This window comes from Saccopteryx bilineata, chromosome 8 (assembly GCF_036850765.1).
Source record: "Saccopteryx bilineata isolate mSacBil1 chromosome 8, mSacBil1_pri_phased_curated, whole genome shotgun sequence".
Taxonomy (NCBI): Eukaryota; Metazoa; Chordata; class Mammalia; order Chiroptera; family Emballonuridae; genus Saccopteryx; species Saccopteryx bilineata.
Genome location: NC_089497.1, coordinates 760,464 through 901,703, shown reverse-complemented (window position 1 = coordinate 901,703; position 141,240 = coordinate 760,464). Strand labels below are relative to the sequence as shown.

General features: G+C 60.6%; 2 protein-coding genes across 4 annotated transcripts; one reads left to right on the top strand and one right to left on the bottom strand.

Annotated features, from left to right (window-relative positions):
- Nucleotides 1–26,690: 26,690 nt before the first annotated feature.
- On the bottom strand, nt 26,691–123,720 carry FBLN2 (fibulin 2). Of its 3 annotated transcripts, XM_066241084.1 has the most exons (19): nt 123,629–123,720; nt 69,567–70,287; nt 68,882–69,536; nt 52,360–52,471; nt 51,051–51,180; nt 47,850–48,030; nt 46,906–47,115; nt 46,157–46,270; nt 44,692–44,793; nt 41,943–42,083; nt 38,346–38,480; nt 36,331–36,468; nt 34,729–34,872; nt 34,457–34,585; nt 34,113–34,238; nt 31,861–31,977; nt 31,392–31,520; nt 30,192–30,315; nt 26,691–27,865 (listed from the first exon to the last, which is right to left on the bottom strand). In XM_066241084.1, exons 2-19 carry the CDS (start codon nt 70,230–70,232, stop codon nt 27,508–27,510), a joined length of 3,711 nt encoding a protein of 1,236 aa, XP_066097181.1. In that variant the 5' UTR covers nt 70,233–70,287; nt 123,629–123,720; the 3' UTR covers nt 26,691–27,507. The 3 variants fall into 3 exon arrangements, with proteins under 3 accessions (XP_066097181.1, XP_066097180.1, XP_066097182.1); XM_066241083.1 differs by having other exon boundaries at nt 68,882–70,287; XM_066241085.1 differs by lacking the exon at nt 41,943–42,083 and having other exon boundaries at nt 68,882–70,287.
- LOC136312193 (proline-rich protein 36-like) lies at nt 98,636–102,408 on the top strand. The gene is made up of 3 exons (XM_066241710.1): nt 98,636–98,843; nt 98,956–99,056; nt 99,718–102,408. The coding sequence occupies exons 1-3, from the start codon at nt 98,636–98,638 to the stop codon at nt 102,406–102,408; spliced, it is 3,000 nt and encodes a 999-aa protein (XP_066097807.1).
- Nucleotides 123,721–141,240: the final 17,520 nt, after the last annotated feature.

Here is a 141,240-nt window from a genome sequence, read left to right as displayed (position 1 = left end):
CTTTGATTAAAATGCGTAATGCAGCTCCAAAGTAGCTCAAAGTGAACTCTGATAGTGTCAGGGTCAGTCCGTCTCTCTGCATGCTTACCCTGTGGAGCTTTGTGTGTGTGTGCGTGCGTGTGTGTGCGTGCATGTGTGTGCGCACGCATGCGTGTGTGTGTTCCTGAAAGTCTCATACAGAGGACGAGTTTCAATCAAGGCCCGCAGGAAGGACCGTGCTGGCTGGGGAACTGCCCTCTGACTCATCCGTCCTTTCTGTAAGGACAGAAATGACTCCACGTCTCAGCGACGGTGTCCCGAGGATGGGAGAGCCCGGGCGGTGGCCGGGGACACAGAGCAGGAACCTGGAGAGCTTCCAGAAACCACCTCATCCCCCGGAGGCTCGGAGGCGGCACAGACTGGCCATCGTCCCCCCAGCAAGCCTGTGTACCGAGGCCGGGGGCGGGGGGCGTGTGTGTCAAGAACCAGAGTTCCAGGGCTGGTGCTTCCTTCCTGGCTGACTTCTCCCTCTGCTGAGAGCCTCGGGGTTCCTATCTGTAACATGGCCGCAGACATGAGTCGAGTGTATTTCAAACTAGTTTGAGTGGTTGAATTCCCATTTTTATTCTTCAAAGCAAAACCAGTCAAGGAGTCCCCCAGATAGAAACAGCTGGAGAAGCACAGTTGCTCTCCCCTTGGCCTGTCTGTCCACCATGGACACCAAGGCTCCCAGGAACTGTGGGGCCCACGGAAGATGGACTTCAGGCATGAGCTGAGCACGGAGACACTTCCAAGGTGGAATGCTGGGTTCCACAACCGTGAGGAGCTATGTCTGCACCCCGGATGAATTCTGGCTGCTGGCCCTGAGCAACAGCACCCCACTCCTGCCCTCACTGCAGCTCCGTGCACTGCCCACAGCGCCCTCCAGGGCCCACAGCGCCCTCCACGGCCCACAGCGCCCTCCAGGGCCCACAGCGCCCTCCAGTGCCCACAGTGCCCTCCACTGCCCGCAGCGCCCTCCAGTGCCTGCAGCGCCCTCCAGGGCCCACAGCGCCCTCCAGTGCCCGGACGGGCCCTGCGGCTTAGAGGGTCCCCTGCCCTGTGGACACTGGGCCCCGTGGGTCCCTCTTGGTTTACTTCTCCAACCAGGATGAGCAGACAGGGAACTGTGGGGACAGCGTGCCCGCCAGAGGGCCGGGGGCTTGAGGTCGGGTCCGGTGACTTCGGGCAGGTCCCTGTACCTCTCTGGGTCTCAGTTTCTGAGAGCTGGAGATGGCCTGGGTGTTCATCAGTGGGTGAATGGGAAAAAGATGTCACACACACACACACACACACACGCACACACGCGTCGTCTCCAGCCATAATGAAGAGGAGCGTCCTGCCATCTGGGACAAGGTGAAGGACCATGAGGATATTACACTCAGTGAGATAAGCCAGGCAGAGGTGACAAATATCACATGCTATCACCTATAGGTGGGAATTTTAAAAAAAAAGAGAAAAGAAAAATGTCGAGCTCACAGACAGTAGAAAAGTGGTCGCCGCCCACCCCTCACTGCCCCCAGTCACATGGGCCAGGCATGCGCCTCTCTGACTGGACAGGCGTGAGGCGTGTGCTCAGACCTGAAGCCTTGCATGACCGTATGACCATCCTCCCTCAACCCCCATTCTCTCCAGAGGTGATGAGTCTTCCCTCGGAAGGCAAAGCTGCCAGGAAGGCCACGTCCACAGCGGGTCACCAGAGAGAACTAGGGCTCCCGCTTGTGCGAGTGTGAACCCCACCCACAAACCACAGCTCCCACGGGCGCCCGGCTCCTGACACTTTGGTGGAGGGAGCAGAGCCGCCCAGGACCCTGGTTCACACACTGTCTTTTCTCTCCCTGCGGATCCCGACGGAGATATTTCAGGACCCCTCCAGCTCCCCGGGGGCAGTGATCTGACCGCCTCTGGGGGCCGGGGATTCAGGGCCTGGGCCGCCAACAGCAGCTGGACATCATGGACACTGTGCCGTCCAGCCCGGGCCTGCTGATGGGCCCTGAGCTCACCTGGCCCGGCCTCTCATCTCGTCCGACAGCTCTGTCCCTCCCTCGGCAAGCGGGCTCTGCGTCCTCCTTCAGGCCGCCATGAAGTGCCCGTTCTCTTACTGGGACATTTCAGCAGCAAGGGTGGTCCGGGGCATTTAATTACAGCAGAAAGCACCGAGGGGGCAGCCGAGTGCCCACAGAGGACGGTCACACCTGTGTGTGTGTGTGTGTGTGTGTGTGTGTACATCCCGTCCCAGTCGCGGGATGCGGCGTGGCCGCGTGAGGTGACTGCAGAGCAGCGTTGGCTAACACGGGAAGAGGACGCCGTGTACGGTCACAGGGCACAAAGGTCCCTTCTTCCCAGTACGAACCGGCCTGCACAGGCTGAGGGTCGTCTCCGCTGGGAGAAGTGCAGGCAAGTGTCTGTCTTCCTCTCATTTATCCACTGAAGTTACTTCAACCCCCCTGAATCAGGTTAAAATGGGGACTTCACAGAGACGCCAGGCTTTGTGGTTCTGCGGCCGCGATGGCCGGTGCAGGGCCAGGTCTCCGGGGGGTGTGACAGGCGGGGTGGTCACCTCCGGGAGTCAGCCCCACAGCTTTCTGACGATGTGCTGGCCGCAGCGGAGTTCTGTAACAGGACGCTCTCGGGGGCCAGGGGCTCTGTCGAGGGGACAGGGGTGTGGGGGCTGAGCTGGGCCTGCTGGCCAGCCTGGACATCAACGGTCAGCGTCCCTGCAGCAGTGACCCCAGGGCCGAGCCCTGTGCCCGAGCTGCAGCACACGGCCGCCCATCAGGTCTCCAGCAGCCCAGTCTGGAAGATACTGTTGTCCCCACCTTAAAGACAGGGAAACTGAGGCTCAGACAATGGCACCAAACCACCTGGGGTCTCACAGCTAAGCACCACCAGAGCCAGGACCCCAAGTCAGGCCAGGAGGACTGCAGAAGGCTTACGATTGAATGACAGTGCCAACTTACAGCCAGGATTCCACCTGCCCGCTCAACACCGCTTGTCTCCTATCACAGCCTCATGATGTAAAACTAGGCACAGAGAGGTTATGCACCTTACCCGAGGCCACACAGCCTGTGGGTGTCAGAGCCTGAGACTCCCCCTCCCCTCGGCACACTCCAGCTTCCACGATGGGGGGAGTCCAGAGGGAGCTGGGCAGAGAGCCACCTCCTCTCCCTCAGGGCTTGGTGGGGAAACTGAGGCAGTTGTGGGTGGATGCTGGGAGCTGCTGATGACCCCCTTTCTCAGGCACCCCAGCCTCTCTGCCTTGACCTTCCCCAGAGACGGAGGATCTTGGGCGTGGAGTGATCAAAGCATCCAGTGGAGGTGCTCCTGTGAGAGCCACCAAGTCTCACGAGGAAGCCCAGAGAGGGGCGGTGACTTGCCCAAGGTCACACAGCACAGCAGCAAGGCGAGGCCCATGGGCCTCCTCCCTGGCCACCATAGGCTGGAGTAAGGGGGTTGTCAAGGAGGAAAGAAGGAGAGAGCCTGCCCCTTCCAGGCAGAAAGAGATTCCTCACATCCAGCGATCACGTCATCAGGCCAGGACGCCATGGCCCCGAGTCTCCGTCTCTGTCCTTCATGACCTCATCTCTTGGCAGGGCCCCAGCCCAGCACGCGGTGCCTGGAATCAATACCTCCTGGCAGGGCCCAGGGCTCTCTCCCTGTCCCACCCCCACCCTCTCTCCCGCCCAGGCGGCCCTGCCCGGCACTCATCGACCCACGCGCCGCCTGCCGCCCACTCCTACACAGGAAGTCCAGCCGGGGCCCCGCCAGCCACCGCAGGCTGGACGGGAGCCCTGACCCCTTCCAGCGGCTCACCTGGGCGGAGCTCAGTGCAGGTGGGAGCAAGCAGCCTCCTTTCAAATCCAAAAAACTGCCTGACCAGGCAGTGGCGCAGTGGATAGTGTCGGACTGGGATGCGGGGGACCCAGGTTTAAAATCTCGAGGTTGCCAGCTTGAGCGCGGCCTCATCTGGTTTGACCAAGGCTCACTAGCTTGAGACCAAGGTCGCTGGCTTGAGCAAGGGGTCACTCAGTCTGCTGTACCCCCCCAGTCAAGACACATATGAGAAATCAATCAATGAACAACTAAGGAGCCGCAACAAAGAACTGATGCTTCTCATCTCTCTTCCTGTCTGTCTGTCCCTGTCTGTCCCTCTCTCTGACTCTCTCTGTCTCTGCCACAAAAAAATAAAAAATCCAAAAAGCTCCCCACACTCCCTGCCCTGTGGGGGGACAGATCCCGTGGCCCCCGGGCTGGTGTCTTGATGCTTCGGGGCCCGGGGTGGTGGTGGTGATGAGTCCAGCTTACAGAGTGACCGTGGGTCCCACTGTCGAACACAGAGCCTCAAGGACAGCAGGTGCTCCGGGAAGGCGAGGTCCCTCCTCCCTGTAGTCTGACGCTTAATGCAGCACACGCGGGCCCGTTGTCACACTGAACAGGCTCAGTGGGGACAGGTGCCTCCTTCTACAGAAGGGACGGGGGAGGTTCAGACACAGGTTCATAAGCCCGCACCCCACAACACCAGAGTGCAGCTCAGGGCTGCGTCCCAGCACCTGGGCCCTTTATTATTTTACTTTATTTATTTATTTATTTATTTTAGCAAGGCAGGGGGGTGGGGAGAAGGGGGGAGGAGCAGGAAGCATCAACTCCCACATGTGCCTTGACCAGGTAAACCCAGGGTTTTGAACCGGCGACCTCAGTGTTCCAGGTCAACGCTTTATCCACTGCACCACCCCAGGTCAGGCTGGGCCTTTTAGATGCTAGGTCACCCCGTTCGTTCCCCAACTCACAGGTGGGAAGGCCGGGGCTCAGAAAGGTCAAGGCAGTACTGAGGGTCACAGGCAGAGGTGGGTGGGAGCTTAGCGTCCACACTCCCAGGCCCATGGGGACGGAGCAGGGTCTTCAAGGCCCGAGGCTGGAGTGTGCTATGACCGGAGGGACCCTGCAGGGCAGTCACTCTGACTGTTGCGGGGTGCCTGGCCCTCACGGAGCCCCCGGGGGATCGAAGGCCGTGTCCTGCTTGACCAGGACACCGTGGCAGGTCCCTGCTGTCCAGGTGCCACCAGCTTCCGGGCACTGAGACAGGGGTCCCGGGAGGGGAGGGGCTGAGAGGTGTGGGCCTGACTCGGCTGGGGCGGAGCTCAGGGCCTGGGCACCAACCGACCAGCAAGAGAAAACAGACAGAGGGCCACTCCGCTGGCAGATCGTGGGGAGTGGCCGGACCGAGGTGAGCAGGGGACCAGCCACGTGTGCTGCCAGGCGGAGACACGGCTTGTGCTTGTTGATACTTTGTTTCTAAGAAAAGCAATACATGCAGATATTTATGTAAAATCTCAGGGAATCACTGAAAACACGTGCTCTCAGACAGAACCCGGGTGCACGCTGAGGGGGGCCCTTCCAGAGAGGCGGGGGGGCAGCCGCATGGTCTTCGGGGGCGACGCCCTCACAGGGCAGTGGTGCAAACGCCTCTCGGTCCGTCCAGAGCCGCATGGGGGGGGGGGCTCTCCCCAGCTTCCAAGTGAGGGGGGTCCTCGTGTCGCCCACCCCTGCTCTCTGCAGGACGGCGTTAGGGTCCAGAGACAGCCCTCAGCCTGGCCCCCTGAGACTGGCACCCTCAGCCTGGCCCCCTGAGACTGGCACCCTGGCACCCTCAGCCTGGCACACCAAGACTGGCACCCTGGCACCCTGAGCCTGGCACCCTGAGACTGCGCCCTGGCACCCTCAGCCTGGCACCCTGAGACTGGCGCCCTGGCCCCCTCAGCCTGGCACCCCGAGACTAACGAGATCCCCTGAGCAGCCCTGGGTTGGCAGCGGTGGCTGCGGTTGGGGGCAGTCCCTGGTGTCTTAGCCGAGGCTGCTCCTTCTCTGCAACCCCAAGGGCAGGTGGGGCACTGGGGCCGGAAGTGAGAGCGAGCGGCCTGGGTGGTGCTGGGCTGCGGAGGGACGGTGACACTCAGCCCTCCCACCTCGAGTCTCTGCGTCTCATTCAGGGCACACCCTGCCCCATGCGCCCCACTCACACCGGCCCAGATGCCCCCCGGGGGGCCACGCACAGCATTGGGCCGGAGCTGCCCTGTTGACCTAGAGAGGGTGTGGCCCCTGCCGTTGGCAAAAATGCCCCCCACCAAGATGTCCACGTCCTAATCCCTGCATCCTTTGAACGTGTCACCTGACGCGACCAGCGAGACTCTGCCGACGTGTCTGAATTAAGAACCTGGAGATGGAGGGTCAGCCAGATGACCCAAGTGGGCCCAGGGTGACCCTCAAGTCCTTACCAGGTAGACGAGGAGGGCAAGAGGTCAGAGTCACTGGAAACACTCGAAGCTGCAACATTGTTAACTTTGAAAGACAGAAGGGGCTGCAAGCCAAGGAGCGTGGGCAGCCTCCAGCAGATAGAAAAGGCAAGGAGCCCTGGCCAGTTGGCTCAGTGGATAGAGCATCAGCCCAGTGTGCAGACGTCGCAAGTTCGATCCCTGGTCAGAGCACACAGGAGAATCAACCATCTGCTACTCTCCCTCTCCCTTTCCCCCTTCTCTCTCTCTTCTCCTCCCACAGCCAGTGGCTTGACTGGTTCAAACACTGGCCCCAGGTGCTGAGGATAGCTCAGTTGAGTCGAGCATCGGCCCCAGACAAGGATTGGTGGGTAGATCCCAGTTGGGGTACATGCAAGAGTCTTTCTCTATCTCCCCTCCTCTCACTTAAAAAAAAGAAAGCAAGCTGATGCAAGGAAAGGATTGTCCCCTGGCCCTCTGGAGGGAACACAGCCCTGCCCACACCTGGATTTTACCCCTGTGAGATCCATTTTGGACTTCTGACCCCAGAACTGCTGAGAACGTAAAGGCGCTCAGCCACTGGGTTTGTGGTCCTCTGTAACAGAAACAAGAGCAAATAACACTGGGGTGTGCTGGCCAAAGGGGGGCTGGGACTGGGGACGTTGGGGCTAGTGAGGTGCCTGCAGCTCTCACACGGGGCGCCCGGTGGCCCTGAGCACACCTCCCGCAGGGCAGTGCCCAGGAAGGCAACACAGGGGTGGCCCAGCCTCACCCACGCTGGTCAGTGACCAGCCCTCTCATCTCAACCTCAACTGCATCCTCTTCCTGCTGCAGGGACAGGCGTAGAAACGGCCCGATTTGTGCCGAGGCCAGAGCCTGTGCCAGGTCTGCCCAAAACCGTGCCAGTGAGGCCTGGACTCGCCGCCACCACCCGGCCGTCCCGAGGGGCTGGACACCGGAGGCCAGAGTCGCAGTGCGGGAGGCGGAGGCTCGAGCCGCACGCTGCGAGGGAGCTCCGTGCTGTGCGGGGTGAGGAGGCCTGGGTGGGGGCACACCCCCGGAAACCAGAATCTCATCTGCATTGTCCCCACCGCAGCCAGGGGCACCCCCTGAAAATGGAGGCCAGACCATGACCTTCCTCTGCTCAGACCTTCAGGGGCCACTCCTCACCCCAAGCAGGAGCCAAAGTCCTTCCCACGGCTGACCTCCCTGCCCTCACCCCATCCCCTTCTCCTCTGCCCGGCCTGGCCTGCTCTGTAATTCAGACACACCGGCCGCACCTGCCCTGTGCCCCGTGCGTACTTCCTCACGAACCCGCCCGCCCTGCACCGCGGCCACCACCCCGGCCGCGTGGTCTTGTTCCCAGGAGGTTACTACGTACCGTGCACTCACTGGTCACTTCTGTTCATTGACCGCAGCTCCCCGGGGACAGGGACCATCTCTGTGTATCCCCAGGGCCTGGAGCCACTTCCACACAGAGTACCTGCAAGTACCCCCGGGCGGGACCCAGGTGGAAGCTTCTGCTCCCACACCCTCCCCGCCCTCTCCCCTGCGCCCTGGACCTTGCTCTCGGGTGTCCCCCAACCCCCATGCTGGCCTGTGGCCCCAGACCTCTGGAGTCGGCACTGACCATTTCACCTTAAAGAGAAGCAAGCATTCCTGGGTGCCCCCTCCCACCGCCCGGCACACACACACACACACACACACACACACCGCCTCTGGTGCACGCAGGCACGGCACGTGTGCCCACAGGCCAGCACCAGTGGATTCCAGGAGCCAAGGGAGCAGCCCGCCCGGCCTGGGGAGACTGTGAGGGGGGGCTCCCCCAGCCCCCACCCCACCTGCTGTGTCTCAAATCTGCCACCTGGGCCGGCCCTGCTCCTAGGCACGTGCAAACACACACACACACGCATGCACGCACACACACGCACATACACACACGCACGCACATACACACACGCACGCACACACATACACGCACGCACACGCACGCACATACACACACGCACATACACGCACGCACACGCGCGCACGCACACACACACGCACGCACACACACGCACGCATACACGCGCACATACACATACATACACACACATACATACATGCACATACACACACGCACGCATACACGCGCACGCACACGCGCACATACACACACACGCACACACACACGCACATACACACACGCACACACACACATACACGCACGCACACGCACGCACATACACACACACACGCACGCACACGCACGCATACACGCGCACATACACACACATACACACACGCATACATACACGTACATACACACACGCACGCATACACGCGCACGCACACGCGCACATACACACACGCACATACACACACGCACACGCACGCACGCACACACACGCACATACACACACGCACATACACACACGCACATACACACGCACGCACACGCGCACACATACACACACGCACGCACGCACACACACGCACATACACACACGCACATACACACACGCACGCACACACACGCACATACACGCACACATACGCACACATATGCACATGCACGCACGCACTCCCTTTGGAAGTTCCAGGATCTCAGAACCTCAGAACTTTTAAAACTTGGTCTTGCCATTCAGCCCACGTTCTGTTCTTGAACGCCCGAGCCGTGGCAGACTGTGTCCTTCCAGACCCTCGGGCCCCTCCAGAGCCCAGCAGAAGGGCCCGTGAGGTCCCCCGCGGCAGACTCTGCCGGAGCCCCCAGCACCACCCCCTCTGCTTTCTCGGGCTTTCAGCCGGGCTCCCGGAATAAAATCTCACCCCAGCCTCTCTTGCGTCTGGAAGTGGCCATGTGACTAAGCTCCCATCGGTGGGATGTGAGAAGCAGTGCCCAGTGTTAGCTTCCGGCAGGCTGTCTTCAAAGACATCTGATAACCCCTTGTGTCCTCCGTGCCTCTGCTTGGAACTAGGATGTGATGGCTGGCGCTCTGGCAGCCGCTTTGGACCAGAAAGACCAGATCACGTCTTTCGTTGGGTGAAGCCAGGAGCTAGAAGGAAGCTGGTCCCCACGTCAGCCCTGTTCCCCCCACCTTGCGGTCTAAATACAAAAGAGGTAAAACTTTCTCTCTCTCGGTTGAGTCATTGCTCTTTGAGGTTTTCATTTAGAGTCCAACCCTCTCATTGCAAACCCTGGGCCAGGAGGCTACGTCAGGCCTAGACCCGGATGAGGCTAGCCGATGAGTCACGCGTGGCCGGGCCGGTGGAGGACACTGAGGAGCCCCCGGGCTGGTCCTGCTGAGCGCTGTAATGGTCACAGGACCCTCTTCTCCCAGGTCGCCCAGGCTAGACCCCTGTCTCATCCCCACCCGTGGGGGGGCCCCGAGAGGCAGCCCCCGGTGGAGGCAGCGGGAGGCCAGCCTGCGCTCCACCAGGATCCCGGGCGAGCCCCGCCCCTCTGTGGCTGCGTGACTGCCTTGACTGTCCCGGGAACCGACACCCTGTCTCCTGTCCCTCCCCGCCCCCAGACCCAGGACTCCTGAGTTCTGATTGACCCTCATCTTAAAGCCAGAGGTCCTCAGGGGTCCCTGAGCTCACACCCTGGCTCCTTCCACAACACCCCGGGAACATGGCCCCCCAGGGGCTGCTTGGATACCCCCCTCAGGGGACAGGGGAGACACCCCTCCTTGGCAGCCCGGCCCAGACCCTCTGAACTCAGACTGAGACGCCTGGGCTGCTCATGGGACCGGAATCGGCCCCCGCTGCGTTCTGGCCCCGTCCTCTGGACCCACCCGGGGACCGGAATCAGCCCCCGCTGCGTTCTGGCTCCGTCCTCTGGACCCCCCTGGGGACCGGAATCAGCCCCCGCTGCGTTCCAGCCCGTCCTCTGGACCCACCTGGGGACCGGAATCAGACCCCACTGCGTTCCGGCCCCGTCCTCTGGACCCCCCTGGGGACCGGAATCGGTCCCCGCTGCGTTCCGGCCCCGTCCTCTGGACCCACCTGGGGACCGGAATCAGACCCCGCTGCGTTCCGGCCCCGTCCTCTGGACCCCCCTGGGGACCGGGACCAGGACTCCCCGAGGCCGCTACCCTCCACATTTATGCACACTGGCCGCACCTCCACTTTCTGAATTCTGCACCCCAAGCTGAAGTCTGGGTGGGAGCGGGGAGGGGAGAGAATGAAAGTCCGCCGGGGTTCCCGGTGGGCTTGGTGTTTATCTCCTGAGCAGGCCTCGCCGAGCCACGCGGGGAGCCCCGTCTGCACACCACGTGAGGCGCGTTCGTCTCCATGGCAACCCCCGAAGGCACACGCGGCTGTGAGCCCGCGCCGCAGACAAGGACGCTGAGGGGTGGAGAACGTGGTCCACAGCCGCTGCCCCGGGCGACCCAGGTCCAACCACGGGGTATCCTGCTCCAAGACCCTCACCCTTCCCGGGGCCCGAGCCTGTCCCGCCCCCGGAGAGGCCCACCACCTCCGCGGACCACCTCCGCGCGGGCCCCTCCCTCGGTCCACCCCCGGCCCGCGGCAGGACAGAACTCCAACCTGCAGGACGCGTCAGGAACAGGCGAGAAGAGGGCTGTCCTGGCCCCTCGTGCATGCCTTAAGTATCTAAATTCTTTTTCACAATTATCTCAAATAGTAATTACTGCCGGAGCAGATGCGCTTATCACGGACAAGAAACCACCTGCCTTCCCATTTCTGTCAGAAGTGGAAGCACTGACATTATTTCTGCGATTTGCTTCAATAGCTGTTTTCACTGTAAATACCACCTTAACCACAAGAAAAATACCCTGGGTGACGCTGGAGGCATTCGAGGTTTCGGAGGAGCTGTTCCGTGAGGGAGGGCGGGCGGGCGGGCGTGCGGGCGGCGTTTCTGGGGGGGGGGGCAGGAAGGTGCACGGGAGAACGCCGCCCCTCCGTGCCCGTGCAGTGCCCGTGCCCAGCTGAGGGAAGGTGGTCGTTCCGGTGGGAGTCACATGGTGCTCCCCAACACCCTTTCCTCCTCTCTGCCCCCAAATCCCACCCCCACTGCCAACTCCAGCTACCCACCCTGGGCTGCCCACCCCCGAGGCACACCTCGTTCACACCAGGGAACATGGATATCGAGGGGGTGCCCCCCAAGCGCCATCAGCCACAAGGGGCCTCAGCTCCGGAAGGAACCTCTAGGAAGCCGGAGATCGGAAGGGACTGGGTTTCCAAGATCTTTCGGTCTCTAGGCTCACACAGTCGGGTGCAGGGGATCCTGGGGAAGAAACGGGGACATCAGACCTACAGCCTGAACCCGGCCCACCCAGGGGAGCCCCTTCCTACGGAGCTGAAAGGGGGCACAGCACTCCCTCCCGCGGTCAGAGCCGACTTGTCAGGAGGGAGTGACCTCCTCGGAGCATTGCAAGCAGGCCTGCAGGGTCACTGTGGGAAGGAGTGTCCAGCTCTGGGTGAAGGGGCAGCGTCCTATGACAGGGCGGGATGGACCACGGCCAGGGAGCAGGCCTCCCGAAATCCCCTCCGGTGTCTTCCGCCCGGTGGCCTTGGCCACGCTGCCCGGCCTCTCTGAGCCTCAGCGTCCCGTCTGTCTGTCCACCGGACAGGTAGGCTCGGAGGAGCTCCTGGGCCCCCTTCCTGGGTAGCACATGTCAGCCGGCCCCTCCGGACACCATCTCCAGGGTTCTGCTCTGAACAGCCACTCTCCCTGGGCTCCGCGCACCCAAGGCATCGGCACCCTTGTCGCGGTCAGTTAGTATCCCGAGCGGTCACCGAGGGCCAAGCACCGTGCTGAGCACTGGCCGTCCTGTGAGATACGTCCATCTGGTCTCCGTGTCACGGTGCCACTGTCACCCCTGATCTCTCAGACGGGGAACGACACTCTGAAGGTGTGAGTGAGCCGCCCAAGGCCGCACAGCTAACGGGGGGGGGGGGGGGGGGGGGGGCGGGCAGGCTGGACGGCAGACACGCAGTGTCACTCACGTGGCTCCCTCGAGATGGAACCCCTTCCCACGTCCAGGGTGCGGGCCTGGGGCCCCAGGGAGACCCTCAGTACCAGAGGCTGCAGAGCTGGGGTTTTAGCTGGTGTCTCTGGTGGTGAGCAGGGAGGGGCAGCAAAGATGGGGGCAGAGAAGCAGAGCGGGAGGGGCCCCTCCAGAGCCCCCTCCCCAGGGCTCCGGTTCAGCCTTCCACCACCCCGTCCTCCTCAGTTGTTTCTCTGCTGCCCTCCTGTGGCCAATCCAGTAAGTGCAGCCTCAGGGCGGCGGGGTTTTGGGGGCGCTCAGGCATCGCAGAGTGAGGAGGGGTCACCCCGGACAGAAGCAAGGGGCCCTGCCCCCTATCTCACCCATCCCGCTCCCGCCTCTGACGCCCACACGCTTCTCCTTCCCGGCCTTCTCTGCCTGGACACTCCTCCCTGGGGTCCCAGCCTCTCTCCTCCATCTGAAGTCGGCCCTGCTCTGCCTGGACACTCCTCCCTGGGGTCCCAGCCTCTCTCCTCCATCTGAAGTCGGCCCTGCTCTGCCTGGACACTCCTCCCTGGGGTCCCAGCCTCTCTCGTCCAGCTGAAGTCGGCCCTGCTCTGCCTGGACACTCCTCCCTGGAGTCCCAGCCTCTCTCGTCCAGCTGAAGTCGGCCCTGCTCTGCCTGGACACTCCTCCCTGGAGTCCCAGCCTCTCTCCTCCATCTGAAGTCGGCCCTGCTCTGCCTGGACACTCCTCCCTGGGGTCCCAGCCTCTCTTCTCCATCTGAAGTCGGCCCTGCTCTGCCTGGACACTCCTCCCTGGGGTCCCAGCCTCTCTCCTCCATCTGAAGTCGGCCCTGCTCTGCCTGGACACTCCTCCCTGGGGTCCCAGCCTCTCTCCTCCATCTGAAGTCAGCCCTGCTCTGCCTGGACACTCCTCCCTGGGGTCCCAGCCTCTCTTCTCCATCTGAAGTCGGCCCTGCTCTGCCTGGACACTCCTCCCTGGAGTCCCAGCCTCTCTCGTCCAGCTGAAGTCGGCTCTGCTCTGCCTGGACACTCCTCCCTGGAGTCCCAGCCTCTCTCGTCCATCTGAAGTCGGCCCTGCTCTGCCTGGACACTCTTCCCTGGAGTCCCAGCCCCTCTCCTCCATCTGAAGTCGGCCCTGCTCTGCGTCCATCGTCACTCTGGTCACTGCCTGCGTCGCGTTTGAACCGTGTTTGTTGACTGCTTCTCCAGCAAAGCAATGCTGGTCCCCGTGCCCGGCACACAGGAGGTGTTCAGTAGTGACCTTCGAACAGACGGCTGCCGGACATTCCCACCAAATAGGCATCCCCATGCATTCACCCCCATTATGGGGCAGCTGTGACTAAAACGGGGTCCCGCCTTCCCAAGGGTCCCAGCCCTGCCCTTCCACCCCCCCTGCCACAGGGCACCCCACAGAGTGGGGGAGGGTCAGCAGTCAGAGCCCTGGGGGCTGCACTTCTGTTGGCCCAGCCTCTCCGGCCCCTCCCGGGATGGGGTCTCCAGGGATCGCAGCCCACCTCAGCGTCCCCTGACGGGCTAAGCTGAGCAGAGAAACCAGGGAGCTCAAAGAAGAGCAAAGTCAAACTGCACATCCCCTCCCTTGTGGCGAGCATAGACCTTCAGTAATGTGATTTGACGGACATAGTCATTCATTAGCTCAGGAGACATAGCATCCTGTGGCTTTATGCCTGTCCGGAGAGAGCTGGAGAAATGAACCCGGTGGGGTAGACTGCTCCTGGGTAAGTCACGCTGGCTCAGTCCCTTCACCTCACACACCTCTACCTGGCTGTGCAAGATCTCGGGCAACTGCCTCTCAGGTGCAGTGCGGCTCCTGTGAGAAGGCTCACAAAGGCCTGACCAGGCAGTGGCGCAGTGGATACAGCGTCGGACTGGGATGTGGAGGACCCAGGTTCAAGACCCGAGGTCGCCAGCTTGAGCGCGGGCTCATCTGGTTTGAGCAAGGCTCACCCGCTTGGGCCCAAGGTCGCTGGCTTGAGCAAGGGGTTACTCGGTCTACTGTAGCCCCCTGGTCAAGGCACATATGAGAAAGCAATCAATGAACAACTAAGGTGTTGCAATGAAAAACTGATGATTGATGCTTCTCATCTCTCTCTCTTCCTGTCTGTCTGTCTCTGTCTGTCCCTCTCTCTGACTCTCTCTGTCTCAGTAAAAAAAAAAGGAAGGCTCACGAAGGTCCCTGGGGCCCTGGGAGCCCCTGTTCTGAGCCTCCCAGTGCCCCAGCATGGCAGGCTCAGCAGGCAGAAGTGTGTCATTGGAAAAGGGGCCGTGTCCAGGCCCAGGGGGACAGCCAGTGGCCTAAAGGGCCATCGTCCACCTGCTCGGCCACCTCGTAAGAGCCTAGTGGCAGCATTATGCCGTTCTCTATGGGGGGGGACAGCCTGCCCCGGCCTCCACATACGGAACTCTCTTGCGCCCGTGTGCCCAGAGTTAGGGAGGCAGCCGCCTGCCCTGTGCCACACGCTGCCCTGGGGTGCCCCATCAGTGCTCAAGGAGAGCTGTCTGCACCCTGCTTTTCTGGTAGGGAGACCGGCTCAGAGCTTGCCCACACCGCCCAGCTGGTCAGGGTCCCCATGGCCATGGTCTCGGTCCGGCACAGACTTCACGGTCCACAGCTCAGCCTGCTGGGGCCCCTCACTGTCCCCTTCTCCCCGAGTGTCTCCTGGGTGCTCCCAGACCTCTGGGGCCACATGACTCCGTTTCTCGACCTCCTCATTCTTGGCACCCCTGCTGGAAGTCCCTGGGTCACTGAGCCTGATGAGTCCGATGTGCTGTCACCAGGGGTGACAGGTCGGTCCCCCCCACAGAGCCGCCACGTGCCGTCTCTCTCGGTTCTCGGCACAACCCTGTCATGCTGGTTCCGTATTCACCCCCCCCTCACGGGCGAGGTAACCAGGCAGAGAGGCAAGAGGGGCCAGGATCTGACCTCTGCAAGCCCGGCTCCAGGCTGCGAGCCTCCCACCGCCCTGCGCGGTACTGAAATCCGGAGAGCGCCGAGCTCAGAGTCCAGGCTCTGAGGTCCGTAACGGCCGAATCACAGACCCCCCCCCCCCCAGCATGCGGTCTCATGACTGCAATGTGCCGGTGACCTCCACCTCCGGGCAGCGGAAGATGTCTGGGCACCCGTGCCCTCCAGAGAAGTGGCCACGGGAGCTGCTGCCCTGTCCCCAGCGCCTGCCCGTCCTGCTCACAGGGCCCTGGTTGTCCGTGTCTGCCTGGTGGGCCCGTCCCTCCTTGGTGCTGCAGCCTCCTGAGCTGGGCAGCCACACGCTCCAGCTCCAGCGGGGGACCCTGGGGGCCCCGCCTGACCCACAGGGAGCACACCCGGGCGGGCGGGCGTCCCACGCGTCACAGCGCCCCCTGGTGGCCACGCGCGTGTCCTGCTCGGCCTTGGGCGTGGGCGGGCCTGGCACCAGGGCGGGGCGCGCCCCAGGGAGGGAGGAGCCTGTCCAAGGACCCCCGTGGGTAGCGAGTGGAAGGCTGCAGACGAGGATGACCAGCGACCCTCTGGAGGGAGAGGCTTCGTGGCCAGCTGACCCTCAGCCCCTCCTGCAGGGACCGGCCCCTCCGGGAACCTGGGCTTCCTGTTCCCTCTCCAGGAAGACGGCTCCGGGGTCACGGACCCTCCAGCCGCAGCTCTGCCCCGGGGGACAGGGCAGGGGCCAGACCTGCCCACCACCCTCTGTGCCCAGCGGGCAAAGCCCGCCTTCGCACAGAACCCACAGGGCCGCGGGGGCAGAGGCTGTGGCTTCAGTCTCCACCACCCAACAACGGTCCTTGCAGCCAGCGATGTCTGGTCCAGCAGAGCCACCTTCTGCCCCAGTGGGCAGGGCGCAGGGGGTGGACAGCTCTGTGCTGCCTTTCCTGGCAGGTGTTTGGGGGAAGGACAGAACCTGCCTGAAAACAGGGGGGCATGCCCCTGACGGAGATGCCGGGTCCTGAGTGACTGACCCTCCACCGCCCTCAGTGAACTGGGTCCCGAGTGACTGACCCTCCACCGCCCTCAGTGAACTGGGTCCCGAGTGACTGACCCTCCACTCTCCTCAGTGAACTGACCCTGACGGAGATGCTGGGTCCTGAGTGACTGACCCTCCACTGCCCTCAGTGAACTGACCGTGACGAAGATGCCGGGTCCCGAGTGACTGACCCTCCACCGCCCTCAGTGAACTGGGTCCTGAGTGACTGACCCTCCACCGCCCTCAGTGAACTGGGTCCTGAGTGACTGACCCTCCACTCTCCTCAGTGAACTGGGTCCTGAGTGACTGACCCTCCACCGCCCTCGGTGAACATGCCCTTGTGCCATCTCCCTCACAGACTGGAGACGGGGGTGGTGAGGAGGTGCCAGGCTTGGGCTGGCAAAGACACAGACCTGAGATGGCGTGCTCCCCCCAACTCGGGCAGCGACAGCCCCAGAGGGAGGTGGACGCCCCCTCCATGGGAGCCTAGCGTCTGCGCTTCCAAGCGAGCCGTCCCTCCACGACCCGGTGGAGGACGCAGAATCACAACGTCAGGTGGGCGGGCGGTGCCAGGGGAACAGTCCGGGCCTGAGGGCACAGATGGGGACGCAGAGGCCTGGATGGGCAGTGGCTTGCTCCCGTTCCCCGTCATAGCCCTCGTCACACCACAGAGCCTGTCACCAGGGGCCCCAGACAGCAAGCACACACGAAACATACAACAGAGTGTCCGTGCCCACGCTCTGAAGAAAAGTGCAAAGCATAAAAAGGCTTTGTGGGAAGGCATGTGGGTGGGGGCAGGGAAGACCATGAAGGGCAAGTGACACCTGAGAAAACACCTGAATAAAAGGAGGGAAGGAACCTTATGAACTCTTGGGAATCGAAAGCTCCAGGCAGTGGGCACAGCCTGTGCAAAGGTCCTGAGGCAGGACCGTACCAGGTGAGCGCAGGAGCAGGGAGGAGCACCACGGATGTGGGGAGGGAATGAAGAAGATGAGGTCAGGGAGGCGGGCAGGAGCCGGAACTGGAGGTCTTCTCGACAAGGGAAAGGGATTTAAAGTATCCCAGCTATAGCGGGAAACAGTGGGGGTGGGCAGTGATAACAGGTAAGTTATTTAAAATAATTTCTCAGGTAGCTGTGAGGGAAAAGGCTCACAGGACAGGAGGGATGTCGGAGGCCGGGAGGCAGAGGTGGTGGGGCTGGAGCCCCGCTGTTGGCCACCGAGGGGGTGTCACTGGCTCTCTGTGTTCTGAGGGCTGACTGCATAGGATGTGCCCATTGTTGGAGGTGGGGGGCTGTGGAGGAGTAGAAGCCAGGAAAAGGCTGGGTTCTGGAGTGTCCTGAGGGTCCAGTTGGCAGGACTCACTGGATGGTTTGGATGTGGAGGGGGGTGAGAGAGTGGGGTCTGGCCACCATGACACTGCCCCGTGCATTTCTTGACCAAAGGCAGCTCGGCCCTGTCCTTCCCCCACGGAGACGCCAGGAACCCAGCGTGTGGCCAGCAAGGGCCTGACACCTGCCCACTCCTCGCCCATCGAGGTGGCCTCACGCTCCGGGGGACCTTCTGGGAAGAGCCCCTCTTCCATCCCCGTGCCCAGAGAGAGGGGCCGGAAGCCGTGCAGGGGACAGTCCAGCTAAGATGAGGTGGACGGGGGAGGGGTGTACCCAGAAGAGACCAGGGTTGGGGTGCCCGGGACCACCAGGCAGACACCAACCGCCATGCCCCCTGCCGGTATGCACAACTGATGTCCAGTGGACACACACTGTCCGGGGGCCTGAGGAGGGGTCACGAAGACCACGCCTGTTCATGGTTAGGAAATGGGGGCCCAAGGAGGCCGATGCCCACCTAGCCGGTGTCTCTCAGCCGGGGCAGCTGGGCTCACGTCGGGCCTCAGCCGGCGGGGATGTCTGTCCCCCACAGGTGGTAGGTGGGCTTCCCAGGGGAGCCCCTGCCCACGGCAGCAACAGGGCATTCACTCTGCCCAAGCTGAGGACACTGGGGTCTCAGAATGCCTCTCTGCTGCCTGCCCACTGCCCAGCCGGCTCCCCTGGTCCCCCCACCCTGCTAGGCCCTCTGTGGGGGGGGTGCAGCATCGGCCCGAAGGCATCAGCCTGGTGACCAGTTCTCAGGGTAGAAGCGTAAATACTGACACAGCAGTCCCAGAGCCCACTGTCCCTTCCTGTCCCCACCCTTCCTGCTTGGTCCACAGGGTGGAGGTGACGAGCACATGAACCTTGGCCCCTCCAGGCCAGACCAGCCTCCAGCTTCCGACCCGACAGATGGACTGGGAGAGGGAGAGGGCTGGCCCGGCGCTGACAGTTCAGGGTCGAGCGTGAGAGGGTCCCAGAGTGTGGGGACCCTCGGGGGCCCCTCCCCCAAGGGGCATGCAGAGAGGACCCTGGAGCAGGTGCTTCAGGTATTGGCGGGGGGCAGTGTAGGTCACACACAGGTCCCAGCCTGGGACCTCACCCCCCAACTGCTGTTATCACAGCCTCCCAGCCCCTCCCTTCAACTCTGGTCCCAGCCTGGACAGCGGAACGGACTCTGACTGCCACCCGAATCTCCGGAAAAGACCCAGCCTTTCTCTCAAGCAGCTCAGAGTGCACAAACATACTTGTTATTCATTCAACAACCGTGTATCAGAGCCTACCTATGCTTTACCTGGTGCTGAGTGTGGGGGAGACAGAGATGACGTTTCTGTGTAAATTCTGAGAAGGGCCACCCCATGGGGATGTCTGAAGGCAGAGGGGGCACAGAGCAGGGACGTGCCAACTCTGCACGGGGCGATTGGAGTGGGGCATTGCGGGATGCACAGGAGTTCACTGGGCACTCCAAGCCCAGGGAACGGACTGGGCAGAGCACGGAGGGTGTGAAGGTGTTGGAGGGAGGGGGGAGGCTGGTGGCTGGGGTGGCTGGCATGCAGGAAGTGGACAGGGAGTGACATGGGTCTGTGAGACTGAGGCTCGGTGCTGTGGGAATGGGGAGTCAGGGCAGGTTCGCACAGGAGAAGAGCAGAGCCATGTCCTCCACTAGCTTGGCCCCAGGCAGCCTCCCCTCAGTTCCTGACACAGAATAGCTGAGCGTCCTGCCCCTCACCGTCCGTGGCTGGACTCCCCCCGAGTGGCCTGGGCAAAGCATTCCTTCTACCCGTCTGGGCCTCCAGGGGGTGATCTCAGAGGGGGAATGAGTTTGGGGAGGCAAGAAGACCAGACATGTAGCCCCCTGTCTCTCTCAGAGGACGCCCGGCCCAGACCCCCTGCCGTCGCTGTGGACACCATGGCAAGGTCTCCTCTGAGGGCCAGAATGACCAGGCTGAACAGGGGGCTCTGCAGGTCAGGCGGCTGCCAGAACCAGGCACCAGAGGACAGAACCCCCCACCCTGCCCAGAGCAGTGGCAGCCCGTCCTCAGGGGCACCCCACTCAGGTCCACTGGCCACAGACACGACCACCAGTGCCCGTTGGCCCAGACGTAGGGCGTCCTCTGCCCAGAGTGCCCCGGAGTCTGTGTGCACCCGCAGGCCCGGCCTAGGCTGTGCCCCTCTGCCCCCCACGTGGGCAGAGCCAGACGACCAAGTGTGCGACCGGGGGCACCTTCAGCTGGAGAGGGGTCCCCAACCACTGTGTGTGACTGCGTGTGTGCTGCACCTGTCTGTGTGTGTGCTGCGTGTGTGCTGCGTGTGTGCTGCACCTGTCTGTGTGTGCTGCGTGTGTGCTGCGTGTGTGCAGTTGTGTGTACTTCTGCACACACATGTGCTCTCTGGTGAGAGGCACCGTAAGGTCGCTGGCCCGTTTGTAAATCAGGATACGCCTCGTCTGACTGTTGCCTTTGAAGAGTCCTTTGTGGTTTTCGGGGAACCGTCCTCACCGGCCACGTCGCGCACAGCTGCCTCCTCCCCGCCTGCCCCTTGTCTTCTTGTTCCCTCGAGCGGTGGACGTGAGCCGTCGGGCACGCCTGCGTTCACACCTCCTTGCGGACTCCGGCAAGTCGCCCGCACCCTCTGAGCCTCAGTTTCCCCCTGCGCGGAGAAGAAAAGAACCCCTCTGTCCCCGGTTGCAGGGTGGACGCAGTGACACCTCACAGAGGCGGAGTCCCTGTCCCCGAGGCTGCGAAACAGAACCGCCCAGCCCTCTGGGTGGTGCCCGGGGCCCTCAGCACCTCCACAGGGCACTGGACGGTGGGGGTGCCCGGGGCCCTCAGCACCTCCACAGGGCACTGGACGGTGGGGGTGCCCGGGGCCCTCAGCACCTCCACAGGGCACTGGACGGTGGGGGTGCCCGTCCGTGGCGAGGGCAGCTGGTCCGCGGGGCAGGGAGGCTCTTCAGGACGGGGATTTCTGGTCCTGTTGGTGGGACAGAGGCGTGGCCCCAGGAAACAAGGGACACGCTTGTTCAGGGGAGGGGCGCACACCCTGCCAAAGTCAGGGTCCAGCCGAGGCCGCCCTCCCTGCAGGACCCCCTCACGCAGCACCCACGGCCCCCCCAGCTGGCCTCCCTCAGACCCCCACAGACCCCCTTCACCCCCACACACACACCAGACAGGCAGAAGCCCTCGTGAGCCCGGTGAGGTGTGGTGCCCACCTGTGCACAGCCGCACCGACAGGGAGCAGAGCTGCCACCAGGGGGCACCATTGCCCCACAGATGTGCCAGGACTCAACCAACGTGGCAAGGTGCCATGTCCACCCACAAGAGGGGGGAATGCCCCTCTCACAAAACCGGGGGGTCTGGACAAGACCTGACCTCCCAGGCACCATCCCAGGTCCGCGCATTCCAGGCCCGGCTCGCACACCTGCAGGGACGGGGAACTCTCCCCCCGCCCGGCCCCCAGCGGCGGCAGCTCTTCCCGCAGGAGAAGGGCCCCGCGGTGCTCTGGGCCCCCCCCCTTTCGCAGAAGCCCCGAGGTTCCGAGACGCCGCGGAGACGGCCAAACCCAAGTGTTGTCAGAGGATAACGTTGCGTCGGAAAACCACGAGAAGGAAGTCTGGCGTTTCCACAAAAGCTCGAAACTTAAAACGTTTATGTAAAATTTCTCAATGTTTACATGTTGGCTCAAACCATTTCTAAATATTGTAGCAGCCAGGCCGTGGAGCCCGCAGGCCCCAGGCTCGCCAACGGGGCCGGTGTGCAGTGTGGCTCGACGGCTCGCAGGAAGCCAGCCCGATGGGGCGCCCGTGTGCGGTCAGACACCCCCCTGGACGGGGGTCGGGTGCGCCGCGTGCTCCTCAGCCGGGCCTGTGTCGGGAAGCGGGGTCATCGGCGGAGACCCAGGTTGCAGGAGAGTGGCTGGTGCTGGGGACTAGCAGGTCACCTCCAGTTGTACATCCAGAGAAGTCCTAAAACAGGATGTCCACTGTGGCCCCGTCTCAGGGGCAGGAACCGGGGGCAGCCTGGGCGTCGTCACCGGGGTCCAATGTGGGGCCCCCTGCGGAGGGCTCTGCAGCAGCCGGAATCAAGGTGCTAAGTGAGCCACTGAGAAACCGCATGATGTGTAGACCATGAGACCATTCAAGGATTAAATACGAGGCCCTGGCGTTGGCTCAGCGGCAGAGCGGCAGCCCGGCCGGCCTGTGGAGGTCTCGGGCTATATGTGGGATCTAATGAACACAATAGACTGAGGAACAAACTAGAAACAGAGGCAGGAGGCCGCCACCGGCTCGGCAACGGGCGCGCAGGACTTAGGAAAAATCACACGGAAGACACAACATCGTGAAAAGACGGGTCCCGGGGACCCCCGGCCTCCAGGACCGAGAGCCCAGATCTCTGCAGCCTCATCGTGTTTAGTGGTCTCTTAGCTCATCAAGCAAATTAGCAGAGCCTGGGTCACATTAGTCTACAGTGGACTCAGGCACAGAGCTGATGTCTTTCAGGCATGCAGGAGCAGGCCCTAGGGCTCAGCTGTTTCCTCTAAAACAGTCTCACCAGTGCGTGCCGGGCGGCGTTCTGCCCCCGCAGGACTTGGCGTCCGGAGTCCGCACCAAAGACTTGTCTCAGGACCACAGTCTGATTCCCAGCCATGTTCCTACAGCAGGGTCACCAGGAACAGAGGGACAGCTGTCAGAGGGAAGGGGGGCGAGGGGGTGAGATCAGAGAAGGTGAAGGGATTAGTCAAAAACATGTACATGTAACACATGGACACAGACAGCAGGGTGGTGACAGCCAGAGAGAAGGGGTGGGGCAGGTGGCGGTGGGCAGCAGGGGGGGGGGACAGAGAGAGACTTTGCGTGGGGTGGGGGGACCTTCTCAGCATCTAGATTAGTTCTTAACAGAGATGAGGTCACAGAGTAAATTTCTCTTTGGCATTATTCGTGTGTGTGTGTGTGTGTGTGTGTGTGTGTGTGTGTGTGTTAATTCAGCTCTTTCAAAAAAAACAGATGCCAAGACAGGATTAAGCCCTGGCCAGAGAGTTAGGTTGGTTAGAGCAGTGGTCCCCAACCCCCGGGCCATGGACCAGTACCGGTCCGTGGGCCATTTGGTACCAGTCTGCAGAGAAAGAATAAATAACTTGCATTATTTCAGTTTTATTTATATTTAAGTCTGAATGATGTTTTATTTTTTAAAAGTGACCAGATTCCCTCTGTTACATCCGTCTAAGACTCACTCTTGACGCTTGTCTCGGTCACGTGGTACATTTATCCATCCCACCCTAAAGGCTGGTCCGTGAAAATATTTTCTGACATTAAACCGGTCCGTGGCCCAAAAGAGGTTGGGGACCCCTGGGTTAGAGCATCCGGCTGAGGTGCAGAGTTGCCGGTTCAATTCCCGGTTACGACCCACACAGGAGCAGATGGGTGCTTCCCATCTCTCTCTCTTTCCCTTCCCCCCTCTCTCTCTCAAATCAATACAATAAACTAACAAACAAACGAAGACGGGATGAACAGCTGGGGTTTGTTAGTGGGAATGACTGTGAGAGAGAATGGGGAGGGCCGGGGAAGGCTGGGAGGCGGTCTGACCCCAGGGAGGGAGTCCCCTGCGGCCACACCGTCCCCCACCACCGCCTGAGTCCACAGAGAGAGATTCAGCAGGGCTGCTGGCAGGCCACAGTCCAGGGGGCCATCAGAGCGGTCCTGTGTCCTCCACTGGGTGCCTGTCCAGCTCAGGCCCTGGCTCGGGCCCCCCACGGAGAGCCTGACCGCACGACACGGGTTTTCAAAGGGCCTGACATGGTGGGCATGGCCTCACCCCACAGAGCCAGCAGAACCCTGGGCTGACAGTGGACGTGGCCGCCCGCCTGCTGGTGCAGGTGCCCACTAGTTCTGTGTGGCCCCGCCCCCCGTGTGGCACGGGAGTGGACGGTGAGGCCAGGCTTGCTGGACCAGAATTGCTGCCTGTGATCTATCCCAGCACAGGGGCCAGGCTGAACGTCCCTCCCGGGGGCTGGGGAGGGATGGAGTGCTGGTGGACAGAGCCAAGGAAAAGGAGCAAACAGGCTGTGAACAAGGGACGCTAGAGGAACCCTGGCCAGCATTTCGTTATCTCAACAGGCTCCGATCTCCATCGAGCCAGGTGCCAGAGAGGGGCATCCCAGCCTGCACCCGCTCCACAACCCGACAAGCTCAAACGGGAGGGGCTCGCCCCGTGAGCCGCGTGGAGGGACCGGATGAGCTGCTGATAACTGGACAGGTCCCGGTCTCGCGGTCCAGGTCACACTTACCTGCTGTGACATGGTCAGGCGAGCACCCACATTGTGGGTGAGGTGATACTTACACCGATGGCCGAACACCCCGGGAGCAGCAGCGAGAGACGGCCTCCTCGGGGCTGTGACACCAATGGCAGGTGTCCAGCCCCAGGGGCCCTTAGCCAGGCCTGTGCTGAATGGCTGTCACAATGCGCAAGTTGACCATCAGGCACAAAGAGCAGATTGAAAGAGGTAACAAGTGACAATAAATATAGATCTCCAAACAGGGTCATTCTATAAGCAAACCTAGGCCAGAGGCCGGAGAGACCGGCCTTCTGTTTCCTGAAAAGTCTGACCTTTGCCCCTGGCCCCTGAGAGGTGAGCTCTGGGCCCCTGGGAGGCCATGACTGGAGGGACTTTGCTCACCCGGGGCACGCACTGGGCACTGGATAGTCTAAGGATGTGACTTATGACAGAGGCTTTGGGACATGGCCTATCAGTTTCATCTCCTGAACACTAACGGTCAGCCACGCTGTCCTGGCCGGTTGGCTCAGTGGTAGCGCATCAGCCCAGCGTGTGGATGTCTCAGGTTCAATTCCCAGTCAGAGCACACAGGAGAAGCATCCATCTGTTTCTCCACCCCTCCCCCCTCTCCTTTCTCTCTGTCTCTCTCTTCTCCTCCCACAGCCATGGCTTCACTGGAGCAGGTGGGCCCCGGGCACTGAGGATGCTTCCATGGCCTCTGCCTCAGGTGCTAAAATAGCTTGGTTGCTGAGCAATGGAGCAATGCCCTACATGGGCAGAGCATTGCCCCATAAGGGCCTTGCTGGGTAGATCCTGGTGGGGGCACACGTGGGAGTCCAGCTCTCTGTCTCCCCACTTCTCAGTTAGGAAAAATAAATAAAAAAGTAAAGGTCAGCCACGCTGACTGTATGTGACTGAGCTCCAGTAAAAACGCTGGACCCTGAAGGCTCCTGGGTTGGCGACACTCTGTGTGAACTATCACCTGTCATATGCCAGGAGAGCTACACACCGCAGGGACCCGGAAGCCTGACACTGTGGGGCAGGTGCTGTGGGGACCCTCCCGCTCCCTCCTGGTGTCTGCAGTGAGGACACACCACAGGGACATGGAAGCCTGACACTATGGGGCAGGTGCTGTGGGGACCCTCCCGCTCCCTCCTGGTGTCTGCAGTGAGGACACACCGCAGGGACATGGAAGCCTGACACTGTGGGGCAGGTGCTGTGGGGACCCTCCCGCTCCCGCCTGGTGCCTGCAGTGAGGACACACCGCAGGGACCCGGAAGCCTGACACTGTGGGGCAGGTGCTGTGGGGACCCTCGCACTCCTGCCTGGTGTCTGCAGTGAGGACACACTTGCAGAAACTGTCCTGATGGTTGGCAGCTTCCCAAACCCCTCACAGGCCCGGAACTCTCACCAAACCTCAGAAACTCTAGAACCGGAAAGGGAACAGTTTTCCGAGAGCCTCCGTGAGCCGGTGCCAGGCAGTAGGCTGTTCAAGTGCTGATTCCGCCGGCCCGGCAGCTGTGAGAAACGTGGGGACCCCCGCACTGCTCGGGAGACAAGACCTGGGGGGTCCCCTCAGGGAGTGCCTATGAGCTGGGGTGGTACCCAGGACAGTGTGGGGTCGGCTGCAGTCCCTTGAGGCCTCTGCTAGCCAGCCAGGTGCTGCCCATCCCTTGCTGGGGTCCCCAATCTGCCTCTCTAGTGGAAGTCTGCTCCCGACAGGTCCCTGCCTGGTAGGTGGCAGCGTCTGAGACTTGCTAGCTCTGGTTTTCAGAAGCAGAAGGAACACAGGCCGCCAGGCCAGGACAAAGGAAGTCCCCGAGGGCAGGGTGGGTACAGGGTGTGGGCCGGTGGGCCTCCCCTGGCAGGCTCACACCGTGGTTAAAGTTTTAATCAATCATCGCATCTTAAAACGGGGAGATTTTATATCAGCATGTACTGTGGAAACTTGCCTTGAAGAGTAAGAACATCTGGCCATCTGGACCCAGGTCCCCAGCAGGGGAGGCAGTCTCTGGAGCTGCAGTCGCCACCCCAACCACAAGGGGCACGCGTGCCCCGTCTGCCACAACCCCCGATGGCCCCGCGTGTCCCCACTTCTGACCCCCACGCACAGTAAGAAATGGATTTTACACCACGGCCAAAGCCAGCGGCCCACGGGTGTGCACACACACGGACCCCCCCCACACACCGGTTTTGTGACACGGCGCCTTCCCTCTGCCAGGTGTGAGGCACCTGGTGGTGGCTGCCCGGTCGCACAGCTATTCGCTGTGTCCACTGCAAGCAAGACCACGGAGTCCCGCTGCTTCCCGTCTCACATCCACGCTTCAGAGAAGGGGCCGCGGACAGTGAGTGGCTCAAGTGTGCTTGGAGGCGTCACACCCGAACCCGCCTCCTCCCCATGGACAGCGGAGTGGAAACACGGATTTTCTTCTCCTTCAGGCTCCTGCGCAAGTCTCCCGCGGGACCTGATGCGTTCGGGCCGCAGGGACAGGGCCCAGCGCTGGGGTTTCCTGGAGAGCACCCCGAGGGCCACTCTGGCTGAGGTCCACGTTCGGGGACAGGAAGAGGGGAAAGGAGGGAGGGGTAGTGGGGGGAGAAGAGAGGGTCACAAAGCCAGCCCATCTGCACCGTGACCTTCTCATCCTCACAGGGGCCCCGAGTTCAGGGCAAGTTCCTCGAGTGAGACCTCAAGGAAGGGCTTCATCGCCAGATCTGCTATAGACTGGGGCTGGGGGAGGCGGGTCGCGCAGACTCCCTCGTCCAATCAGACACTTCCTGGAAGCATAGGGTTTTGTTTTTGTTTTCTTTTCTCATTTTTTTCATTTATAACCCTGTTGAGCTATCAGACTTTTTATTTTTGCAATGTATTTGTATAATTTTTTCTTTTTTATTATTCAATAAGAGTAGGGGAGGCAGAGACATGCTCCTGCATGCACCCCGACTGGAATCCACCTGGAAATCCCACTAGGGGGCGATGCTTTGCCTATCTGGCCTGTTGCTCCGTTGCTCGGCAACCAAGCTCTTCTTAGCGCCTGAGGTGGAGGCTATGGAGCCAATCCTCAGCGCCCAAAGCCAACTCGTTCCAATTGGGCCATGGCTGCAGGAGGAGAAGGGGGCAGGGGAGAGAGGGAGAAGCTGATGGTTGCTTCTCCTGAGTGCCGTGACCAGGAATCAAACCCATGACTTCTACACGCCAGGCCAATGCTCTATCACTGAGCCAACCAGCCAGGTCTGTGCCACTTTTATAATTAACAAAAACACAATAATTTTTTTTAAGTAAAGTAATCACAGTGAAACATGAAATGGGAGTATCAACTTGGGGAATACAGGTCATCCAGTTGAGTCCAAAAGCCCCAACGTGGTCTCTGTTTCCAGTCTTTGGTCATCACCCAGCCTCGGCCCTCTCACTCCGCCTCCAGGGCACCGGAAGGGACCCCGGGACCCTGAACTGTTTCCCTACACCTCCCGCTACCAACACCCCCACCAGGAACCCGAGAGGGACCGAGTCAGCAGAATTAAGTTAATTTACAGTTACAGCAAGAACCGCCCACCAGCCCGGCCCCGCCCACTGGGCGCTGAGCATCCAGCGCAGAGACACACGGGCGGAGGGCAGCGGGCGGAGGGGCCCCGCGGAGCGCGCAGGCGGCCGCCTCACAAGGCGAACGTGGTGAAGAAGATGTGCATCTTGGCCAGGAAGGTGGTCACGGAGCCCTGCCGCCAGAGCTTCATCTCCACGTCCAGGGCAAAGTCCCGGGGCTGGCGCACCGCCCGCTGCAGGAAGACCACGCCCGTGTAGGCGTTGAGCCGCCGTGTGCCAAAGTAGCCCTCCTCGTTGCCCCGGGTGATGGTCAGGGCAATGGTGTCCCCCGCAAAGGCGGGCACGGGGCTGATGCGGAAGATGTGGGCCGGCACCAGGAGGCCCGTCTGGAAGTTGAGCTGGTAGTAGGTGATGCGCGCCGGCGAGTTCTGGCACTCCAAGAAGTTGAGGCATGTGGTGCGCTCACACTTCCTGCGGGACGGGACAGGATGCACAGGGCCTGGTCAGCGGAGGCCGCGCCCTTGGGCCCTCCCAACCCCTGCTGCCCACCACCCTGGACGTGGGGGAGGCAGACTCGAGGACCCTTAGCAGCCTGGTAGCATCTGCTGGGTCCCCCTACCCATGCAGGTCTCAGTTTCCTCATCTGTTAGATGGGCCAGTAGCCCTGAGGTTTCTCGGGGAGTGTGGGGGGTGGTGTATGAATGCGCAGCGCTCAGCCCAGGGCCGTGCCCAGCCTGTCCGCAACTCTAACAACCCCTGTGCTCCTTGATCCCATCCTTTCTCCATCTCTTCACCCGCCCACTGTCTGCACAGATTCCCAGGCCGGGTGTTTCTATTGTCTCAGCCACTTCTCAGATTCCTTTTCTCCTCCCAGCTGACAGTTCCTAGGCCCCTTCCTCCTCTGTCAGCCCCTTGGGACGCCCTGACCTTTCCCAGGAGGACGCCTGGAGGCTCAGCCCTGCCAGAGGAGGGGGAGGGGGAGGGGGAGGGGGAGGGGAGGGGGAGGGGAAGAGGGGGAGGGGGAGGAGGAGGAGGAGAAAGAGGAGGAGGAGGAAGGGGAGGAGGAGGAAGGGGAGGAGGAGGAGGGGGGAGGGGGAGGAGGAGGAAGGTGAGGAGAAGGAGGAAGGGGAGGGGGAGGAGGAAGGGGAGGGGGAGGAGGAGAAGGAGGAGGAGGAGAAGGAGGAGGAGGAGGAAGGGGAGGAGGAGGAGGGGGGAGGAGGAGGAGGGGGGGGAGGAGGAAGGGGGGGGAGGAGGAGGGGGGAGGAGGAGGAGGGGGGAGGAGGAGGAGGGGGGAGGAGGAGGAGGGGGGGGAAGGGGGGGAAGAGGAGGAAGGGGAGGAGGAGGAGGAAGGGGAGGAGGAGGAGGAAGGGGGTGAGGAGGAAGGGGAGGAGGAGGAGGGGGTGAGGAGGAAGGGGAGGAGGAGGAAGGGGAGGAGGAGGAAGGGGAGGAGGGAGAGGAGGAGGAGAAGGGGGAGGAGGAGGAAGGGGAGGACGAGGAAGGGGAGGAGGAGGAGAGGGTGAGGAGGAGGAGGAGAAGGAGGAGGAGAAGGAGAAGGACCTCCGCCACACTGCGGGGCCCGAGGCTCAATGTGAAGCACAGCAGCAAGCTACCCCTGCCTGCCCTCTGGGCCCTTGGCATCTCCATCCTACAGTCCGTGTACAAGCTTGCCGCTCCCAAGACGGGATCCTGGTGAGGCCCCAGGGCTTGGCCGCTCCAGAGAGCTTCTGAGCTGAGTCCTCCCACCGGCTCCGGCCACGCACATGGCCACGCAGCGCCAGGGCTGGGGTGGAACAACATCACCAACAGGGAGCCTGGACCCGCGTTTATACCCCGCCGGGCTGGCGCCGTGCTCACCACACCATCACTCATCCGATGCCCACAGCGCCCCCGGGGCCAGGGGACGCTACTCCCAGGCTTCAGATGAGGCAGCTGGGACTCAGAGAAGGGAGGGCCCCTGCCCAGGTCACGCAGACATGCTCCCTCCATGTCCCTACACACGTGCACATGGACAGTCCCCACGTGGAGCAGTGAACGCTGGCGTGCTGCCCGCAGGGCACACTCAGGCTCTGGGTGCCCAGTGCTCAGCGAGGCAGACGCAGGAGAGCTGCCAGGTGGAGGGAGCATGCTGGGGACAGCCAGGTGACGTGTGACAGCACAGCCCCGTGTGCTCTATGCTGAGATGAGAAGATGGACCCTGGACTGTCAGTGGCTGCGGGCTTTGCTGGAGTGGAGGGGCAAGGACTCTGGTTTGCGCACTGTTCTTGTTTGAGTATTTCCATAAGCCTGGGTCACTCTTGCAAAGGGCCATGGCTCGCTCTCTCCATTGCCCGGGAAGCTATCCAATGCAGCCACACAAGGAGGCTCACGTGGTGAGGAGCAGGGGAGGGCCCCCCCAGGGCCCCACCCCCACTCCAGAACCATGTGACAGAGGGCAGGATCCCTCCGCCCGGTGAGACCCTGAGCTGGAACCACCTGGCTCAGCCTGGGTTCTTGATCTCAGAACTGCGTGGGAGGGGAAGGTGCCAAGTGTGAGGGTAACGTGCCACACAGCAAGGCGACTAAAGTGTGCGTATGTGCGTGCATATGTGCACACGTGTGTGAGAAAGACAGGTTTTCTGTGCCTTCTCCCTGCACCCTGAGACTCTGGACTTCCTGCAAAGTGCTTCCACCTGAGCCATCTGTGCTCCATCTGTCCTCAGGCTGCAGTGGGGGCGGAAGGAGAGGGGGGGGGCAGGGACCACAAGTCACCAGGCCACGCCCCACCCCCCGGCAGCACGGGATCCGTGCAGACACTCACGTTTCGGAGACGCGGACATAGTTGGGGGGACACTCGAAACGCAGGCAGCGGAAGCCGCCCTGGATGTTGTGGCAGGTCTCGGTCTCAGAGCAGTTGTGGGTGCCCAGCACACACTCGTCCAGGTCTGCGGGGAGGAGAGGGGGTGACGGGAGGGTCCCCCATGGTGGGAGGTCCCAGTCCGGAGCAGCTCATCCCAACCACAAGGAGACAGCTCACTGTCCAGCCTGTGCCTCCAACCTCCACCCAGCAGCCTGAGGGCCTCACTTACACGTCACTCATCTTTTGTCCTGTTCTCTTGGGACTTCCTGTCTCCCAGAATAAACCCTGGTCCCTCCTACGGATGGACACCAAGCGCTCCAGTACAGGGACTCTCAGGCCCTCTGCTCAGCCCCTCCTTCCACTGGGGCCACAGTCCTGCTACACACCAGGGAGCTGCCCCCATGCCCTGACCCTTCTCCCACCACAGGGCCTTTGCACATGCTACTCCCACTGTTGCAGCCCTTTCTAAACATCTTCCCACGAGTGTGGCTCCCTCTCACCTTTCAGGTCTCAGCTCAGGACGTGACCCTGCCTGTCCTGCGGTGGGCCTCCTGCCCATCACCTCCATGCATCCCACTTCACTCTCCTCGCACAGCCTGTCCTGCTCTCAGACACGCCCATGCTATTCCCTGTGTCTGTCTGTCCCTCCTCAGCGTGAGCTCCAGAAAGGTGGAGAGGGGGGCGGTGTCTTCCTCAGTCCCAGCGCTGCCCATCTCTGACCGGGGGAGTGACTTCTTCATGCAGCTCTAATAAGCCTCTCTGTGGCCACTTTTCCTACACGTGGGGACCCACCTCCCCCTCGTGCCCAAAGACATGGGGGGTCCAGTCCTTGGATAGCACAGCAGACCCTTGTGGACAGAGACAGGGACCCCTGAGGCCTCTCTCCTGCTGGCATCTCACTGGACGGGTCTCTCATGCCTTGTAGAACTGCCCCACAGAGTCTCTGCCCTGCACCCCGGACACAGCCCAAGGTCGAGTCCAAGTCCAGAAAATTCTATGCTGGGTCGAGCAATAGAGGACTGTCAGCTGGTCACCCCTGACCCAGGGCAGCAAGCTGCTGGCCATGCTGTGGGTATGCGCCCGGCTTCAGAGCTCCAGGGCACAGCACGCCGGGCGTGCCTGGGTCTTGGCGGAGGCCCCGGGGCGGACACCCTGGCTCACCCTTGCAGGACCTCCCATTGGCCGTCACGGCGTAGCCCCGCTCTGGGCATGCGCACTGGTAGCTGCCCGGCACGTTCACGCAGCGGAAGGTGCAGAGGATGCCGGCGCCCTGGGCACACTCGTCGATGTCTGCCAGAGAGAGGTTCAGCGCTGACCCCGCCCAGCTGCCGGCTCAGACACGGGGAGAGCGATGTCCGAGGCCACACAGCCCAACCGGACTCTCCTTCTCGTGCTGGGGGTGCTCAGCTGGGGCACTCGGGTCCCAGACAGGCCAGGACGCAGCGCTCGCTGACCCACTGAGGCAGGAGGAGGAGCCTGAGGCCAAGCTCAGGGCCACAGTCAGGGGGTCGCAGGGGTGGGACGCCAACTTGGCTCTGAGGCTCAAGCCTCCGTGTGTCCTGCGTGCCCCGGCCCAGCAGGGGGAGGGGGAGGGGGCCTCTCAGGGGGGGCCTGGGCAGAGCAGTGGTACCTGTGCAGGTGTGCCCATCCTCGGCCAGCTGGTACCCTTGGCGACAGTAGCACTGGTAGGAGCCGTAGATGTTGGCACACTCCTGGCTGCAGCGCTGGGCTTCACATTCATTCACGTCTGCAGGGAGACCGGCTGTGGTCACGGGGGGCCCCTCACAACCCAGAGAGGAGGACCAGGCTCACCTGGGGCTGCCTCTGAGAGCACATTTAGCACCATCCAGCCTCCCCTCAGGGGAGCCGTAAGGACAACTGGCCCGCCTGAGGCAGGCAGCTGAGACGGGGGCAGGGCTGGGCTTGCTGGGGAGTCCCGGCCTCGCCTGCTGCCTGGAGGAGGCGGCACAGTTTGGACTCAGATCCCCTGGTTGGGAGTCACTTCCCAACTGAGGCTCCCCAGCTCCTGGCTCAGAGGGCTCTGGGAAGTGTCACCTCGGTGCTAACGAGGACCTCACTGTGTGTGACTCAGTGACAAGTCATCTCACAGCTCAGATGGAACATCAACTGGATGCTGAGCTCCCGCGGACAAGGACGAGTCTTTCATTCACCCAACCAAGAACTGCCGACCTCTTATGATGTGCCCGGCCTGCCCCAGGCACTGGGCATGTCCCCACGGACAAGAGGGACTGTCTCCACCAGCAAAGCAGACACCCCTGTGTGTGTGCGGGGGAGGGAGGGGGCGGGAGCGAGCTGAGGAAATATGTCCCACGTCCAGTGTGTGAGGAGGTGGCCAGTGCACTGGAGGAAGAGCAGAGCAGAGGGACGAATTGTGTGCCGTGGGGGTGCGAGGCCGGAGCCGTGGGGGGAGGGGTGCGATGCTGGAGCCGTGGGGGGGTGCGAGGCCGGAGCCGTGGGGGGAAGGGTGCGATGCTGGAGCCGTGGGGGGGTGCGATGCCGGAGCCGTGGGGGGAAGGGTGCGATGCTGGAGCCGTGGGGGGAGGGGTGCGAGGCCGGAGCCGTGGGGGGGTGCGATGCTAGAGCCGTGGGGGGGATGCGAAGCCGGAGCTGTGGAGGGGCGCCCAGGGAAGCACCCAGAGCAGCAGGAGGACCCTGAGCTGGACACGGGCCTAGTGCACTGGGGGCCATGTGGTCAGAGAACAGAGAGGGGGGTGAGGGGGAGGGAAGGCAGTCCCGCGGGGCCCCTGGAGGCCACCGTCCGTGTCCCGGTCCTCAGGACCTCACGGCAGACACAGCACGCACACAGAGTGGAGGGACCATCTCCTCCACCCAGCTCGGAGTTCCTGGTGAGGGGCCACACTCTGTCACCTGGGTCTCTAACATCCGGCCACAGGCGGAGGGGCTGAGCAGCGGCAGCGGGTGGGGATGGGGTGGACGCATGACCAACGCAATGCCTGGGGGCACAGGCCTCTCCCCACAGGTCCACACACCCAGCCAGGGGCAGAGGAGGAGCCCACAGGCGATCACCACGCAGGCACGTGAATGTGGGTGACAGTGAGGATGTCCCGTGTGGGAGCCCCCACCCCTACGCTGCCTGGTGTGGCGGGCCTGGGCACACCCCTGCCCACAGCAGGGCCAGGTCCCCCACCAGGCCAAGCGACTGATTGGGGAGAGGTGTACGGCCTCCCCAGAGTTCTCACAGACCCCCCTCCCCAGGAGGGGAGTCAGGAAAGCACCTCCAGGCTAGGGAGGGGCTGGAGACCCCCCGCCCCACCCTCCGCCCCTCCACTGAGCAGCCTCAGGACCCCCTCCACACCCGGTCCCACCACATGTATGACAGCCCGTCACACACTGCCCCTCCCTCAGCCCTGGGTGCCCCCCACAGGTGTGGTTTCACTCATGGCGTGTTTGTTCAACGTTTGAATGCAACAACAGCGTGTGAAGACCAGGAGATTTTATATGAATGTCTGTCCTTCTGGTACCGGGAAAACCACGAAGACTGGGTCACCCTGGGCTGGTGCTGGTGGGTGGCTTCCATCTGTAGCTGCCACCCCCCCCCCCCCCCCGTGCCAGCAGATCCTGGGCTGTTCAGGTGGCCACAGCCCCTAGCTCACATTCTACTTGCTTCTGTCCCCTGCCTGGTCCCCAAGGCTTTGCCGTATGACCAAGGGGCAGAGGCCAGGCCGCCGTCTGAGGGTGTCCATGACAGAGCCCTCGCCCCCGTCTGGGCGCCTGAGGGGGGCTCCCGGCGGGAGAAGCCACCCCCGTGCGTGGAGGCTGGGGAGGGCTCGCACTGCGCTGGGGCTGCAGGTGTGGGGGCACCCGCGAGGGGTCAGGGGTTAGAGGTCAGAGTGAGCGCACCTTCGCAGCGCTGGCCGTCGGCGGCCAGCTGGAAGCCGGAGGCGCAGGAGCAGCGGTAGGAGCCGGGCGTGTTCTCGCACGTGTGCTGGCACAGGCGGCCGGGCGAGGTCCAGCACTCGTTCACGTCTGCGGGCAGGCAGCAGGCGGTGAGTGGGTGGGTGGGGGCCGCTCGGAGAGCCAGCTCCCCGCCCCTGGGAGAAGAGGGTCCAGGAACACAGGGAGGCAGGGAGAGAGCCAGACAAGGAGAGAGGGAGGGGCAACAAGACCGGAACCTGGGAGGGAAACGGTGCGGGAGTGGGAGGGCCGGGGCAGGGGGGGAGGGGTCCCGCACCAGCCCCACCTACCGACACAGGCCCCACTGAAGGCGTCCAGCTGGAAGCCGGCTTTGCAGTCACAGCGGTAGGAGCCGGGAAGGTTGTGGCACACCTGGCCCTCCCTGCACTGGTGCACGCCTGTCTCACACTCGTTCACGTCTGCCAGCCGGGGGGGGGGGGGTAGGGGGGAACGTAAGAGAGGTGCCTGAGGCCCGAGTCCTCCCCGCAGAGGCCTCCCTCCCGCAGGCCCGGGACCCAGGAGGGCCGAGGCTGGCCAGGGGCAGGGTGGGGTCCGGCCTCACCCACACACTTGGTCCCGTCCTGGCTGGCGTGGTAGCCGCGCCCGCAGAGCAGCGGGTTCCGCTGGCACGTGTAGGAGCCCACCGTGTTGATGCAGCTGAAGCCGGGCCGGCAGGGCTCCGAGAGCGACGTGCACTCGTTGATATCTGCGGAGGTGGCGTGAGTGACCGAGTGACCGGGAGCCCGCACGCCCCTCCAGGCCTTCACGTCCCGGCCCAGGGCTGCTCCAGGCCAGCCCGGGTCAGGATACGGGGTCAGCCTGTCCCACCCACGTGTCGCGGCGGCACAAGGGGCTCCAACTCTAAGGAGCTGCTAGAGCCAGAGGGTCCGCAGGGCTGACCTCCAGGATGACCACGGCCAGTCATGCCCTGCCCCGGCTTCTCCACGCCTGCTGATCCGTCCAGCTCCTCCTCCACAGCCGTCTCTCACAATGCACCCAGCCCACTGGCACTTCACCACCCCACCACGCTTGGCCACAGCCCACTGGTTTTGTCATTGAGGAAAACTACCACTTTATACACGTATTTGTTTCTTTAATCTGTTCCCTCCAAGATGTCTCATTCAACAGCTGCACCCCCTACACAGAGCAGGTGCTCCACCAGTGTCAGCGAGTGAACCACTGAGGGGCTGTTTGTAGTTGGGCAGACCCCCCCACCTTGCCCTGACGCCGGCTGGGTGCCCCAGGGCCGACCACAAGGACCTTCTGCCCTCTCCTGTCGTTCCCCGAGGGGCTGCCCATCCCCCGCGACTACCTTGGGGCACACATATGAAGGGGGTGCCTTGGGTAGAGCTCCAGACCCAGGCTGGCTGGAGGGAACGAGCCTTCGGATAAAGTGAAGACCCCTCTGTCCCTCAGGGCCCTCCCTGTGAGACAGGGACGCCCATCTGACACACTGTTCGTTACCAGGAGACGGTACGAGACACAGCTGTGTCCTGACAAACCCCTCCCTTCCGTGGGCACTCAGCTGTGGGCAGCCCCACCTGTCTGCTGTCCTTCACCCCTTCCCCCCAGAGTTGAGTGTGGCACCAATCATGGCTCCGCTCCGGTGCCATCAGTCACCAGGGGTGCGGGCCTGGGGACGGTGGGCCTCTGGCTGCACAGGGCTCACACTGAAGAGCGTGAGATCTGCCCAGACCCACACCAGGACAAGGAGGCCAGGGTCTGGCAAAGGGCGGTCTCAGCCCGCGAGTGCAGCCGCCCGGGTCTCGCTAGCATTCTTTGCAGGCGGAAGTTTCGGGGTCAACGCGGGTGCGTTTTACGAAGCTTGCGTTCCAGTAGTGCGCATGCGCGCATGGGCGCGCGCCAGGACAAGACATAGACTACGTTCCTTCCTGTGGCCTGGGCTAAAAGAAATCTGGTGCACGTTCTCCTGGTCCAGCCCCACAGCGGGGTGAACTGAGGCCACAGGAGAAGTAACAAAGTCAAGGTCGGACCGCTCAGGGTAAGAGCGTCTGTTCTGCAAGGCCGGGTACGACACAGGCCGGGACCCTGGGGCTGGGACCGGATCAGAGGCGCAAGCCAGGCCTCCCTGATCTCTACACCTCAGAGCCTTCCCCCCGGGCCCCTTGCAAAGGCACCGTGGCAGGGCGCCTGCCCCACTCACCCACGCAGTTGCCCTCGGGGTCCTGCAGGAAGCCCTCCATGCAGCGCTGCCTTGCCTGGCAGTAGAAGGAGCCCTTGGTGTTCTGGCACGTGAAGCCCGCCTGGCAGTTATGAGTGCCCAGCTCACACTCGTCCACGTCTGGCACACAGAGGCAGGGAGGGAGTCAGGGGCCCGCAGGCTTGCCCGATGTGCCCACCGTGACCCTGATGGTTACAAAGGTCTGCACTGTGGGCCTCGGGCATGCCCAGTAATAACGAAACGCAGGGCCACGCCCACCGTGTCAAGCTGCAGGGAGCCCGGGAGCCCAGTGCAGGGCCTCCCAGAGACGGGCAGCCAGTGGGGCCAGGCGGGCACCACCTTTACTGAGCTCCCCTACGGCGGGCACTGTCCCAGCACTCCGAGATGTATTTATTTACACAATGCTCACAACGACTCCAAGAAGCAGGAGCTACGACAGACCCCAGGGAACACAGGGAGCACCAGAGCATAGACACGGTTCTCCAGTTAGGGGGCGCTGGGCAGGGACCAGAACCCTGTGCTCTCAGCCACTACCCCAGGCTTCCCTGAACAGGCAGAGATGGGGAGCCGGCTCTGATCCCCAAGGTCACATGTCCAGACTTCTCTGCTAGTGCCACTGGGCAGTAGCAGGGCATGGAGCTTCTGAGGACAGAGGTGCCCGCTCCACGGTGGCGCGGGGCGCTCCACAACTCACACAGCACCGCCCCACGCCTTCCCCGCGCACGTCCTGTGCAGCGGGCACATCCAGGACACAGAACAGAAAGGCGACACGCCGAATTAACGGCAGGGCGAAACCCCCTCGGCCCCACTGGCTGCCCGACAGGTGCTTGTATCTGTCTGTATGTCTTCTGTCCACTCATCCTTCCCTCTACCCGTCCCCTCTCTGGTTACCAAAGCGCCCACCACTTGGCCACAGCAGCGGTCTCTGGGAGGCCCTGCGCTGGGCTCCCGGGCTCCCCGCAGCTTGACACGGTGGACGTGGCCCTGCGTCTGAGGGGCAGCCCAGCCCCACCTCCACCCTGAGGAACCCAGCGCCTGATGAACAGGGTCAGGGGACGCTGGGACCTGTCCAGGGAGTGGCACGCATCCCTGGCTTCTTGGAGGGAGGCTGGCCCTGGGTCTGCACCCGCCCTTGTGGCGCACATGGGTGTGCACACACACACACACACACACACGTGTGTGCAAAGGGGGCTGGGCTCACTCTCCCTCCTTGCCCACCCTCCTCTGACTCCATCCCCCACCTCCCTGAGCTCACACCCAGACGCAGAGCTACTTCTCCAAGGCTGGTCACCCCTCTGCCCTCCTTGGTGACATTCTTCTGGCCGTTTTTAGTTAAAAAAATTAAGTGCTTCCTCCCACATGTAGGACGGACTCCAACCCCTTCCTGAACAGGACCTGCCAAGCCTGTCACCACCCCAATGCTGCTGGTGAGCCCCGAGACTCTCCTTCTGCTCCCCGAATGTGCCGAGACCTCTCTCCTCTCAAGAGGCCTCGCCTTGCTGTTTCCTCTGCCTGGACACCCTTCCCAGGAGCCTCTCATCATGCAGGTCTCTGCTCTGACTTCACCTCTGCAGGGCCCCCCTGAACCCCCAGAGGCTGCTCTGCCATCCTCTCGTTTCCCGGGTGGCCCCACGTCCCTCATCAGGAGATAAAGAACCAGGACACCACACTGGGGGCGGCGTGCCCCTGCCACCCAGAGCCCTGCGGACACAGGGAACAGCTCAGAAATCTCCCCTGAAATGGTTCAATGAACCCTCTCCCTCCTGCTCCCTCGGAGGCCAGACTTCTCCAGTGGAAGTGCCCCATGGGGCTCCTCCCCAACGTACCAACAGGGCAACTGAGGCACAGTGAGGGGGGACACGTGGCACCCGGACACTGGCAACTGGCAGCAAAGCCGGGGGCGTGCCCTGGCCTCCCCCCCAGCAGCCTGAGGGGTGGGTCAGCGGGGGAGGGGCGACGTGGGGGCAGAGCAGGGGTGTGACCGCCGGCGTGCTCACCTGTGCACTCCCCATCCTCGAGGGCATAGCCGGGCTGGCAGGTGAGCGCCTTGTGGCAGCGGAAGGAGCCCACGGTGTTCACGCAGTGCTCCCCCCGGCTGCAGGTGTGCAGGTCCGTCACACACTCGTTGATGTCTGCAGGGAGAGTGGGGCCCTCAGCGGCCACGGGGTGCTTCCCGGACGGCGGCGGACCGCGTCCAGCACGGCCCTCTGGGCGCCCATTCCTCCGAGCGGCTGCCCGCCGATGCCCACTGCCCGGGCATCCGTCACTCAACACAGATTTACGGAGGGCCTGCTGCGTGCCAGCGAGCCCCGGGGTGCACGGTGAGCGACAGACAGAAGCCCCAGCTGCCGTGGGGACACTCCCGGAGAGGGCCAGACAGACGAAGGAGCAGACGCATAACGCGAAGGATGGTCTTGCGTGCGTGGGCGAGGAGGAGGGGCAGCGCTGAGGGGCGGGGCACCACGGCAAGCAGCGGGCGGGGAGCACCTCAGACATGTGAGTGACAGAGTGAGCCCACCAGGTACCCCCGCCGCTGGAGGGACAGCGATGCCAGGGCCCCCACGAGGGGGCATGTCAGGCAAGGTGCACAGGCACATGACGGACTGCTGCCCACGGGGGCAAGGGTCAGCAGTCAGGCCCTGAAAAGTACGGTGAGGATGCCGGAGCGGAAGGTGAGAGGAAGTGGAGCCCAGAGGTCTGCAAAGCTGTCTGGACAGGCCGCTGGCCAGGCGCAAGCACCAGCACCTGGACAGGGGACTGGCAGGAGCCCCTGTGGCCACACTGAAGGGGACAGTCAACAGGTTGCAGGAGACACACCTGAGCTCACGGCAGGGGTCTGAGGAGAGGCACTAACTTGAGAGCGGTCAGCCACTGAGGTCATCCGGGAGACTGGGCACAGAAGAGGCGGCCAAGGGCTGACCCCCAAGACGGGCAGCAGGGAAGGGGAGAGAGAGAAGCAGCAGCAGGGGGTGGGGAGGGCACAGCTCAGACAGCGCTGCTGGTCTGCGCTCTGGATGCAGGGACGCATGGCCAGTGCCCGCGGTGGGGGCAGCCGTCACTCATTGCCTCAGCCCTTCCTGGACCTGCCTATTCTGTGGCTGGTGCTCGGTCCGGGTGGCCCAGTGGGAGTGTCGGTCGTGGCCCCTGACCTCAAGGCACTGCCAGCCTGCGACAGGCCGGGAGGCCACTCTGGGGAGAGGACCTTCTCAGGCCCCAGACTGTAAGAGTCTCCTCAGGGCAGCAACACTGAGCCGAGTCCACAGGAGGAGGGGGACAAGGTGGAAGAGGGGTGCAGGCTGTGGGGGGTGAGACATCCAAAACTCACAGATGAACAAGTAGGGCCAGGCCAACCTGCGTGGGGTGTGGCTGGGGAGGGAAGGGGAGTGTCTGGGGTCAGCAGTCTCCGAGGGAGGTTTGGCTGAGCACAGTAAGAGCCTCTGCCGTGCGGGCTGGAGTACCAGAGGAACACCCTCACAGGACCCCATAAACGCCAGAGCCCAGGGTCCCCACCCAGGGAGGAGTCCTGGTGGGAAACAAGTGCAGAGACTGCTGACAGAGGGTTGCTAAGGGGACCGGGCGGCTCACGGGAACCACCCCCTGCCGTCCTGAGACACTTCTGCAGCTGAGAAACCAGGTCTCCCGGAGGGGAGGTGGCAGGGCCACAGCCCACAGCTGGCACAGCAGCAGGGAGAAGAGACCCCCTAGTGCCCAGCCCAGAACTGTGCCCCTCCCCCTGCTGCAGGCTGCGCCCGTCCATCTTCTCAAAGCCCAGCCCACCTAGGATACTCTTCCCAGGAGCCAACACCGTCCCCCCAAGGGCAGAGCACACAGGCCAACAGCAAAGCACGGGAGCCCCCACAGAGGTCACATGTCCTGGAGAACTCCTCTGGACTGGACACTACCCGACACTGCCCCACTTCAGCTTACTTACCTCTGGTGACGGGAAACTCACTACCTAGGGAGGCTGCCTCGGTGTACCATGACAGTGACATCAAACCCTTGCACACGCTACATGTTTGATCTCCGCAGCAACCCTCTGAGAGGGAGCTAGGACTGTCTCCTTGGACAGGCTCCAGGAGGAGAAACGGCCTGTCTACGGTCTCACCACAAGAAAGTGGCGGAGCCAGGATGCGAGCCCAGGCCAGCCCTGCAGGTGGGCACCAGCCGCCCACCTCGCCTGCCGGGCTGGAGCTAACAGGGACCCGCAGGAGGTCTGCGGTCCACTGCGGACGAGCAAGTGGTGGGAAGACTGTGCTCATGGGGACCCAGACGAACAGTAGGACAGGGAGACAACGGGCCCTGGCGAGTCCGTGGGGACGAGTCCAGAGGGAGAGAGGTGAGCGGAGGCTGAGCTCATAAACCTGCTGCACGGAATGCACCTCCCCTCTTTCCATCCCAGAACCCATTTTCCGCTGCCCGGCAACCCCCTTAGCGCCAGGCCTTCCCTGCGGGCCACACGGAGCCTGCACGGACACACACAGACACACCCGGACAGGGCAGCTGCCCAGGCTCACAAGCACGTTCAGGCGGGGGCATGTTGTGCCGGTGGCAGGAAGCCAGGCAAACATGACTGCGGAGGCCACGCGGCCCAGCACCGCGGAGGGCCAGGACGAGGACACGCGCAGGCTGGACACGGTCCCCAGACACAAACACGACGGACCGGGCTCTGGGCACGTGCCCTGAGTGTGCCTGTGCTGTTCCTGACCCTCCACACCCTGGTGCCCCTGTTCCTTCTGCGTGGGGAGCACCGGCCACCCCTGGAGACAGGTGCACACGTCCCCTCCCCGGGGAAGCGTGGGCAGACGCTGCAGCTAGAACGACCTCTCGCTCGGCTTGTGTTTCTGTTGTCACACTTCCCAGTCTGCCCCGAGCACCTGCTGCTTTGAGTCTACGATGCTTCCTCCGGACGCAGGTCAGCATCAGGTCTACCCTGCTTGCTGCCCACAGGGCGCCCAGCCTACACGGGCACTAAGGCAGGTGGGAGCAGCTGCTGCTACCAGGCACTGGCCGCATACCCACGTGCAGGCCAGGAGCGGGCACCAGCCCTAAGGCGAGAAGGGAGAGGAGCCCCACAGCCTGTGGTGACACAGCGAATGCACACCACGCTGGGGCGCAGAGAGGGGTCTGTCAGAGCCCGGCCTGTGCCTCCACCCCTGGAGGGGACTCTGGCTGCATCTCAGGACGGCCTCAGCCACCGACATGGAAGCTCACTGTGCCGTGACCCCCAGCGGAGGACAAAATCGAGGCCCGGTGACAAGAAGTCATTTGTCCAAGGCCACCGAGCTTCTAGCGGATCCTGCGTCACACCCTGACCCTTACCCTCTTACCATCTATCCCGCTGCCCATAGGCCTGACCCCCTCGCCTGTGACCCACCGCGTCGCCCGCCAACAGGGGCTTTCTGACACTCGGGCACGTCCCTGGGGACAGCCGCCTCCCGGGAGCGCCGGTGGAGAAGCAGGACAACACACCAGGACACGGAGGACAGGACACGGGGCGCCAGCTGTGCCGGGAGCTCACAGGCAAAGGGCCGGCCCAGAGCGCGCGGCCGGGCCGGCGTGGCAGAGCGGGGTGCCGGACGTGAGCTCTCGCTTACCCACGCACTTCCTGTGCACGTTGAGGATAAAGCCCTCGGCACAGAGCACTGTGTGGTTGACACAGTAGAAGGATCCCAGGGTGTTCACACAGAACTGTCTCCGGCTACAATCGTGAGCACCCAGCAGGCACTCGTCCCGGTCTAGTCACCACCGCGGGGGAAGGGGGAGAAACAGAAGGGCCATTAGCGTGGGGCAGGGCCTGTCCCGGAGCGCCCAGGGACGGATGGGGACACCCCCAGACAGGGGCTGCCCGCCCGGTGCTCAGGGGCCAGGCCGGCAACAGGAAGGAAGGAAGGAGCCAGAGAGGGCTCTATGGGCAGCACGGGGGCCCCTGCGGGCCACAGAGGGGGACCGGAGCTCTGGGCCCCTTGTGGAAAGATTCTACAAAGTCTCAAGAGAAAACTGAAATCTGGACTTTTTTTTTTTTTTAATTCTTGAGGTTTTCATGGTTGGTAACTAATTTGGTTATTTCAAACAGGATGGAGCCCAAAGGATCTCCTGCAGGACAGGCTGCCCCTTGGAATGCCGGCCTGCAGCCTCCGTCTGGACTTGACCGCCAGGGCCCTCTGAGGAGACATAGGCACTGGCCTGAAGGCTGGCCAGGCCCGAGGGAATTCCCACCCGGGAGAGATGGACGCTCGTGTCTCCAGGGCCCTGAGAAATGGGGAGCAAAGCCCCCAGGGCAGCTGAGACCTGCCCCCGTCACCTAAGACAAGGGCCGGACAGTCACCACCATGTCATATGCCCTGGGCAAGTCTCCTGTCCTCTCTGGGCACGAGATGGTCACCATCCACACCAGAAAGCAGTCTCGGCTGAGGGTCAGGTGAGGGTCTCAACTGCAGGCAAGGATGCGGGTGCAGGCGTTTTCCTGGATAGACTTGTCCCGGCCACCCCCAGGCCCCCATCGGGGTCCCCTCTCCTGAACTTGGACCTGAACTGAAGTGTGTGTGACACCACCTGCACGCTCCCCATCTGCCCTGTCTCTGGACAGGAGGGGGTGCAGCCCGAGGCCCCCCCAGGCCGTCCTCACGTGTCCCACCCCGTGTCCCACCTTGCAGGAGCAGGTCTCTGCCGAGACAAGATCCAGACTGGGCAGGGTCTCTGGACAGGAGGGGGTGCAGCCCGAGGCCCCCCCAGGCCGTCCTCACGTGTCCCACCCCGTGTCCCACCTTGCAGGAGCAGGTCTCTCTGAGACAAGATCCAGACTGGGCAGGGTCTCTGCGTGGAAGGGACTGGGCAGGGTCTCTGCGTGGAAGGGACTGGGCGGGGTCTCTGGCCTGGAAGGGACTGGGCGGGGTCTCTGCGTGGAAGGGACTGGGCGGGGTCTCTGGCCTGGAAGGGACTGGGCGGGGTCTCTGCGTGGAAGGGACTGGGCGGGGTCTCTGGCCTGGAAGGGACTGGGCGGGGTCTCTGCGTGGAAGGGGACTGGGCGGGGTCTCTGCCTGGAAGGGACTGGGCGGGGGTCTCTGCCTGGAAGGGACTGGGCGGGGTCTCTGCGTGGAAGGGACTGGGCAGGGTCTCTGGCCTGGAAGGGACTGGGCAGGGTCTCTGCGTGGAAGGGACTGGGCGGGGTCTCTGCGTGGAAGGGACTGGGCGGGGTCTCTGCGTGGAAGGGACTGGGCAGGGTCTCTGGCCTGGAAGGGACTGGGCAGGGTCTCTGCATGGAAGGGACTGGGCGGGGTCTCTGCGTGGAAGGGACTGGGCGGGGTCTCTGGCCTGGAAGGGACTGGGCGGGGTCTCTGCGTGGAAGGGACTGGGCGGGGTCTCTGCGTGGAAGGGACTGGGCAGGGTCTCTGCCTGGAAGGGACTGGGCAGGGTCTCTGCGTGGAAGGGACTGGGCAGGGTCTCTGGCCTGGAAGGGACTGGGCAGGGTCTCTGTGTGGAAGGGACTGGGCGGGGTCTCTGGCCTGGAAGGGACTGGGCGGGGTCTCTGCGTGGAAGGGACTGGGCGGGGTCTCTGCATGGAAGGGACTGGGCGGGGTCTCTGCGTGGAAGGGACTGGGTGGGGTCTCTGTGTGGAAGGGACTGGGCGGGGTCTCTACGTGGAAGGAACCTGCTTTTGGAGCACTTCAGCCTCTCTGTCCTGGGCAGAGGTAGCTAACAGTCACCCACGTTCACTGTCCCCTCCTTGGTTTCAGTGACAGAACCGAGCACAGCGGTCCAGTTGGGACCCCCCCTCCCCAGCCTTGCACCCCGAACAAGAGGGACAAATGCCACCTCCAGCTCCTGCCTGACCATGGGGCGTGCCCTCCCCTCCCCCATCACCACCGCGGCCGGCACAGGGACAGCGTGGCCAGATTCAACGTTGACCACGCACCCGGGGGCAACCCTTGAGGACAGGGTGGTGGGAGTGTGGTCCAGGGACCTGGTGAGAAATTCAAACTCTCAGAGACCAGCCCAGACGACAGGGTTAAGACCTCTGGGGACTGTGGGATCCTCAGGATGCGTGTGGTCAGCAGGTGTCCAGGTGACGCTGGTGCACGCTACAGCACAGCAGACAACACAGGACAGGAGGCCTGGGGTCCAGGCCACCTGGGAGCCCCGGACGGCACACACGCCGTGCCTGGTGACATGTGGGGATCTCTGCTTCTGCTCTCTGGGGCCCTCGTCACCAGCAGCCAGTCCCGTTCCCTCATGGATGCTCCAAGAGCTAGATCTGGCCACCATCCTGCTTGCCCACTCCCCACGCTGGGGCCCCCATCACGGGCAGCTGAGGCTAGCCCAGTGTGAGCACCCCGTGGTACTCACCTTCACAGGACACACCGTCCGCCATGATGGCGTAGCCCGGGAAGCAGGAGCACATGGCCGTGTCCCCCACCATGCGGCACATCTGTTTGCACGGCCCGTCCTCTGGAGGGAAACCGCACGGAGATCAGAGACCACCAGGTGCAGGGACTGGGAGCCCGGGAACCCCGCTCCTGGGTCCTGTGACGTGCTCCCCCATGAAATGAGCTCACACATCAGTGTTGGGGTGCACAGTGGGCTCTCCTGCCACCACCACTCAAGTATGCTGATGGGAGTGAGGAGCAGAGAGACAGGAGACAGCGGGGACAGGGGGACAGAGGGGCAGACAGGACAGGAGACAGCGGGGACAGGGGGACAGAGGAGCAGACAGACAGGAGACAGGGGACAGGGGGACAGAGGAGCAGACAGGACAGGAGACAGGGGACAGGGGGACAGAGGAGCAGACAGGACAGGGGACAGGGGGACAGAGGAGCAGACAGGACAGGGGACAGGGGACAGGGGGACAGAGGAGCAGACAGGAGACAGCGGGGACAGGGGACAGAGGAGCAGACAGGACAGGAGACAGGGGACAGGGGGGACAGAGGAGCAGACAGGACAGGAGACAGGGGACAGGGGGACAGAGGGGCAGACAGGACAGGGGACAGGGGGACAGAGGAGCAGACAGGACAGGAGACAGGGGACAGGGGGACAGAGAAGCAGACAGGACAGGAGACAGGGGACAGGGGGACAGAGGGGCAGACAGGACAGGAGACAGCGGGGACAGGGGGACAGAGGAGCAGACAGGACAGGAGACAGGGGACAGGGGGACAGAGGGGCAGACAGGACAGGAGACAGGGGACAGGGGGACAGAGGAGCAGACAGGACAGGAGACAGGGGACAGGGGGACAGAGGGGCAGACAGGACAGGAGACAGGGGACAGGGGGACAGAGGAGCAGACAGGACAGGAGACAGCGGGGACAGGGGACAGAGGAGCAGACAGGACAGGAGACAGGGGACAGGGGGACAGAGGAGCAGACAGACAGGAGACAGCGGGGACAGGGGGACAGAGGGGCAGACAGGACAGGGGACAGGGGGACAGAGGAGCAGACAGGACAGGAGACAGCGGGGACAGGGGGACAGAGGGGCAGACAGACAGGAGACAGCGGGGACAGGGGGACAGAGGGGCAGACAGGCGGACTGCACACATTCCTGTCTGCAGGACAGCCCACAGGCCAGGGCGCAGTCTCTGAATTCACAGGAACTGAGACCAAACAGCAGCTAAGGGGCGTGCCAGGGGTCATGTACCATCTCCCGCTGACCTCTAGTCCGCCCTCCCCCCAAATCCCACCTCCTCAGCTACACGCAGGTCAGACCAGCGAGACCACCCCTGACCCTAAAGCAGCGGCTCCCCCCTGACTGGGGCATCCCGCCCGCCCAGCACCGGAGGCGCACAGCCCGCGAGGGGCCCAGGCGCTGCTGACCGGGTTACCTCCGCAGGTGTTGGGCTGCGGCCGTGGGAGCGGGATGGTGTTGGGGGCCTCGTGGGAGGATTCCGGGCTCAGCGCAGAGTCCTCCGCAGCCTCCGGCTGTGGGGGGCCATTGTCTGTGCGGGGCAGAGCAGACAGGAGGGGGTCTGTCTCGTGGCTTCAGCCCTAAGGGGCAGCACGCCCACACCCGACAGAAACTGCCTCATTTCACACACCCCCATCTCACAGGGGAGGAAACTGAGGCTGAGGGAGCGGCGTCCTTCAGGTAGGACCGGCCTCACAGCTTTACTGGGGCTTCACCACCGTGGGCCCGGCGCCTCTGGGGACACGGACAGGGCTGGTGGGAGCCTCTGCGGCCTGGGCCCTGGTCCTGCACCCGAACCCAGAGCAGACCCTGTGGCGCAGACCCTGCAGGCGGAGTTCCAGGAAGGAACCTATCCGCGGGCCTCAGAGTCCGGCACCGGAGGCCCCGGCTCCTGCGGGTTCCCACGTGGGGGGGGGGGGCGACGTCCCCACCGCTGGAAGGCTGCCCGCGCCCCCCCCGGCCCCCCCTGCAGGGCCAGCCCCGCCCCGCCCACTGGGTCAGCCCCTGCCCCGCCCACTGGGTCAGCCCCTGCCCCGCCCACTGGGTCAGCCCCTGCCCCGCCCACTGGGTCAGCCCCCGCCCCGCCCACTGGGTCAGCCCCCCCCCCCCCCCCCCCCCCCGCAAGGTCAGTCCCGCCCCACCCCGCCCCACCCACCAGGTCCTCACCCGGGCGGCAGGTGCGGCCGTCGTCCTGGAGGGAGAACCCCGGGAAGCAGGTGCAGCGGTAGGAGCCCACTGTGTTGATACAGAGGTGCTGGCACAGCTCCCCCGGGAGCAGCAGGCACTCGTCCTTGTCGTCGCCGGGCAGGCTGTTGGGCAGCTCGGTCTCCACGCCCAGGGACAGGGCCTCCCGGCTCCCCAGCTGTGCCTCTGAAACTGGGGTAGGGGTCAGCGCTCAAGATGGGAGCCGGGCTGGCTCCTGAGGCTGGCTGAGGCCTCAGGACCCCAGAAAACCAGTGCCGGTCCTCATCAGAACCCCAGTATGCCCAGCTGAGACAGCATGGGTTGGGGGGTGGGGGGTGGTCGGATGGATGGATGGATGGACAGATAAGAGATAAATAGATGGATGAGGGATGGACAGATGGATAGATGGATGGATGGACAGATGGATGGATGGACGGATGGATGAGGGATAGATGGATGAGATGGATGGACAAACGGACAGATGATAGATGATAAATGAGAGATGAGGGATGGGTGAGTGGACAGATGATGGATGGTAAAAGAGGGATGGGTGATGGACGGACGAGGGGAGGCTTGGGGAAAGGTGCAGCACATGGAGGAACGGACAATACACAGGCCAGAGAACGGGTGGGGGGGTGAGACGATGGCTGGATGAGAGCGGAAGGGGGTGAGTTGAGAGGGGAGGGTTTAGGGAGCAGGGAGCTGGTAGTTCAGGGAGAAGTGGACGGTGTTGGGAAACTGAATGAGGTCACCGTCTCGGAAATGACAGGCCAGACAGGGTGCCCCGTCAGAAACCACAGGACTCTCGTCTAGAGCAGAGCTCGTGCCTCAAGCCACAGACGGCCGTGGACCAGGGTCCCCCCAGCAGGCTCGAGGCCCCCGCAGCGCCCTGCCATGCACCCTGGCCCAGGGTGAGGGGTGCCCACCTCTCTCGGGTGCAGCCTCGGGCTCCGGAGGCTGGCGGACCTCAGGCACGATGAGGGGGTCTTTGCCCTCGCAGCAGGACAGCATGACGTGGTTGCAGGGGTAACCTAGGTTGGGGTTGGACTCGCAGGACTGGCCCTCGGCCCGCACACGGAGCCCCAGGCCACAGCAGTCACAGCATTGCTGGGGAGAGAGGAGGGCTCACGTCCACACCCCAGCCCCTGGCAGCCTGCCTGCCTTCCCCATGGCTCTGAGCTCCGGGACGACTCCCTGAGGGCCCCCGGCAAGCAGCCTGGTCCGGCTTGGCAGAAGAGCGGATCAATGAGAGCGATTTAATTTTGTCCCATTTCTTCTGTCCAACCTGTGCCCCCCGAGAGTGAAGGGGTCACCTGCCACCACCTCCCATGTCCAGCTCAGAGGTGCCACCACCTCCCATGTCCAGCTCAGAGGAGGGCTAATAACAAATAAATGGCTCCCTCACACCCCCTACCCCCACCCACCCCACCCCACCCCCGTTTTCACCAGCAGAAAGGAAGCCTACTTCTCTATCTAGGCTGGCTAAACGGACCCCAGGGTCCCCTGCAGTTAGAGGCCACTGGGCAGAGCTGTCAGGAGAGGTTCTAACTGGGGCTGACCCTGCTTGGAAGTGTATCCTTTCTGCATGGGCCCTTCCCTCCTCCTTTCTGGAACAGATACGGTGCCCGCAGTTCTAGTGACCCTCTTGGGACACGAGCTGACCTTCCAGATGGAAGCTGCAAGCCCAAGAGGACCGAGCAGAAAAACCGAAGCCAGAATTTATGAAGACACTATGGAGAGTCGCCCCCATCCCAGGCTGCTCGCCTCTAAAAAAAAAAACAAACCTCTCGCGTTGCTTAAACTACTGCAGGAGGTCGGCTATGATAATAGTCCGGGGCTGGGATCCGGCCAGTTCACACCGGTTTGGCAGAACCGACTCCTAATGTTTTGCTGAGTTTGGCGAACCAGTGGCTACAATGGCACCTGTCACCAGGGCTCACTCTCAGGTGGGCGCCCGGGCAACTGCCCCATGTGGGAATCACTCACTCACACTCCTGACTCTCTGAATGTTCATCTGTGCCACAGTGTATTCTAAGCGCCCGTAGTCATGGTCATCCCGTCCACAGGTGAGAAAAATTTGACAGAACTGTGCTTGTAATATTTGTTTACTCATCGCATAAAACTCTTTACATGTCTGATGAAACACCTCATGTTGATTCCCTCGCGTGTGTTACTTCAGTAAACATGTAACATAAAGAGAAGAAGTGCCAGACCACCCAGGGGTGACAACTTATATTGCTTTTTTGTCGTGTTATTATTTCACTAATATTTTAAAACTCTTTCTATGACAGTTTAGTTTTGTGTATCTCTTTTATTCTTATTTAAGTATTAAATGCATGAAATAATAAACTACCTTTCTGTATATTGTTTGTTTTTTTTAATACTTAAAACAGTCATTTGGGCAGAGAACTGGTCATTAAGTTATTTGAATCCCACCATGGCGACAGTCCCAACTGCTTCCTCCTCCCGCGTCCACTGTCTCTGCCGGGAGACAGAGCAGCTCCTCTGAGCAGAAGGGAGGTGACCTGCGAACCTCTCGGTCACGTCTAGTGACCGGCTTTGGCCAGGCGGATGGGAGAGCAGTCACCCCGTGCTGAGCCGAGGCCTCCAAGCCCCGGCACACTCCCTCTCGCTGCGCTGCAACGCTGCCCCAGCTGGCCTTCTGTGGGTGGGGGACCACACAGAGCAGAGGAAACTCGCCCCAGCGGCAGCCGTCCTAAATCACAAAGCACCTGTCGAGCCGTCAGCGGGAGGCTGACCCACAAGGGAGCTCAGCGCAGGTCAGCTGAGCACACCCCAGGCCAGCATCATCACCCTGACTCATGAGATAAGCTGGCATGAGCCACTATGGTCTTGGATGGCTTGTTACACAGCAATAGCTAACTGACACACCAGGAGCCGATGGTGGAGATGGCTGCACAGCAGTGTGAGTGCACATCACGTCCCTGAACTATGCACTAAATAATGACTGAGAGGGTCCGTTTTTTTGTTGTTGTTGTTGTATCTGGCACAGTTAAAAATAATTTAAAAGGCGGGAGATCCTTCCCCCTGCCCTCTTCCTGCTGCCTGGAGCTCCCGGAGCCGTCCTGGGCCACAAGGCAGCAAACTGCAGCTGGCAGGGCAGCTGGACAGAACGGCCTTCATCACTGACGACCGTGCGTGGCGGCCCAGCTGCAGCCTACGACAGCACCGCTGTGTCTCGAGAGCTTCCCGTTCCTTCTAACCACACCAACGCCGAGTCCTGGCCCTGCCGTCCTGAGCTAGTGCAGACCCCACACAGCTCTTCATCTTCTGTCCATCCTTCCCAGGCCCTCGGCTGGAGGCCCGGCACATCACCAGGCAGTGGTCACTGTCTACCAGGCGGGCGGACGAGCCAGAGGACTCCAGCGGCCCACCCCCACGCTGTGCCGCGAGCCTATGAACCATGTTTCCCCACACTCCTGCCCCTGGGCCTTTGCTCACACTGTTCCCTCTGCTCTCTGTCCTCATCCTGATCCCACTGCCCATAGAGAAGAGCCTCTGAGTGGACGATCCTCACAGCTGCCAGAAGAGGCCTGGAGGATGTCCTTCAAAGCTCTCCACGTCCACATCCCATGCAGAGTAAATACCGTCTCATGTCGGACGGCATCCGCCCCTCCCCTCTCTGGCCTCACTCACCGCACTCCAGCCACACAGGCCCCTGGTTGCCCCTCACACATTCCAAGTGTACATCTGCCTCAGGACCTTTGCACTTGCTGTTCCTGCTGCCTAGAGAATACGTCCCACAGACGTCCACACGGCTCCCTCTTCCTGCTCCAGGTGAGGCCGTCTCCAGCCGCTGTGAGCCAGGACTCCGGTCCCTCCCCTTCCCAGGACCCTCACCTTTGACACTCCACACACTGACACACTCCCCTCGATCTCCACCTGTCCCTGACTAGAAATAAGACCCGTGTGGGCAGGAGTTATTGCATCTTCTCGGCCTAAAACGGGCCCAGCATGCACTGGAGCTCAGTGCCTATTCCGTGAATTAACAGGTTGACATGGTAACTGATGAAGAGACCCCCCCCACTCAGTTGTGAGGGTCACCCCATTGTGGAGGCCCCCAGGGACCCTCAGGCCCAGGCCACAGAGGGACAGGTCGGGCTTGCCTTGTACAGGGAGACGTCGCAAGTGTCGCTGTCCTCGGGCCCGCAGCCCTCGCCGTCCCTGGCCCCCAGGACGCCGGCCACGCAGCTCTTCTCCTTCAGGTAGGACACACAGCAGTGCTTCTGGGCCGTCCTGCAGCAGAGGTGCCTCAGTCCCCCAGCGCCCCGTCCCCCTGGGGACTCCCTGCCCATCTCACAGAGACGAGAGCAGAGGCACCGAGCGGGGAGACCCACACGAGCGGCCCTGCACCCCAAGTCACGCGGGCTTGTTCCTTCTTCACCAAGAAGATGTAGGTCTGGGCCCCACTGGTCTCAGTGCTGTGTGTCCCTGACCCATGAAAGACGGGAAAGGGCACTCCCAACCCCCCTCAGGGCCCAGGGAGACAGCAAGACCCAACCCTGGGCCAGCCTGGAGGGGAGTAGCTTCCCTGTGCCCGCGGAGCTGCCCAGGGGCAGAGGCGGCTGGTGCGCCAGCACACGCGGGCAGAGCCAGGGGTCATGAGGAAGCAGGGCCAGAACCCTTGCGGAAAAGCATGTCCCGGCGAGGGGCGAGGGCTGGCCAGTGACAGAGCAGCTGTCCGTGAAGAAGTGAGCGTCCCGTCACAAGAGGGATGCAAGCATGCCCTGGGGCTACTGAGAGCCAATGCCCAGGCATGGGAAGGGTGCGTGCGCTAACTCCTAAGCGGCCTCACGCTGGCAGGACAGCAGAGGGAAAAGGGAAGGATGGGTCAGAACGTCAGGCTCTGCAGGAGGCCTGGTGCGCTGGGGGGAGGAAGCGGGGTCTCCTCCCGGCCCCGCCCCTGACAACGAGCCACATGGCCTCTCAGAGCCCAGCCTTCCCGGTCCGGGAGAACGGGCAGGCTGGGGAAGACGGTGCGGGCCTGGCCCAGGAGACGCTCTGCTGAGACACTAGTCAGAGGAGACGGGCACCTCTGGCAGCAGCAGGGCAGCAACATGCGGGCAGAGAGGACTGGGCCCCCAGCTCAGAGCTGAGCCCGCCCAGCACTGAGCGCAGCCCGCTGGCCCCCAGGTGGTGCGGTCCTTCTACGCCCGTCCACGCCATGCACCCTCGGGCGAGTGCCAAGCCAGCTGTGAATGTACCGGCTTGTGCGCTCCGGGACCAGCTCCGGCAGACGGCCCCCGGCCGGGCCACCCCGTGCCCCTGCAGGAGGTGAGCGTGTGCTTGCCCAGCACCGTCCGGTCCGGGCTCCCAGGCTGGCGGGGGCCCGAGGAGGGCAAGCGGGCAGCCGCACACGCACGCGCACAGCCGCACGCGCACGCGCACAGCCGCACGCGCTCGCGCGCCCCCTACCTGCAGACGTCGCCCTCGGCGCCGCTCTCGGGGATCTCCAGGCACTCGTCATTGTCGATGGCCCACTGCTGCCCGGCCGCACAGCAGGTCTCGATGAGGTCCTTGGTGGACGCTGCGGGGGCGGCACGGACACTGTCAGCTCCCTGGAGGAGCCCTGCCGAGGCGTCCAGGGTCCCCCAGTGCAGGGGTGCTGCAGGGGCGCGTCCACACCCCGTTGCCGAGCGGGGCACCTGCTCTGCACGCTATGCTGCCTGCAGCTGGGGGGGGGGGTACGTGGAAGTCGGGCTGCCCCCCGCCGGGGGTGGGGTGGGGGTGGGAGGGGCACAGCCAGGCGCAGGCATCAGGGAGGACAGAGGAGACAGCCCTGGGGGCGCACTGCCCTCTAGTTCCCTGTGGGACCAGGAGCCCGGACCAGCCCCTTCCCACCACCTCCCTGAACCACCACATGGACAGCGACCCAACTCGGACTCAGTTTGCAAGGAGCTGGACCTCCGACTCCACCACAGGCCGGGACGAGACAGGAGAAAGTGTAGGCAGCAGCCGGAGGGAGGGGCGTGAGAGCTCAGGGGAGTTTCCCGAGAAAGTCCGTGGAGAGGGTTTCTGGGCGGAGGATGGGGGAGAGGGAGGGCAGGGAGAACTTTTTTCTTTAAAAGACTTTATTTATTCAATTTCAGAGAGAAGAGAGAGAGAGAGAGAGAGAGAGATGGAAAAAGGGAGAGAGAGAGAAGGGGGAGGAGCAGGAAGCATCAACTCCCACCAGGCAAGCCCAAGGCTTTGAACTGGTGACCTCAGTGTGGACATCTTAAAACTCGAAGGCACAAACAACAGTCCACTGAGAAATGGGCGAATCCAACCACCTGAAAATCCAAATTCTCTGCATAACAAAGACCTCCGTGCACCAATACAACTGACTGTTGACGGGTTAGGAGACATTTCTGGAATGTCTACAACTGACACAGAAATGCTGCTGAGAAAACAAAATCACCTGAAAACTCACAAAAAGAAAGAAACACCTCCCCGCCTGACCAGGCGGGGGTGCAGTGGACAGAGCATTGGCCTGGGACACTGAGGACCCAGGTTCAAAACCCCGAGGTCACCAGCTTGAGCAAAGGGCCACTGGCTTGGCTGGAGCCCCCCCCCCCGCCCCACCCGTCAAGGCACATAACAGAAAACAATCAATGAACTAAAGTGACACAACTATGAGTTGATGCTTATCTCTCTCCCTTCCTGTCTGTCTCTCTTAAAAAAGAAAAAAAAAAAGGAATAACTGGTGGTGATAAAAGTCAGCCTTGTGGTTGCCAGGGGGTAGGTAGCACAGAACTGACTGAGAAAGGGTCCCGGGAACATTCTGGAAGCACTTGAAATGTTTTATATCTTGACCGGGACAGAGCTTCCTGGATTACACGTGTGGGAAACTCCACTGGGCAGTTCTACAAAGGCTTCTCTGCTTTGCCGTCCATCAATTACACTTCACAAGAAATAAAAGAATCAAAATAAAACAGCGAATAACGAGTACTGTCCTATTAATCCAAACTAAACAATCCTCCATTAAATCGTACTAAACCCACATGGTATTATTCTTCAACGCAAACGAGACAGAAGGAAACGCAGGAGCTGTAACAACCGAACTCCCACGAGACGTTCCTTGATAAAGCGAGCTATCGACAGCAACACACGTCGGGGACAAGCAGAGGAACACAAGCGTGGTCTGAGGATTCAACGGAACCAGGGAACCGGTCATTGTGTTAAGTGTAGAATCATGCACGGTATGTGGAAATACAGGAAAAGGTCTTCATTTTTTAGAGTTGCAAGCCTGTGTCAAGATTGAGCTGTTTCCATCACACATGCATGGGCACCACACACAAACACACACACACACACACACACAAACACCTCAAACGAGAGGAGGAAGGAGGAGACTGGACAGTTAATCCTCAGAGTCGTACGAACGTTCATGCACGTCCTCGTGCCTCCTGACCCTCCAGAGGATGATCGCACAAAAATTTGTATTTTAAAATGTGTAAGACAACATTAAGAAAAAGGCAAATGTATGTTCTTCTTATTTCCATAACTTGGTTATCCAACAAACATGATTTTAAGTTAATAAAACTGGAACTGGAACTAATTTCATGTTCTGAAAAAAAAACAAAAAACCTCACTCCTGGGGTCGGCAAGCATGAAAACAGGACTCCCTGCTCAAAGGGTTAAGGGACTGAGACACCTTCCCCGAGGCCCCTCACCACAGGCGGATTTAATGGCGGGCGCACCGGGCGTGTACGCCCTGGGCCCTGACTTCTGAAGGACCCCGCAAAACCCCAACTTGACGGGTTTTTTTCCTAATGACAAGTTTAAGGGGTCCAATATTTTCTTCTGCACCCAGGGCCTCAACTGACCTTAAACCCGCCTCTGCCCCTCACCTAGAACGGCCTCACACAGGGTCTGTCCCAACTGCCTGGTGGGGCGGTTCCGACTGGACCCCAGGATGTCGGGGTGTCATGGCTGGTGGGTGTGTCATGGGGGCTGTGACCGCATATGGGGGTCTGGGGTCCCTCCATGTTTGGCTTCAGACGGGTCCTCGGGGAGCTCTGGGAGGTGGCTGTGGCCTATCGGAGGGCGGGTGACATGAGGGCGGCTGTCACCAGGGACAGGGGACGAGAAGCTGACCCGGCAGAGTAACAGGAAGGGAGCCTGCACGACGCTGGGCTGCCCGACGACAGGGAATGGGGTGAAAACGCCCAATACGTCTCGCTCCAATCAAAGGGAGGTGCAGAACGGGCACGGTGCTCAGAGGATGCGCCCAGATGTGTGGGACCTCCTCGGGGTCACCGGCAAACCCTGAAACACTGGCTGGGATCAGCCCAGTCCCGGGGGACGGGGAAGAAGCTTTCCCAGAACAAAGACAGAGCAAAGATCTCACCACTTGGACGCGAGAGCGGACGGCTCACAGGCTAAGAGTGAGGCCGTGCCCAGAAGACGGGCCTGGAATCAGGACACTGCAGGCATGTTTCTAAGCCAGAGCATGTTGCCAAGTGTGGGTGTCCACAGCGGTCCCTCGGTGGCCGGAGGGCCTTGGTCTACAAGGAGAGCCGTCCCCCGCCCCCGAGTCGGGCTCACAGCTGACTACCGGCCAACGTGCAGCACCTGCTGAGGCCTCAGGTTCAAGGGCAGACACCCCTCTATCTCCCACGCCTGCAGGACCCCTCCCAGCACAGCCTTCCAGTAACTCATTCAAACAAACCAGACCCTGCGGCCGGCCAGACGGGCACGGAGACACAGCGTGTCCTGTCCCTCCCCAGAAAGACCGTGACTCATCGGTTTCATTGGGAGCTGGCGACACTGCTGCCACCCTCCAGACTGTGCTCACGCTCACGCCCACGCCCACGCCCACACTCACGCCCACGCTCACTCACGGTCAGCCCACGCTCACACTCACGCCCACGCTCACGCCCATGCTCATATGCTCACGCTCAGTCACACTCACACGCCCACGCACACACTCACGCCCATGCCCATGCTCACACTCACACTCATGCCCACACTCATGCCCATGCTCACGCTCGCTCACGCTCATGCTCACTCATGCCCACACCCACGCTCACGCCCAGGCTCACACTCATGCTCACGCCCATGCCCACGCTCACGCCCACGCTCACACACATGCTCATGCTCACGCTCACGCCCACACCCACCCCCATGCTCACGCCCACGCTCACACTCACACCCACGCCCACGCTCACACTCATGCCCACGCTCACACCCACACTCACGCCCACGCTCACACTCACGCCCACGCTCACACACATGCTCATGCTCACGCTCACGCCCACACCCACCCCCATGCTCATGCTCACGCCCACGCTCATGCCCACGCTCACGCTCACGCTGGGGCCCGACAGAACTCAGTCCTCAGAGCAGCGTCTGGTTTTATAGGTGCGTCCCATAAATGACCGTCTCCTGCTTCCTCGTTCTCTCCGGGTTTCATTCACCCGTCAGCCATACACCTACGTCTGATACGGGAAGACAGTTACCCAGCCAGCAAATTCTGGTCTCCTCAGGCCAGGACATACCATGAGAGAAATGTAAACATCGTTTGACTTTTACCTCCATAGTGACAGGCCAAGAAAATAGAAAATAACACAAACATTAAAACATCACCTAAAAAACTAGACACATGTTTTTCTCTTAGAGGCAAACAGGAAGCAAGTTTCCTGCAAAGCCCCAGGCGGCCACACTGCCCTGGTGGAGTGGACACCAGTCCTGCTCAGAGAGGAGGCAGCGAGCACCCTGGGAGGTCAGCAGAGGGGCCTGGGGGGCCACAAGTCTGTGCCCTTGGGCGCCCGGCGTTCTCAGGTGGGAAGCCACTGGGCCAACCTGGGGCCCTCTGAGAACCGATTCCCAGTGACTGCACAGCGGCTTCCCTCTTCTCCTCATCCGCCTACGTGGCACTGACCCGCCAGGCCCTGACTGGGTCTTCTCCCCGCCACCCACCCCCCACACAAAGAGCTCCATGCTTTGTCTTGTGCCCCTGCAGCCGACAAAGTGGCTGGTGACTCAGAACATTCACAGTGAACAGCAGCAAGGGGCCCCGGAGAGGAGGGCTCCCACCTCCCACCCTGAGGGCCGTAGCTGGGCACAGGTCGAGCCCAGAGCCAGGAGGTCAGAGAACCTGCCCTGCCCAGGACCCCGCTCGGCCCCCCCTGGCCGAGGCACCTCAGACACAACCCCTGACCTCTCTGTCCCTGGACCGGGCTTCCAGGGGGGCCCCGTGGCGACAGGTAAGGGACGGAGACTGTCCCGGGGTGCACTCATCACCCCCTGCTGCTCGCCCCCCAAGGCCGCCCAGCGCTCTCTGGTTGGGTCTCCACCTCCAGCCCAGTGCTCTGCCCTGTTGCTCCAGACACAAAACCCCCAACGCTGGCTTCGACCCCCCAGAGTGCGGTCTGGAGGTCATCCTGGGGTCGCCCATCTCAGGAAGCTCACAGCACGCCCCAGCCCGGGAGCTGGCGTCTTAGAGAGACCCTGGTCCCTAGCCAGAGGCACCTGCAGAGCTGTCCACTGCCCTGTGGCCTGTCCCCTGCCATCCCATAGCCCCCTGCCACCCTGCTCTTTGCTGACCGGGCCAGACCTGGACGGGCTGCAGCACGGGGCCCCGTGGAGGCACAGCCACCTCCGCTAAGGCCACGCTCCCTCCGGGGCTGCAGCTCTGGCCGGGTTCCCCTTCAGGCCTGCTGGGCCGCGGACCCTCCCTCACTTCTGCATGGAACCACCCGGGGGCACTTTCTTCAGTCGCCCCCGTGCACGCGCTGCCCTGTGCACCCCCTGCCCCGCGCGCCCCCCGCCCCGTGCAAGCACTGCCTCGCGCGCCCCCGCCCCGTGCAAGCACTGCCCCGTGCGCCCCCTGCCCCATGCGCCCCCTGCTCTGTGCAAGCACTGCCCCTGTCCTGCGCGTCGACGTCACTGGGCAGGAAGGTCTGGGAGGAGAGCATCGGGAGCCAGGACATCGGGGACCCCATCCTCCAAGCTCACTGTCAGTCCTTGGACATCCACGCACCCCCCTAATCTGGGCCTCTGTGGCCTCCCTGTGTCGTCTAGGGTGGGGTGGGGTGGAGGCGGCCGGCACTCTGTGAGTCTGACTTGAGAACGCCAGGCCCACAGCACGCTCTGCGGGTCCTCGTGTGTGTGAACTGGTTGCCGACATTTGCAAACTGGGGGGCTGCTTTCGGGGCCTAGCCTGGGCCTACCTGCCCCAGGGCGTGAACAGGAGCCGGGCGGCCGCTGGCCCTGCGTTCAAGGTGCAGCCTGCTCCCCGTGGCCCCCCCGGGCCAGGGCTCCCGGCCTTCAGCTCTCTCACCTCGAGCACCGGGCAGCTGGGCTGCCCCCTCCCTGTGCTTGTCCCAGAGTGTTAAGTCCAACCAGGGCGGGTGCTGGGGCAGGGGGGTTCCACCTTTCTGGCTCCCACTGGATCCCTGACACCCCACCAGATGTGGCCCATGCCGAGGGGCGGGGCAGGAGAGGGGTGGCCGTAGGCCTGTCCCCACAGCTCCCGAACTCCGGGAGCTCCCTGAGCCGGGGCCGGCCTCGCTGCCCTGGCTGACCTGGGGCAACTCACGTCACCGCCCTGTGCCCGTGACCCCACCTCTAAAATGGGCGTAATGACAGCCCCCCTCTCACAGGCACCGCTGGGAGGGAGGACCCGGGGGAGCACCCCTCCCCGGAGTCGGGACGTGGGCCGCTGCCGGGACGATCTCGGACCCGGGTGTCCGCTGACGCAGTGGCTGAAACAAAGGCCCCGGGCAGGGAGGGGTGGACGGGGAGCGACGCCGCACTGACCACACAGCCGGGGCAGGGGCGACGCCGCGCTGACCACACGGCCGGGGCAGGGGCGACGCCGCGCTGACCACACAGCCGGGGCAGGGGCGACGCCGTGCTGACCACACGACCGGGGCAGCTGCAGCCCCAGTGGCGGGGGTCACAGGAAGCAGTGGCAAGCACGCCCCACCCAGCCCCACGAGTCCACGAGGCCTGCTCCATTCGCTGGACAGGACGCACATCTGCTCACTTAACTAAAAACACATCCGTCCTCCTGGAGCGTGGCCAGCCCCCAGGCGGGGCAGCAAGGGAGCCCACCGTGCCCAGCGGCCACTCTGAGCCGACTCTGTCTCGTTCTCTCTCCTGCTCTGCTCAGCAGTCCTGGGGCGGGGGGTGTGAGACTTTCCTCTCCCGTTTCACAGACGTGGAAACTGAGGCCCCGAGAAGGTGCGTCAGCTGTCTGAGGTCACAGAGCCAAGAGGCGGGGTTCATTCCCGCGAACGCCCGTGCGGAGGACCAGGACCGTCCTGGCTCACTCCCTAGCGTGACTCAGCCCCTAGCCTGCTTCCCCGGCGTGGAGCTCTGGGGTAGACAAGGAGGTCCTGGCCATCCCAGCCCGCCACGGGGTGACCTCGGTCAGATGGGATGCCTGCCCCTCAAAGCCTCGGACACCGCAGGACAAAGGACCCCGGGGCCACACAACCCAGGCCCAGCCTGAGGGAGGTGCCCTCAGGCAGGCGAGGCCCACACGGCAGCCGCTGTCCCCAGGGAAGCCCACAGCACAGGGTTCTGAGCTACAGGACACTGAGGCACCCAGGATTTTGGGGTGCCCAGGGGCAGGAGGACACAGAGGCCTGGCTTACCCCTGCAGAGCTGCATCCTCTGCCTTGGGCCTGGCGTTGGACAGGAGGCAGCCCGGGGCTCAGAAGTGGCCGGCTGAAATCGCAGCACCCAGGATGCCGGCTCTCAGTGGAGCCCGACGACGCCCAGCACCTGGGGCCCAGCTCCAGGAAAGGCCCTCAGCGAGGCCACCGGGCAGCGAGAAAGCTGGGGCCCCGGCGGGAACGTGATCTGCCCGGGGTCGCACAACGAGCGAGGGACAGAGCCAGCCTCAAACCTGGGGAGCCTCGTGCCGGCCAGCTAAGCAGGAAACCCGGAGGTATCCGGAGCAGAGCACAGGCGAGCGCGGGCAGAGCGGGGCCACCACTTGCTGCTGGGCCGTGGGCCAGGCACATGTTCCCCCACCCCCCAGCAGGAAAGGACCCATAAGGTCCTCGCTGAAGGACACGAGGTACCAAGGTCCTCGCTAAAGGACACGAGGTACCTGAGCACCCGGTCCAGCATCTGGGGCACACACACTGCACCCACAGCCCCGGTCCTCCTCCCTCCCCTCCCTCACAGCCGTGGGGAGCCCCTCCCATTAGCAGGAGCCCCGGAACCTGGGCCGACCCCCCGCAGTGGGGCCATCGGATGTGGAGAAAGCAATGGTTCTGTTAGTAACAAGCCCGGGCTCGTGAGTCCCTGTGTGCGTCTAACGTTTCACCTGGGGCCTTTTCCAGGGGGCGCGGGGGAGCAAGCTGGGGGCGACCCACAGGAGGATGAGGGAGCTGGGGGAGCAGGGAGGAACGGTCCCAGACCAGCAGCCCCCTGCCGGGCCGTCCACCGACCAAGGACACCCAGAGGCGTCAGCCCCCTGAGGTCAGCCGCGCCTGGCCCGTGGACTCGGGACGGATGCCGACTGTTTCCCGTGTGTGCTGCTGCAGAGCTCTGTGGCGGGCTGCCGCGCATCACGGTGGCGATAAAGAGCACGTTCACACCATGCCCGGGGCGTGTCCCCGGCAGGAAGCGCTGGCCGCGGTTTGGCGAGAGCAGCCGTGTTTACTGGGAGGGGGGCCAGCCCTCGATCGAGGGGGTTGGACAGCACCGTGTGTACACTGCAGCCATGGCGAGACACCAGGGTCCATGTCCCCGCGGCCACGCTGGGGCGTTTCACAGCACCCTGCTCGTTCCCTCCTCAGTGCCTCCCAGCATCTGACCCAGGAGCTCCCGTATTCACGTGACTGACTGTGCACCCGACACACACACATACACACATACATATATATACACATACACAGATACACATGTATTCACACACATACACACATACATATATATATACAGATACACAGATACACATGCACACATATATACACAGATACACATGTATTCACACATGTACACACACATATATATACACATACACAGATACACAGATACACATGCACACATATATACACACATACACATGTATTCACACATGTACACACATATATACACATATACACAGATACACATGCACACATATATACACACATACACATGTATTCACACACGTACACACATATATATACACATACACAGATACACAGATACACATGCACACATATATACACACATACACATGTATTCACACACGTACACACATACATATATATACACATACACAGATACACATGTGCACATATATACACACATACACATGCATTCACACATGTACACATATATATACACATACACATATATACAGATACACATGTTCACATATATACACACATACACATGTATTCACACACGTACACACATACATATATATACACATATACACAGATACACATGCACACATATATACACATACACATGCATTCACACATGTACACACATATATACACATACACATATACACAGATACACATGCACACATATATACACACATACACATGTATTCACACATGTACACACACATATATATACACATACACAGATACACAGATACACATGCACACATATATACACACATACACATGTATTCACACATGTACACACATATATATATACACATATAGATACACAGATACACATGCACACATATATACACACATACACATGTATTCACACGTACACACATATATATACACAGATACACAGATACACATGCACACATATATACACACATACACATGTATTCACACATGTACACACATATATATACACATATACAGATACACAGATACACATGCACACATATATACACACATACACATGTATTCACACATGTACACACATATATATGCACATATACAGATACACAGATACACATGCACACATATATACACACATACACATGTATTCACACACGTACACATATATATATACACATACACAGATACACAGATACACATGCACACATATATACACACATACACATGTATTCACACACGTACACACATACATATATATACACATACACAGATACAGATACACATGCACACATATATACACACATACACATGTATTCACACATGTACACACATATATATATACACATATAGATACACAGATACACATGCACACATATATACACACATACACATGCATTCACACATGTACACACATATATATACACATACACATATACACAGATACACATGCTCACATATATACACACATACACATGTATTCACACACGTACACACATACATATATATACACATACACATACACAGATACACGTGAATCATTTCCTGGTGGGGAGTCATGTCGCAGGGAGGTATTCTTCTCCAACAGAGATCCACACTGACCTTAATCAGGCCTGTCTGTGGTCTTTCTGCATCTACAGTAAAGTACCTGATATCCTACCTTTAACATAAGGTAAGAGTAATCTTTTCTGGACGCCTCAGGGTGCAGCCACTCACCAGAGCACAGACCACAAATGCCCTCATTGTTACCATTACCATGACCATTGTTACTGTTACCTCTCCTACACCCACCCACTCAGTCGGTAACTATTCCTTTTACTTTGTAGTCATTCCCAGAACTGTCCCTGCGTTGCTTCCTCCCGCCTCCCTCCTCCACCCCCATGGGTTTCACGTCACCCCCTCATCTTCCCCTTTGATTCTGACTTCGACAACAAGTCGCCATTTCCCGGAGCCTTTTCTCGATCCGTGGAGACTTTGCTTCCCGGCAGTTGTCGACAGTTTGGCTCAAAGAAGCTCATAAAAATTCTTACAGGTCTGGACGCTTCTGACATCGACATTCTGGGAGTCGAGGTCGGGAAGGCTCTGACTTGGCCCCAGTCCCTCGCAAGGGGAGCAGCTGGGACCGCACCTGTTTGCTCCGAGTGCCTGGCACAAGTCCAGATGGCCTGGCAGGCCAACGCGCGGAAGGTCTGGATACCCCTGCCGCTTCCAGGTTGCCCCATGGGGGCGTGAACCCACCCCCTCCTACTGGGACGCCGGGGCGCCCTGCAGAGCCACACTGCCCGTTTCCCTCTCGGAACGCCAGTTTCTCCTCCATAAAATAGAATGACCACACAGACTCTCTCAAGGTGGCCACAGGGTAATACAAAACTCTGGCAGGTGCCCCACAGAGGACTCATCCCAGCTGCCCACCAGGGCTGGGCAGGCAGTAAAATCGAGACTAGCAGCCTGTCCAGTCCGATGGCAGCCTCTCTGAGGGCCAGCCAATGGCATGGGCACCTGGCGTGTCCACCATCACCGACCTTCAACCAACGCCACAGCGCTGGAAGCTGTGTGACGCCTTCAGGTTTTAGGTAAACGTTGGGATGTGACTGCAATGCTTCCACACGTGCTCTGTAGGTGGGACAGACACACGTGTGCAGCATCTTGGCAGGACAGTGGGCAAAGCGGGGGCCAACGCTGGCCTCCCCCCCTCACAGCCCCTGCTCCGGAGGGGTTCTCACTACAGCCTCAGGTGCTGAGCACCCCATTTCACCAATGAGGAAACAGGGCTCAGAGGGGTGATGTCTCAGGCCTCAGGCCACATAGTGACCGGGGACTCACAGACCAGAGGGTGGGAAGCCCAGACCTCCTGTCTGCTATCCGGGCCCTGGTTGTTCCCAGAAAGCCCTGACGGGGTCAGACATCCCGTTTCAAGACCCCATGGGCTGGGAGTGAGGAGGGGAAGGGCCAGCTGGGCCCACCTGTGCGGTCTCCGCACACATTCAGCTGCTAAGCAGGGCCGTGGTCCCCCTGGGGGGCGGGACCCCTCCACAGCTGGCCCTGGAGCCCTGAGCTCTTGTAGGAGGCGTTTCTGCTGCCCAGGACATAGGCTCGAGGGTCCTGGGGGTCCCCACCCCCAACACAAGTTGAACCTTCCATGGGCAGGGTGCCGGGAACAGAGTCTAGGTGAGTCCCTGTGCCCTGCTCCCTAGAGCCGCAGCCTGGTGATCCCGGGGGGCCCTGGAGACCTACAGACGTTTGAGCTCCAGCGCTGGCTCCGGGGGCGCAGAGCGAGTCCGGGAGAGCCCTGCTCCTGCAGCCTCCCCTGCAGCCAGAGGGGGCACATAGCACAGATAAGACAATACCACCTCCGGTCTGACACCTCTTGTTTCCCCACAAAGGCCCAAATCTTCAGCCCAATGATAAACATCTCACCCTGGGCCTGTCTCCCCCCCCCCCCCCCCCCGCCCCAGCCGCTTCCCTTACCAGCCACACAGCCTCCTCTCTATCCAGTTCATTCCCTCGGGCTGCAGGGCCTTTGCACACGCTGCACCCTGTCTAGAGCACGCCCTTCTCCCGGCTTCTAGAATCCCATCACCCACTCACAACCCCTCCTGCTCAAACATCGCTTCCCCTAGGAAGCCCTCCCTGATCGCCAGGAGGAATCAGACTCCCTGCACCCCCGCCCGACACACACACACACACACACACAAGCTCACACACACACACACACACAAGCTCACACACACACACACACAAGCTCACACACACACACACACACACAAGCTCACAGAGCATGGAAACTTCACACCCGTGACTTCTGGTCCTTCACCTCCCCATAACCCGGAAGCTTCCAGAGGGCAGTGGACTCTGCCCAACACCACATGCTCTCTGCCCCTCACAGCCTGGGTCCCCCTCTCTGCCCCTCACAGCCTGGGTCCCCCTGGCTCTCAGGAAGGATGGTCAGGGAGGAAGACAGAAGCGGGAAGCCTGTACCCACCGCTCCCTACAGGGCCCATGGGCATGGCCCAAGTGCCCTCCGTGAGCTGAGGACAAAGGGGTAAAGCACGGAGGACCTCCATGCCCAGCACGGGTGTTAAGCACCATGTGGTATCTGCAATTGTGATGGTCATTTGCATGTAAATAGCCTCCCTGTCCACCTGAACATCAAAGCACTGAGAGGCCCCCGTCTGCAGGAGCTGAGGAGAGGGGCCTCCTCCCTGACACGTCCCAGGGGCCGCAGATGTTACACTGGAGCTTTCCCCAGAGGCCGCGAGAATCGCTGACCCCCAGAGGGCCGCCCTGTCTCAGGGTTCCCTCCCTGTGGCCCAGGAGGGCAGCAGGGTGGGGGGTAGGGTGCTTGCCAGCCCGGCAGAAGCCCCCTCACAAAGCCCCTGAGTGACAGCAGACGTCACATCCCTCGGCCTGGCCCACGACGCAGGCATGTGGCTTCCATTAGACCACATCTGGACATGCTCAGAGGCAGCCCGGATCCCTGGCAGGATCCCCGCTTCCCCCCACCCCTGCCCCAGCCCGGCCTGGGGCAATGGCTGGAAGCCGCCTTCCCAGGCCCCAGGGCTGCCATGGCAACATGGCTGGGGGTCATTTCCGGACCCATGGCCATGGTCTACCCTCTGCAGGCCCATAGGCAAGCAGGGCAAAACCACCTCCCCAGGTTCTCCTCACAGAGGGTCCTCCCATCACTGCGACCCCACAGCCCTCCCCAATACAGCTTCCAGGGGCCTCTAAGAACCCCCCCACTTCTCCCAAGATGCTCAACTGGGCACCTGACCCACCCCCCACCAGGCCTCCCCGCTGCATGCACTCGGCTATGGCCACAAACAAACCCCTGTGCTTAGCCATGTACGGCTTCCTGCCCCAGGAGACCCCGAGAGGGACAGGCTGTGCCCGCTTCTCCCTGACACAGACAGCATGCTCCCCAAATGTCGGCTGAAGTAGGGAGCAGGTCGGAGAATGGACAGTGACAGCAACAAGTATTTCCGCTCCTCAGCGAGTCCTGAGTCCCCCGCTGCCCGCGGGAGGTGAATCAGCTCATTCAATGCTCAGAACAGGGGCTCCTCACTGCTTAAAGATGGGGAGACTGAGGCACGAAGAGACCAGCCATCTGCCTGGTGACAACGTGTGGACTCTGGGTGAGGAGGAGGACAGAGGCTGTGTGGGGTGGTGGGTGGTGGGCCAGCCCTGAGCATCTGGCCAGCGCCCAGCTCCTGGGTCCCGTGAAAGCCATGCTCTCGCTAACCTCCCACACCCCCTGCACACCACAGCAGCGGCGGCCTGTCCCTGCCCTGATCACTCTCGCCTCTGGGCCCTGCGTGTGGGGGGCCCCCTGCCACACAGCCTCAGACAGATCCGGGGCCCCCTGTCAGACACCCTACCCCCAAGCAGCCCTCATCAAAGGCCATACTCCAAACCCCACTGAGCCCAGGCAGGAAAGAAAAACAAAACCCAGGAATCCCAAGAACAAAGCCCTTCTCCAGGATCCAAAAGCCCAGACCACAGAGAGGCCCCTGGCGGCGAGGCGGGGCGGGGGCCCCGGCTGTTCTGGAAACACTTGAGGCAGGAGCCCAGACGCAGTGCATGTGCCCTTCTCGGAAGGAGCCCTCCCGGGCACACGTGCACCTCGTTATGGCTCCCCCATACTCCTCCCTCCCCACAGGCTCGGGCTCGGGCTCGGGGAAGGAACCCCGGCTCGGGGGAAGGAGCCCTGCAGCAGCGCCCCTGTCCCAGCCCGGCCCCTCCCGTCTGTGGCCTGGGACCAGGCCTCACACCTCGCTGACCTCAACGTGAGGAGACACTCACCCCCCTGGCTTGTGCAGGAAGGGGGCCGGGCACTGCTCTGGGCGGGGGCGCTCTGCGCCCCACCCCCTGGGAGCAGGCTGGCTGCAGAGCTGTAGGGGCTGGCGGAGCATCGGGCCTACAGCTCAGGAGGAGCCACAGGTTCACCCCGCACTGCGTGCGCACAGGCTTTGCCCACGGGGTGCCCAGCACTTGACAGATGGGAAAACGGGGCCCAGGCCAGTTAAGAGACTTGCCCAAGGCCACAAGGCTGTGACCAGCAGGGTGGGTCAATGGGAATGCTGCAGTTTCCCAGTCTCCTCATGCCCCCTCCTCCAAGCAGCCTTCCCAGATACCTTCCAAGCACTCTCCCTCACAGCCTCCAGCTGTGAACCAGGACCACCACAGGGGTCCACTCCTGCCTTCCCAGGGCCTGCCAGGACCTGCTCATTATTTATACCTAATGAATGTTACTAGAGTGAATGAGACTCTAGATAGACGAGACAGGTCCCTAGGGCACCCTCGGAGGGGAGACAGAAAGAAAATGGAGTTCGGGGAGGGGTGGTCGGACACACAGAGATTCAAGGAAGGCTTCCTAAAGGAGGTGCTATTTGTGCCCACTGGAAGCCGTGTAGACATGTGTGGAACAGAGGGGAGATACACTCATGGGATGGCAGGGGACTAGGGGGGAGAAGGGATGACTGACCGAGGGGCGGCCCAGAGCCCCGATGGCCACAGTCATTGCTTCACTCAGGATCTGCAGAGAGCCAGCGGTGGGCCAGGCCCTGCCGGAGATCGTGCACAGAAAAGACAATGTGGTGGCCCTTCCGCTCACAACAGTAACATTCTACTGGGAAAAACGGCAGCAAGGTTAGAGGAGGGTGTGGTGTTCTCTTAGCTGGGGGTCCAGGGAACAGAGAGCCAAAGGGAGAAGAGGCGTGAGCCCCACGGACACCTGGAAGAGCATTTCAGGAAGAGGGAGTGGCAGGTGCAAAGGCCCTGGAGCCACCAAGGTGCCTAGACAGGAGGCCAGGTGGTCTGGGCAGAGGGCTGCTATGTTCTGAGTGCTTAACCCTACCCCAACCTTGAGCATCTGGAGATGGGGCTTTCGGGAGGTGATCGGGCGACGGGTGGAGCCCTCATGTCAGAATTCGTGCCTTTCTAAGAAGAAACACCCAAGAGCCTGCTCTCCCTCTGGCGTTATCTCAGATGAGAGGCGCCCTCACCTGCTCTGCCCCGTGAGGAGGCAATGAGAAGCTGGCCATCCGCAGACCGGCAAGGGGCCCCTCACCAGATGCCCGAGCCTGAACTGGGATCCCAGCCCCTAGAGCTGTGAGAATCGCCCGTCTGTCACGGAAGCCACGCAGTCCGTGCTATTTCTACTACAGCAGCACAAACGGACTAAGACAGGGTGACGGAGACGAGGTCCGGGAAGCCCACAGAGGCCGGCTGTGTGGGGCCCGTGGTCCCAGAGGACTCCGGCCTCCACACTGAGCAGGTGGGAGCCACGGCGGGGTGCGGAGTCGGGGGGGGGGGGTGAGAACGGCTTGTGTGTCAGCAGGACCGGCTGGAAGAGGTGGCAGACCTCGTCCTGGAAAGAGCCCCCCGCCGGGGAGACCACATCCCCACGGCCGTCACCTCAGAGACCGAGGTCTCAGCTGTGCCCAGAGGCTGTGGCCAGGGAGAGTGCAAGAAGGCAGCTGCCCGAGGTCCAGAGACCCCCGCCTCCTGCTGGGGCACCGTGCACCCAGCCACCCCCGCCCCCCGCCCCCGAGCAGGAATGTCCTCTGGGGGACACCCCTCCCACCCCCAGCCCCGATGGCGGGGATGCCTCCTGGGCCCTTGGTCACAGTCACACCACGCACGTAGGTGAGCACCAACTGAGACCAGAACCTCGCCCCCACCCATCCGTTCCACCCCAGGGGCCGATAAGCCAGAAAGAAGCCGTGTGTACGAGGCTCCTGCCCTGCCATGGAGGACCCCAGACCCGGCTCCCCGGCCCAGGCAGCTGTGCAGACACCGGGGTAGGGAGGGGTCCCTTCCTCCTCCCACTGAGTGCCCCCAGACCCGGCTCCCCGGCCCAGGCAGCTGTGCAGACACCCGGGGCAGGGAGGGGCCCCTTCCTCCTCCCACTGAGTGCCCCCAGACCCGGCTCCCCGGCCCAGGCAGCTGTGCAGACACCCGGGGCAGGGAGGGGTCCCTTCCTCCTCCCACTGAGTGCCCCCAGACCCGGCTCCCCGGCCCAGGCAGCTGTGCAGACACCCGGGGCAGGGAGGGGTCCCTTCCTCCTCCCACTGAATGCCCCCAGACCCGGCTCCCCGGCCCAGGCAGCTGTGCAGACACCCGGGGCAGGGAGGGGCCCGGGTCGCCCTCCTCCCACTGAGTGCCCCCATGCAGGAAGTAAGAGAGGGACTCACCTTCAGGCTCACCTCTGGGGACAGAGTGCACAGAGTTGGGGTCAGTGTCCTCCTCGGGCCGAAGACGGGACAGAACCGGCGGCTGCCTGGGGGCTTCCTGGACGGGCAGGATCCGGGGGGCCTCGTAGTGGGGTGGGGGCAGGGTGGCCTGGCTGCTGGGCTTCGTGGGGTCTCCAGGAGAACTCGACGTGGCCTGAGACTGAAGGACACTGGCCATGCTTGACCCCGGCACGGGGCCGGCTCCTACCTGCCCAGCGCTTTGGATGGTGGCCTCGGAGTCCGGGATGAGGTTCTCTTCCGGCCCTGCTCTGCTCTCGGCCCCCTCCTCCTGGACAGGGAGACTGGGCCTGGCCAGGCCCGTGCTGGGCGGCCCGTCGAGTGCCCTGAGGCCCCCGGCTGACAGGGGCTCCCTGAGATCCTCTTCCTCCCTGTCCCCCCGCCCTCCGCCCTGGCCGTCCTCGGTCACTCTCCTGGCTTTGGCCTGCACTGGGGCTGGCGGACCCAGGGCTGCAGCTGCTGTTGGCCGGAGGAGGGCGGCCAGCCAGGGGGTGGCCTGCACGGCGGACAGCAGCTGACCTCGGCCGCCCACAGTGGCTGGGCCGCCGGTGGGCGCCTGACGCTCACCCCCCAGAGCCGTGGCCGCCTCCGCCTCCGCCTCCGCCTCCGCCGCCGCCTCCGCCTCCGCCGCCGCCTCCGCCGCCGCCTCCGCCACCTCCTGGTCGTAGCTGTACGGGTCCTCGTAGTGCCGCTCCGGGTCGGCCTCCTCGGCCTCCGAGAAGTTCCCGGCGGCGGCCGTGGGCAGGGCCTCGGCGTCTTCGCGGCAGCTGGGGACCCGGTAGCAGATGAGCTCGCCCCCGGTGTCGGGACAGTGGCAGGCCCGGCACGGCGGCAGGTGGACGGTGTGGCCGGCGGCGTACTTGCGGCCACTGTGGACGCAGCCCACCTGGCCGCACTGCGGGCAGCTGTCCGCGGCCACCACAGCCTCGATGCAGTTGGGCGGGAGCTCAGGGCACGGCATGAACTGGCAGCTGATCTTGCCGCCGCCGGGCGGGCAGGAGCACTCGGTGCTGCCGAAGTCCACGAAGTAGGACCGGCCGGCGGGCACGCGGCCGCGCACGAAGCCGCCCTGCAGGCAGTCGTAGTACTGGTAGCCCTCGCAGGCGCAGCCACGCTGCACGCAGGAGGCGCAACACGCGCCCGGCTCCAGCGCCTCCTCGATGCAGTTCTCCAGCGGCGGGCACTCCACGCCCGTGCAGTCCTGCCGGGGCACGGCCGCGCCCCTGCGCGCACCCAGCGCCACGGCCAGGGCCAGGGCCAGCCAGGCCCCCACGGGCTCCCCGAGCAGCACCATGTCCCACGGCCAGCCAGGGGCCGCCTGGAGCCAAAGGTCCCTCTCCTGCGAGGCCCTGGTGTGGGGGGGAGGACACTGTCAGCACCGTACAGGCCACACGTGAGAACACACGCAACCCCTGCCCAGTACACATGCCCACACGTGCACATGGCTGCACCCGGCCTCAGCCTTCCACATGCACACCTGTGCACCTCTCCATGTCCCCATGCACACACTCCTGGTCATGTGCGTTTGGGTGTGCTTTACCACACGTGTGAACATCACGGATGGGAGCGTCCACTCAGGCACCAGAATCACCACTGTCCACAGTGCATCACGCCCCACTCATGGTGCTGACCACACACCCCCCGCTGCCCTCACACACACCCTCACACTCACACACACCCTCACACTCACACACACACACCCTCACACACACACACCCTCACTCACACACACCCTCACACTCACACACACCCTCACTCACACACACACCCTCACACACACACCCTCACTCGCACACACACCCTCACACCCTCACACTCACACACACCCTCACTCACACACACCCTCACACACACACACAGCCTCACACTCACACACACCCTCACTCACACACACACCCTCACCTCACACACACACCCTCACACTCACACACACCCTCACTCGCACACACACCCTCACACCCTCACACCCACACACACCCTCACTCACACACACACCCTCACACACACACAGCCTCACACTCACACACACCCTCACTCACACACACCCTCACTCACACACACACCCTCACACTCACACACACATACCCTCACTCACACACACCCTCACTCACACACACCCTCACTCACACACACACCCTCACTCACACACCCTCACTCACACACACCCTCACTCACACACACACCCTCACTCACACACACCCTCACACACACACCCTCACTCACACACACCCTCACACACACACCCTCACACACACACACACCCTCACACTCACACACACCCTCACTCGCACACACCCTCACATACACCCTCACACACACACACCCTCACACACACACATCCACCAGGCACAAGTCCAGCAGTCTGGGCACCAGGGTCTCTCACGGCCTCCATGACAGGCGCCAGGCGCCCACAGCTGCTGACAGCCGGCCCCGATCCTCAGTCACACACACAGCCACACTCACCGTCTCATCCACAGCCCCCGCGGGCCAGGACATCACGGGGTTTCCCACACACACACATTCATGTACACCTAAGCACCAACAGATTTCTCTCCCCAAACGCTGCTCAACCCCCAGCCATCCGCCCAGAGGCCTGTGACTGACAGCCAGAGCATCTGGTAGGGTGGACACTGGGCAGCGGCAGGCCCCCTTCCAGGTCCGGACACAGTCAGGCAGCCCCTGCCACATGCCTCTGCAGACCCCGGGCTCAGGAACACCCTTCCCCCGAGATACCCCTTTGGGGTACAAGTTTAGCCACAGGGGACACCCCTACCAGCCTCCTCAGCTGCCCTGGCAAAGGTTAACCACCATTTCCACAATTATCCTGGACACCTGCTGCCCCTCACCCTGCCCACCCCTGCACCTCTCAGTCCTGTCCACTCTCTCCCACGGACAGTCCACTTTCTCCCACGGGCATCCCTGCACCTCTCGGTCCTGTCCACTCTCTCCCACGGGCATCCCTGCATCTCTCAGTCCTGTCCACTCTCTCCCACGGACAGTCCACTCTCTCCCACGGGCATCCCTGCACCTCTCGGTCCTGTCCACTCTCTCCCACGGGCATCCTTGCACCTCTCAGTCCTGTCCACTCTCTCCCACGGGCATCCCTGCACCTCTCGGTCCTGTCCACTCTCTCCCACGGGCATCCCTGCACCTCTCAGTCCCGTCCACTCTCTCCCACGGGCGGCCCTGCACCTCTCGGTCCTGTCCACTCTCTCCCACGGGCATCCCTGCACCTCTCGGTCCTGTCCACTCTCTCCCACGGGCACCCCTGCACCTCTCGGTCCTGTCCACTCTCTCCCACGGGCGGCCCTGCACCTCTCGGTCCTGTCCACTCTCTCCCACGGGCATCCCTGCACCTCTCGGTCCTGTCCACTCTCTCCCACGGGCGGCCCTGCACCTCTCGGTCCTGTCCACTCTCTCCCACGGGCATCCCTGCACCTCTCAGTCCTGTCCACTCTCTCCCACAGACAGTCCACTCTCTCCCACGGGCATCCCTGCACCTCTCGGTCCTGTCCACTCTCTCCCACGGGCATCCCTGCACCTCTCGGTCCTGTCCACTCTCTCCCACGGGCATCCCTGCACCTCTCGGTCCTGTTCACTCTCTCCCACGGGCGGCCCTGCACCTCTCAGTCCTGTCCACTCTCTCCCACGGGCATCCCTGCACCTCTCGGTCCTGTCCACTCTCTCCCACGGGCGGCCCTGCACCTCTCAGTCCTGTCCACTCTCTCCCACAGGCGGCCCTGCCCCTCTCAGTCCTGTCCACTCTCTCCCACGGGCATCCCTGCACCTCTCGGTCCTGTCCACTCTCTCCCACGGGCGGCCCTGCACCTCTCGGTCCTGTCCACTCTCTCCCACGGGCATCCCTGCACCTCTCAGTCCTGTCCACTCTCTCCCACGGGCATCCCTGCACCTCTCAGTCCTGTCCACTCTCTCCCACGGGCATCCCTGCACCTCTCAGTCCTGTCCACTCTCTCCCACGGGCGGCCCTGCACCTCTCGGTCCTGTCCACTCTCTCCCACGGGCATCCCTGCACCTCTCGGTCCTGTCCACTCTCTCCCACGGGCACCCCTGCACCTCTCGGTCCTGTCCACTCTCTCCCACGGGCGGCCCTGCACCTCTCGGTCCTGTCCACTCTCTCCCACGGGCATCCCTGCACCTCTCGGTCCTGTCCACTCTCTCCCACGGGCGGCCCTGCACCTCTCGGTCCTGTCCACTCTCTCCCACGGGCATCCCTGCACCTCTCAGTCCTGTCCACTCTCTCCCACAGACAGTCCACTCTCTCCCACGGGCATCCCTGCACCTCTCGGTCCTGTCCACTCTCTCCCACGGGCATCCCTGCACCTCTCAGTCCTGTCCACTCTCTCCCACGGGCATCCCTGCACCTCTCGGTCCTGTTCACTCTCTCCCACGGGCGGCCCTGCACCTCTCAGTCCTGTCCACTCTCTCCCACGGGCATCCCTGCACCTCTCGGTCCTGTCCACTCTCTCCCACGGGCGGCCCTGCACCTCTCAGTCCTGTCCACTCTCTCCCACAGGCGGCCCTGCCCCTCTCGGTCCTGTCCACTCTCTCCCACGGGCATCCCTGCACCTCTCGGTCCTGTCCACTCTCTCCCACGGGCGGCCCTGCACCTCTCGGTCATGTCCACTCTCTCCCACGGGCATCCCTGCACCTCTCGGTCCTGTCCACTCTCTCCCACGGGCGGCCCTGCACCTCTCGGTCCTGTCCACTCTCTCCCACGGGCATCCCTGCACCTCTCGGTACTGTCCACTCTCTCCCACGGGTGGCCCTGCACCTCTCAGTCCTGTCCACTCTCTCCCACAGGCGGCCCTGCCCCTCTCAGTCCTGTCCACTCTCTCCCACGGGCATCCCTGCACCTCTCAGTCCTGTCCACTCTCTCCCACGGGTGGCCCTGCACCTCTCAGTCCTGTCCACTCTCTCCCACGGGCATCCCTGCACCTCTCAGTCCTGTCCACTCTCTCCCACGGGCATCCCTGCACCTCTCAGTCCTGTCCACTCTCTCCCACGGGTGGCCCTGCACCTCTCAGTCCTGTCCACTCTCTCCCACGGGCATCCCTGCACCTCTCAGTCCTGTCCACTCTCTCCCACGGGCGGCCCTGCACCTCTCAGTCCTGTCCACTCTCTCCCACGGGCATCCCTGCACCTCTCAGTCCTGTCCACTCTCTCCCACGGGTGGCCCTGCACCTCTCAGTCCTGTCCACTCTCTCCCACGGGCATCCCTGCACCTCTCAGTCCTGTCCACTCTCTCCCACGGGCGGCCCTGCCCCTCTCAGTCCTGTCCACTCTCTCCCACGGGCATCCCTGCACCTCTCGGTCCTGTCCACTCTCTCCTGTCCACTCTCTCCAGGGCAGCCCTGCACTCTCTCTGCCCCCCTCTCTCCAGTCACGGCACCCTGCAGTTCCCAGCTCCACGCTGCCCTTTCCTCGCAAAGCCAGGGGGATCTCAGAGCAGCTGACCAGGCCAACCAGAGGTCCGAGACCACGCCTGTGTGAGGTCCCCAGCCAGGAGCTCCACACAGACACCCCCGGGAGCCGCTGACCCCCCCCCCTTGAAGGCCCTCATATGACAGTCTCTCAGCGCCCTCCCTCCCCAGCCCCCTCCCCAGCCCCTCCCCGCCATCCCTGCAGGCCACAAAACGCCCCCTTCCCACCACGCCCCACCATCCCCTACTGCCACCCTTGCAAAAGCCACCGTCCCCACAGCCCTCCGTGGGCCGGGGGCTGGGCTGCCCCTACCAGGGCATATGCTCCCGTCCTCAGATGACGGCCCCTTCTCCACACACGCCCAGCCCGCAACCCTGGAACACTTTTACAGTCACTTTGATAAAAATTGTCTGATTTTTGCCCGGCCAGGTGGCTCAGCGGTGAGAGTGTTGCCCTGACCCGCCAAGGTTGTGGGTTTGATCCCCAGTCAGGGCACAGACAGGAGTCCACCAGTGAACGCACAAGTGAGCGGAACAGATCAATGGTTCTCTTGCTTCCTCTCTTCCTTTCCCTCTCTCCAAAAAGTGAATAAGTAAATAACCCACATAAAAAACAATGAAATTGTTAGATTTCTTTAAAAAGGGACAAAATGACAATGTATTAGTATTTCAAGTGTTTCTAATTTCAAAACTAAACATAACAGTGAGAACGTCTTACGAGTTCCTGACGGAGGAGAGAAAGAGCAGAGCGCAGAGCCGCGCTGTCTCCAGAGGAGGCTACCGAGAGCCGCTGCCGTGGCCCAGCCGAGCTGCGGGCACAGGACCCGTGTCTGGCCGGGGAGGGGCAGAGCCACCACCGCTCAGTGTCCAGCACCGCAGAGAAAGGGGTCTGCCTCTGCCAGCACTTGGCCAGCATTGCGAGCAGGTCCTCGGTGCCAGGCCCCTCTCAGAGCAGAGGGTTAGCAGTCAACCGGACAGGCCGCACGGCCATTCTTCCAGCACTGACCTCTGCGGTGGGAGGCCAGTCACAGACCCATAGTGATTCAGGCCCTGGCCGGTTGGCTCAGTGGTAGAACGTCAGCCCGGCATGTGGATGTCCTGGGTTCAATTCCCAGTCAGGGCGCACAGGAGAAGTGCCCATCTGCCCATCTGCTTCTCCACTCCTCCCCCTCTCACTTCTCTCTCTCTCTCTCTCTCTCTCTCCCCCTTTCTCTCTCTCTCTCTTTCCTCCTGCAGCCAAGGCTCCATTGGAGCGAGCTGGCCTAGGCACTGAGGATGGCTCCATGGCCTCTGCCTCAGGCACTAAGAAGAGTTTGGTTGCTGAGCAACGGAGCAACACCTCAGATGGGCAGAGCATCGCCTCCTGGTGGGCATGCCGGGCGGATCCGGGTAGGGGCACATGCAGGAGTCTGTCTGTCTGCCTCCCCTCCTCACTGAATAATAATAATAATAATAATAATAAAAACAGCGATTCAGTGGGTGTCTGACTGGAACTAAGTACAATGAGGAAGTGAATGAAAGCAGGGAAGAGAACAGGAAGTGACAGGGGGAAAGTGTGGAAGAGCCAACTCTAGCCAAGATGGCCAAGCAAGGCTTCTCCGAGGAAGTAGTGTTTGAGCCGAGAGCTGAGGGAAAGAATGGAGACAGCCACATGAATATCAAGAGGCAAAGTACATCAGGCAGGAGGTACAGCAGGTGCAAAGGGCCTGCGGCAGGACCAGGGGAGGGAGCTAAGGGCTAGCAGAAGGCCACCACTGCTTAGCAAATGAGCAAGGGCGAGTGTGATGACAGCCACAGCGATTGGGCCTCTGGCTACAGTACAGGCTGCCAGAAGGAAGGCCACTGTGTAGACAGCAGGGTAGCCAGGCCAGGGCAGAGAGGCCAGGGAGGCAAGTGACAGGGGGCGGGGAGAACAGTGGACAGGGCCGTCGACAGGACCTGCTGCCAGACTGCGAGGGTGGAACAGGAGTCCAGGAAGAGCCCAGGTTCTGGCAGAAGCACCCAGAAGGCTGGGGCTGCCCCTTCCTGGGGCAGGGAAGGCAGAGGAAGGAGGGCCGTGGACCCACAGGGGGACATGCAGCCCAATCTGGGCTGTACTGAGCTTCAGAGGCCCCGGGATCAGCCAAGTGAGATGGTAAGAACGTCTCTGGGATGAGGAGTCTGCCCGGGCCAGGGGCACGGGGGAGTCACTGGTTTCCAAGGGGTGACACGCACAGACCCCCAAGCTGAGAAACCACTGCAGGAGGGTGGAGGGCTCCATAAAGCCAGTCTGATTAGGAATCGGTCACCGGGATGGCCGAGGCCAGCAGAGTCCGGGAGGTGACGCTCCACATGGAGATGGGGTGGGCGGCAGGAAGGCCCTCGAGTCAACGTGTAACGTGTCATTCGAGAAGAGAAACATTTGCAGAGGAAGACCTAACCCCTCCCCCCACCCTCCACCTGCTTTGCCATTCATCACTCACTCACTCACTCACAGGACCAGCACCTTCTAAGAGGGAACGTCCCCCCACCCCGAGGTGGCAGGCTCCCCCCGGGACCCCTCCGCACCCCTCCCACCCCGAGGTGGTGGGCTCCCCCCGGGGCCCCTCCGCACCCCACCCACCCCCCACCCCGAGGCGGCGGGCTCCCCCCGGGGCCCCTCCGCACCCCATCCACCCCGCTGTGCATCCTCCTACAAGTCAGTCCCCTAGTTCTGCTCTGCTCACCCTCCTGGCCCCCACTGTGGCCTGGCCCTTGGACCCCACAGCCCCAGCATGATGTCCTGCCCGCACCCAGATGATTCCGTATCTCAGTTCACCCATCACCCCCACTGCAGAACCAGAGGGACGATTAAAAAAAAAAAAAGGGGGCCCTGACTTTGTGTACTTCTTGTTTGCTGTGCACACCTAAGTGAGGCTCTTGCCCTCTCTGAGTCTCGGCTCTGAGCCTGTGTACTGTGAAGGGGCTTGACCATACCTTCAGTCACGGCCAGGGGTCTGCAGACACGATCTAGCCCATGACGGCATTTGTTTGTCCCACACGGTGCGTTTTTGGTTTTCAATTAGTTACCAGTATTTACAAATTGGAAATGTTTGGGTGAAAATTCAGACTTCCAACTCTTGAAAACCACTGAGCCCCGGCCACCCTAAGGTGTCACACGGGGCTCATAGTTCTCCACAAGCCTATACGACCCTCCCCTCACACGCCTGTGGCTGGGTATGCTTGAACTCGGGGTCTCCCCAGGCTCACCTCTGAACTAGAAACCCCATGGTCATTCCCCCTGCAGCCTCTCCCTGGGAGAGTGGAGGTCTGGGCCCCTGCATGCTGCTCAGAGCCCCCCTGGTGCTATCTGAAGGCTGTGTGCCCATCCATAACGAGACAGGACTGGCTGGGGTATCTGGAGGTGGCCCAGGGTGGGGGGCAGGGGCCGGGCCTCAGGGGTGGCTCTCCTAGAGAAGTGTCAGCCTCCAGGGCCCTGATCCATCACTGTAGCGCTCTGCACGGCTTGTGCGCCCATGGCTATGTATGTATGTATGTGGGGGGGAGGGGGTCACAGGACCCGAGAGGCAAAGCCAAGCCCCCACAGGCTCTGCCCTATACCACACCCCGAAAAGCTAGGAAGCTAGGTAATGCATCCACATTAATAACAACATGATTATCACTCAAGATGATGATCACTAGAATGCCAACTGACATAGTGACCACTGGAGTGGACGCTCTGGACAGTAGCACATGTGCAACTAGGAGCCGAGTGTGATGCTGAGTTTTCATGCCTAAGACCTCTGCACCAGGTCCACACACCCACGGTGCGGGCTCAGCGGGCATCTGTCCAGTGGGAGAAGGGGACAGGGCAGACCCGCTCCCCGCCCTTCCCCACACCCTGCTCTGCACTGAGGAGGCTGACCTCCACAGAACGTGTCCCCAGATGCCCGCACCCTCCGATGGCCGCTCTAACAGCAGGCGGGGGGTGGGAGAGGGAGGCCAGAGGGTTTCATTTCCCACCCCACCCCCTCCCTCCTGCTCCACAGCCGCAGCTCCTGCTCCTGACCCTGCTGGGCTCCGAGACCTGCCCTTCCCCCGCCCCTGCAGGCCCAGGGTGCTGAGCCCCCCTCCCATTGCTACTCCAAGAGCCGGCCACCCCTTGCAGATCCCCCCAACCCTGCGCATGCCTGTCCTAGGTCTCCTCATCCGGCGGGACCCTGAGAAAGAAGGTATCTACCGAGAAGGGCTGCTGGTGGCCTCACCGGGCTCAAGTGTTTTAAACGACAGCCTAACGCAGGGGCCTCGCACAGGGGCCTCGCACACAATCCGCGCTCCGGGGAGAAGCCCGCACTGGACCACCTGCCTGCACTGTGCTCCTGCCCTCTGAGCCGGCCCTTATAAAGGAGTTCCTAGAATTGTATTTCAACCAATAGGACCAAGGCTTTCCTCGTCCAATCAGAGCTCGATCCTCATTGGCATTTTCACCAACCAATACCAATCAAAATGCAAGGATGTGGAGCCCTCATTTGCATGAGGACGGACCAATCAGGAACCAGGGTGGGGACTTCTGTCTATCCAGGCCAGCTCCCAAGACTGACAATTGCACCTTCCCGATGACCTGGAGCAGAGGCACAGACCCTCGTGGGGAAGAGGGGGACTGCTTCCCGAATAGGGGGCCTCCCCCAGGGCTCCGCAGCCACACTGCCACCTCACGGAGCTATACCGCTGCTGAGCTGTCCTCACCGCTGAGCTGTTTGCACTGAATTAAGTTCTTTCTTCACCGCACTCTGAATCAGGGATTCCTGTTGCCACTAAATTGGCACCAAATACCATTGCCATTGACCATTGGTTGACACCCGTGAGGGGACTTCATTTCCTGCTGGGACCCTGACAGGCACACCCCCAGGAGGACCCTGCAGAACTCGAAGCCGGTGACTTCGTGTACACAGAGTGGCAAGGGTGGACGTTAACAGAGGACACTGAGTAGGTCGAGGTAAGACACAGAACAAGAAGGGCCCGACACCAGTCACCGCGATTACAAAGGCAGGCACCCAAGGAAAAGCCAGCCAACAGCTCTGCACAGAACAGAACTGGACCTCTGCCTGCAGTAGGGGAGGGGACGGCGTGAGGGTGGAAAGAGTGGGACAAACTGACCAATAAGATAAGAGGGTGCCCTGCAGAGACCAAGACAATGGTGTGTTACCAGTTCAGGAGCGTAGTCAGCTCAACTCTCAGCTTCTAAGATCTTGCTGGAGAAACCCAAAGAATCCCATGCTGGGCCCCTATCCAAGCAGGAACCCCGAAAGCCTGGGGGGGCCAGGCCCTGCATCGAGGGCAGTGTGACCACACCCAGCCAATCCACAGACCTTACCTGCTGCTTTGCCGCGACTGGCTGAGGGGCGGGGCAGACATCGCACCCAAGCAGTGAGACTTGGGACCTGTGACGCTCCTCCCACGGACCTGCATGAGGCGTGTCAGAGCCCCTCCACAGCCCGGCAGCCTGTACCTGGGTCTCCACAAGCACTGAGCCACCTGGGAAGATGGAGGACCGCCCTGCGGGAGACACGTGCAGGCGTGTTCCTCTCGGTCACTGCACTGGGCACGTGTGTGAGCCTCCTTGGAGTCCCTCTCTGGGAGGAGGCAGGTGTCCCCCCAGGGTCCCCAGCTGAAGCCACGGAGAGCTGAAAGAGCCTGGCCCAGCCCTGCCTACACCCTGAACAGCCTCCGAGGGTGGGGGTGGTTGCTTACGCACTGACGCATGACCTGAACCACTGGGACCAAAACCAGAAATTGCACGCATTGACTGCAGAGGTGGGACACTTCTACAGGACAGGCGTCTGCCCCTCAGCGCCCAGGGGTGGTGGGAGGGACTGCTGTAAATTAAACAGGTCTGGGGTATAGTACGCCCCCCTGCACAGGCGGGATGCCGGAGGGGATGTAGCATGAAGGAAGAAACCACCCGTGAGGGACAGCAGGGCTCCCGAGGGACTCCAAGGATGGACTGAGCACCAAACAGGAACAGCCGACCGCTCTGAGGTGTGAAGGCTGGCCGACCCCGGCATTCTTACAAGATGACTATTTTTTAAAATTAATTTTAATGGGGTGACATTGATAAAATTGTCTTCCGTCACCTTCTAACTGGTTTTCTTTGTGCCCCTCCCCTCCCCCAACCCCCTTCCTCTCCTCCCCCCCCCACCCTGTAACCCCAACACTGCTGTCCATGTCTCTGAGTCTCATTTTTATGCCCCACCTATGTATGGGATCATATAGTTCTTAGTTTTTTCTGATTTACTTATTTCGCTCAATATAATGTTATCAAGGTCCATCCATGTTATTGTAAAAGATCCGATGTCATCATTTCTTATGGCTGAGTAATATTCCATAGTATATATATACCAAACTTTTTAATCCACTCGTCCTCTGATGGACACTTGGGCTGTTTCCAGATCTTTGCTATTGTGAACAATGCTGCCATAAACATGGGGGTGCATTTCTTCTTTTCAAACAGTGCTATGGTGTTCTTGGGGTATATTCCTAAAAGTGCTATAGCTGGGTCAAAAGGCAGTTCGATTTTTAATTTCTTGAGGAATCTCCATACTGTTTTCCACAGTGGCTGTACCAGTCTGCATTCCCTCCAGCAGTGCAGGAGGGTTCCCTTTTCTCCACATCCTCGCCAGAACTTATTGTGTTGTTTTATTGATGAGCGCCATTCTGACTGGTATGAGGTGATATCTCATTGTGGTTTTAATTTGCATTTCTCTAATGATTAGTGATGTTGAGCATTTTTTCATATGCCTATTGGCCATCTGTATGTCCTCTTTGGAGAAGTGTCTATTTCTTTTGTGCATTTTTGGATTGGATTATCTGTCTTTCTGGTATTGAGTTTTACAAGTTCTTTATAAATTTTGGTTATTAACCCCTTATCAGACGCATTGTCAAATATATTCTCCCATTGTGTAGTTTGTCTTTTTATTCTGTTCTTATTGTCTTAGCTGTGCAAAAGCTTTTTAGTTTGATAAAGTCCCATTTGATTATCCTGTCTTTTGTTTCACTTGCCTGTGGAGACAAATCGGTAAATATATTGCTGCGACAGATGTCAGAGAGCTTACTGCCTGTTTTCTTCTAAGATGCTTATGGTTTTACAGCTTACATTTAAGTCTTTTATCCATTTTGAGTTTATTTTTGTGAATGGTGTAAGTTGGTGGTCTAGTTTCATTTTTTTGCAGGTAGCTGTCCAATTTTCCCAACACAATTTGTTGAAGAGGCTGTCTTTACTCCAATGTATGCTCTAATCTCCTTTGTCAAATATCATCTGTTGATAAAAGTGTGGGTTTATTTCTGGGTTCTCAATTCTGTTCCATTGATCTATATGCCTGTTCTTATGCCAGTACCAGGCTGTTTTGAGTACAATGGCTTTATAATATAACTTGATATCCGGAAGGGTGATACCTCCCGCTTTATTCTTCCTTTTCAAGATTGCTGAGGCTATTCGTGTTCTCTTTTGGTTCCATATAAATTTTTGGAATATGTGTTCTATATCTTTGAAGTAAGTCATTGGTATTTTAATCGGTATTGTATTGAATTTCTAAATTGTTTTGGGTAATATAGACATTTTAATGATGTTTATTCTTCCTAACCATGAGCACGGTATATGCCTCCACTTGTTTGTATCTTCCCTGATTTCTTTTATCAATGTTTTATAATTTTCCGAGTACAAGTCTTTAATCTTCCTGGTTAAATTTATTCCTAGGTACTTTATTTTTTTGGTTGCAATGGTAAAGGGGATTGCTTCCTTAATTTCTCTTTCTGACAGTTCATTGTTACTGTATAAAAATGCCTCTGATTTCTGAGTATTGATTTTATATCGTGCCCCCTTGCTGAATTCATTTATCAGGTCTAGTAGTTTTTTGACTGCGACTTTAGGATTTTCTATATACAATATCATATCATCTGCAAATTATGATAGTTTTACTTCTTCTTTTCCAATTTGGATGCCTTTTATTCTTTTTTCTTGTCTGATTGCTGTGGCTAGGACTTCCAGAACTATGTTGAATAAGAGTGGTGAAAGGGAGCACCCCTGTCTTGTTCCTGATCTTAAGAGGATTGCTTTTAATTTTCGCCCATTGAGTATGATGTTGGCTGTGGGTTTGTCATAGATGGCCTTTATCATGTTGAGGTATGTTCCCTGTATTCCCACTTTGCTGAGAGTTTTGATCATGAATGGGTGCTAGATTTTATCAAATGCTTTTTCTGCATCTATTGAAATTATCATGTGGTTTCTCTCCTTCCTTTTGTTTATGTGATGAATCACATTGATTGATTTGCAAATATTGTACCAGCCTTGCCTCCCCAGAATAAATCCCACTTGATTATGGTGTATGATTTTTTTCATATATTGCTGGATCCGGTTTGCTAATATTTTGTTGAGGATTTTTGCATCTAAATTCATCAGGGATATTGGCTTATAATTTTCTTTTTCTGTGTTGTCTTTGCCTGGTTTTGGGATCAGAATTATGCTCGCCTCATAAAAGGAGCTTGGAAGTCTTCCTTCCCCTTGAATTTTTTGAAATAGCTTGAGAAGGATAGGAGTTAGTTCTTCTTTGAATATTTGGTAGAATTCACTTGTGAAGTCATCAGGCCCAAGACTTTTCTTTTTTGGGAGTTTTTTGATAACTGTTTCAATCTCATTTGTTGTAATTGTTCTGTTTAGGTTTTCTGATTCTTCCAGATTAATTTTTTGGAAGATTATATGTTTCAAGGAATTTGTCCATTTCATCTAGGTTGTCTAGTGTTTTGGTGTACAGTTCTTTGTAGTATTTTCTTACAATATTTTGTATTTCTGTTGTGTCCGTTGTTATTTCTCCACTCTTGTTTCTAATTTTATTTATTTGAGTCCTCTCTCTTTTTTTCTTGGTGAGTCTGGTTAAAAGTTCATCAATCTTGTTTACCTTTTCAAAGAACCAACTCCTGGTTTCATTGATCCTCTGTATTATTCTATTAGCCTCTATGTCATTTATTTCTGCTCTGATCTTTATTATTTCCTTCCTTCTACTAGCTCTGGGCTTTACTAGCTGTCCTTTTTCTAGTTCTTTTAGATGTAGGGTCAAGTTGTTTATTTGAGCTTTTTCTAGCTTCTTGAGGTATGCCTGTAATGCTATAAACTTCCCTCTCAGGACTGCTTTTGCTGTGTCCCATAAATTTTGAGTTGATGTATGCTCATTATCGTTTGTTTCTAGGAATTTTTTAATTTCTTCTTTGATTTCATTGATTACCCATTCGTTATTTAATAACATGCTATTTAGTTTCCAAGTGTTTGAGTATTTTTCAGTTTTTCTGTTGTGGTTGATTTCTAGTTTAATGCCATTGTGATCAGAGAAAGTGCTCAATATGATTTCAATCTTCTTAAATTTGTTGAGACCGCTTTTGTGCCCTAACATGTGGTCTATTCTAGAGAATGTACCATGAGCACTTGAAAAGAATGAATATTCTGCTGTTTTAGGATGAAAGGTTCTGAAGATATCTATTAAATCGAGTTGATCTAATATGACCTTTAAGTCTGCTGTTTCTTTGTTAATTTTCTTTCTTGAGGATCTATCTAATGATGTTAATGGGGTATTGAAATCCCCTACTATTATAGTATTGCTGTTGATCTCGCCCTTTAAATCCATCAAGGTCTGCTTTATCTATTTAGGTGCTCCTATATTAGGTGTGTAGATATTTATAATGGTTATATCTTCCTTTTGTAATTCTCCCTTTATCATTATGTAGTGACCTTCTTTATCTCTAACTATAGTCTTTGTTTTAAAGTCTATTTTGTCTGATATAAGTTTTGCTACCCCAGCTTTTTTTTCATTTCCAGTTGCGTGAAATGTTTTTTTCCATCCATTTATCTTCAGTCTATGTGCATCTTTTGATTTAAGGTGTGTCTCTTGTAGACAGTATATGTATGGGTCCTGTTTTCTTATCCATGCAGCTACCTTTGATCGGATAATTTAATCCATTTACATTTAAGGTTATTGATATGTAACTGTTTACTGCCATTTTATTCTTTAAAACTGTATTCCTCTTTTGCTATATTCTTTTTCTCCTTTGATCTGTTTACAACAGGTCCCTTAGCATTTCTTGCAGCCTTGGTTTGGTTGTAGTGAATACCTTGAGGTATTTTTTTGTCTGGAAAGCTTTTTATTTCTCCTTCAATTTTAAATGATAGCCTTGCTGGATAAAGTAGACTTGATTGTAAGGCTCTTGTTCTACATTACTTCGAATATTTCTTGCCATTCCCTTCTGGCCTCAAGTGTTTCTGTTGAGAAGTCGGAAGTCATCCTTATGGAGGCTCCTTTGTAGGTGATAGTCCTTTTTTGTCTAGCAGCTTTTAATATTTTCTCTTTATCACTTAGTTTTGGTATATTAATTATGATGTGTCTTGGTGTTGATTTCTTTGGGTTTCTCCTTAATGGAGTTCTCTGTGCTTCCTGCACATGTGAAATGTTTTCCTGCCTTAATTGGGGGAAGTTTTCCGCTATGATATGTTTGAACAAAGTCTCTATCCCTTGTTCTTTCTCTTCTTCTTCAGGAACCCCTATGATGCGGATGTTATTTCTCTTCATATTGTCACAGAGCTCTCTTAGAGTTTCCTAAGACTTTTTGAGTCTCTTCTCTTTTTTCTGCTCTGCTTCCGTGCCTTTATTTATCATGTCCTCTAACTCGCTGATTCGATTCTCTGCTTCATCCATCCTGCTTTTAATTCCTTCCATTGTGTTCTTTATTTCAGATACTGTATTTGTCATTTCTGACTGATTCTTTTTTATTATTTCAATGTCCTTTTTTATATTTGCTATCTCTTTATTTAGGTGTTTGTAATGACTATCTATTGTTGTTTTAATATCTTTGAGCATCCTAACAATTGTTATTTTGAACTCTGCATCTGGTAATTTGGTTATATCTGATACATTTAGGTCCTTTTCTGGGGATTTCTCTTGGCTCATTTGTGTTGCACTTCTTTGCCTTCGCATTTTCTCTGTGTAAAGGAAGGCTTTGGCCACTGGGTATGGCCTCTGTTCCCTAGGTATGGTCTGTCTGCAGGCCCACCTCCCCCTCTTCTCAAGATGACTATTTTAAATAGCATCCTGTCTTTAACGTGCTCTTAACAGACTTCAGCGTGAAAGAAGCCAAAGGCTGTTGCCAATAGGTTCACAACGGTGACGTCCAGGGATGCCGTCCGGGCGCCCTTGCTGGCCTTCTCCACAGCACGTGCTCAGTGACGAAGAGGCCCAAGGACAGTGGCGTTCAGGTGGGAACAAAGATGGGGAGCCGCCAGCATGCAGAGTCGGGGAGTGCGTCCAGCCCCGCGGGGGAAGTCTCTGACCCCCACGTGGCAGATCCAGGCTCAAGGCAGGGGCAGAGGGCAGCCTGGGGTCACAGCCTGGCCGCCCCAGCTTTGGTCTTTGTTGATCACATTCCCTGCTCTGGGTGGGTGTGGGGCAGACTCCAGTGAGGCTTGGGGTCAGTTCTCCGGCCGTCAGTCGAATGTGGGCAAGACGGGACAGGGGAGGGGGAACAGCCAGCACAGTCCTTCCTGGGGGCGTCCGCAGAGGCCGTGCTGAGCGTGGGGACACCGCAGGGCGTCTCGGGAGGGGAGCATGTGACACGCGGTGAGAGGGGCCTCCGGGTGCTGCAGGCTCTCAGCCACCTCCCCTCACCCGGGTGCAAGGCCTCTCTCCAACACCCTCACCGCCGCCCCCTCCAAAGACAAATGCACACCCCCTAAGGAAAGTGACACCAACACCTTGGATAACATAACCTCACACCTGACCACAGCAGGCCCCAGATGATAACCCTCTCTCGGTTGGCCAGGTCACCCCGCTGCCACCCAGACACCACCGGGGGACAGGGATTCATCACCAGAGCCACCGTGACGTCTGTGACTTGGCGTCATGTGGTAAGGAAATCCTCCCGGCTCTCAGAGCATTCGGGTCCAGGCCACCCTGAATTAGAGCAGCTCAGGTTGGTGCTGGTCTGGCTGGAGAACTTGTGGAATGTCTGTCTTTAAACAAGGCACAGAGACATCAGCTCACCGGGATGACAGAAGGGAAGTGAACAGGCAAGCCACATGTTGACACGCCAGTTACACACGCAGCGGTCTCAGGACCCCCTGGCCCGCCCAGAGCACCTTGGAGGGCAGCTCTCCACCCCTCCCAGAAGCCGGCCCTCTGGGGCTGCCCCCGACCCCAAGTCCAACCAGAGCCAACCACGTGCAGGTGCCCACATGCTGATGCTGCAATGCTGCAGTGTTAGCAAAGAAACGTTTTAACAGGACTCGTGACACGGAAGCTGGCTTCCCGGCTTCCCAGGAAAATCAGAAAGTGCGGCCTGACAGCGGAACGTCACAGGCCCCGCCGTGATCCGCGCCCACTCTGCGCACCATCCTGGGCTCACTGGGCCTCTCTGTCCTCCTGGACCCGCCCGGGCCCTGGGGCTCCTCTTGTCCACGCCCAGAGGGGAGAGGCCCCGAGGAGGTGGGAGTTCCAGCTTCCTCCTGCCCAAGGTCACCTGCATGTCCAGTTCCCCGGGTCAGGCAGGGTCGCCCCTTCTGTACATGATGGGCACTGGGAACCTGCCCAGTGCTGCCCAGGTAGCCTGGTGGGCCTCAGGGCACCAGGCCGGGGGGGGGGGGGGACACAGTGCGCCAGGCCCCGGGGGGGGGGGGGACACGGTACGCCAGGCCTGGGGAGACACGGTGTGCCAGGCCCTGGGGGGACATGGTGCGCCAGGCCCGGGGAGACATGGTGTGCCAGGCCCTGGGGGGGACACAGTACAGGCCCCGGGGGGGACACGGTGCGCCAGGCCCGGGGGGTGGGGCGGGGGACACAGTGCGCCAGGCCCGGGGGGTGGGGCGGGGGACACAGTGCGCCAGGCCCGGGGGGTGGGGCGGGGGACACAGTGCGCCAGGCCCGGGGGGGGGGGGGGGACACGGTGCGCCAGGCCTGGGGAGACATGGTGCGCCAGGCCCTGGGGGGGACACAGTACAGGCCCCGGGGGGGGACACGGTGCGCCAGGCCCGGGGGGTGGGGCGGGGGACACAGTGCGCCAGGCCCAGGGGGACACAGTGGCATTCCCCCAGCCAGATGGGACGCACACTGCAGGCGGGGTGCCGTTGTCTCACGCCGTCTTGGCCCAGGACGAGGACGCAGGAGAGAACTCTCAGGAGGAGGACGAGGAAGCAGGACAAGGAGAGAATGGAGCCGGACACAGGCGGAGCCCTGGCCAGAGCCTGGCACCAACCTGGTCCCACGGGGAGCCCTGCATGTGGCCGGGCCCAAGACTCGTCCCACGCACGGGCCGTTAGTCACTGGCCAGGGTCCGACAGGGAAAAAAGGGAGAAAGGTCTCCCAGAAATGTGGGGGGAGGCGACCCTGTGGACCCAGAGCAAACATCTGCACAAGGGCCGCTAGCAGCCCAAACCGGGGGGCAGCAGGGGTGCACTGTACCTCCAGGGAAGGGACACGGACAGGACAGCGGCAGCAGCCACAGCGTCTGCAGTACAGACACACACACACACACACACACACACACACACACACTCCCGGGCAGAGGCTGGGAAGACAGTCTGGCCCTAGAAACTGTCCAGAACACGATCTCTAACTTGTCACTCAGCCCGTCCTCACCCAAGCCTCAGAAAGGCGAGGAAGCCATGTCCTAAGACGATGCCCGCACAACACTGCTCACAGCCACCAGGAGGGGGTGCCACCCAGGTCCCGTCAACAGACAGACAGACAATACGTGGCCTGTGCACACAGGGGAACAGCTCAGCCTTCCGAAGGACAGAAACCTTGGCACCGGCCGCAGCACGGTGGATCCTGGGGACGGCGGGCTCAGCGAAATGCGCCGGACAGAGCAGGACAGAGCCCACGGTTCCACTCATACTGAGACGGGAGAGCCAGAAGCCAGGACGGTCCCGCGGCAGGAAGAGGGGGAAACTGAGGCAGAGAGCGGGACAAACAGGCCGCACAGAGCATAGCCAGAAGCCACGACGATCCCACGGCAGGAAGAAGGGGGAAACTGAGGCAGAGAGCAGGACAAACAGGCCGCGCAGAGCACAGCCAGAAGCAAGCCAGGACGGTCCCGCGGCAGGAAGAAGGGGAAACTGAGGCAGAGAGCGGGACAAAGAGGCCGCGCAGAGCACAGCCAGACGCAGAGTGTGCCCTCCTCAGAGACAACATCCGGGCCCCGCACCCCCGTGGCCGATGCTGAACTTCCCTGGGGCTGACCCCTGGGGCCCAGAGCGGGGGCGGATGGGGGTCCCACCTGGAAGAGCTGATGGATATTTTACTGGAATCCTCCCCTAAGATCACCCTTAAACTCAAGTCTTTTAAAAGAAACCCTCACAATAAAGGACCCCATGCCCTTTCCTTCCCCTCTGCCTCCCCTTCCCTCTTCCCCCCACCCCCACAGGCGGCACCCCCTAAATTCAAAGGGTCCTGGGGGGGACCTGCAGCCAGGGGGGCAGCAGTACGTCCCGGGCTCACCCCTGATCCTGTCTCCAAGGGCCCCCCTCTTCTCTGCTCACTCCTTTCCCGTCAGGTCTCTAGGGAGTGGAGGCCGCCCCCCCCCAGACCCCCCCCAGGCTCTCTCTCCTGTGGCTGCTTCTGTTCTAGGCCCTTCCCTGTTGCTCCACCCCCGGCTGTAACAAAACCCACCCTCAAGATCACCTGCATCTGCACTGTAAGACTTTTCCTGCAGGAAGTCAGAGAGACCCACGCGGTACCGGCCGGCCCTCCTCAGACCCGGAGTGCTGGGGCCCTTGCCCCGTAAGAACAGGAGGCCCCTGGAGCAGCCCAATTCTTAGAGACAGAAAGGAAGCTGAGGGCGGGGGGCTGGGAGGGGGGAACGGGGTGTGAGTGTTTGATGGGTTCGGAGTCTCAGTTCTGCAAGATGAGACCATCCTGGAGACAGACAGTGGTGACGGCTACACAACCGTGTGAGCATGCTGAAGCCAGTGACCTGGACACATAAGAATGGTTACACGGGTCCATTTCTTGTTATGTCCAACTGTAATAAGAAATAAAAACAGTAACAGTAACGACGCGTGGGTGCTGTGGAGCCGAAAGCATCAGCCAGAGAGCAGAGACAGGAAAGGCAATCGCAACACCGAGGACCCAACAGGAAACAGGGCTGCTCCTGAGATTGCCCCTCCGTCCGGAGCTTCCCGGCACCAGAGCCAACAGGGAAATGAGAGGATGACCCGGTGCTCCGTGTCTAATAAGAGGAAGTCATCTAGTTCACGGGGAAAATAAACTTGTACTTGGCACAGCGCGTTAGGAGGACTGTGAACTGCTGGTAGGTGGGCCTGGACAGCCGTCCCGTCTCCGCGGTGGACACGATGCCAGACGCCGGACGGAGGCTTCCCAGGGAGGTTTGATTTTTATTCCACCATGCTCGACAGAGAAGGAAACTCAGTCCCAGGCAGGGCGAAGGACCCACCCAAGGTCACCTCACCGCGGGAAGGTAGCAGGGGGGATTTGAACTCAGGTCTGTCCGGCCAAGGCAGGGTGCGTGGCAAGAGTCCTTCAGTTTGTCAATATTCATCGGGCGTCCGCGACCCGCCAGCCCCTGGCACAGGTCCTGCCTGCGATGTGGCGGCAAACAAGACCAACCAAGATCCCAGCCTCACGTGCCCAGCATCCCGGTGGAAGGAAGCGACGTGAACAAAAGACATCAGAAAACAAGGTCTGTGTTGTGACAGAGAGGGTGGGGGCCCTCCTTTGGCAAGAGTGGTCAGAGCAAGCCTCACCCAGGAGGCGACACTTCAGCTGAGACTTGCCTGGCAGAAGTGGGGTGCCATGCAAAGACCTGGGGAATGGAGTCCCAGGCAGCGCTAACAGCACGTGCAAAGGCCCTGAGGCAGGAACCGGCTTGACACTGTAGCTGGCACACAAAGCACAAAGAAGGGAATGGGCGTCAGGCAGGACAGAAAGGAGTCGGGGGAAATCCCCACGAGGGGAATGAGGAAGTCACCAGAGCCCCCACCTCCGGGCTCAATCAGAGGCAAAGAGTTTAGGGCAGGACACCCCTGCGCTGCTGGCAGCCGAAGTGAACAAGACGAAGGAACTAAAACCAGATTCCTCCAAGATGGAGGGAAAACTGACCAGAGACCGACCCCAAAGCTCATGACAGTGAAAACTGAGTCTAGTCAAAAAGGGGCCAAGGGGGACAAATGCCACAACACTTCCGGAAGGGACCACGTTAGGAACAAGGCCTTCTCCCCACCAGGAAGCAGAGACAGAATGTGGCGCCACTGAATTCAAAATCTGGAAACATATAAAATCCTGAAAACTGACGGACGGTGCGCGCCCCTCCCGCGAGCTGGCCCGTGTCCCCCAGACGTGGGCCGCGCGCCCCTCCCGCGAGCTGGCCCGTGTCCCCCAGACGTGGGCCGCGCGCCCCTCCCGCGAGCTGGCCCGTGTCCCCCAGACGTGGGCCGCGCGCCCCTCCCGCGAGCTGGCCCGTGTCCCCCAGACGTGGGCCGCGCGCCCCTCCCGTGAGCTGGCCCGTGTCCCCCAGACGTGGGCTTCACCCCTCTCACAGCCGAGAGGGACCCTGAAGTGGCTTCACTCCTCTCACAGCCGAGAGGGACCCTGTCTCCGCCCGAATAAAACCCGCTTTCTCTCTCTCTCAGCTCTCACTCAGACCGCTCTTGAAATCCTTCCTCCAAGAGTCAAGATCCTGGTGGTTGCGGACCGAGCTGCTGGCCGGAGGGCAGGTGAGGAGCAGGTGAGGGGACAGGGGTGAGGGGACAGGGGTGAGGGGACAGGGGTGAGGGGACGTGGACATCAAGAAAGGAGAAAAGTTTGGGGGAGAAAACAGGTCAATCACCCACATCCAGTGCCCCAGGTGACAGGGGCACTCAGGAGTCAGAAGTTCAGGCCCTGGCTGGTTGCTTAGTGGTTAGAGCACCAACCTGATGTGCAGACATCCCAGGTTTGATCCCCAGTCGGGGGACATATGAGAAGCGACCATCTGCTTTGCACCCCCCCTTCTCTCCCTCTTCCCCTCAAGCAGCCAGTGGCTTGGTTGGTCCGAGCACATCAGCCTCGGGCGTTAAAAATAGCCTGGGTGATTACAGCATTGGCCCCAGATGGAGGTTGCCGCGTGGATCCTGGTTGGGGCACTGCAGGAACTTGTCTCTATATCTCCCCTCTTCTCAATAATAAAAAAAAAGAGAAGTTCAGCTTTAGTAATAATAGTTTCTAGGTATAATCAATAGGCGTAATAATGCAGGTAAAAAGCTTTGTCCCAGGAGCTGGATACAGGAGTGGGCCCAGGTGACTTGATGAGGCTGCAGGCCACCCACCGCTGTGCCCCAGGCCCAGGAACTCCACAGACAGGATGCTAGCTGAGCCCCGATGTTCCCAGGATGGAAAGCCGGCGGACAAGGACGCAGATAAAGAAGTGCTGGTCAGCAGATGAAGAAACACTAGAAGAATCCCTGAGTGGTAACTTTTATCCAGTTAACTTTTCCTAAATTCCTCCCTTCTTCCCCTTAGGAAAAGAGTCAGCTGGGATGAGGTGTTGAGATGGTTTTTGGGTACAGAACCCCCATCTCCTCCGATCTCCAGCCACCTGCACAAATCGCCCACGAAGATTCACTGCTGGTCGCTACTTATCTTGCTGAGAGGGGACAGGCCGCTGAAACACGGGTGTTTTTCCGGTTTCACGGGTTCTCCACAAAGCATCCCATCCATTTAGTGGATACTATTCCGATAATAGGCTGTTGGGGGCACCCCACCAGGTCCCAGCACACGGGGAGGTCAGTAAGGGAGCTCAGAAAGTCTGAAGGGGAGACCAGTCGTATTAAAATACAAAACCGATGAGCACCGTCACTCGGGGACGTGCGCGTAGGAGGGAGAGCCGGAGAGCCAAGAGGCGTGGCCACCATAAAGGTCTGGTGCTGGGCAGCTGGGGAGGGGGGGGAGGGAGAAGGACCACAGGAGCCCCGGTGGGGGGCTGACCTCATGTTCCCCCGGGTGATGGTCCCTTGAAAGTTTGTTCAACTGTACACTTTTAGGTGCTTTCTGTGTGTGTGCTTTTTGACAACAAAAGAGACGTAAAAAAAACAAAAACCAAAAAACCACAACGACAGCAGTCCAGAAAAAAGGAGGTAAAGACCAGAGAGGGCTTTGACACCGCAGCAGAGCTGAGAAAGCAACCACACACGATCAGAGGAAAAAAGGGATCAAGTCTGGCTTCTGTCTTGACAGTCAAATTTTCCTCCACGTCCCCGTGAGCCAAAGTCTGACTCACGGACGGTATTGTTTGCACAAAGGCCGCGGAAGGCACGGTGCAGGCACGGGGTGCGGGTCTGCAGGTGGCAGAGCCCGAGCAGGTCAGGCCCCTGGGAGAGATGCCCGCCGAGGCAGGAGGCACGGGTGGGGTGGCCTGTGATCCCCGAGGAGGGCGGGGCCTGTTATCCCTGAGGAGGAGGGCGGGGCCTGTGATCCCCGAGGAAGGCGGGGCCTGTGATCCCTGAGGAGGGCGGGGCCTGTGATCCCCGAGGAGGAGGGCGGGGCCTGTGGGGCGGCCTGTGATCCCCGAGGAGGAGGGCGGGGCCTGTGATCCCTGAGGAGGAGGGCGGGGCCTGGCCCAGGGCGCAGCGGGAGGCACAGGGTCTCTAAGCACACACTGGGTGAGGAGTCCTGCCTGGCAGGCAGGCGGAGGGCAGAGAGGGTGTCGGGGTCTCCACGTGCTCACTGGTCCCTGTGCACCCTCCACGGGAAAGCTCATGAAATCACCAGGGGGGAAAAACACCCCTCAGGGGGAATAGCCAGGTTTCCCCCCCGAATAAAGAGCTCCTGCGCCCTGGGGGAGAGGGGGCCCTGCACACAGAACTGCCCTCCTCACGACCAGCGTTAGCGAGGGAGAAATGACCAAGGGGAGTGAGCGTCCAGGAGGCATCACCAGTCTCTGAGAAGAGGGAGCGCTGCATCTGGCACCGGGAGGCAGCGATGTTTTCCTCCCCCCCCCCATCCGTCCGTCTGTCTGTCGTAACTCTGGGAGGGAGGAACAGTCCCCAGGCGGGCGGGCGGAGTGACCAGAAACACCCGTGTGCCTGTGGCAGCCAAGGCTGAGCTCACTGTGCTCCCCACCTGGCATCCCCACGCCCTCCACCCAGCCCCGGGTGGACGGCACCACACCCTTGACCTCTCCCTCTCTGTGTGAAATCCCAGGGACTCCTCCGCACCCAGCTGGCCCCGGGTGCTGCTGCCAGGGGCTGCTCGTCTGACCCCCCACACACAACTCCTCAAAACCCTGAGGGCTCTTGTCACCTCTGGTCCCTTTGAGAACCCGGGAAAATCCAGGGATAACCCAACCCCTCCACCAAAAAAAGGCAAAACACAAAGAGCATGACCATGGACACGGGGCCGTGTAACCGCCCAGCGTGGACATGGGGGGGGGGGGCGTGTGACCACCGGGCGTGGACACGGGGGGGGCGTGTGACGGCCAGGCGTGGACACGGGGGTGGGGCCGTGTGACCACCCGGCGTGGACATGGGGGGGGCGTGTGACCACCCAGCGTGGACACGGGGCCGTGTGACCGCCCGGCATGGATTCACTCACCCTCCTTCCAAGGAGAGCCCCCCCGGATTTCACTCTGGGGTTCACGCCACTCCGCGCTCAGTCCGTTCAATGCCTCCCATCCCTCTAACTCGGGGCTGGGCACTGAGCCAACCTGAGCCCGGGAGAGCCAGTCCAGGTGAGACATTGGGCAGACAGCCTCTGTCTCTCCCGCTGTGTTAGACGTGAGACAATTGATCATCAAGAGTCCCTGAAGCCATCCTGTGGTCAGGTGGAGACTGTCCGAGGCTGGAGCAAACTCAAAAGAAAAAAAAAAAAAGAAGGAAAGGAAGGGGAGGGAAGAGAGGGGAAGGGGGAGGGCAGCAGGAGGGGGAGGGGGAGGGAAGTCCCCCCCTCTATAGGTAGAGAGGAGAGAAACTGAGTCACGGTGACAGCTGCTGAGGACCAGCCCCAGCAGAAAAGCTCAAGTTCACAATGACATAACCCATGAGCTCATGCTCACTTGGACCAGGTTTTCTGTCACTTGCTCCTGAGAGTCTTTACAGCTATACGAGCAGACACCAGAAATGGTTGTCTATCACACTAGGGGTCTCAGACTCCCTGAGGCTTATGAACCCCTGGTTGAAGGTCCCTGGCCCAAGGGTAAAGTGAAACTCCCAGAGTGTCATTCCAAGCCCGTCACCATCTCTAGCCCCACCTACCGTTCCTGACCCCCTTCCCTCGGCTGCCTGCCACGTACCCAAGTCCTGCTAACCGGGAGACTGGCTCCCAACCTCTCATCTTCGCCCAAATCAGGATGCCCGCCATTCTGAGTCCCTGCACACCCAAATCCCAACCCCTCCTCCGAGGCCAAGCTCTGAGGCTGCGTAAATATGTGAATGGGTGAGCAGATGTGATGGGTGGGTGGGTGGATGGATGGATGGATGATGGATGGATGATGGATGGATGATGGATGGATGATGGATGGATGGATGGGTGATGGATGATGGATGGATGGATGATGGATGGATGGATGATGGATGGATGGATGGATGGATGGATGATGGATGGATGATGGATGGATGATGGATGGATGATGGATGGATGATGGAGGATGGGTGGCTGGGTGGGTGGACCGATGGATGAGTGGGTGGATCTGTGGATGAGCGGGTGAGTAGAAAGACGGGTGTGGAGATGCAGGACACATGGTGGGCTAACTGGTGGGTGCATCAGCATGGGGACAGGTGGCTGAGGGATGCTGGGAACTGGACAGGAAATGGTCAGTGGACAAGGGGATGCATGAGTGGCGGTGGATACATAGGCAGATAGGCCAGCAGTGGGGGTGAGAACTAGGAACGTCCTCCTGACCCCCAGTGTTCTTCCCAGCCCCTGGCTTTCCTGACAAACCAAGAACAAGGCCCATGGCTCTCCCACAGGCGGCCTCTCAGGCCAGCTTTACGCCGTGGGTGAACAGAGTAACAAACACAGGCCCTGGCGTCAGACTGGCCACGCCCCCAGCCCAGCTGAGCCGCCTCCCGCTGTCCGCAGGGACTGGGCCGGCGCTGGCTCTCTGCGCCCGTGCTCCCACCTGCTACATGAGACGCACCGTGCGCTCCTCAGGGGGTGCTGTGGGGTGAAGTCACAAACCACCACGCCTCCTGGCCGGGAAGCTCCGTCGGTTAGAGTGTCGTCCCGGAACACCACGGTCGCGATGCGAGCCCCACTCAGGGCACACAGGGGAAGCGACCAGTGAGTGCTTCTCTCTCTCCCTTCCTCCCTCCATCTCTCTAGAATCAACCAAGTAAAAAAAGAGAAGTAAAACAATCCCAGAGGCTTTCCCAGACATAGAACAGTCAGAGCTGACAATCATTTCTACCCTATTTTTAAAAATTGTTCCAGCCTGACCTGTGGTGGCGCGGTGGACAGAGCACTGACCTGGAATCCTGAGGTCACCAGTTTGAAACCCTGGCTTGCCAGGTCAAGACTACTACGAGTTGATGCTTCCTGCTCCTCCCCTCCACTTCCCTTCCCCTTCTCCCCTCTCTAAAATCAATAAATAAAATCTTTAAAAAAAAATTTTTTTTTTAAATTTAATTGTTCCAGGGCCTAGAAAAAGCAAGATGCCCGCTGCTCCCACCGCGTGAGATTAGGAAAACCACGATGTCGGGAGTCGGCGCGGATGACGAGAAGAGAGACGACGAGAGGCGTGTAGGCCGCATCACTTAGGACTCCGCCGCCAGGTCCCTACGGGACACACCAGACAACTGACCCCAGCTGCACGTGACAGGGACGAGGACAGTGCTGTGCGCCCGAGCTGGGTCACCTCAGGAAGGCAGGGATAGCTCAGTATCAGAAGACCCAGGCCACCCGCTGAAAGAAGAATTTTACACAATCTTCTCACTAGACGCTGGGGGTGGGGGTGGGGGGGCATTTATATAATTCAGCATTTTGTGATTGAAAGCTCGGAGAACAGCCTGACCCGTGGTGGCGCAGTGGATAAAGCGTCCACCTGCAATGCTAAGATTACTGGTTCGAAACCCTGGCTTCCCTGGTCAAGGCACATATGGGAGTTGATGCTTCCTGCTCCTCCCCACACTTCTCTCTCTCTCTCTCTCTCTCTCTCTCTGTCTTTCTTTCTCTCTCTCTTTCCTCTCTACAATGAATAAATAAAATCTTCAAAAAAAAAACATTTAAAAAAAAAAGGTAAAAGTGAACATTTCTTTAAAAAAAGAGAACTCTGGGAACAGCACTCGGACTTCCTTTCCCTGCGTCCAGCCCCTGAGGTTGAGGTCAGCAGTCCAGTGCAGAGCGCAGCCATGCGGAGAAAGCCGGCAGGGACGCAGGGCTCCGGGGAGGGGGCAGCGACCCCGAGGAGAGTCCAGGCCAGGTTCACGCCGTCTCTCGGCACAAGAAGACCCTCCCTCGCTTTCCTGTTCCTCCTCTTTTTGATACAAGAGATTTTCTTTCATGGGAAGCTTAGAGACTAAGAGTCCTTTCCGTAAGGGAGGCAGACACTTGCGTGTGTGTGTGTGTGTGTGTGTGTGTGTCCGTCTGGGCGAAGCACAGATGTGAGTGGCTCTGGAGTGGGTGGGTGTGTGAGGTGCAGGTGTGGGTGCACCTACAGGAGCATGTGTGTATACGTGAACTCTACGAGTGCGTATGTGAGTGGGTGTCTGAAAGGGAGGTGTGTTGAAGCATGTGCAAGCATGTGTGTATACGTGAACTCTACGAGTGCGTATGTGAGTGGGTGTCTGAAAGGGAGGTGTGTTGAAGCATGTGCAAGCATGTGTGTATACGTGAACTCTACGAGTGCGTATGTGACTGGGTGTCTGAAAGGGAGGTGTGTTTAAGCATGTGCAAGCATGTGTGAGTCTGCACAGGCGGTGTGTGTCTGGTACGTGCGTGCACACACACAATGTGGGCCTAGCGGGTCCCCGTCCCTTCTCCATCCCCAGCGGGTGGGTCACCGCCCCCCGAGGCCCCTGACCATACACTCTCCCCGCCTGGACCACACGGCCTTCCCGGTCCTTCCACGACTGCTTCCTGCCCTCCGGACACATCGCTGCTCCCAGTGCATTCACAGCTCCCATCTGAGTCCACCCCACGCCCCGCACGTCCACCTCGGCCGTCGGACTCAGCGCGGAGGGACCCGCCAGCGTCGCTGTACGGGGGCTCCGGTGTGCCCAGCGCCGGCACACTGTCGGCTGCATTGCAGTGACACCGCCCCTCGAGGGTCCCGGGGGCGGGGGCTGGTGGCTCCACTCGGGGGGCCGACAGCGTGCACCCCGTGTCTGCCTGCTGCTCTCCCCAACTGGACGGAGACTCTTCCCACAGGGACCCTGCTCCCCTGCTGCCCCCTCCCAGGGGCTGGCCCGCGTGGCCACTCCGGACGCTCTTGATGGAAGGGTGACGACAGGTGGATTCATCAATGACTCTGTGCGGGCCGGCTCTGGGCTGACACAGACCCGGAATGAGGTCTCCGTCTGAGAGCCACCCACACTCATCCCAGAAGGGCCCTCCCCGATGGAGGACGTTTGCCTGGGGTCCCCTGGGAGCCTCGCAGGGGCACCAGCACAGTGCACGTCGCCCCTCAGGCCTTCTCTCAGTGTCCTCCTCAGCCTCGCAGGCCTGGGACGCCAGGCAGGAGGCAGCGGGCTGGAGCAGGGATGGGCGAAGGGACGCTGAGGACACACAGGGAGACAGAACCGCAGAACCGAAACAGATGCCGGAGACTGCAGGCCGGGCGGTCTCCGCGGATGCGCTCCCTCCGCCCGCCCCCCGCCCCCCACCCCCCGCCCCCCACCCCCCGCCCCCCACCCCCCGCATCTGGCAGGAGGCGCGTGGAGGAGGTGGGGGCAGCGTGCCTCTGGGGCCATGCCGGGCCGGTGCCCAGCCATCTGCACGGTCCTGACACAGAGGAATTTCTCAGGCTGCCAGGAGGGAGCTGGTGTGTGGGAACCGGGGGGGCGGGGTCTGGCCTGGGCTGTGCCACCACTGTCAGGCCCCCGAGGCTGCCAGACACCACAGCCAGAGCGGACGTGTACAGCAAGCGGGATCAAGCTCGGACTCCCTGAGGTCAAGGGTCTGATTTTAACCCCGCTCTCCCGTTGGGCTGCTGGACGGCTCAGAGCCGGGACCCCTGGAGTTCCAGCCACACTTGGGTCTGTGCAGGGCCTCCGGCACAGCAGCTGTGGGCAACCCTGGAAGGATGCCAAGCACATGATGTGAAGACCCTAGGACCAGGCATGGCAACTCACAGGCCGCGCAAGGTCAACAGAAAAGAGAACACCTGGCCCGACTGTTCTAACTGCTCCCCGGCTCCTGGGTACGCCAGGCACACCTTCCTGCCCCTCAGCAAACTCCTGCGCATCCCTCAAGGCCCAGCCCGAAACGCCCTCTTGTGGAAACCTTCCCTCAGAGCCCACGCTGCCTTTTCTGATCGTGCCCAGCTTAGTACACAGAGTTCCCAAACCTTCAGGGTGCAGAGAGGAGGGAAAAACAAGAGGTTGGAGCAAACCCTCAGGAATGGCTGATTCTGCTCACGTCTCCTCACCACGCCGGGCAGATGTGGCTGGGCCGGAGGTCAGGACCCTGCAGCCCTTACTGCACCGCTCCAACCCCTCGTCCAGCAAGGCCCACCCAGCTGGCAAAGAGCTGCTGGTGCTCGTACTAGGACATCCCCACCTTCTCTTTCAACTGGCGAGAGAGGGACGGGAAAAGGCAGGCAGAAGGCATTCACCTGGGCACGGCAGAGGGGCTGTGGGCATTCACCTGGGCACGGCAGAGGGGCTGTGGGCATTCACCTGGGCACGGCAGAGGGGCTGTGGGCATCCACCTGGGCACGGCAGAGGGGCTGTGGGCATCCACCTGGGCACGGCAGAGGGGCTGTGGGCATTCACCTGGGCACGGCAGAGGGGCTGTGGGCATTCACCTGGGCACGGCAGAGGGGCTGTGGGCATTCACCTGGGCACGGCAGAGGGGCTGTGGGCATTCACCTGGACACGGCAGAGGGGCTGTGGACATTCACTTGGGCACGGCAGAGGGGCTGTGGGCATCTCTGCCCACTTCCAGTAAGAGAAACCCAATCTTCCTCTGTGAGCCACCCTCTCTCTCCCTCAGGCCTTGGACAGCTGGACAGCCAGAGAGGCCTCCTGTGCCACCCACAGTGACTGGCTAGAGCTGGGGTGACAGTCATACAACCCTGTCACCCCAGCCCAGACTGAGCTCCTGAGCTCAAAGGTGTGAGCTATGGGCCGCTGAGCTCCCTGCCTGATTCACAGCAGAGCCCCTGGATACAGCCAGACCTGAAGCCGGTCCCTGTCTGAAGACAGAGCCCCTGGATACAGCCAGACCTGAAGCCGGTCCCTGTCTGAAGACAGAGCCCCTGGATACAGCCAGACCTGAAGCCGGTCCCTGCCTGACGGCCGAGCCCCTGGATACAGCCAGACCTGAAGCTGGTCCCTGCCTCGTGTCAGAGCCCCTGGATACAGCCAGACCTGAAGCCAGTCCTTGCCTCACGGCAGAGCCCCTGGATACAGCCAGACCTGAAGCCGGCCCCTGCCTGACAACAGAGCCCCTGGATACAGCCAGACCTGAAGCCGGCCCCTGCCTGACAGCAGAGCCCCTGGATACAGCCAGACCTGAAGCCGGTCCCTGCCTGACAACAGAGCCCCTGGATACAGCCAGACCTGAGGCCGGTCCCTGCCTGACGGCCGAGCCCCTGGATACAGCCAGACCTGAGGCCGGTCCCTGCCTGACGGCCGAGCCCCTGGATACAGCCAGACCTGAGGCCGGTCCCTGCCTGACGGCCGAGCCCCTGGATACAGCCAGACCTGAGGCCGGTCCCTGCCTGACGGCCGAGCCCCTGGATACAGCCAGACCTGAGGCCGGTCCCTGCCTGACGGCAGAGCCCCTGGATACAGCCAGACCTGAGGCCGGTCCCTGCCTGACGGCCGAGCCCCTGGATACAGCCAGACCTGAGGCCGGTCCCTGCCTGACGGCCGAGCCCCTGGATACAGCCAGACCTGAGGCCGGTCCCTGCCTGACGGCCGAGCCCCTGGATACAGCCAGACCTGAGGCCGGTCCCTGCCTGACGGCCGAGCCCCTGGATACAGCCAGACCTGAGGCCGGTCCCTGCCTGACGGCCGAGCCCCTGGATACAGCCAGACCTGAGGCCGGTCCCTGCCTGACAACAGAGCCCCTGGATACAGCCAGACCTGAAGCCGGTCCCTGCCTGACAGCAGAGCCCCTGGATACAGCCAGACCTGAAGCCGGTCCCTGCCTGACGGCCGAGCCCCTGGATACAGCCAGACCTGAAGCCGGTCCCTGCCTGACGGCCGAGCCCCTGGATACAGCCAGACCTGAGGCCGGTCCCTGCCTGACGGCAGAGCCCCTGGATACAGCCAGACCTGAGGCCGGTCCCTGCCTGACGGCCGAGCCCCTGGATACAGCCAGACCTGAGGCCGGTCCCTGCCTGACGGCAGAGCCCCTGGATACAGCCAGACCTGAGGCCGGTCCCTGCCTGACGGCAGAGCCCCTGGATACAGCCAGACCTGAGGCCGGTCCCTGCCTGACGGCAGAGCCCCTGGATACAGCCAGACCAGAGGCCGGTCCCTGCCTGACGGCAGAGCCCCTGGATACAGCCAGACCTGAGGCCGGTCCCTGCCTGACGGCAGAGCCCCTGGATACAGCCAGACCTGAGGCCGGTCCCTGCCTGACGGCAGAGCCCCTGGATACAGCCAGACCTGAAGCTGGTCCCAGCCTGACGGCTGAGCCCCTGGATACAGCCAGACCTGAAGCTGGTCCCTGCCTCGTGTCAGAGCCCCTGGATACAGCCAGACCTGAAGCTGGTCCCTGCCTCACGGCAGAGCCCCTGGATACAGCCAGACCTGAAGCTGGTCCCTGCCTCACGGCAGAGCCCCTGGATACAGCCAGACCTGAAGCCGGTCCTTGTCTGACGGCCGAGCCCCTGGATACAGCCAGACCTGAAGCTGGTCCCTGCCTCACGGCAGAGCCCCTGGATACAGCCAGACCTGAAGCCGGTCCCTGCCTCACGGCAGAGCCCCTGGATACAGCCAGACCTGAAGCCGGTCCCTGCCTGACGGCCGAGCCCCTGGATACAGCCAGACCTGAAGCCGGTCCCTGCCTGACGGCCGAGCCCCTGGATACAGCCAGACCTGAAGCCGGTCCCTGCCTGACGGCCGAGCCCCTGGATACAGCCAGACCTGAAGCCGGTCCCTGCCTGACGGCAGAGCCCCTGGATACAGCCAGACCTGAAGCCGGTCCCTGCCTGACGGCAGAGCCCCTGGATACAGCCAGACCTGAAGCCGGTCCCTGTCTGACGGCTGAGCCCCTGGATACAGCCAGACCTGAGGCCGGTCCCTGCCTGACGGCAGAGCCCCTGGATACAGCCAGACCTGAGGCCGGTCCCTGTCTGACGGCCGAGCCCCTGGATACAGCCAGACCTGAAGCTGGTCCCTGCCTGACGGCCGAGCCCCTGGATACAGCCAGACCTGAAGCTGGTCCCTGCCTCGTGTCAGAGCCCCTGGATACAGCCAGACCTGAAGCTGGTCCCTGCCTCACGGCAGAGCCCCTGGATACAGCCAGACCTGAGGCCGGTCCCTGCCTGACGGCAGAGCCCCTGGATACAGCCAGACCTGAAGCTGGTCCCTGCCTCACGGCAGAGCCCCTGGATACAGCCAGACCTGAAGCTGGTCCCTGCCTCACGGCAGAGCCCCTGGATACAGCCAGACCTGAAGCCAGTCCTTGTCTGACGGCCGAGCCCCTGGATACAGCCAGACCTGAAGCTGGTCCCTGCCTCACGGCAGAGCCCCTGGATACAGCCAGACCTGAAGCTGGTCCCTGCCTCACGGCAGAGCCCCTGGATACAGCCAGACCTGAAGCCGGTCCCTGCCTGACGGCAGAGCCCCTGGATACAGCCAGACCTGAAGCTGGTCCCTGTCTGACGGCAGAGCCCCTGAATACAGCCAGACCTGAAGACAGTCCCTGGGTATTTTAATCCCAGGACCCATGTGTTCAGCTGTCCTTCCCATCGCCTGCATCTGAAATAACACGACGATGACAAGAACACAAGGGCAGCGTCTCCCTGAGTTACCTGCTGCTGACGAGACTCCAAGAACGTCTGAGTCTCTGATGTCACTGCACTTGGTCCCCCCGGTGGACACCGCTTGGGCCGGCGTGCTCAGAGAATGGCGCCACGTGGGCATCAGGACCTGGCGACCCTGGCCCTGGCCACAGCCCGTTAGCCCAGGGAGAGTGTCATGCTGGGCCAATCAGAGCTGCTCTCCAGGACTCTGCCCCAGACCTGGGAAACACAGACCACAGCTGGTGGCAGCTCAGAGCCAGGGCGCCTCCAGGTGGGAGGGTGGGCACACCTCAGTCATTTTCAGCGAACCGACCAGAAAAAAGGTGCAGACAGAGGAAGACAGGGAAGGGAGGCTCTGGCTCCAGCGACCCCGGGGTCAGAGGTCCCACAGGGATGGGAGGCTCTGGCTCCAGCGACCCCGGGGTCAGAGGTCCCACAGGGATGGGAGGCTCTGGCTCCAGCGACCCCGGGGTCAGAGGTCCCACAGGGATGGGAGGCTCTGGCTCCAGCGACCCCAGGGTCAGAGGTCCCACAGGGATGGGAGGCTCTGGTTCCAGCGACCCCGGGGTCAGAGGTCCCACAGGGATGGGAGGCTCTGGTTCCAGCGACCCCGGGGTCAGAGGTCCCACAGGGATGGGAGGCTCTGGTTCCAGCGACCCCGGGGTCAGAGGTCCCACAGGGATGGGAGGCTCTGGCTCCAGCGACCCCGGGGTCAGAGGTCCCACAGGGATGGGAGGCTCTGGCTCCAGCGACCCCGGGGTCAGAGGTCCCACAGGGATGGGAGGCTCTGGCTCCAGCGACCCCGGGGTCAGAGGTCCCACAGGGATGGGAGGCTCTGGCTCCAGCGACCCCGGGGTCAGAGGTCCCACAGGGATGGGAGACTCTGGCTCCAGCGACTCCGGGGTCAGAGGTCCCACAGGGATGCGAGGCTCTGGCTCCAGCGACCCTGGGGTCAGAGGTCCCACAGCCGTTCCCAACAACACGGGGGTGGAGGGTGAGGGGGCAACTCACGGAGGCGTGGGGCCCAGGTCCTGGACGGGCTGCATGCCACCTGCTGAGAGACGGCCACTCCCCCCCCCACCCCACGCACGGGAAGCCACGCCGTTCCCGGGGTGGACCTGGGGCAGGCACCTCCGGACACGTCAGGGACAGGCAGCTGATGTCACCACAACCTTTCCATTCCCAGTGACGGGACAGCTCCAGACAGGAACTCAGCTTTAGTCAGAGTAGCTCTCCGTGATCATCAACAGAGTTATCGATCAATGCAGGTCAAAGGCTTGGCCCCAGGAGCTGGACGCAGGAGTGGGCCCAGGTGACTTGATGAGGCTGCAGGCCACCCACCTCTGTGCCCCAGGCCCAGGAGCTCCACAGACAGGATGCTAGCTGAGCCTGATGTTACGAGGACACAAAGCCCACTGACAAGGACGCAGATAAAGAAGTGCTGGTCAGCAGACGAAGAAACGCTAGAAGAACCCCTGAATGGCAACTTTTATCCAGTTAACCTCTCCCTGAATTCCAAACCCTTCACCCACCCGTTTTCCCCTGTAGGAAAGGTCGGCTGAGAGGAGGTGTTGAGATGGTTTTGGGGTACTGAACCCCCATCCTCTCAGATCGCCAGCCATCCGAATAAAGCGCCCGTCAAGATTCACTGCTGGTCACTGCTTATCCGGCTGAAGGGGACAAGCAGCACGTACACCGGTGTTTCTCCGGTGGCACCAGCCGTCCGTTAAATGAGTTTCTTCGCTCATGAAGGTGTCAGATCGGGTACACGGCTCAGAACACAGGTGGGGAGGGAGGGGTGCAGCAAGCAGACTGGAGCTAACCTCCCTCACACCAGGACCCACAGCCACCGGCATTATGGCGGGGCCCATGGGTACCACCCACGGAGAGTAATACTCATGACCTCCGCTCACCTGGGCTCAGCAATGCCCAGTTCACAGGACACGTGCTCCTCACGTCGTCCAGCCCCCACCTCCCTCTCCTTCCGAGCTGGAGCCCCAGTCCGACGCGCCCAGCCAGCCTGCGCCCCGCGGCACCGACCCCAGGCTGCAGGGCACCCCAGACTCTGCTGCTTCCACGCCCCACAGCTCCGCCCGGCCAGCACCCACAGTGCAGAGATGGGGGCCCAGGAGCAGCCCGAGCCCCCCAGGAGAACAAGCACCAGCCACGACCCAGGAGTCAGGGAGGGGACATCCTGGCCGGAGAGGCTGCCGCCCGTAGGAAACACGCCAGGGAGGACCCAGAAAGCAGGAGGGTCCAGAGAGGGTGTGAGGCGTGGAATGACCAGCCAGACGGGCCTTTCCCCGTGGGGCTAGAGGTGACCACGCACGTGTGATGACCAGCCAGACGGGCCTTTCCCCGTGGGGCTAGAGGTGACCACGCACGTGTGACGACCAGCCAGACGGGCCTTTCCCCGTGGGGCTAGAGGTGACCACGCACGTGTGACGACCAGCCAGACGGGCCTTTCCCCGTGGGGCTAGAGGTGACCACGCACGTGTGACGACCAGCCAGACGGGCCTTTCCCTGTGGGGCTAGAGGTGACCACGCACGTGTGACGACCAGCCAGACGGGCCTTTCCCCGTGGGGCTAGAGGTGACCACGCACGTGTGATGACCAGCCAGACGGGCCTTTCCCCGTGGGGCTAGAGGTGACCACGCACGTGTGACGACCAGCCAGACGGGCCTTTCCCCGTGGGGCTAGAGGTGACCACGCACGTGTGATGACCAGCCAGACGGGTCTTTCCCCGTGGGGCTAGAGGTGACCACGCACGTGTGACGACCAGCCAGACGGGCCTTTCCCCGTGGGGCTAGAGGTGACCACGCACGTGTGATGACCAGCCAGACGGGCCTTTCCCCGTGGGGCTAGAGGTGACCACGCACGTGTGACGACCAGCCAGACGGGCCTTTCCCCGTGGGGCTAGAGGTGACCACGCACGTGTGATGACCAGCCAGACGGGCCTTTCCCCGTGGGGCTAGAGGTGACCACGCACGTGTGACGACCAGCCAGACGGGCCTTTCCCCGTGGGGCTAGAGGTGACCACGCACGTGTGATGACCAGCCAGACGGGTCTTTCCCCGTGGGGCTAGAGGTGACCACGCACGTGTGACGACCAGCCAGACGGGCCTTTCCCCGTGGGGCTAGAGGTGACCACGCACGTGTGATGACCAGCCAGACGGGCCTTTCCCCGTGGGGCTAGAGGTGACCACGCACGTGTGACGACCAGCCAGACGGGCCTTTCCCCGTGGGGCTAGAGGTGACCACGCACGTGTGATGACCAGCCAGACGGGTCTTTCCCCGTGGGGCTAGAGGTGACCACACACGGGGAGGTCAGGCCTCAGGGTAGGGCCCTGTGGTGAGGAAGGACCCCACACACACACACACACCCCTCTCCTGGCCAGTCGCAGTCACAGAAAGCTCTCCGCGTCCTGAACACCCCCCGCCCCCCGTCAGTTGCCAACCTTCCTCTTCCGCAGAGGTAGGGCGGGCCGCCCGGCTCCGGGCTCGGGCGGGGACATGGGGCGGTGAGGACTTGGTCCCACTCCAGAGCGCCCGTTGTTCTCGCGGGGACCGCTGACTGCGGGTTCTGTCCACGCCCGTTGTTCTCGCGGGGACCGCTGACTGCGGGTTCTGTCCACGCCCGTTGTTCTCGCGGGGACCGCTGACTGCGGGTTCTGTCCACGCCCGTTGTTCTCGCGGGGACCGCTGACTGCGGGTTCTGTCCACGCCCGTTGTTCTCGCGGGGACCGCTGACTGCGGGTTCTGTCCACGCCCGTTGTTCTCGCGGGGACCGCTGACTGCGGGTTCTGTCCACAGCCCTGACAGACGGTCTCCTTCTAAAACACCGGTGAGTGAGGCCGGGGAGGCACTCTGAAAAGCCGACCCCGTGCCGTGCGGAGGCCTGGGACGCAGGACGAGAGATGGGCTATGCTCATCGTCCCCTGATCATGGAAGAGGAAGCCGACACCTAGTGGATTCTTCCCCAAGAGGGGACACCGGGGCCCCCACAGGACCAGCCTCTGCCAGCCCTGCAGTCAAGACCACCACGGACAGGGATCCTGGGTGCCCAGGGTCAGACGGGGCGGCAGAACGAATCTGCTCTGAGGACACGCAGGGGAGCAGACAACAAACACGGAGACGCCAGGACCAACTGCCGTGAGGACCAGGGAAGCTGACGAAGTGATGAGCAGAGGTCTAGAGACGGAGAGAGAGAGACAAAGAGAGGGGGGGGGGAAGTGGGGGAGGGAATGGAGAGAGAGGCAGGGAGAGAGGGGGGTGGGATGGAGAGAGAGAGGGAGGGAGAGGGGGGAGGGATGGAGAGAGAGAGAGAGGCAGGAGGGGCAGAGGAGAGGGGGGGCACAGGTGGTGTGCCTCAGAGGGACCGGTGTGTATCAGGCCCACTGTGTCCTGAGCTGGCCGGACCACACAGTCCCCCCTCTGCCTGCCCAGTGCGTTCTCCAGTGGGTACCCTCCTGCTCGTCCCTCCCTGTCTCTCTGTCCTCCGAGGAGGCCACCGACTCACGGGGCGCTGGGGAGGTGTCCCCAGGGTCCCCAGCATTCTCGACCAGGAATGTTTTAATGCTGTATTTTCATGTGAGGAGACTTGAAGGACAGAATTTTCTGGATCATGAAAAGCTCACCTAGTAGCCAATCACCCAGCTGGAAATACAGGGCCCAGATGGGGGAACCCAGGCTGAGGGAGAAAAGTCTCTGGCAGGCTTGACAAGAACTGGTCTGTCCCACTCTGGTCAGGGTGGGGCGCAGGTCAACACGGCACTCATCTCCCCCCACAACCTCTTGAAAACGACAGCTAAAGGACACAGCAGCCGCCATGCAGAACCGCGGAGATGGGACTGAAGGGAAGTCCTACCGCTAGGGAGTTACAGAAATCACGTGGAAACTGACAGGAGGGGCGGCGATGAGGAGCAGGCTGGTCCCACCCCCACGTGTGGCAGATAAAAACCGGGAGACCTATCTCAGCTGCAGAGGTCCCCCCCCGAGAAGTGAGGGTTCCTGGCCCCACACCAGCCCCCCAGCACCAGGAAGAGAAGCCCCAATAACTTCTGGCAGAGACTGTGACTGAGGGAGTCAGAGGTTGCCAGGGTCCCATGCACAGACTTCCTCAGACTCCCTCCCTCTGGGCTCCGGCGCTGGGGCAGCAGCTTAAAGGGCACCAGGGGCACACGGGGAGGAACTGGACTGTCGGACATCAGAGCAAGACCTCACAGGCAGGTGGGGGGGAAGGTTCGCATTCTCCCAGAAAAAAGTGCTGGCAGAGGTCACTGTTCCTTCACTGAGACACCTCCCTTCCCTCAGAGCCAGCAGGTGGACACCACACCTGAGTCCCCATCATCCTGGCTCTCACTGTTCACCTCACCCAGCTGGACCCTGAGACCCCTCCCCACCCAACCTGCTGGCCCACCCAAGCCGTTACCAGTGACTTTTCCATACAAATGGCCTGGCTTGGCTCCTGCTTCAGACTTTCCTGAAATCTCTCAAACAAGCAGCATCTGGCCTCTGTGTACCCCATACCTCTTGCTAAGTGGCCCCACACAGAGAACAAACACAGAGAAGCAGCCAGAATGCAGAGACAAAGAAATACGTCCCAAACGAAAGAACAGGAGAAATATCCAGAAAAATAACTAAACAAAGTGGAGACAAGCAAACTACCAGATGCAGAGTTTAAAACACTGGGTATAAGGATGCTGGAGGAACTCAGTGAGAACTTCAACAAAGAAATAGTAAGCATAAAAAAGGACATAGGAACTATAAAAATGAACCAGTCAGAAATAAAGGATACAGTAGTTAAAATGAATAATTTAAAGGGAGCCTGACCAAGTGGTGGTGCAATGGATCGAGTGTCCGACTGGGATGCAGAGGACCCAGATTCGAAACCCTGAGGTCACTGGCTTGAGCACGGACTCATCCAGCTTGAGTGTGGGGTTGCCGGCTTTAGCATGAGATCTAGACATGGCCCCATGGTCACTGGCTTGAAGCCCAAGGTCGCTGGCTTGAGCAAGGGGTCACTGGTGCGGCTGGAGCCCCCTGGTTGAGGCACATCTGAGAAGCAATCAATGAACAACTGAAGTGCTATAAGGACCAGTTGATGTTTCTCATCTCTCTCCCTTCCTGTCTGTCCCTCTCTCTCAAAAAAAAAAAACAAAAACAATAATAATAATAATAATAATAATAATAATACCTTACAGTGAATTACCAGTAAAGTACATCAAGCCGAGTATCAGATCAGCAGTTTGGAATATAAGGAAGCAAAAACCCCAACCACACAGTAAAAAGAAAAAAAAGTCCAAACCATCGATCTGGTGCCCGGCGCTTCCGAGACAACTGCAGGCGCACCAGCCCCCGCATCGTGGGGGCGCCCCAGACACACCAGCCCCCGCATCGTGGGGGCGCCCCAGACACACCAGCCCCCGCATCGTGGGGGCGCCCCAGACACACCAGCCCCCGCATCGTGGGGGCGCCCCAGACACACCAGCCCCCGCATCGTGGGGGTGCCCCGGACGCACCAGCCCCCGCATCGTGGGGGCGCCCCAGACACACCAGCCCCCGCATCGTGGGGGTGCCCCGGACGCACCAGCCCCCGCATCGTGGGGGCGCCCCAGACACACCAGCCCCCGCATCGTGGGGGTGCCCCGGACGCACCAGCCCCCGCATCGTGAGGGTGCTGCAGAAGAAACAAGAACTGAAAGCCTGTCTGAACAAACAATCACAGACCTTGGGGAAGGGAGTGAACACACAATACAGTGCACAGAGGTGTGTTGTAGAACTGGGCACCTGAAACCTACAAAATTATGTTACCTAATGTCTCCCCCATAAAATAAATTTAAATTTAAAAAAAGGAAAAACACAGAAAATATATAATAACAATGACAGAACACTTCCCTAACCTGGTAAAAGGAATAGACACGCAAGTCCAGGAAGCACAGAGTCCCAAACAAGAGGAACCCAAGAGGCCCAACCAGGACACGTCCTCATTAAAATACCAAAGGCTATGATGACGGAGAGAGAATCTTAAAAGACAAGAGCAGTTAATTCCCTACGAGGGAATTATTAACAAATCCCACTCCGCTGATTTGTCAATAGATGCACTTTAGGCCAGAAGGAGCGGCCAGAAATAGTCCAAGTGCTGAAAAGCAAGGACCTACCACCAAGCTTATGCCACCCAGACGGCTACCACTCAGAATCAAAGGGCAGACAATGAGCTTCCCCGACAGAAAAAAGTGTTCATCACCACCAAACCAGTGTTCTGTGAAGTGTCCAAGGGTCTGCTTTAAGAAAAAGAAGAAACAATAAAGATAAAAAATGTGAACAATAAAATGGCAAGGAATCTATCTACCCACAACCGAATCTAAAAAACAAATGAACATGCAGAACAGAAAGGGACTCACAGAGAGAGAGCGTTTTGACAGCTGCCCGATGGGAAGAGCGCTGGGGGGGGGGGGGCGGTGAGAAGGTGAAGGGACTGAGAAGAGCAGGTTGGTGGTTCCGGAACCGTCACAGGGACGTGCGGTCCAGCACAGGGAAGCAGTCAGTAATATTTCAGTAACTATGTATGGTGTGGGATGGATAGGAGGCTTATCCCAACTATCACTTACTATGTAAGTTACATAATGTCTAGTCACTGGGTGTACACCCGAAGTGGATACAATATTGCATGTCGACTATAATTGAAAAACAAATGATTTGAAAAAACAAAACCAAAAAAAGAAAGAACTAGTCTGTCCGATTCATTGGAGTATTACTTACAGCAGCCAGACACAGAAGCAGCCTAAGTGTCCATCAGTAGACGAGTGTGAAGATGTGGTGCATACACACAGTGGAATATGACTCAGTCATTAAAAAAAAAAAAAAAAATGAGGCCCTGGCTGGGTGGCTCGGTGGACAGAGCGTCTTCCCAGCGTGCCAAGGTCACAGGCTCTATCCCCCAGTCAGGGCTCACAGCAGAAGCAACCAATGACTACACAACTACACGGAACTAAATAGAACGAGTTGCTACTTTCTCTCTTTCACTCCCTCCCTTCCCCACCCCTCTCTCAAATCAAGGGGGGAATTTCTTTAAAAAAGAAATTGTGCCGTCTGCAACAACATGCTTAGGTCTAGAGGGCATTCTGCTGAGTCAAACAAGCCAGAGAAACACAAACACCATGTGATTCCACTTGTATGTGGAATCCGACAAACAAAATAAACGGACAAGCAGAACAGAAACAGGCTCGCAGATGACAGAGAGCAGTTCGAGGGCTGCCAGATGGTGGGTGTGGGGTGAGGAAGGGTGAGGGGCTTAAGAAGTACCGACTGGTGGTTAGGGAACAGTCACAGGGACGCACAGTCCGGCACGGGGACAGAGCCAGCAATGTTGTGACCATACGTAGGTTGCCGGCTGGGCACTGGTCTTGCCGGGGTGACCACTTCGTAACCGACACGGGGATGTCTGGTCACTGCGTTGTAGACGTGAAACTAACGTAACATAACATACATCAGTTGTCATTTACACAGAAAAGAATTATTTAAACAAAATACAAGAGCCGAGGTGTCCCCACCACGCGCCCAGGGCCGGCCCTGATGCAGGTCCAGCATCTCATCGACCACAACACGGAGAAGTGCAGGGGAGAGGTCAGCCAGGGGCTCGGAGAACCGGCTGACGTGTGTGAGTGTCACACGCGCCCCAGCCCCACTCACGCTGACTGAGTGAGTGAGCGTCACACACGCCCCAGCCCCACTCACACTGACTGAGTGAGTGAGCGTCACACACGCCCCAGCCCCACTCACACTGACTGAGTGAGCGTCACACGCGCCCCGGCCCCACTCACACTGACTGAGTGAGCGTCACACGCGCCCCGGCCCCACTCACACTGACTGAGTGAGCGTCACACACGCCCCGGCCCCACTCACACTGACTGAGTGAGCGTCACACGCGCCCCGGCCCCACTCACACTGAGTGACTGAGCGAGCGTCACACACGCCCCGGCCCCACTCACACTGACTGAGTGAGTGAGCGTCACACACGCCCCAGCCCCACTCACACTGACTGAGTGAGTGAGCGTCACACACGCCCCAGCCCCACTCACACTGACTGAGTGAGCGTCACACGCGCCCCGGCCCCACTCACACTGACTGAGTGAGCGTCACACGCGCCCCGGCCCCACTCACACTGACTGAGTGAGCGTCACACACGCCCCGGCCCCACTCACACTGACTGAGTGAGCGTCACACGCGCCCCGGCCCCACTCACACTGAGTGACTGAGCGTCACACGCGCCCCGGCCCCACTCACACTGAGTGACTGAGCGTCACACACGCCCCGGCCCCACTCACACTGAGTGACTGAGCGAGCGTCACACACGCCCCGGCCCCACTCACACTGACTGAGTGAGTGAGCGTCACACACGCCCCAGCCCCACTCACACTGACTGAGTGAGCGTCACACGCGCCCCGGCCCCACTCACACTGACTGAGTGAGCGTCACACGCGCCCCGGCCCCACTCACACTGACTGAGTGAGCGTCACACACGCCCCGGCCCCACTCACACTGACTGAGTGAGCGTCACACGCGCCCCGGCCCCACTCACACTGACTGAGTGAGCGTCACACGTGCCCCGGCCCCACTCACACTGAGTGACTGAGTGTCACACACGCCCCGGCCCCACTCACACTGACTGAGTGAGCGTCACACACGCCCCGGCCCCACTCACACTGACTGAGTGAGCGTCACACACGCCCCGGCCCCACTCACACTGACTGAGTGAGCGTCACACGCGCCCCGGCCCCACTCACACTGAGTGACTGAGCGTCACACGCGCCCCGGCCCCACTCACACTGAGTGACTGAGTGTCACACACACCCCGGCCCCACTCACACTGACTGAGTGAGCGTCACACACGCCCCGGCCCCACTCACACTGACTGAGTGAGCGTCACACACGCCCCGGCCCCACTCACACTGACTGAGTGAGCGTCACACACGCCCCGGCCCCACTCACACTGACTGAGTGAGCGTCACACGCGCCCCGGCCCCACTCACACTGAGTGACTGAGCGTCACACACGCCCCGGCCCCACTCACACTGACTGAGTGAGTGAGCGTCACACACACCCCGGCCCCACTCACACTGACTGAGTGAGCGTCACACACGCCCCGGCCCCACTCACACTGAGTGACTGAGCGTCACACGCGCCCCGGCCCCACTCACACTGACTGACTGAGCGTCACACGCGCCCCGGCCCCACTCACACTGACTGAGTGAGCGTCACACACGCCCCGGCCCCACTCACACTGAGTGACTGAGCGTCACACGTGCCCCGGCCCCACTCACACTGACTGACCGAGCGTCACACGCGCCCCGGCCCCACTCACACTGACTGAGTGAGCGTCACACGCGCCCCGGCCCCACTCACACTGACTGAGTGAGCGTCACACGCGCCCCGGCCCCACTCACACTGACTGAGTGAGCGTCACACGCGCCCCGGCCCCACTCACACTGACTGAGTGAGCGTCACACGCGCCCCGGCCCCACTCACACTGAGTGACTGAGCGTCACACGCGCCCCGGCCCCACTCACACTGACTGAGTGAGTGAGCGTCACACGCGCCCCGGCCCCACTCACACTGACTGAGTGACTGAGCGTCACACGCGCCCCGGCCCCACTCACACTGACTGAGTGAGCGTCACACGCGCCCCGGCCCCACTCACACTGACTGAGTGAGCGTCACACGCGCCCCGGCCCCACTCACACTGACTGAGTGAGCGTCACACGCGCCCCGGCCCCACTCACACTGACTGAGTGAGCGTCACACGCGCCCCGGCCCCACTCACACTGACTGAGTGAGCGTCACACGCGCCCCGGCCCCACTCACACTGACTGAGTGAGCGTCACACGCGCCCCGGCCCCACTCACACTGACTGAGTGAGCGTCACACGCGCCCCGGCCCCACTCACACTGACTGAGTGAGCGTCACACGCGCCCCGGCCCCACTCACACTGACTGAGTGAGCGTCACACGCACCCCGGCCCCACTCACACTGACTGAGTGACTGAGTGTCACACACGCCCCGGCCCCACTCACACTGACTGAGTGAGCGTCACACGCGCCCCGGCCCCACTCTCACTGAGTGAGTGAGCGTCACACGCGCCCCGGCCCCACTCACACTGACTGAGTGAGCGTCACACGCACCCCGGCCCCACTCACACTGACTGAGTGACTGAGCGTCACACGCGCCCCGGCCCCACTCACACTGACTGAGTGAGCGTCACACGCGCCCCGGCCCCACTCACACTGACTGAGTGAGCGTCACACGCGCCCCGGCCCCACTCACACTGAGTGAGTGAGCGTCACACGCGCCCCGGCCCCACTCTCACTGAGTGAGTGAGCGTCACACGCGCCCCGGCCCCACTCACGCTGACTGAGTGAGCGTCACACGCGCCCCGGCCCCACTCACGCTGACTGAGTGAGCGTCACACGCGCCCCGGCCCCACTCACGCTGACTGAGTGAGCGTCACACGCGCCCCGGCCCCACTCACGCTGACTGAGTGAGCGTCACACGCACCCCGGCCCCACTCACACTGACTGAGTGAGCGTCACACGCGCCCCGGCCCCACTCACACTGACTGAGTGAGTGAGCGTCACACGCGCCCCGGCCCCACTCACGCTGACTGAGTGAGCGTCACACGCGCCCCGGCCCCACTCACGCTGACTGAGTGAGCGTCACACGCGCCCCGGCCCCACTCACGCTGACTGAGTGAGCGTCACACGCGCCCCGGCCCCACTCACACTGACTGAGTGAGCGTCACACGCACCCCGGCCCCACTCACACTGACTGAGTGAGCGTCACACGCGCCCCGGCCCCACTCACACTGAGTGACTGAGCGTCACACGCGCCCCGGCCCCACTCACACTGACTGAGTGAGCGTCACACGCGCCCCGGCCCCACTCGGGGCTTCCCGCACACCCTCCGGCCTCACTCCGCCCTACGAGGTGGGCACACCCTTCACCAGAGGGAGAAGCTGAGGCCGGGAAGGACACCCTCACTGCCCAGGGTCATGTGACCCGGGCTGGCAGGCACAGGGTGCCCTTTGCTCCCCACACACCCAGCTGGGCCCTCGCCCCTCCCCACTCCATAGCCCCCTGCCCACACTTCAGGCCGTTCCTGGGGACCGAGGACAGCAGGCTGCCCCAGTTCACAGAACAGAAAACTGAGGACTGAGGGGGTTTGGTGGCCTAAAGCCAGCAGGGCCCACCTGAAGGCCAAGGCCTCCCGTGCCCCCAGGCCCCCACCCCACCAGGCCCCAGGCCCCCGGCCCCACCCCCTCGGCCGGGCAGAGACCCCAGTGTCCCCCTGGGCCCCAGCCCCGGGCGGGCGGGCGGGCAGCCCCACTTCCGCCCCAGCACCGTGACTCGGAGGCGAGGTCACTCTGGCCCACAATGCAGCCGCCCTGCCAAGGCCAGCTCCCCACCCTCAAGGAAGGAAACAGCCTTTTCCAAGGCAGGACTTCCACTGCACCACCCTCCTTGCAGGAGGAGACAGAGGCATTCCTGCAGCCTTTCCAAGCGCCGTGACGAGAAACAATGGTGTGAAATGACGCAGGGCTTGACCCGACAGGGGCCCTGGGAGGGGACCGGCCCCGGTGTATGTGAGCCCGTGGCGTGTGCGTGCCAGTGGTACCCTGTGGTACCAGGGGCGGCCCGCCCGGAGCAGGACCTGGAGGCGGACAGGCCTGGACCCCACTCCCACCCCCCTCCAACCCACATCAACAAAAGAGGCCAGGTTTTCTCCTGTCCCTGGGTCTCCCTCACCCCTCTACTTTCACAGTACAGTGCCAGTAACACCTCCTCCAGGAAGCTCTCCCTGCTGACCACCCCCAGGCTCGGATGAATGCTTCCCCGCCATCCAGAGCCTCTGTGCTCTGCTCCAGCACAGCCCTGACCAAAGCATTTCAGAACCATCTGTGTGCATCCCTGGGGCCCTCAGCATGGCCACCGGAGGGACCATGAGCTGGGTCACACCGGAGGCTATGGCCAGTGCTGTGTGTGCGAGAGCCCAAGGCCTGGCTCTCACGTCCCTGGCACGGATGCCCAGAGAGCCACTAACCAGGAACCCCAGCTGCACAAGCCTTGCCTGCTGCTCCCGGGAAGGCTGGTCAGAGCCACTCACCTTTCGGGAGCAAGGCCACCACGCCACCACGTCCCACTGCCCCATAAGGTCCTGCAGCCGGCCCCACCCTGCCCCCACAGCCAGCAGGGAGGGGCGGTGGGGGACGCTTTAAAATCTCACTCACCTCTCTGGGAATTAGGCCCTCATCACACCCACAATAAAAGAATAACACCGAAACCCCAGCCACGGCCCAGCCCCTGACCACCCCCTCGCTCACGGGGGTTCTGTCCTCCAGCGGCTCCCGGTCACTGGCACCTGGTATGACCTGTGCCTGAAGGTCCCCACTGCCCCCAGGGCCTGCTCTGGTCCCCGCCCTACATGCCTGCACCCTACTCCCAGGCCCAGACCAGCCTGTATGCCTCTCCTCGCAGGCACGGACAGCCCCGGGCACCACAGGGAGCACCCGCCCGTCTCCCCTCTGCGCGGCCCTCCGAGAGCAAGCTCTGTGGGGGCAGAAGACACTGCCCTGGTCACTGCTTTATCCCCCACACTCAACACAGTGACCAACCCTGGCCAGAGAGCTCCGCTGGTTGGAGCATCACCCGGACACACAAAGGTTGCATGTTCGATTCCCAGTCAGGCCCCGTCCAGGAACGGATCGATGTTTCTGTCTCTTTCTCTTCCTTCCTCTCTCTATAAAATCAATACATTCTTAAAATAAATAAATAAATAAAACAGAGACCTGAACCCGGCAGGTGCTCAATAAATATGTGCTGCATAAAAGAATTGAGTATCCTCGGTCCAAACACCCTGAGATACAGGGTTGGAAGCTATGGCAACAGTTTCATGGACGAGAGAACTGCACCCCCCCCCATGTTCATCACAGCCTTGTTCACAGTGGCCAAGACATGGACACAACCAAAGTGCCCTCGACAGAGGACTGGATAAAGATGTGGCACATCTGTACTATGGAACACTACTCAGAAATGATGGCATGTGGCCATTTACGGCGACATGGATGGACCTTGAGAACATTATTCTGAGTGAATAAAGCTAAGAACTGTATGATTTCACACAGAGATGGGATATAAAACTGAGACACAAGGGCATAGATAAAGGTGGTTACCAAGGTGAGGGGGATTAAGGGGAGGGGCCTTATAAGTGGGGACAAATATATGGTGACAGAAAATGAGATGAGGCCCTGGCCGGTAGTTCAGTTGATAAATTGTCAGTTCTGAGTACAGATGTCCCAGGTTCGATTCCTGGCCAGGGCACACAGGAGAAGCGCCCATCTGCTTCTCCACCCCTCCCCCTCTCCTTCCTCTCTGTCTCTCTCTTCCCCTCCTGCAGCCGAGGCTCCATTGGAGCAAAGTTGGCCCGGGCACTGAGGATGGCTCTGTGGCCTCTGCCTCAGATGCTAGAATGCCTCCGGTTGCAACAAAGCAACGCCCCAAATGGGCAGAGCATCACCCCTGGTGGGCATGCCAGGTGGATCGCGGTCAGGCACATGCGGGAGTCTGTCTCTCTGCCTCCTTTCCTCTCACTAGAAAAAATAATAAAATTTAAAAAAGAAAGAAAGAAAGAAAGAAAGAAAGAAAGAGAAAGAAAAAAAGAAAGAGAGAGAGAAAAGGGAACTCTGAGGGTAAGTTACGGGTCCAAAGGAGCCAGTGGCAGGCTGGGATCTGTCCTTGCAGGACGCCAAGGCAGGGCCTTCCCGCACCCACTGTCCCCTGCTCCAGCCCCCGCTCCCCCAGGCTCTGGATCTGTCCCAGTTTCCTGGCCAGCAAACGTGCTCTGCTCCAGGACAAACGGTGGAAACAGGCTCAGGACAGAAAGGGAAGCGCCACAGAGCCCACCGCAGGAAGGGCCGGCGGTCCAACCACCACGGGAAAAGAGGGGAGAAAGGATGGGCTCTTTCTTTTGTCCGTTCGCCAAACCTTGCGAGAAGTGACTCTGTCACCCCCTCATTGTCATCACAGTGGAAAGCTCTGTCTACCAAGCCAGGGAGAAGTCAGTGTGCTCCCCCGGCAAGGTCGGTAAAGCAGGGGGTTTAAAAAACAGCCTTCCACACGTCGACTTAAAAATGCGCACACATAGTCATCCACCAGCGTCCCAGCTGTTCTGAATTTAACGGACACTGTAGCCGCATGGCTCAAACGCCAGACCACAGGAAAGACGCAGAGTGGGAAGCGTCCCGTCACCTGGGCACCTGTGTTCCTCACCTGCCCAGGTGACCACCACATCTTGCTCCTGGTGTCTCCTCCAAGTTTGTTTACGTCCCTCCAAGCAAACGTGTCCTTCTAGTCCTCATGTTACACAAGAGGCTGCAGGCTTCACACACCACCCAGCACCCCGTCTTCTTGTCTTAATGGGCCCTAAAGATCCTGCCATAGAGAGCACACCCCACTTTTCACAGCTGCGTAATATTCCACTGGAGGCCATGCCAGCGGCCGTGTCACCCTGGCTCTCGGCCACCTGCCTGTAGCTCCATAGGATGAAGGACGGCCAACCCTCCCTGCCTGGTCCTGGTCTCGTAGCCAGGGGCGCATGTCTTAAAACAGACACCAACTCCCTCGCCTGCCGGCAGCTTTCAGCGTCCCTGCCCCTGCCTGGCTCTGCCGCCCTGGCCCATTCCGGCCCCCTCCCTTTGTGTCCCTCACACGTGCCCGCCCTGACTGCAGGTCCCACCGCAGGTCCCCACCCGGGTCTCAGCTCTGACATATCCTCTCCTCGAAGGGCCCGTCCCTGCCCACCTGGGTTCGGTTACCCGGCTGGCTTCCTGCCCCTTCACAGCCTCTATACCTGTAAGAAACGCTACCTAATTCATTTCTTTGTTCCCCAGCTCACCCGGCCTGACCCCTCCAACCAGAACAGAAACCGCACGGGAGCAGAGACAATGTCTGCACCGCCCACTGCGCCACCTCCCTAGCCCCGCCCACCCCACCCGCCTGGTCTGTGCGACTCCCGCGCTCCGCCCAGCCCGGAGCCCAGCTCCACGGCAGCTCCCGGCTGATGGAGTCCTAACCCACGTCCCTCAAGGAGATCGGGGCTGGCAGAGCTCCGCTCCGGAACCCTGGCGCAGGCTGGACGGTATCCCAGGGCCAGGGAGGGGAGAGGCTCTGGGAAGCCAGACAGGAAGGCTACACCCAACGGCCATGTGCACAGCAGGCCCCGGGACTCCATTGCCCCATCCCCACTTCAGGACCAGGGGCGCTGGAAAACCAGCAGACAGCACCGACTTCACAGAAGTGAAGACCAAAGCCCCAAAAAGGGAGGGACGGGCCCCTCCGCCCACCCTGCACAGCCAGGTCCAGCACCCCCCTCCCCGGCAGGAAAGGAACTCCCCGGGAGGTACAAGGAAGAGGCCAGGCAGGGCCACCATCCCCAAGTCCCATGTGGGCCTGAGAGAGCCGGTCTGCATTCAGTCAGTGAACAAACTTCCAGGAGAACCTTCGCTTACCTGACTTCAGCCACGTGCAGGTGGCGAACAAGAGAGAGCAGAGGGTCATGGGAATTAGGACTTAAATAACTCCGTGGCTGCCCCACCCAATGCCACCCATTGGAGATGGAGCCAGCCGGGAGGGGGGGGGGGCTCCCTCCTCTGCCTGAGCCCCACCTTGTAAGGCGTCTTGTCCACTGAGGCCTCAAAGGAGCTGACAACCCACAGCCCCCTCGTGCAAGGCAAACATCAAATGTGTAGTCCAACAGGACATACCACAGTGCCCTCAAGGTAATGCAGAATATCAACAGGCTTGGGTCTGACCAGCTGGTGGCACAGTGGGAAGAGTGTCGACCTGGGACACGGAGGACCCAGGTTTGAAACACCAGGGTCGCCAGCCTGAGCGTGGGATTATAGACATGACCTCATGGCTGCTGGCTTGAGCCCAAAGGTCTCTGGCTTGAGCAAGGGTTCACCGGCTCAGCTGGAGCCTCCCAGTCAAGGCACGTAGGAGAAATCAATCAGTGAACAACTAAAGAAGACGCACTACAAGCTGATGTTTCTCATTTCTCTCCCTTCCTGTCTGTCCCTGTCTGTCTCTCTCACATACACACACACACCTACACACAAAATTAGAGAGAGACTTGGAAGTCTTCGCCCCAGGGGTCATGGAATCACAGTGAGTGAACTTGGCCATCAAGATGAGAGCAGGAAACGGCCCCGGGCTTCCAGGACAACTAACTCCAAAGAAACTCTGCATCCCTCTGGGCCCTGTGAGATCTCCACCTCAGACCCCTGCAGAGGACACAGCTCCCCTCACTCCTCTGGGCCCTGTGAGATCTCCATCTCAGACCCCTGCAGAGGACACGGCTCCCCTCACTCCTCTGGGCCCTGTGAGATCTCCATCTCAGACCCCTGCAGAGGACACGGCTCCCCTCACTCCTCGGCCCTGTGAGATCTCCATCTCAGACCCCTGCAGAGGACACGGCTCCCCTCACTCCTCGGCCCTGTGAGATCTCCATCTCAGACCCCTGCAGAGGACACGGCTCCCCTCACTCCTCGGCCCTGTGAGATCTCCATCTCAGACCCCTGCAGAGGACACGGCTCCCCTCACTCCTCGGCCCTGTGAGATCTCCATCTCAGACCCCTGCAGAGCACACGGCTCCCCTCACTCCTCTGGGCCCTGTGAGATCTCCATCTCAGACCCCTGCAGAGGACACGGCTCCCCTCACTCCTCGGCCCTGTGAGATCTCCATCTCAGACCCCTGCAGAGGACACGGCTCCCCTCACTCCTCGGCCCTGTGAGATCTCCATCTCAGACCCCTGCAGAGCACACAGCTCCCCTCACTCCTCGGCCCTGTGAGATCTCCATCTCAGACCCCTGCAGAGGACACGGCTCCCCTCACTCCTCGGCCCTGTGAGATCTCCATCTCAGACCCCTGCAGAGGACACGGCTCCCCTCACTCCTCGGCCCTGTGAGATCTCCATCTCAGACCCCTGCAGAGGACACGGCTCCCCTCACTCCTCGGCCCTGTGAGATCTCCATCTCAGACCCCTGCAGAGCACACAGCTCCCCTCACTCCTCTGGGCCCTGTGAGATCTCCACCTCAGACCCCTGCAGAGGACACGGCTCCCCTCACTCCTCGGCCCTGTGAGATCTCCATCTCAGACCCCTGCAGAGGACACGGCTCCCCTCACTCCTCGGATGCTCCACCAGCACGTCCTGGTGCCTGCGGAGCTGAGGCTGCGTGTTGGGCACGGACCAGGCTCACAGAGCGGAGCACGCCCAGGGCCAGTGAGACCAAGCCCTTCCTCTCAGGGACGCATTGAGAAAGGGGCAAAGTGCTGGGCTTTCAGGTCAGGGCAACCCCGGTGGAAATCCCAGCTCCACCCTTGGCTTTCGGGAAGAGCCTTTGTGAACTGGGAGCCGGAGGCAGTGGCTCCCTCCCCATCTGCAGGGCCTGTGCAGGAAAGTGACCTGCAGGATCGGGGACACGACCCGGGAAGAAAACCCGCATCTGAGGCTTGGCTCTGAGGTCCTCTCACGGGGCCTCCAGGCCACGGTCTCCCACAATCGGGCTGAGCACCTGCCGCTGCCACCTGGTGCCCCTGGCGCAGGCCCCCTGGCATGCCCCTCCCGGCTCTGTCGCCCACCACCTGGAAAGAGAGGAGGCTCACTCAAGACCTCCCCAGCCACAGGGCAGACGGCTCTCCCCAGCCCACCTTCGGGTGGGCAGTGCAGCCAAAATAGCCCCATCTACATAGCAGGCTCAGCCAACACGAACAACGGTCTATGCTGGCCGGGCAGAAGCCAAGCGCGTGCACGCTGGCCGGGTGGGGACTGTGGCCAAAGCCGGCTCCGGCCCCGCCCGCCAAGCAGCAGGCTGCGGTCCTAGCATCTCGCAGAAATGTGGACCTCAAGCCACCAGACCTCGTGATTCTTCAGGAGACGACAGAAATCCGGACTTTTCTGTGAAACCAGCCGATTTTTAATGCTGGAAGCTAATTAAAAATTTAAAAATAACAACAACACGGTAAGAGCCAACACAAAGCGGGCAGGGACAGCCCCAACCAAGGCTGGCCAATTTCCACGCCGGGAGGACAATCCCAACCAAAGGTGGCCAATTTCCACGCCGGGAGGACCGTCCCAACCGGGGCTGGACAATTTCCACACCGGGAGGACCGTCCCAACCGGGGCTGGCCAATTTCCATGCCGGGAGGACAGTCCCAACCGGGGCTGGCCAATTTCCACACCAGGAGGACCGTCCCAACCGGGGCTGGCCAATTTCCACGCCGGGAGGACAGTCCCAACCGGGGCTGGACAATTTCCATGCCGGGAGGACCGTCCCAACCGGGGCTGGCCAATTTCCACGCCGGGAGGACCGTCCCAACCGGGGCTGGCCAATTTCCACGCCGGGAGGACCGTCCCAACCGGGGCTGGCCAATTTCCACGCCGGGAGGACCGTCCCAACCGGGGCTGGCCAATTTCCACGCCGGGAGGACCGTCCCAACCGGGGCTGGCCAATTTCCACGCCGGGAGGACCGTCCCAACCGGGGCTGGCCAATTTCCACGCCGGGAGGACCGTCCCAACCGGGGCTGGACAATTTCCACACCGGGAGGACCGTCCCAACCGGGGCTGGACAATTTCCACGCCGGGAGGACAGTCCCAACCGGGGCTGGACAATTTCCACGCCGGGAGGACAGTCCCAACCGGGGCTGGACAATTTCCACGCCGGGAGGAATCAGACTCGGATGTAGCCTGCCCCGCCCCTCCCCCATCACAGCTCTGGACCCGGGAGGGGAGGGGGGGCGGGGGCGGGACACTGAGGGAGCCTGAGGGGGACAGGCCCTTCCCTTCCCTGTCCAGGGATCTTCACCCCCATGTGCCTGGGGGGGAGGTGAGGCCCACACACCAGGGCTCCCTTACTCAAGGGGCCCCAGGAGATCACCAGCACCCAGATCTTTTTTTCTTTTCCTGGCCGGACAGGGTGACACCTGTTGACCAAGGCTAGCTTTGGACCCATCCAAGTGGCTGGCTATCACAAACTGGTGAGGCAAGACTCCACGACGGCCAAGGAGGAGGAAGCACCCTGCTCCAGAGGGGACGCCCGGTGGGTGATGAGAAGCAGGTAGGCTGACTGAGTCAGGGCCACCCTGCAGACTGAGGCCTCGCCCTCTGCTCCCCACGGACACCCGGGCCCCCTGCAAGGGAGCGGCCAGCCAGCAGCCTCCCCACCCGGGACTCCCACCCCACTCAGGGTAGCCTGAGGACTGTGCCCACCGAGGTGGGGCGCGTGGACGGTGCCTGGGAGTATGGAGTTATTGACATGTGTGACTGTGTGCAAAATGCACGGTATGGGGGGGCCAGGGGTGGGGGGGCGTTTGTGACTCCAAGTATGTGAGACACGTGTGTGACATGTGAGACATGCATGTGGGCCGGCCCCATGTGTGGCAGACGGCGAGTGCGTGTTAGAGATGCACATGCGGTTCACAGAAACACAACTGTTGGGTCAGGAGGCTCGTATGTCTGAGAAGCCGGTGTGCAAGGCACGCCTGTAGGAGGCAAGTGTGCACAAGAGGGCGGGGCGTGAGGTGAGTGTGAGAGAGGACTGGGTCGGGGAGGGGGGATTGCTGAGCGCGGGGCTGGGAGACCCGCGGACCGGGTGCGCCGGGCACAGGGTGCAGAACTTCTGCGGGTTCCCGGGTGAGTCCGCGTGCGGCGGGGAGCGCGCCTGGGGGCCGGGGTAGGGGTGATCCAGGATGTGTGAGGCAGGGTGTGCCCGATCTGGGGTTCCAGTCTTCCCCCGCAGGGCGAGGGACACCCGGCCTCGCACCGGAGGGGCAGTAAGGGGCAGTGGGACAGGCTGGGAGTGGGGGCGACGGCGGGACCTGGCGGATGGGGGGGGACCTTACCGGGAGCCCGCTCCCCTGCAAGGCGTCGGCCTCGCGCTGCGCAGCGGCACCTCCCCGCGGTGGGACTCGGGCGCGCGGGGCGCCGAGCCGTCGGGGCACCGAGCGCTCCAGGCACCGAGCGGCGGCGGGCGAGGGCGCGGCGCGAAGGCCGCGGATCCCGGGTGGGGGGCTGAGGGCACTCACCGTGGGGCGCTGCGCACGTCCGTCCGTCGGCGCGTCCGTCCGCGGGCCGTCGGCGCCTCCGGAGCTCGTGCGCCCGGCCTGTGCGCGGCGCGAGGCGGGGCGGCGGCGAGGGGCGGGCCGCAGCCGCTCCCGGCCCCTCGCCTGCCTCCGCCTCCAGGGCGGGGTCTGCGCCGGCGGGCGGCTGGTGGGCAGCCCGGTGCCGCTCCCTCCGAGCGCGGTGGGCCCGCGAGGCCAGGAGACCGCCATGCCGGGCACCTCGCCCCCTCCCCAGACCAGTCTGAACTCTGTGCCCCGGGTCCGGCGCTGTTGCCCTCAGCCGTGGGGCTTTGTCCCGGCCGCCTCGGCCAGCGCCAGCTTCAGTGTCCCCACATGGAAGATGGACTCAGAAATCGGCCGCTCCGGGAGGACTCGCGGGTCCCCGGTGCAGCTCTGCAAAGAGGCCGGCCAGCGTGAAAGGGTTGTGGGCAGGCCCGGCTTGGCCCCAGCCTCCAGATCGGATCCAGGGGTCCCCACACCTCGCCAAGGCCCTGCTGGCACTTGATACTGCTGCCACAGGCCCAATGGGCACCTGGTGCCCAGCCCCCCACCCCGCTTTGAACCTGTCTAGGTTTATCATTTTCCTCAGCCCACAGGTAGCTGCCTGTGACCTCAGCCAAGGCCTTGACCTCTCTGAGCCCAACCCTTACTTCTCGTGAAAGGGTCAATCCCTGGGTGTTGATGGGGAGACAGAGAACCCCATGTCATGCCCTCGACACAGGGGCACAGGGCCCACCCATCTGGTGGCAAACACCCTGCAAGTTGTAAACCCAACACATCAATCACTGTGACTCTGACCTCCACAGTCCAGGCAGGGTGGGCCTCCCATGGCCAGCTACCCACTCACCCCACTTGGCAGACTGGGCGCCTGTGCCTATAAGAGGCCCTGTGAGGAGCAGGCAGTTGACAAAGGATGGCATCTCGGGTTCTCCCCGCCCCCCCACCAGGGCCTCAAAACCCAGCATTGCCAGGTCGGAGCCAACTTTGTCCCAAAAGCACCCAGAGACAGGGCCATTGCCCCTCCCCCCCCCCAGGCCCTGCAGGCCTGGACTCTGGCATAGGGACCTGTCTCCCTCTTCCACTGTCGACTTAAGAGTCCTGGAGGCCAGTGGGGCCCAGAGAGCATCAGGATCCTGGAATTCTGTCCTTCTGTCTGCCTGCCAGTCACTCTTTGTCTCTTCTTATTGAAGTGAAATTCCTGTAGTGTCAAATTCAGCATTGTGTGAGCCTGCGGTTCGGGCCAGACAGAACATCCACAGCTTTCTCTCTTGTCCTCTCTGAGTGTCTCCCTCTCTCTCCCCTCTCCTCCCCCCTCCCTCCCTCTCACGGTGCTTCTTACTCCCCCCTCCTGTCTCTCCCTCTGGGTCTCTCTTGTCCTGAGTGTCTCCCTCTCTCTGCCCTCCTGTCTCCCCCTTTGGGTCTCTCCTGTCCTCTCTGAGTGTCTCCCTCTCTTTCCTCCTCCTGTCTCCCCCTTTGGGTCTCTCCCAGTTTTTCTGTGGATCTGTCCATTTCATTCTGTCCTTGATCTCTGACTGTCCCTGAATCGCTCAGTCCTGGGGCCACTTTCTCCAGGACCAGAGGCCTAGACCAGGTCCTCTGGGACCTCAGGACCTCCAGGACCCTTTCCCATCCCTGCTAGAGGACACATGGCCCCGGGGTTGCTGCCTCACATCTGGGCAGCAGCCGTGGGCCCCGGGTGTGCCCGCCCCAGGGGCCTCCCTGTAGCCCCGGGACACGGGGGAGGCTCCCAGCAAGCTAAGAGAGGAGGGAAGCCTCTTGCTCAGCACCACACAGCTGGGAGCCCATGAAGCCAGGAAACGCCCAGGGGCTCAGACAGGGCTGGTCACAGAGGAGCCGGGAGGGGACGCAGGGGCCCAAGCCTGGACTGGGAACCTGCGTCCCACCCACCCCAGCTCTCTGCCCACCCCCGGGTCCTGTGCTTTCGGGTCCCCTTTCCCCTGGCAGAGCTTGCGTTCCCTCGGGGCCGATGCCCACGCTGTGCCCTTCGCCTGCCCGGAGGGCCCTTCCCCTGGACCCCCACAGGTGGCTCACCCTTCCACTGAGATACAGCTGGGCAGTCACCACCCCAGCGAGCCCAAGCTGAGACCCCAGCAGAGGCAGCAACCGGTCCGCCCTCTCTGTCTGCTGAGTGTTTGTCACTAGCTGATGCTTCATGCATGTGTCAGTGACTGTGAGGGGACAGCCTGTGACTTCCAGGCGAGCCCTGTGACCTTGGGCTAGTGACTTCTGTGAATGTTTTTGTTTTAGATTTTATTTATTCATTTTAGAGAGAGGAGAGAGAGACACAGAGAGAGAGAGAGAGAGGGAGAAGAGGGGAGGAGCAGGAAGCATCAACTCCCTATGTGCCTTGACCTCGCAAGCCCGGGGTTTCAAACCGGTGACCTCAGCGTTCCAAGTCGATGCTTTTATCCACTGCGCCACCACAGGTCTTGGCCTAGTAACTTCTGGACCGTGATTTTCTCAGCTGTGAAATGGAGGTGATGACATCGGGGCCTGCTGGATGGGCTGTGGGGGAGATGACATGATATCAAACGTATCACTCATGTGAACGTGGGCGCAAGGCGTGTGCCCAATGGAGACATGATGAGTGGGTGACAGAGTGACCCCTTCTGTCAGCAGGCAGATAGAAGCCCCTGCCTCCCTCACCTGGGCATCTCCCTGCCCTGTTCTGTCCTCCCTTCCCTGCAGCTGGGGGAAGGGCGGTAGGCGGAGACTTGGCCTCACCTCGCAGCCCGCTTTCCAGGAGATGAAGCGGAGACACTCCACACTCGGCCAGCCTTCTGTTATCTGAGCCGAGAGGCAGCCGGCTGAGGCCGCCATCCCCCCGGGAGCCCTGCCAGGGCCGCTATCGCGGGCGGAGCGCACCTCACCCACCAGGAATTTGGGGCCCGGATCTGGCTGAGACGCAGTTGGAGGAAGTTCCAGGCTGATAAGTCTGAGTCAGAATGCTCAGAGTGGGCGCAAAGCTCTCCACATCAGTGACGATCTCGCCAGCGCCCCGGGCATGGTGGCTCCAGGGCTGGGGGGCACAGCTCACCTGCACCGCTTGCCCCCCGCCCCAGGTGGGAAGGAGAACGCTCACGGGGCTTTTGGGTCTGGGTAGCCCTGGGCAATCCTCTCTGGGCAGCCTTGGGGAGGTCACTGCACCTGCCCGGGCATCTGAGAATCGAGAGTAACTAATAACACCACACGAGAGTAACTTGGGGGTTAGAAGCACACCTCTGCAGCCAGATAGCCTTGCTTTACAGAGAGCCGTATCCCTCACCACCACCACCCCCACACACACACTCAGCGGGCGGCTCCGGTCCTCTGGCCTCTGGCCTCCTCTAGAGAGTGGTTCCTGCCCCCGGGGGGTTGTTCTGAAGATGTCGAGAGCAGAGTCTGCCACACGACAAGCCCTTGGTCGGATCTGTGCTGCTGTTGTTGTAGTTGTTATGGTTCGCTGCACCCAGACCCCCCCCACGTGAGCCAGCAACAGCACCCACAGTCTCCCCGCACACCTGGATACAGACAGCATGCCTCGCATGACGGGCGGGGACTCCCCACCAGAACTTCTCCTACAGCCGCCTCGCCTCCGAGGGCCGACACGACACCCCTTCCTCAGAGCAGGCTGGGCACCGGGCGCCCTTCGTAGCTCTCGCCTCCCATTGTGCGTCTGTCACAGACACAGTGACTGGACAGTGTGGGGGAGGGGGCAGCTGTCTGGCCCCGGCTGCAAAGAGACAATGTCTGGACCCAGCAAGACTCCGGGGTAGCCCACAGATATGGGAAGGACAGCCCCAGACGGTGGGCAGTGATGGTCAAGCCGCGCCGTGGCACGGCCTGCCTCCTGCTTCTCGACCGAACCCCAGGGGGCACCACCCAGACCCAGGCTCTGCAACATGGCCACTCTTGACAGCCACCTGGGACTGTTTTTTTGAAACACCAACGTCTACACTCTACTCTGGAACAATCACACATGGGTCTCCACAGGGCACAGATGGGCATTCATATATTTTTTTAAAGCCCCAGGTAACTGTCAGATGCTGCCCAGTTTGGAGAAGTCTTCTTCAGGACCCTCCCCCTGTTCTTCCAGCTGTGCCCCCCCCCATAGGCGGAGGAGTCTGTGAGACGGAGGAGGGGGGACGTGTGCCCACGTGGAGCTCATGCAGTCCCTGGACTTCCCTCTGGTGGAAGAAAACAGGGCTCTAGGATGAAGGAAGCATGTTCAGTGCCTCCAGGTAACCTCACAGGGCCATCTGGTCCCAAATGCCCCCGGGGCAGGTCACGGAGGGCAGCCACAACCCAGGCCCATAACTTGTTCAGGAAAGGGCTTATCTGTGCCTAAGCTTGGCCATGTCTCTGCATCTCAGTGAGCACACCTTGGAAAGGCTTCTTTTCGAGATCCCTGACAAGCATAACCACCCTCAAGGAAGCACATAATCTTGTTATTGTTTTTTCATTGATATTAAAGAGATAGAGAAAGAGAGAGAGAGAGGGGGAAGCATTCGTTTGTTGTTCCACTTAATTGTGCATTCATTGATTTCTGTATGTGCCCTGACCGGGGATCGAACCTGCAACCTTGGTGTTTCACAATGATGCCCTAACCGACTGAGCCAATGGGCCAGGGCTGAAAGCACCTAGTCTCACTGGCTATCCTGTAATCCAGTCGCTGCCTTGCTTTCTGCTGCCTCCATGCTGTCTTCCTGAGTTCCCCCTGAATCCCAAACGCATCAGAGAAACTGCAGACTCTCAGCGTGGGGAGTGTCTGAGACCTTGCTCCTCAGGGTGTCCTGTCAGCACTTCAACTGACATAAACTTACAAATATCCTTTACAGGTTCGGACATTTCTTACACTGACGCTGTTCAGATGCCCTGAGCCCCAGGGTCTAAGCAGGCCTCTCCCCGCTGTCACTGCCCCCAGCAGTAGGCTGCATACCGATGGACACACCCCAGGCCTGAGGCCAAGGGAACAGCTGGCCAGTGGGGAGAACGGAGTTCAGACTATAGGTCCCGCCTCTCCTGCCCGTACCCCTCAGCACCCTGCTCTTCAGCCCAGCCAGAAGCCGATTATACATCCGGAACCCCCCCCCCCCCACGCCTGTGCACCTACCGTGAACGCTGTACCACCTGGGGCAGAAACTCCAGCCACCCCCACTCTGCGGGTCGGGAAAGTCACTACAGAACTTGACCAGACCCGTGTCGGCCTGGCTAAAGACACACTCCCACTCTCCCTAGCAGCCAGGTAGGACCATGAACGTTTAAGGCCATTGAGCAGGAGCAGAAGCGATGGAGTCCGCCCCACCCCACTGGCGACCACGCGGACCCGGAGGTGGACACCGAGCTGGAGTGGACACCGGGCTGGAGTGGACACCGAGCTGGAGTGGACACCAAGCTGGAGTGGACACCGGGCTGGAGTGGCCACCTTGTGTGCGCGTGGGTGGGAGGAGTCCGCGAGCAACACGGAGCCCTCGTACCCGGCTTGGACCTTCACGTGAGAGAGAAATAAGCTCTCAAATACGCTAAGCTGTTGTCCTCTGGGATCTCTTTGTTACAGCAGCTGACCACTGGCCTCTTCAGTAGCCGCCTCAGAGGGTCCGCTGGGCAGCCTGGCACCCCACCTGCCCGGGAGTCATGGTTCAGAGCCGGGGGAGAGGCTGGCGTGGTCAGCAGCTGTGGCTCGTCCCACCCCTGCGCCTGGCTGCAGCCGCCAGCCCGAGTCTCCACTGCAGAGCCCTGGCACCCCACCTGCACGGGAGTCACGGCTCAGAGCCGGGGGAGAGACTGGCGTGGTCAGCAGCTGTGGCTCGTGCCACCCCTGTGCCCGGCTGCAGCCGCCAGCCCGAGTCTCCACTGCAGAGCCCTGGCACCCCACCTGCACGGGAGTCACGGCTCAGAGCTGGGGGAGAGACTGGCGTGGTCGGCAGCTGTGGCTCGTGCCACCCCTGCGCCCGGCTGCAGCCGCCAGCCCGAGTCTCTGCTGCAGAGCCCCCTCTCCATTCCAGCTTCAGGAGGCTCCTTCCACGGAGCTCAGCCTCCCCCCTGCTGGGTGGGCACCTGGCCCAGGTTTGATCTGCGAGAGTGTTCTGTCCAGAGAAGGGCTTGTGACTGAGGGGAGGGACCCCTTGTTTAATGCTCACTGTTCCTGCTACCTGTGGCACATAGGCATGCACACGCACACATGCACACGTGCACACGCACGCACACACACACCCGCTTAGGAAAACCTGTGGAGAATGAAGCGGGTTCTAAGGACAGCAGGGCAGGGTGGATGGAGGCCCCAGGGGAGGAGAGCGAGGAGGAGAGGGGACTTTCTGAAGACACGGCGTGTGAGCACCTGGCTCCTCTGAACGCCACCCTGCCCCCTGGATCTTTCAGTTACAAGGGTCAATAAATAAAGCCCCTCTGGGGCTTCGGCCAATTCCAAGCTGGAGTTTTATTACTCACACCCAAGTCTCCGCTAATCTGTTTCATTGATGACGGCAACAGTGTTGCCTCCCAAGCCTGGAGCCTGCACGTCCCAGGCCCTCCTCGGACGCGGGGGTTCGGTATTGGGGGGTCAGCATTGTCTGATGCTCAGACTCTCCCCAAAAGGGCTTTGCCTTAAATAAGTGAGACCGTGATTGGCATGAGGAGGAATAAACTGGGTGTGTTTTTTTTCACCATACACTGTGTACCTAGCATTTTAATAGGCACCCTACATCGATTAATCCATTTAATTCTCACCATGAGGCGCTAGGTGTTTTGTCACCGTTTTACAGACAAAGAAACTGAGGCTCAGTGGCACAGAGGGCCTCAGCCCCGGGGGCGTGACTGCAGAACGTGCCGCCTCCCCCTGGCTCGGTGCCGGAGGCAGGGGCACCCTCCCCATCCGCAGGGCTGTGCAGAGGGGCCCAGCCCCCTCGGCAGATGGTTGGAGGGGCTGGAGCCCAGGGAGTGGGGTGTGTGGAGAGGGAGGTAGAGGGAAACCGTCACAGTTTTGTTTTTTTTGTTTTTTTCACGCCAGGGTTTCTCCACACTCGCCCAAGCTGTCTGCTGATTCCGGGAGAGCCGCCCGGCCTGATGCCGCCCATCTGGGAGTGATTAGCTCCCTACCTCCTATGGCCCCACAGACTTCGTGACTCACCCCCAGCCCCTCTCGCCGGCTGTGATGAAATTTCTGGCACTTCAGAAGGGTTCTGATCACCCTGGACAAGACTTGGCCCAGCCTAGCTGTTTGGTCCCGCTTTCCTGGCAGAGGGGGGTGAGCAAGGGGGTGGGGGGCAGGGGTGCTGAGCTCAGGGACTGGGCTGGGAAACTAGGCTGAAGGATCTCAGAGTCCCTTCCCTGGGGAGCCTTCCAGCGTCCAGCGTGGGAAGCGATTTGCCTCTGGCCACAGGGAGAAGCCCCAAGGAGCTGAAAGAAAGGGCCCCCCAGGACAGCACAGGCTGCCCAGAGATGGGGGGGTCCCAGCAAGGTTCTTGCCCACCCTGAGCCTCCGTTTTCCCATCCTGTGAAATGGGAGAGGCTGACACTGATTTTAAGGCATAAGTTAGGAAATAACAATAGTAAAACACTCAACACCAGCAAAGCCACCTTCAGGAAAGCATCTCTTCCAGCCACTCCTGTCCTGCAGGGATTGTCAGCCTGAGAAACGCTCAAAGCCGTAAGAATTTTCATGAGTTTATTTGAGCCAGACTGACAACAACTGCCCGGAAGCAAAGTCTCTCAATGGATTGAGAAAAATGCTCCAAAAAAAAAAAAAATGGCGTTTTCGCCACTTGTGTTAGACTTCAGAATCAAAGGGGAGGACAGAAGGAGGTGACATGAAATCCACTGGTGACAGATGAGGGAGGTGGGAAAAGGCATTGGGGAGGGGAAATCTCTGGGACTGGGTAAAAAGTGAACTTGTGAGACACAGATTCCTTTCCCATTGGTGGTTATGGGAGAGTTAACAAGGTAACAGTAACAATGAGAGGTTCTGTGGTCTGCTCCCGAGGGAGAGAGTGTCTTCTGAAAGATTACTTTTACATTCCAAAGGCATGTTATTGTAGATGTTAAAGGTATATGTTATCATCGCTACAAAGACCACAGACAGGCTCAGTTAAGGTCAGCATGGACCACTGTGAGAGAAAAGTACTGGCCCAGGACAGGACTCCCCACCAGGAACTGCTTTTAGTCAGAAAGTGTTCACGTCAGGCCGCTACGCGTGGTTACTTTGGGTCTCTGAGTGTGCAAGGCCACCGTGCAGGCGCCTCTGAGCTAGTCAGGGGCAGCACGTGGCCCCTTTTTCATCCACAGTGTACATACACGCACAAATGTATTTATGTATGCTCCCAATTAAATTCTAATAAACACTCTTTCTGCTACATTTTTTTGAGATCTATATTGGCTATTTTTCTTTTTCTTTTTAATTTAGTTGAGAGGAGGGAAGATAGTGAGGCAGTCTCCAGCAACCCTGTTGGGGGCTGATGTTCGAGTACCAAGCTATTTTTAGCACCTGAGGCTGACGCTTGACCAATAGAGCCACTGGCTGCAGAAAGGGAAGAGAGAGAGAAGGAAGAGAAGGATGGGGAGAGAAGCAGATGGTCGCTTCTCATGTGTGCCCCTGACCAGGAATCAAACACAGGACATCCATACACCGGGCTGACACTCTGTCCACTGAGCCCACTGGCCAGGGCCGTTTTCTTCCTGAATGGCTGCACCAGTTTACATTCTCACCAGCAGTGAATGAGGGTTTCTTTTTCTCCACAGCCTCTCCAACTCTTATTACCTGTCTTGTTGATAATAGTCAGTCTCACAGGTGTGAGGTGGTATCTCATTGCAGTTTTGATTTGCATTTATCAAATAGCTAGTGAAGATGAGCATCTTTTTCATATATCTTTCCATATATCTGTTGGCCATTTGTATGTCCTCTTGGGAGAAGTGTCTGTTCAGATCCTCCTCCCCGTTTTTTAATTGGATTGTTTGCCTGTTTATTGTGGAGTTTTGTGAGTTCTTTATATGTGTTGGACATTAACTCCTTATCAGCACTCGTGTCTGTGAATATATCATCTTCCATTTGGTTGGCTACCATTTTGTTTTGTTATGAGTTTCCCATTCTTTTTTCAATCATTCCTTCCTTCCATCCATCCATCCAACCATTCATCTGTCCATCCGTCCTTTATTTATCGCTGTCCTCGAATCCAACCCCAAGGTCTCTGGCTGCCCCATCCCACACCGCCTTGCTATGAGGCAGGAATTTACAGTAATTTCTGGAAGCACCCCCTTCTAAGAATGTGGGATGGAAAAACACACCTCTGTTTAAATAACAAACTTGGGCTTCTGAGGCTCCAAATAGCTCTGGGTTACCTGACAAAGCTCTACCCAACCAGCCCCGGAGTGCTGAGGCTTTTAGGATGGTGATGACGAAGGTGGCATGAGATGCTCCAAGCAGCAGGGTGTCCTCCCTCTAGATCTTCCACCTGAAGCTCGGTTCCATCCCCACCCCCACCCCACCCCCGCCCAAACCTCCCAACCAAGAACAGAGCACAGTGGAAATATCCAAACTTTCAGAGAATTTTTTTATGAGTTTATTTGAGCTAAACTGAGGATATATGCCCAGGGAGCAGGATCTCAAAAGTTCTGGAGAATGACAGTTTTGCAGTTTCTTTTATGCATTTGGAATTAAGGAGGGCATATGAAGAAGATGACATGCAAGTGGGAGAAGGCGAGATCGAATTATAGGATCGTTAAGCTTATGTCTTGTACACTTTAAAAGGTGTTATTAGAAGGAGAGGTCAAGCAAAATAGAGACAGACTCATGCACAGGCCGCGGGCTGACAGCTGCAGGGGCGGAAGCTGAGGACGAGGTGGAGGGATGGAGCAAAGAAGGACAAAAGAAAGAAAGAAAAAAAACTCATGGCCTGACCAGGTGGTGGCACAGTGGATAGAGCATCGATCTGGGATGGTGAGCACCCAGGTTCGAAACCCCAAGGTTGCTAGCATGAGTGGGAGCTGATCCGGCTTGGGCACGGGGTCGCCGGCTGGAGCGTGGGATCATAGACACGACCCCATGGTCGCTGGCTTGAAGCCAAAAGGTCGCTGGCTTGAGCAAGGGGTCACTGGCTCAGCTGGAGCCCCCCCTCCAGTCAAGGCACGTATGAGAAGCAATCAATGAACAACGAAGGTGCCACCACTATGAGTTGATGCTTCTCATCTCTCGCCCTTCCTGTCTGTCTGTCTCTATCTGTTCCACTCTGTGTCTCGCTAAAAATTAAACATGCAAACAAACAGACAGAACACTCATGACAAGGACAACAGTGTGGTGATTGGGGGGGGGGGGTTGGGGGGAAGGTAGAGGACAGGGTGGGGGATACATGGTGGTGGACAAAGACCTGACCTGGGGGGGGGGTGACCACACAGCACGGTGTACAGAGATCTATTGTAGAACTGGGCCCCTGAGACCTGTGTAATCATCTTATCCAGGGTCACCCCAATAAATTCAATTTAAACAAACAAAAACAGTGGGCAGGGCTCAGCTGAGGGAAAAGATAAGCTTTCCAGTAAAGAAGTTCTATGCCCAGGGCATGACTACCCACTGTGACCTGCCCAGTGAGGAGTTTGTGATCGGATCACCCTGTGAGGCACCCCTTTCTTTTCCATTCTCACTGCGAATGCCGTTCCAGAGAGACCCCGATTCCCCCGGTGCTCAGGGGGCTGCGGGCTCCCTGTCGTCCTGGCCGGAGCTGTTTGGAAACGTGCCACGTTCCGGGCCTCTTCCTCCCCAGCCCCCCGTCCTCCCTCTGCCCTGTCCCGAGTGTCTGGGCCGCCCGGCTCTGGCCTCTTCCTGCCTCCCGGCTCCCTTCCCCTCTGATCTCCTTGCGTATCTAATCCCAACTTGGCAGAGTTAGTTCGGGCTTCTTGGCAGACCCAGACGAGCATCGTGATACGGATGGCAGCTGAAACAGTCCTCGCCGTGGCGTACAGTTTATGAAGCTACAGTGTAACCCCCCTCTTGCATCCTTGCCACCATACTGGAGATTAGATACTATGTACCCCAGTTCACAGGTGAGAAGGCTGAGGCTTAGAGAGAGCTGAGCGCTCTCTGCTTCACCAGGCAGCTTGTGTGGGCCCCCTGTCCCCACCCCACACCACCCCCAACTCTTCAGGGTCGGAGTCCCAGTCCAAAGCATTGGCCTCAGGGGCCACGGCTCAGCAAGCAGTGTTTTCTTCAAACTCTGAGGCCCTTGGGCCCCACTGGGTAAAAGCAAGACAAGCAGACAGAGCCCAGAACCCCCTTCCCGGGGCAGAAGGAGCCCAGGTCCGCCCGGCTCCGCTGAGCCCGGAGGAAGGGGTCCGGTCGGGAGTCCAGCGCTGGGGAGAGGCGGGTGAGCAGCCCTTCCATTCCCAGAGACGGCTCTACGTGTTGAGAGAAAAGAGCTGTTCACACAGAGCGGGGACTCCCTTCTCGGGTTCTGGCCGTTCCCTCTGACCGTCCTGACGGTGCTGCTCATCCTCGGCCAGTGCCCCCGCTGCCCTGTGGCCGGCTCGCCCTGTGGCCGGCTCCCCCTGTGGCCGGCTCCCCCTGTGGCCGGCTCCCCCAGGGCAGGGCCAGGGCCGAGCGCGTGACCTCAGCCTCCTCTGCGCGTCCAGACAGCAGTTTCACCGTCCACGTGCCAACCTGAACTTCAGGTAACGTGAGCCGAGCTGGAGGCCGTTACTTGGGAGTGACCGCAGGGTCCCTCAGCTGCCCAGCCAAGCATGCAGCGCAGCCTCTCTGCACTGACCCCACTGGTGAGGGACTCATCGCAGGCAGGCTGGCCCGTCTGCACCGAGCGGCCCTCTGGTCTCTTTCCAGCCCGCCCAGCTCTCCCGGGAGCCTGCCTCCACCTCCCACCATGGTCACAGCCCTGACCACCACTCACCCTGACCCCCGTTGTCACGTGGCCTCCGCACCCATCCCTCCATCCACCCACCCGTGCAGGGTCACTGCGGTCACAAGCCCAGGCCCGAGCAGGCCACCTGGGTCTGCGTTGTAACCCTGCCACATACCCGCAGAGCTGGTCTTCTCGGTGCCCAGGTAACACAGCTGCGGCCTCAGCGAGCCCTGGCCAGGGTTGGGTGAGCAGGGGACAGAGGTGCTTGAGAGGTGGCGGCTCGCGCAGGGCACGCACTTAGTGACTATCGGCTAACATCGCTCTCTCAACCAACCTTTCCAGGGCCCTCGACTCCACGCCGGGCAGGGCGCGCGTCCCGCTGCGGAGCCCCCTCCGCCCACGTGAGGAGGGCGGAGCCCCCTCCGCCCACGTGAGGAGGGCGGAGCCCCCTCCGCCCACGTGAGGAGGGCGGAGCCCCCTCCGCCCACGTGAGGAGGGCGGAGCCCCCTCCGCCCACGTGAGGAGGGCGGAGCCCCCTCCGCCCACGTGAGGAGGGCGGAGCCCCCTCCGCCCACGTGAGGAGGGCGGAGCCCCCTCCGCCCACGTGAGGAGGGCGGAGCCCCCTCCGCCCACGTGGAGCCGGGAAACAGAACCTGAAAGCAAACAGAGCTGCCCCGGAGAGACCGTTTGGGGAGGCAGTGCGGGGCGGTGGTCAGCCTGTGGAGACCGGAGCCAGACCGCCTGGGGTGCTAGCAGCATGATGACTCCGGGGCGCTCCGGACCCCGCTGGGCCTCGCCTCCTCGACAATGTCGTGGGGACAGTCGTGCCTACCTCGTTGGGTTTCCTGAGGAATGAGTGGAGTAACAGGCGGGAAGTTCGCAAGGAAAGGAAGTTAGTGCCAGGGAAGCTGAGGAGTCCTCCGAAGGAAGGGGCGAGGGAAGAGAGGACCCGGGGTCCTGGTGGGTGCAGGAAGAATTTGGTGTTAATTCTGAGAGCTATGGGAGCCGTGGCAGGATTTTAACAGAGGAGGCTGGTCCTAGAGTCCAGGCGGGGCTGACGGAGTTTGGACAAGGGTGGCGGCGTGGGGATGTGGTAGGATTAGAGCAGGGGTCCCCAAACTACGGCTTGCGGGCCGCATGCGGCCCCCTGAGGCCATTTATCCGGCCCCCGCCGCACTTCCGGAAGGGGCACCTCTTTCATTGGTGGTCAGTGAGAGGGGCATAGTTCCCATTGAAATACTGGTCACTTTGTTGATTTAAATTTACTTGTTCTTTATTTTAAATATTGTATTCCCATTTTGTTTTTTTTACTTTAAAATAAGATATGTGCAGTGTGCATAGGGATTTGTTCATAGGTTTTTTTTTTTATAGTCCGGCCCTCCAACGGTCTGAGGGACAGTGAACTGGCCCCCTGTGTAAAAAGTTTGGGGACCCCTGGATTAGAGGGACACTGAGTAGAGACACTGCGAGGACTGGTGTGATGTTGGCAGCCAGGGGTGACTCCCTTGTTTCTGGCTCAGGGGGTGTTACTGATGCATTGGGAAGAAGAGCAGGTCTGGCCTTTCTGATGCAAGACACAGTAAGCTTGACTCAAAGAGGCTTAAGCCACAAAAGGAGAGAGTGAATCCATCGTGACAGAGTAGAGGAGAGAGGTGGACTACAGGCATAGCTGGATCTAGGCACTCAAATGTCTCCAAGAACACGTTTCTCCCCCTTTGTCCTTCAGGTCTCCTCCCCGCCCCTCCATTGTCCATCAAAGCACCTCTTCTGATGACCCAAGTCCCCTGCAGCTCCAGCCCACAACCCTTCACCTCCAGACAAAATGAAGCACCTGTCCACAGCTCTGATGTTTCTCTCCAATTGGCAAGGTGCCCGGACCTGACCCAGGCCACTTCAGCAAGGGGAATGGGCTGGCTGCTCAGCCTAGGTTGTATGCTCTCCCAAAAGCTGGATGGGATGGGGTGAACCTCTAAATGGAAATGGGGGGCTGGAGGCAGAGGATGGAGAGAAATCCGTGAACGTCCACAACAGGGCAAGTGAGTTTGCAGCCCTGGGTTTGAAGTCAACTTCTTCTACACCAGATTCAGACACTGCCAGATAGTAGCACACATTTAAACACACACACACACACACACACACACACACACAACATATTCTCTGTGAAATCCCAAACAGGCACAAGGGAACTTCATCGAGCTTGTCAGTGATTGGCTCTCAGCTAAGAATGCCCCAGCTAGTCCAGCCAATGAGAACCCAGAAATTCCCAGCTCTCACTCTGACATTGACTCGGAGGCCAGGAGGCCAGGCGACCAGACGCCAGGTCTGATGGGAAAGTCGTTGCCTGGGGTTAGTGAGTAATCACACAACAAGCAGGTTACACCCATTGCAAAAATGTGAAGCCAGGAGGAGAGGCCGTGACCGGAGCCCAGTGACCGGTTCTGTTTGTGTGTGGAAATACCAGAAAACGGGTCCGGAAAAGGCAGAGGCCACTCCATGCAGAAATCCTCAGTTTCCTTAACCGCAGGACCCGCTCTGTGATGCATCCCCAGGCTGTTACGTAGTCTGAGCTGTTTTTTGAACTGGATGAAAAGACATCCTGGGCGCATCCCCACGGCGTGGATGAGAGCGCCCCGTGGTGTCTCCCGGCAGGAGTAATGGCCCCCTGACTGACTCCAGCACGACGTAGAGATGTAGGTGTCCTGGTGCCCCCCTTCCTCGTACAAATAATGCTGCTGTGTGTCTCCCGGTGACATTTGTATCCGTTCCCGAGGATGAGCATCCAGGAGGCGGGGGGGGGGGGGGGGGGGGGGGGGGGAGGGGCGGGGGGTGCTGAGTCACAGGGTTGCGGGCGTTCAAGTTGACGGCTCCTGCTGAACTGGGATTGCAGAGTGTGTACCTGCGAGCGTTCCCTCCAGCGGCTGTGAGGGCTGGCCCTCCTCGCTCACCGCTGTTAACAGGCCTCCCTGATGCGGAACGGCGTCGGCTCGGCGTGGTTGCAGCTGACGGCGTCCCCTGTGTCACGCACGGGGACCAGCTGGACATGCCTTCCTTGGCCACCTGCATTTCCTCTCTTGTGAAACTTCTGCTCTGCCCTCTGCCCTTGTTTTTTTCTTCTTTGCAACAACTAGCCTGGCCGTGTGACTCTGCCTCGTAGCCCCTCTGTGGGGCTCCCCCGGGGGCCTCAGAGCACAGCCCATGCCCCTGGGCCTGGCCTGCGAGTCCCGACAGTGGTTTGGCTTCGGTCTGAACCTCTATTCACTAGGAGCAGCTTTCCTGGCTCTCTCCTCTCACAAGCTCCCCTCCCCTCCGCGACCACCGGGCTTCCCCCAACTTGCTTGCCCACACGGGCTTCCCCCAACTTGCTCGCCCACATCCTGCTCTGGGCAACCTTCCAGCTCCTGCCTGTGCCGTGGTACCTGCCAGTAAAACCCCTCTTCTCCCCACTGACTCCACGTCCTTGCCTGGACGCTTCCTTCTCAGCTTGCAGGTCTCAGCCAAAATGTCACTTCCTCCAGGGAGACCTCCCGGTTTCTCCCCATGCAGACTGCAGGGCCCACGTGCCTGTGCGCTCTGTCTCAGGGCGCTGCTCCTGTGCCATGACGGTCAGCAGGCTCATCAGCCGTTGCCAGTGGACAGTTGGGTCTATGAGGACCAAGACCATGGCTGTTCTGTTCACACTCACGTTCCTGTGGCCAGGAATGTGTCTGCACAGGCCCCTCCCCCGAGCCTCTATGGGAGGGTGGGGTGGACAGAGGGGTGGACAGAGGCAAGTGGGGCTGTTACAGCACTCACTGTGCTTTCGGGGACCCCCTCCCCAGCACATTCTTTGCTCCAGCCCAGACCCGGGGAGGGACGCAGGGCTCACATTAGGGTAGAGTGGGGGGGCACTGCACTGGCGGGTCAGGGAGCTGGGTTCGAGTCCTGCCTCCACTGCCGACAGACCGAGATGTCCAGACAAGCCTCTGTCCTCTCTGCCTTGGTCCCCCATCTGACAGAGGGAGCCCCGGCCTTTTCCCCCTGCAAAGCCAGCCTGCGGTCTGACCCGCAGTTCAGGCCCCGGGAGCGGGCGGACCCCAAGCCAGACAAAGGGGCCTTGTTCCCAGGGCATCCGTGGCTCTGGCTGAACAAAACAACATGCCGGCTGGCTCCGGTGGGGGTGGGGGGCAGCCTCCTCTCCCCGTCCAGGCCCCACCCAGACGCCGGATGCCAGAGGCTCACTGGGAAGAATGCTCTCCTTCTCCTGCCCCCGCCCCCCCCAGCTGCACCAGGCCTTCATCGGAGCCTCCCCTGGGGCCGAGGCAGCCAGTCGAAGCCTGTGCCCCTCTTGCCCTGTGCCAGGCTCACGTCACCCTCCAGGCGGGCATGGCCACCAGCCCATTTAACGGACGAGGAGCTTGGGAGCCTTGGAGGTCATGGTCATGAGCCCTCAGACTCAGCCAGGAGGGCCAGGGGCTGGACTGCTCACGGGCAGCCAACTCCACTAAAGCCGTGCCCTGAGTCTCCCCACCGGACACGCCGCAGAGCCTTCAGAGTTCAGTTCTGGGGGGCGGGGTTCCTTCTTCACCAAACCTCCCCCGGGCCTTCCCACGAGAAGGCGGGGCTCCGTGCAGGCTGCCCTCAGTGACGAGACAATGGACTGGGGCAGATGTCATCACCTGCCCTGCCGGACAGGTTCAAGGGGAGGAACGGGCTCAGCTCATCCCCGCTTCACATTGGGACCGCCGAGCTCCTCCCCAGGGCTCCCCTGCCAGCAGCGACAACCAGGAGCAGAGAAATCTGGCTTCAGTCCCCATCTGGCCCCCTGCAAGCCGTTTGTCCTCTAGGGCAAGAGACTCCCCTTGCGAAGCTGCCCGTGAACCGTGAGTGGAGCCTACAGGGTGGACAGAAGAACAAGGCCCACACACGCCCCTGGGTTTGTTCGAGGGGAAAGATGGGACCGTCAGGTGGGGACAAGGGAGTGAAGCGCTGTCATTCTGGCCCACGGCAGGCGGGAGTTTCACAAGGTACAGCTATTCCAGAAAACCACTGGGTGACACAGACTAATTCATGCCAAATACGTGCTTCTACGATGAGCAGAAATTCCACCCCCGGATTCCTACTTGAGAGGGGAGGAGCCTGTGCCCTCCAGAAGCCTGGACACGCTGGTCCCCAAACCTCTTGAACTAGAAACCAGTGCAGAACTAACTCACGTGCGTGGAGGGGTGGGGAGGGTGTCATGGACCCCCCCGTGTGGCTGAGCTCTGCACAGCAGGAGAGACGAAACATTGTGGCCACGCGGAGACAGCTCACAAGCACAGCCACATGCACGCAGCTCACAAGCTCAGCTCTGAGCCGCAGGGGGAGAAAAGGCACAGAAGGTGGCGTACATATGAGTCCAATTTTTACAAACTTCTAGAACAAGCAGAACCAATCTGTGTGTCTAGGAGTTAGGAGCGGCCCTCTCGGGCGGCTGTGATCAGACTGGGGCACCGAGAAAACTTTCAGGGGACCGGTCAGGTTCTGTTTCTCTTTTTTGTTTTGCTAGAGAGAAAGAGAGACAGGACGGGAGCTAGGGAGATAAGAAGCATCAATTCCTCGTTGCGGCACCTCAGTTGTTCATTGAATGCTTTCTCATATGTGCCTTGACGGAGAGGGGGTGGGGCTCCAGCTGAGCCAGTGACCCCTTGCTCAAGCCAGCGACCTTGGGCTCAAGCCAGCGACCCTGCACTCAAGATGGTGAGCTCATGCTCAAGTCAGCGA

Coding starts and splice junctions, on each gene's coding strand:
- FBLN2 (XM_066241083.1), bottom strand. CDS start 70,232: ATGGTGCTGCTCGGGGAGCCCGTGGGGGCCTGGCTGGCCCTGGCCCTG. Junction 51,181..52,359: donor GCCGAGGGCGACGTCTGCAG/GTAGGGGGCGCG, acceptor CCTCTGCTGCAG/GACGGCCCAGAAGCACTGCT. Junction 30,316..31,391: donor CAATGGGAGGTCCTGCAAGG/GTGAGCCAGGGT, acceptor TCCTCCCCGCAG/ACCTGGACGAGTGTGTGCTG.
- LOC136312193 (XM_066241710.1), top strand. CDS start 98,636: ATGGCAACTCACAGGCCGCGCAAGGTCAACAGAAAAGAGAACACCTGG. Junction 98,844..98,955: donor TTCTGATCGTGCCCAGCTTA/GTACACAGAGTT, acceptor CACGCCGGGCAG/ATGTGGCTGGGCCGGAGGTC. Junction 99,057..99,717: donor GCAAAGAGCTGCTGGTGCTC/GTACTAGGACAT, acceptor CCCTGTCTGAAG/ACAGAGCCCCTGGATACAGC.